Source organism: Rhamphochromis sp. 'chilingali' (assembly GCF_963969265.1).
Source record: "Rhamphochromis sp. 'chilingali' genome assembly, chromosome: 5".
Taxonomy (NCBI): domain Eukaryota; kingdom Metazoa; phylum Chordata; class Actinopteri; order Cichliformes; family Cichlidae; genus Rhamphochromis; species Rhamphochromis sp. 'chilingali'.
In genome coordinates, this window is record NC_137932.1 from 34,076,239 (window position 1) to 34,220,417 (window position 144,179).

Genomic DNA, 144,179 nt, shown 5'->3' on the forward strand with positions numbered 1-144,179 from the left:
TACACAAGAAGGTTTATTAACATGTGGGAAGGCTGGGGACTTTCTTCATGTTTTTTTCACATCTCACTTATTCTAAATTTGCCATGGAAGTGAGGAAGATGAAAAGCTTGAGGTGTATAGAATAAATTGGTGTATGAATATATATACAAAGTGTGACTTTTCGTGAGAAGCTCTTTAAGTTGTCAGCAATAGGCCTATCTTTTGGTGCTCGTGCTTTGCAACTGCAATCATAAATACCTACAATGTAAGAAAATAATCTAATGATAAACAGATGAAGATCTGTTTATTCTAAACTAGTTGGGATTATGGTAATTTAGAGTTAACTCAGATTAAAACACAGATCAAAAGGGGCTGACGGTCATAAGATTTGACTGGCAACTGAGTTGCTGTTTCAGTGAGTGTACGAAATATGTACAAATCCCACATACAAAAGTTTTCTTATCACCGTTTTGCAGGCACAGACTAGTTTGGAATAAACAAATTTTGTGCACCGTTTCATGATTGTAATGGTTATATGTGGTTATTAGGGGTGCAACGATACACAAAATTCACGGTTCGGTTCGGTTCGATACTTTGGTGTCACGAGTCGATATTTTTTCGATACAAAAAAAATGTTCATGCCTTTTTAATTTGTCATTTATTAAAATTATAAATATATATTTTAATTCAAAAGTACAGTTTTTTAATTTAATATGGATTTTATATGTCCAAATCAGCTCTGGATCGCCTTCAGTCTGTACAGAATGCAGCGGCAAGACTTTTAACTGGTACAAACAAGAGGTCACACATTACTCCAGTTTTGGCTTCTCTTCATTGGTTGCCTGTAAATTTTAGGGTTCATTTTAAAATTTTAGTTGTAACTTTTAGAGCTCTGCACGGTGAAGCTCCCCAGTATATCTCTGACCTGTTGAAACCTCATGCTTCATCCCGAGCACTTAGGTCTTCAAGTCAGAGGCTACTGGTGGTCCCACGTACTAGGTTTAAAACACGTGGGGATCGAGCTTTTCAGGCACTGGCACCTAGGCTGTGGAACTCTCTGCCGTTGTCTTTACGCTGTCTAGACTCTACTGACTCCTTTAAAAAGCAGCTGAAGACATTTTTATACAAACGGGCTTTTAATTAATTTTAACTTGTATGTCTGATCTTATTGTAAAGCACTTTGTGATTTTTATCTGTGAAATGTGCTATATAAATAAATTTTACTTTACAGAAGGAGGGCAGAAGGAGATCATCGCCGTGAACTTTCAAAACTCAACGTCTCGATAATCGGAACTTCGGCTGACTGGAACTGGCACCGTCCCCGTCGAAGTGCTGGCCATGGACGAAAAGATGACGTTGTATTACTCGGGCGGTGACAAAAGAAAAGCCGGAGTCGGCTTCATGGTACACCACCGGTTCTCTGCGAGCGTCGTCGCCTTCCAACCTATATCTGACCGTATCGCCATCCTAACTGTCAACGGTACAATCAAGCTACACATCATTGTGGTCTATGCACGACCAAAATGAACACCGACGCGTCTAAAGATGATTTCTATGATCGCCTGCAAGACGTCCTGGACTCCCTACCTCAAACCGGCATGATCATGATCACCGGCGACATGAACGCCCACACTGGGAATTGACGATGGGAAAGTTCGGCCATGCAAAAATGAACGACAACGGGCTACGATTGTTGTCATTCGCCGCAGCCAATAAACTGCTCCTCGGGAACACGCTATTCCAACACTCGCTTAAGCACCGTCTGACATGGTGCAACCCAAGAGGAAACGACTCTGCGCTACTCGACTATGTGCCCATCAACACCCGGTTCCAATCATCCTTGCAAGATGTCCGGGCGATGCGCGGACCCGACTGCGGCTCTGATCACTATCTTGTCCATGCCAGAGTGCGCCTGAAGCTCCAACAAGTGAAGAAGCCGACACCCAAACCACCCAGGCTGGGCTGGCGTCACCTCAACAACAATGACCGCCGTCAAGAATTCCAGATTGAATTATCGAACCGCTTCGCCCTCCTCCCCCTGAGCGACGATGCCAACAAAGAAGAGCAAACAATATCGGAAGCCATCTTGGACCCGCCCGGCGTCGCACACAATCGTGGATCTCAGACGAGTGTCTCGACCTGGTCGTTTGGCTCTCTGTATGTAGAAAGCCTCTCATCAAAGAGCAGGTGGTTAAAGGAAGTTTTACTGTAATTCTTTCTGGGAGTATTACCATAATAATCTGTTCATCTGTTAGCTCTGTATGGGAACTGAAGTGGGTGGGAGGCAGGACATGGTGTGGCATTAGACCAGTTTCTCAAAACACTTCATTATAACAGATATCTAGTCTGTTGGTAGGGTTAGGTTGGTAGTTCTTAAGGTGGCTAATGTTGGTCTTTTTGGGCAGTGGGATGACTGCGGTCGGTTTAAGGATGGTGGGATGAAGAACTGGGACAGTGATGCTCACCTCATGGTCCTGTACCATGAGACTTCAGCTACTACATTCTAGTGTACAAGTTGCAGCTTCCTTGGGTCTGTGCAAAGAAGCAGTTCAGCCTTTCTGTGTGTACAGAATCACGCTTACCCATCATGGTGTTGCCAGCATTTATTCAAAAGTTCTCTGAAGATTTAGCAGTTGTTTATCTCATCACCAATGAGAACAACAGAAAGTATAGAAAATTGATCTATTTTTCTCATGGGTGTTCACCTGACCAATACACTGGACTGGACTATCAATACAAAAGCCATCTACAAAAAAGGATAGAGCAGGTTGTATCCTCTACAGTGGTGATGGTGTCTCTCCTAATGATGGGGATGTATGCAGGAATCTGGAAGGTGGCATGCTTATTTATAATTTTAATAAAAAAGTATTTCCACAGTTGTTCACTTAATAAGAAAAATGCTATTCTAAACACAGTCCCATATATCATTTAAAAAAAAACAAAAAACCTTACCACAATGATTAAAACCTCATTTAAAAACTATTTAACATCTTCATTTTGGGAGCTTAGATTATCTGACAGTAGCTCCCACAAAGTGGTCACTGACTTCATCTGCAAAAACATTAATATGAGAATATTGAGTTGAGTATTGGTTAAAAATAAATCAATATTGATTATTTTTCTCAGCGTTTAAGATTTGGATGAGTTGGACTGTTAATCTTGTGTGACATTGGATGAATCGCAGACAACCAGTTTTAGATAAAATCTCCAGTCAAAATCTACTTAAATTAAAATCTAAGGTAGGTAGCTGGTTACTCCATAAAATTAAGGTCTCCCTGTTTGCTGAAGGAGGCTATAAACACCTATACTGACAACTGGATAATAGCATAGAATTTATTTTTTGCAACACCACCATCCTTTTCTGGGGCAGTCTCTATGAAAGTCATTATAACCAGTAATTGCAAAGTCTTTTTCTTTATATAATAAAGTATGTAAAAGTATGAACATCAGTATCTGATGCTTTCGCTGAAATTTTCCCTAAATGCAGTTTATGAGAAAATCTGACATTTAGATGGGAAATATCAAGGACAGATAGAGTTTTAAAATCACAATGAATACTCAAAACATTTATAATCGGCACCACAGGGTAGGTTGTACATTTCCAGATTTAAAAAAAAAAAAAGAACTGTTGGAGCATTTTTTTTCATTGTTTTTTCTAGCAACACAGACTTGTTTTTGGGAATGAATGTACAGGGAAATAAGACAGTTGAATAAATAGGTAAGATGAGATCTCCACTGATATGTGTGATCAAGTTAGAAGAGTTTCTAGAAGATTTAAAATCCCAGTTCGTGCTGTTTGAAAGTAATAAAAAAAAAATAGTCTTGTTCTCCAGGCTGTTTCTATATCTCACATGGAGAGGGAATAGCCAATAAAGACAATTAAAGAAGCAAATGTGCTGAAAGGCATGTAAATCGAGTGCACTCGAGTGCATGTTCGAGTGCACTTAATCTAGTCTGGTCCAGGATAGAATAGTCCAGATATTTTTTTAAATCTCACTCAACAACCTGACAAGAAAAGAGCAACCATTTTCAAAAGTGATACATTTTGTACTCGATTCATTTTCATAAATTGTATAATATATTTGATATTATGATATCAAAACATAAGACCTAATCTGAGTTCTGTAATACAAAGTAGAAAGCCCCTTCTAGCAGTGGTCAGTGCTGACACTTTAGCTGCAGTATTAATAAACCACAGCACTGCTTTCACTACTACCTCAAGTAGTCACATATTTGAGGAGCCAACATATTTCCTCTTCCATAAACTGTATAGCAAGGAAGTACTGCTGCTTGTATGAGACATGATATGCAGCTCTGTGTGATTACTGAATGCTATGTGGATGGATGCAGAATGGATTCAAACTTGTCTGACTGTTGCCTTAAGTCGCAAAAAAAAAGAAAAAAATGTAAATCTAGAAAGATCATCAAGCCCTGACAAGAAACCGGCAAGGCAATCTGCACATTTTAAAACACTGTATCTGCTGTTTCACATTCTGCATCAAAGTTTTGGACTGTGTATCCGAGAGACTAATGGGATTATCATGAATATCATGTGGTGATGTGGCAGCTACACTGATGACTAGCCCAAGGGTGTGGAAAAACAATTATTTTGCAAAGCCACCAAGGGGAGAAAAGGAAGCATTTACAAAAGCAATGCCTATCGTCCCCCATTCATTTTCATAAACCAGTGTATAGAGTGATTCTTGGGAGCCACTGTGTTTTAATAGCTGCCGTGTGATGTCACTCATGTTTCAGCACTCCTGACGGCTCAAACATCATCCCTCGAGCCATAAAAGTGTTGAGCAGTGTTCTTGCTTGCAGTTACTGCAAAGCCGATGAGCTTTTAAGGGCCTATATTATGATTTCAGATGTCTTATCTTATATGTCAAAGGAATGGGATTTCAATTTAACGGCAAATATAACTTTACAGTATCCTCAGGCCATAAAGTGCATTTTTCACACTTCCTCGGTTATATGGTGGCTATTATTAAGGTAGGCTTCTGAAATGAGAAGTAGTTGCTCTCCTTGTTCTTTACAATTCCTTAATGTTGTAATATGTCTGGAAATAAAGTCTATTCTCAGTCTTTTGTGTGCCAGATGATTAACTTCATATGTGCAGTGTGGTGAAAATGATCTGCCCCCTTCCTGCTTTTTAAAATTTTTTCATATTTTTCATGCTTACGTCAAACAAAGTTTACCACCTTGCTGCCACCGTTGGCACCAAAACTACATTCAAGCATTTGTGATAACTGACAAAGAGTTTTTCACACAACGGTGGAGGAATTTTACCCTCTCTGACCCTGTGTGAAAAAGTAATTGACCCCCTTGTTTAATCATGAATTAATAGTGATTAACAACATTTTTTGGAAAGCTGAAATCAATTTCACTAGCCATAACCCGGCCTGATTACTGCCAGACCTCTTCATTAAAAAAATCACTTAAAAGAAAATGTCTGAAGTAGACTTAAAAGAACAAAAACAAAAACAAAAAACAAAACATCATTCCACAATCTAAAGAAACTCAAGAACAGATGAGAAAGTCATTGGCATCTATCAGTCTGGAATGGGTAACAAAGCCATTTGTAAGGCTTTGAGACTCCAGCAAATAATGGTGAGAGACATTATCCTGGAGAAAACCTGGAGCAGTAGTGAGACTTCCCAGGAGTGGCTTGACTACTTAGTCCATAAATGACTCATCCAGGAGATCACAAAAGAACCCAGAACAACATCTAAATAACTTACATCAATTAAGGTCGGGGTGGCTGTAGCTCAGGAGGTAGAGCATCTACTGATCATAAACTGATTGTAAGGTTGGTGCTTTGATCCCTGGCTCCCCCAGTCTGTATGCCATGTACTTGGGCAAGATATAAATTCCAAGCTGCTCTCTGATGAATCCATTTGGAGTATGAATGTGTATAAAGTTAGTTAGAAAGCGCTTAAAAAAGCATAGAAAACAGTGCTTGTGTGAATGGCTGCTCTTCTGTGGACTGATGAGTCAAAAGCTGAACATTTTGGAAGGTTTGGAGATGGATTGCAGATGGAGGTTACATCTGGTGTAAAACGCACACAGCATTTCATAAAAAGAGCATCATACCAACAGTCAAGTTGTGATGGTAGTGCAATGGGCTGGGACTGCTTTGCTGCTTCAGGACCTGGACATCTTTCCATTGCTGAGAATGCCCATCCATCAGTTTACACAATGAAGCTCAAACACACTTGGGTTTTGCAGTAAGACAATGATCGAACAAACAGACCAGCAAGTCCACCTCTGAAAGTCTAAAAAATAAAAAATAAGAATGACTAAATAAATAAAACCAAAAGAAGGTTTTGGTGTAGCCTAATCAATGTCCAGACTTGGATGAGATGCTTTGGCATGACTTTAAACAGGAATATTATCCTGGAAAACCGCCCAGTGTGTCTGAATTAAAACAATTCTGAAAAGAGTGGGCCAAAATTCCTCCACAATAATGTGAAAGAATCATTGTCAGTTATTGCAAACGCTCGATTGCAGTTCTGCCTGGCCAAAGGCAGGTAGGTAGGTTGGAAAGCTTTTTTTCTATTAATGAAATCAGTTTCAGATCATCAAACATATTTCAGAACTGTTTCAGAAATCAGGAAGGAGGGGATACATGGTACTGCAGAAAATGTGAAGATCAAGATTGTTTTGAGATTTAATTATCTGATACCATTGTATTAAGTATGGCTTTCCCATTTATTGTAAATTCAAGTGAATTGCTCTGTCTTGTTATTCTCAACCTGGTCGAGCTTTCTCAGCCTTCTCTGAGGATCTTTTGAATCATCCTCTGATCAATGTCTTTATCTCATCTTGTGCCTGCCATGCGCATTTTTATACTTATCCTCTTAGTCACAAATCACACAGAGACTTTTGTATTGCTTTTATCTTTTGATTGTATATTGTGTGCGCCCTTTCTTTGAAATACGACAATGATCTATATACTTGATCTGAGTCACACAGACAGGAGTTATTCATGCAATGTACACATGAGCAACCTCTCTGACCTACTGTGTATGCTACAGTTCTTGTGTTTGACTCTTTCAGAAAGGGTTGTTTAGAGATCTAAGGTTGCACAACCACTGTTGCACATTAAACTACTTTTGAGAATATGTAAAAGATGCTACTATGGCTTATAGTAGAACGTAGAACCAAACAGCAGCTCCAAGTGGTGCCGGTTTTTCCAGATTTTGCTTATTCTTTTAACCACATGAACATTGACACCAGCGGTGATCACAACCACCAATGCTAGACACAGCATCATAATCACCAGCGCCAGACTATATGACCTCAGCTTGCTGTGGGCACCAGGAACTTGGATATTATAAGTGCAGTGCAAAGAAGATCTGAAAGCTAACTTTATTCAATATCTCTGCAACAAAAGTTAGTTAACTTGAGCGTTAACTTAATTGCCATAACTATTTAATCCTCACATTCTGTTGATAATTTTAATTATATCTTTGAATGTTTTTTTATGAACTAACAGTTTCATAAATGTTTCATAATTGTTACCAACCCATTTCAAGGTCTTTTTGTCATGGTCCTGCGGCCATGACTCAGTGACTTTGTGTTTGTGTTCCTTATTGTTATTATTCTCTTTATTATTCTTGGGCTGTTTTGGGATGGTTTGTGTTTTGGGATTTTAGATACTGGGTTTTGGGTTTGTGCTCCCTCTATTGGTCCCTGGTGTTAGTGTTCCCCTGTCTCGTCAGGTTAATCAGGTCCAGCTGTGTCTCCCACCTGTGTGTGATTTCCCAGTGTCTCTTTGTGTACTTATAGTGTGTGTTTTCCTCTGCTCCTCGTCGCGTCGTCTGTGTTCATCCTCTGTGTTACCCTGCGTACTCTGCATTTCTCCGTGAATCCCCTGCGTGCTCTCCCTGCTGTTCTCCCTTCATGTTCAGGTTTGCCACTCCCTTTGTGTAGTTTCTCCCAGTTTAGTTCATCCTTAGTTCTGTTTGCCATCTCCACTTTATGTTCAGTATTGTCAATTAATCACCTTCACATCTGAGTAAGTGCTGCATCTGAGTCCTCCTTTCCACTCTTCACACGGCCGCTGCCCCGGACCGTGACACTTTTTGAGTTGTCACAACTCCCCAAATGATGTCTAACAAGGGACAAACTGTACAGAAACCATGGAGGTGTGCATCATTCATTCTGCTCACTGATTAACCCAAAGTAACCCAGATGATGTAGGTGACCTCTTGCAGTTAGATGAGTAAGTGCATGTAAATTCTTGGATGGTGTATTTGAGGCCTGTATCATGTCAACATCTTCAATAGGCCTGTTAGTTCACCTGAGCATGTCATGTTAATGTCAGGTTTTGCTTTAGTTACAGTGGGGCAAAAAAGTATTTAGTCAGCCACCGATTGTGCAAGTTCCCCCACCTAAAATGATGACAGAGGTCAGTAATTTGCACCAGAGGTACACTTCAACTGTGAGAGACAGAATGTGAAAAAAAAATCCATGAATCCACATGGTAGGATTTGTAAAGAATTTATCCGTAAATCAGGGTGGAAAATAAATATTTGGTCAATAACAAAAATACAACTCAATACTTTGTAACATAACCTTTGTTGGCAATAACAGAGTTCAAACGTTTACTATAGGTCTTTACCAGGTTTGCACACACAGTAGCTGGTATTTTGGCCCATTCCTCCATGCAGATCGTCTCGAGAGCAGTGATGTTTTGGGGCTGTCGCCGAGCAACACGGACTTTCAACTCCCGCCACAGATTTTCTATGGGGTTGAGGTCTGGAGACTGGCTAGGCCACTCCAGGACTTTCAAATGCTTCTTACGGAGCCACTCCTTTGTTGCCCGGGCGGTGTGTTTTGGATCATTGTCATGTTGGAAGACCCAGCCTCGTTTCATCTTCAAAGTTCTCACTGATGGAAGGAGGTTTTGGCTCAAAATCTCACAATACATGGCCCCATTCATTCTGTCCTTAACACGGATCAGTCGTCCTGTCCCCTTGGCAGAAAAACAGCCCCATAGCATGATGTTTCCACCCCCATGCTTCACAGTAGGTATGGTGTTCTTGGGATGCAACTCAGTATTCTTCGTCCTCCAAACACGACGAGTTGAGTTTATACCAAAAAGTTCTACTTTGGTTTCATCTGACCACATGACATTCTCCCAATCCTCTGCTGTATCATCCATGTGCTCTCTGGCAAACTTCAGACGGGCCTGGACATGCACTGGCTTCAGCAGCAGAACACGTCTGGCACTGCGGGATTTGATTCCCTGCCGTTGTAGTGTGTTACTGATGGTGACCTTTGTTACTTTGGTCCCAGCTCTCTGCAGGTCATTCACCAGGTCCCCCCGTGTGGTTCTGGGATCTTTGCTCACCGTTCTCATGATCATTTTGACCCCACGGGATGAGATCTTGCGTGGAGCCCCAGATCGAGGGAGATTATCAGTGGTCTTGTATGTCTTCCATTTTCTGATGATTGCTCCCACAGTTGATTTTTTCACACCAAGCTGCTTGCCTATTGTAGATTCACTCTTCCCAGTCTGGTGCAGGTCTACAATACTTTTCCTGGTGTCCTTCGAAAGCTCTTTGGTCTTGGCCATGGCGGAGTTTGGAGTCTGACTGTTTGAGGCTGTGGACAGGTGTCTTTTATACAGATGATGAGTTCAAACAGGTGCCATTCATACAGGTAACGAGTGGGGGACAGAAAAGCTTCTTACAGAAGACGTTACAGGTCTGTGAGAGCCAGAGATTTTCCTTGTTTGAGGTGACCAAATACTTATTTTCCACCCTAATTTACGAATAAATTCTTTACAAATCCTACCATGTGAATTCATGGATTTTTTTTTCACATTCGGTCTCTCACAGTTGAAGTGTACCTCTGGTGCAAATTACTGACCTCTGTCATCATTTTAGGTGGGGGAACTTGCACAATCGGTGGCTGACTAAATACTTTTTTGCCCCACTGTAGGTGGCAAAAAAAAAGAAAAAACAAAAGACATTTTGTCCAACGATTGTACCCAAACCTTTTTCTTCACCCTGTAAGCTGCTGACTTTCTGGAAACTGTACCACTGAATTTAACGGATGATGGACCCTTAAGATGCCTAATGCTCTTATTGGCTGTTCCAGGCAGCTTAATAAGGTGTTTACCTGCAGTCATGTGAAAATGAATACTTTTGGAAAACTGCTGTGAGCCCTTCACTCTGATATACATTTTTATGTGTAATTCTTAACACAGAGGCTGAGAGTGCAACTTTAGGACAGTTAAGTTAATGAGCTTTTGTTGCCACAATGGCTACTGTACGTGTGCATCATTTTAAAGGCCAAAACATTCAATTTCACCAAAATTTTTTATTTTGTATTTTAATTTCCTACCACACAACACAAACAGCTGTTTCTATATATTATAGGTATAGAGATAGTTTTATGTTCTGGAAATGTGATTTCTCATTATTTGCTTTTGTGCTATAGGATGACTTCCTATATTACCCGTTAAATAGTGCCTATTAATATAATTTTATTGAGTTTGAACATGAGGGTTAAATTTTGAATTGTTGTGATATTTCAAACGACCAAAACTTTGGATCCTGGTTCTTAATTTGTATTTGTTTGTCTGATTTGTCTGAATCCTCCCTTAGTTATGCTGGAATAGGCGCAGGGTCCTGGGGGATTCCCATGATGCATTGAGTACTGTATTTCTTCTTCAGTCACCTTTCTCACTCACAATATGTTAATAGACCTCTCTGTATTGAATCATACTTGTTATTAATCTCTGGCTGTCTTCCACAGCATGTCTTTAATCCTGTCTTCCTTCTCTCACCCAAACCGGTCGCAGCAGGGAGTTTTTCCTTCCCACTGTTGCCAAAGTGCTTGCTCATGGGGAGTCAGGATTGTTGGGTTTTTCTCTGTATGTATAGGGTCTACCTTACAATATAAAGTGCCTTGAGGCAACTGTTGTTGTTATTTAGCCTTTTGTTGACTTTTGAGAACTTGAGTTGATACTTTAAAACAATCAGTTCATTCATTTCATTTATTACATTATGTTCTACAAAGCTATAAAATGGTCACAGCTCCTTCCAGCCTGGCCAAGGAATAGCCAGCCTTGGCAGACGCACAGCACACATAGCTCATGGTTTTTTTGTATTCCTGTTTATTAAAGAAATGACAGTAAAGAACCAGAGATCCATTACTATCTCTATCTTCTTACTTAAAAGCCGAGGCACAACACATTGGCAGGCGTAACGCACACAAACTAGTTGCACTTGCACAAAATCTTAAAACATATCCAAGTGTTGCCCAAAACCTACATTTTAGTTGTTGGAGACATTTTGCAATACTATGGATGAAGCCGATACATAAAATGATGAGTTTCCAATGTTATTCACAGCAGTTTGGAAATGGTCTAAAAGGTATCTATTCAATATAATTCACCACATAGATGAGAATAGGCATTATGTTCAGTTTGTGAGTCAGTCACAGCCCTGCTGTTTGCTGGAGAGGTTTCTTCTCACATAAGGTGGTTTTTTTTTCTGTCTGTGCCATGAATAGACGGGGTTACAAGGGACTCAGCATTTAAATGAAATTCTCACATTTCCATGCTGGATCAAACAAAGTGCTGCAATGTTCAAAGAGTGAATTTGGCATTTTAGATTAACAGTCTCAGTCTAACATTTTCCTTGTTCCCTGAGTGTCTGACGGAGTCTTCCTCCTTAGTATCGCATAACAGCCTTTAATAAACCCATTACAGGTTCCTCGTGAAATGCTTATTGGGATAGTGGAGGGATTTGTGCATATAACATGGAAGGTTGTGTGGTTCACACTATTTCACACTGGATATGTTTGGTGACGGCAAGCTGTAATGGACTGAAAGGTGCAAATCCATATGGATTTACTTTATGGTAGTAATAAAACTTCTTGGCCTCTTATTTCTGGGGGAGTGTGTGTGGCCCAGCTCCAGACCCCGGCAGATGAACAGACATTTCTGTCTAAGTAAGATTTCACATAATCACAAATGTGCAGTTTCAATCCTCACCTTCTACAAAACACATTAAAAATGTGGCTGCAGGTTTTTCAGGTACACTTTAATATTTATCAGAAAGTTTCTCTTTTACTGTCATGAAGTTCATTTGTGTAACAAGTCTTTCTGTTAGTTTATCTTTTTGTCAATATTTTATTGACTATATAAAAACATCCATTCACACATCCCCACTCATAAAGTGCTTATCACTTACCTCTTTTCAATCCCCCAAAATAATACATTATTATGCACATATTTTTAATGTTTCTCTTGGCTTTTTCTTGTTTATAGCTCAAAAAGACCATTCATGTTTCTGTTTCTCACCCACACTGTGTTCATTTCTTTGCTCCACTGCAAATGAAATAAACAAGCAAAGCTGCTAATTCCTATGACCCCTCTGCATTGCAATATGTGACTAGGGACTTCTTGCCTCAGTATAAAAGTAATTTACCATTACAAAATTCACTTCTGAAACATTATGTCAAGACCTGCAACTCTGTCTGAAAACTGCAGCCTCTTAAGCTTTTATTGTGTCAGCCAAGGGCAAGCCATGTCCTATTTCATCACCTTTAATGTTTTACCCTTTCCTAACATTAATCAGCTTGAGCTCAGACCAACTCCTTATTGTGTCTTTAAGACTGTGTGAACACATCTGCTCCTCCTTTATCAGCATCACAGAAAAACAAACAAGTCTTGCTTCTGTGCTTCTGATGACCATACAGAAACCAAAGCCACCCAAGTTAACAAGTGGCGTGTTTCTACATGCTATTTCCATTCAGATGTTAACATGGCCAACAGTGCTGAAACTGAATCCTCTACATTTTAATCAAAATTATGCACTGATCAATTTTTATATTTGTTTTCAGGGATGAGTGTTTCTAAAGGTCACTGTGGTCAGTTCAAGTCATCATTTCATAATAAACTCTAGAGTAAATTTCCTTATCTGTCAGGGTTTCTAAAAAATAAAGTTCTCTAATTCATGCAACAAATGTTACATTTGTAGGCTCAGTAAGCTAATTGTAGGCTTGTAGACTCGGTGCTGATTTGCTGAAACAGTGCCTAGCAGGACTCTCAGGAGTCCCAGAGGCTTCAGACACCAGAAAAAGGGGGGGCACGTTACCTATGTTGGTAATAATTTTAATAAACATGGACACAAGAGAAAGAGGAAGACTCCTTATAATGAGTTGAAACATTAACTTGTTATTTATTTATGCATATGCAGTTTTTGTCATTCATGTTGTGTCACTTTGTATGTCCCTTATGATTTCCAGTAGTCACACTCCTCTACGCCCCTGCACTGTTCTGTTTTTGGTGTGCCGCCCTAATATTTTTTGTGGCCCCCATATGGCCACCCCTATGAAAAAAAGTGCTGGAGGCACCTCTGTCAATCTATTGTGGATACTACTTTTGAACCAAGCCTACCCAGACCATCACCACCACCAAACCAGTCAATCCAAACAATGTTACAAGAAGCCTAATGTTTTCCATGGCTTCTCCAGACCCTCCAGACGTCTGCTCACCTGCTCACAGCACAGGGCACCAGTGGTAGACCTGCCAATTCTGGTATTCTATGGCAAATACCAGTCAGGCTTCATGGTGCCAAGCAGTGAGCACAGAACACTCTAGACAATATTAGTTTCTCAGGTCATATCTTCTTTGCACAAAAGAGCAGATACAGCTCCTGCTGATGGATTAAGGGTCGTCTACCGCCCAGTCGAGCTCTCCTACAATAACTGCTTGTCTGCTGAAATCTCCTCCTTGCTCTTCAGATTGTGCCAGGAGACATAGCAAACCTATGGCTATGGCATTTACTGATGTGCCTTCCTGGAGGAGTTGGACTAGCTGTACAACCTCTGTAGGGTCCAGGTATCACCTCATGCTACCACTAACTGACACCGATCTTGATCAAGATACTGAACCCTGTGTTTCATACATCCATTCGCAAACCAAAAAAAGTACTTGTATGAAAGTGTTTGTGACTGGATAAATGAGGTTTGAACTTAGTTCAAGTTCAAACAAATAAATAGAATGTTTTGAGTTTTCAATTAGAGTAGAAAATTGCTCTATAAGTACTAGTCTCAGAGTACAAATGTTGCATTACCATTATGCCAATGCCATACCAATTATTACCATTATGACTATAATTATGCTTAGTATTAAATAAGCAATGGGTTTCCCATATATTAGCTTGGTAGCTTTTGAATCTCAGGAAAATGATCCAACGTGTAGGAGCAGTTAGTAAAAGTGCTTATGTTAAATAGTTGAATATGCTAAAAATCAAGGTTTTAATTTTAACAGAAGGCACACAACTAGACCACAAACTCATATCTTCATCTACAAATCAAAGAGGGAATGGAGAAAGTTCAATAAGTAAGCAATCTTGCTGCTTCTGTCTGCTTTCTTGGGCTTTATGCAAAGTTATTATTAATCTGTGCTCTGTTACCCCTCGGATGTCTGTCCCTTCCTTAAACTGTCTCCACTACAGGCTTCTTTCTGTTAAAAAGGAGATTTTTGTTCCCACTGTCGCCAAGTGCTTTTTCAAAGAGGTTCATCGGATTGTTGGGGTTTTCTCTGTATTACTGCAGGTTCTTTACCTTACATTTCCCTTTATTTACCAAGGCCTGTCAGTGGATTCATTTTACAGGCGCTTTTTAAATAACCAAAACTCCATTACAGTTTGTGCTCAAGACAAAATTCAAATGGTTTTGGAAGGAAGGTGAGCTTTATGGGGATATTTAGTGTTTCATGGTATCACGAGGTATTGCATGGTAGCACGAGAAGGTATTGCTGTCCGAACATGGACAGAAAGAATCAGCTCCATCTAGGTGCTACCATGTGTGCGTCAAATCACCATCCTCTTCAACCAAGAGAGAAAATTCAGTTGAATCCTGAAAGATGAGAATTTTTTGTTTTTCATTTTCAGCCAAAATGAAAAAAAAAAAAAAAGTCCATTAAGTGTTTATGGTGAAAGCACCTTAAGGCAGCTCTTGTTGTTATTTGGTGCTACATAAATAAAACTGAGCTAAATTGAAATAATCTAGGCTAACAAAGAACAGACACTAGTTTTGCACTTAACTTATAGACCTATATTAATCAAATCAGTGGTGGTCCTTCACCAGAGAAACACACACACACTCACATATGAAGAGAGAGAGAGTATGCATTGTATGCGAACGGCTACCAAACAGCCATCATAATTCGTCATACAATGAGAACAGGACAAATCAACAATTGACAATGACTAATTAATATTAAAATCTGTAACATAATGTATTGTTTAAGAGAAAAAACACTGTATGACAAAAATAGGTCACCAACTGCAAACTGTGTATATTTAACGCCTAAAATTGTGAGGTACTCTTCTTAACTTTGTATGGGAGCTGCCATGCTTCAAAGCCATGATCCTAATTCTCCCTCCTCTGGCCAATAATTACCCCAATCAGATGATGAGAAGAAGTGGACTGTCTAGGGCAAGATGTGGGTTGATCCCTATAAAATTTACATAATCCCCTTTGTTTCCCTAAAGGGCAAAAAGAAATGCATGTGGAGTCAAAAGTGCACATTGGGTGTTTTAATGACAGAGAGGAGCAGAAAACTTTCGAGCTAGCCAGTGGCATCTCATTAATATATACACACAGGCTGGAGTCAGTGTTAAAGGATGGCTACCTGCTCCTATATTCCACCTCAGTCAGTCTTGATGTACTGCAGCTGAAATGAGTGGTGATGAGGAAGGCGTAGAAAGAGACAAGTGGCGATTGATGTTATAATGATAGTGGGTTTCCTCCCAGGGCTCCTGCCTCGCTGCAGCAAAGCTGTAGGCCTGGCAGAAACCTGCTGAGTACTACACACATTTTCTCTGACTTAGAAGATGAAGAAGACTAAATTCCTCACATACCACTAACAGGCATGTAAAGTAATATGCAGGCGTAGTGCTTATACCAATATCATGGTAAAAACTCTTCAGTGAGTTTATTCTTTTGTGCGTGCCTTGTTTAACCAGGTATTCATATCTAGCTTAGAATATAGTGATTTTTCCATTATATATATAAAGGATATATAATTAATCCTGTTAATATCCACCAGTGACTCAATGACCTTTTTTGGGTTCTGGTTACATGTAAGAACATACTTACAGTCCTAACCATTAGCTACCCTTTGTCTAGATTGTACCAAAGAGTTTTAGCTTAAACCCCAGACTTGTTGGAATAAGGATTAAGTTTAAGCACATCCTTAAACAGACCTATGCCTTTATAGATGTTTTTACTCTGTTTTTACTGTTTATCTTACCATGCTTAAAAATGATAAAGTCTTACATTTTCTTTTTTAAATTTTTTTTTTTTGGTAATATTTGTAGATGTGTATAGAGTCAAACAAACACAAGGCGTGAACTTTAGGTGTTTTTGATATTTGCAGAGATATTAATAAAGTTGCATGCCGTCAGCTATGGTAATTTTGTGCACAATGAAGTCATTTCAAAATGGCCTTTGTCTGCTAGATATTTCAGAGGAGAGACTAAAATTAACTTTTCATCCTGAGGAGAATTGGAGCAAAAAAAAAAAAAAAATCACTTGGACGTTAGACAACAGACTTGGACACAGAATTTAATTTTCCCATACCAACAACAGCTTCAGCTGCATGTTAAACTGGTCAGCCTATTGTGCAGGCAGCTGATTAAAGAGCAATTGTAGGGGGGAAAAAAGAGGATGTCTATTTCTCAGGGGTGGTGAGTGCCAGACAGGCAGCATGGCGCATGGCTAAAGGCTGTGTCTTGGTGGAGAACAGCCGTTCGACAGACTGCCCTGGGGAGACGCGGGCCAAACTGGATGCTGTCAGCATTGCAGCACAGGCAGCTGGAGAAACAGTGAAATAAAACACTTTTCTGTTGCCCATCCTTCAGAATCATGGGGGCCACCTTCTTCTCTTTCATACCACTGGAAACCCTAACTGGCTCCAACACCCTGTACCCTGACGCTGGACTTCATTTACTGTAGGCACTTCAGTAACTTGACACTGCTGCTACATTTGGATGTCGGTGATATAGAGTATTCCTAACAGTCTAATGTGTTCAGTACCTGAGCAGGGTGATAGCAGCCCTATGGGGCCCTGTTAATCCTATTTCACATCATAAAAAGAGATTTATAGCTGAATGAGCAGCTGAAAAAGTCTTTTTGCTAAACTGTGTAGCCAGTATTCCAAAATGGCCATCTAAAACCTAAAAAAAAAATGTAAAAAGTGATTACTGAAAGAAACTATATTGAGGTTTCTTTTGTTATTACCATCTGAAACCAACTATGTAAGAACTCCTGAAGGAAGATATACCTTAAAACAATATATCACTTAATCTGCCTGTTCTCTGGATTTCTAGGACACCTAATGGCTTTTTGAGCATAGAAAAAAAACCCTGCAATTTGCACAAAGGATCTATAATTGTGTTTGTGCATGCAGACATAATGCAGTGGAGCAGGGTGTTTGACCAATACAGCAAATAGGTCACATTTAACATTAGAACTGCCAGAGCCCAGTGGGAAGGGGTGGGGGTTGTGCTAAGTTAGTTACCAAAAATCATGTCTAGATATAATAAGTAAATTAGCGAAAGTTGATCAAGTGCTGTTGAGAGTTCATGGTCATATTTGCATCTGTTAAACTCAAAGCAATTAAAAACAATAGTAAATAGTGCCATATATAAATGGTTGGTAGGCATGGATTAAGCATGGACATGGACTGCAAAGAAACTATATAATATATATATATATATTTAAATTATGGGCAAGCAGTGCACGCCAACACTAATGCTCAGGTTTCTCTGTTTATTTTCAGACGTCTCAACTGCGGGACTGCGAGGAAGCTAAAGGGAAGCCTTTTTAATCACTCCTAAATAAACAAATGACATGACGATAGTGGAAGCACCAGTCTCGTCACACGTGCATGAATGATACGGAGTGAAAGCGTCCACATGTTTCTCGTGAATGCAGACGTCTGGATGTCTTCATTTGTCAAAGGCGATTTCAGCAAGCTCATAATTGTAATGAAAAGAGCACTGACACTGGCAGTGATCAGAGCAGCACACTGTGGTGTCTTTTTCACATTTCACTCGCTGAAAGTAATTTTCGCGTAAAGCCGTTGTATTTAAAGTGAATAAAGAGCTGTGATCTTGGGATAATTTGAAATTGGACCATAAAAACAGCTTCTTATGTCAGCAGGCTTGTTAATTAGCACTTTAATTAAATTCAGTTTCAATGATAATACCAAACTGAATTTAAAAGGGTTGTCTTTACATGTGGCTCCGTTTAATGTGGATATTTCAATTACTACAGTTGTGTTTTATGAATAGTGAGAACATTGAGTCATTTGAGGCTCCATTGGCCCTGTTTGTTTCTCATATTGCACTCTGGCTCTTGTTCTTCCTGTAATTATAGAAAACTCATTTTTGCCACTGTACTGTGGCAAAAAATGAGTACTTGGTTCATTCTGAAGCTCCAATATCACACATGCTGTAACCCACTAACTAAGATGCAACACCTCAAACTTCTGCTCTATCTATGCAACCAAAAAAATAGAGCAAGACAGAAATGTGCTTAACAAATAAAAGTCCAAACTTCTCTCTTTGAATCTCCTAATTGGATCACAAAGAAATGCAGATTTCTATTGTACTTCCTTGTTTCCTGATGAACCCATTTTCATAATTGTGACCCACGGCACCTCTGGGGGGTGGGGGGCTTGTGTGCAGTGATTTGCTTTTGATGATGCACTTTCTCTGGTGGTTTGCATTTCAAAAAGTTGACTACAGTCACAGACAGACTCCAGCTGGAATGTGATCATATCAACAAAAAGGTGTCAGGTGCAAATGGTTTTGAGCTGCTCCACAACAATACCAGCTGAATTTTCAACACTTGAGATTTCCTCCGAGAGAACTATTCCATATTACCGATCTATAAAAAGAAGCAAATTGCCTGCTTGCACAACCAAACTGCCATTTGACAGGGCCTCTGGGCTGCTTCTCATGGTTGCTATTAAAGCTCTGGGTGGTGTTTTCCTCTAGGGTCCTGACAGGCAGACTTCAGACTGCCCCCACCCAGCTTTCTCAATGCCAGGAGCAGACTGCTGCTGGATCTGGAAGGCTTGTTTGCTACTTACTGACAAAGCCTGAGAGGTGCACGGAAACAAGAGTGTACAGAAGTACCAACTTCTTTACACATCTCAGCAGTCTGTGTAAGATGTGTAATTCGAGCCTGGAGGGAGGAAACACTGGGAGAGGAGTTAAGTGCTGCCTGCTGATGAGGACGCTTGGCGAATGTTTAACAGATTTCTCTGGAATGGATACAGGTTGTGCTTTTATCCTTCATACACGTTTCCTCGCCTAATGTGATTTGGGGAATGAAAATAGCCTTAAACAATTTGGAACAATATGGGGCACTAAAACTTTCCACTGACCGCAGGTGTGAAAACATTGTTTATGGTTGGTTAACAATACCATGAAGCAGGTTATTGGTACCGTAGCACTTCAGATGTACAGTGTGAGGGATTAGAGCCAAGATTTTGAAAATATGTGTGTCAAAAATCCAAATACCAGTGTACTGCACACACCCTGAGAGAAGTAATGGGCAATCACCCACTGAAAAAATAAGCTTTTTAATTTTTGTTTATATGCTTCAATAAAAAAATAAAAAATCAACTGTTGAAAGCAGTCCAAGACTGCATGCCTCCAAAGGCTGCATCTAGAAGGATATTTGAATCTGAATTATATCATATGTAACTTAATTATTGTATATATCATCACTTTGAATTTTCCCATTTTTTGCTGTAAACACAGTAAATAATCACAATAATCCTTCAAAGCCTTCCAGCTCCAGTTATCCATTTGAATTACTCCTAAGATCTACTGAGTGATGCAGACGCTGAACTTCTACTTGTTGGCTTTTGTCTGACATTGCCTTTTATTCAGAACACTTTTCACAACTTTTACACATATATGTTTATTTATTTTCAGACAGACATGTTTACATTTGCCTTGAAATGACATCTATTTGACCGTAACCCAGGAGGCAGATCAGGTCATCTACTAATCGGAAAGTTAATAGATGACTCGGGATGCAAAGTATCCTTGGGCAACATACTGAACCCCAAGCTGTTTTCCAGTTTCAGAGAAAACACACAAAAAATGCTTGTGTGAATGGGTGAATGAGGTAAGCACTGAGTGCATAAGTGGAGTAGAAAATTGAACTTACTAGTTTTTAATCTCTGGCTCTCTTCCACAGCATGTCTTTTATCCTGTCTTCCTTCTCTCACACCACCCGGTCGCAGCAGATGGCCGCCCCTCCCTGAGCCTGGTTCTGCCCAAAGTTACTTCCTGTTAAAAGGGATTTTTTTCCTTCCCACTGTTGCCAAAGTGCTTGCTCATAGGGAGTCATATGATTGTTGGGTTTTTTCTCTGTATGTATTATTGTAGGGCCTACCTTACAATATAAAGCACCTTGAGGCGACTGTTGTTGTGATTTGGCGCTGTATAAATAAAACTGAATTGAATCGGATTAAATTAGAAAAGCACTATATCAGAACCAGTCCATTTACTCATTATGTAACTAACATCATATGATTTAAGACAGAAATGTCAGATGAAGAGCAGAGATGGTAAAACGTTGAGCCCAACAGAACATGAGCTGTATTAACTTTACTAATAATACATCGTGCACAGAGATAAAAACTCAGACATCCATTAGCCCAGCTGATCTCAATCAGCAGACTGCACTGTTGAATGATAGAAATTTAAGCCAGCACAGTAGATTTCACTGACACATTGTGTAATATTAATGTGTTTTCTGTTACCAGTTCACTGTCTTGTTATGCTACCCAGCAGAATCATATAATATATTATGCACATCTTTTCTATTTAACTGCATAAGTTACATTGTTTTGTGTTTTTCCGTGTGCAGACGTAATTGAATTGTCCTAATATATACGTACCTAAGACTCTTTCCAAAGGAGCACTGATACAGAGTGGCTCATCCTGTGCAACTTGATTAGGATAAGATAATTAGGATTATAGTGTTTCTCTAACCAGTCAAACACAGAGGAAACAAACAACAAAGAAGCATACTGTGGTTTAGCTCAATGTGAACTCTGCAACAGGTTGTTGTTGTTCAGTAGCCAAAAAAAGGTAAACCTGTTTGCTTCCCATGCCTTAAGTTGTATTCATTGCCATTAAAATATTTACAACTGTTAATACTATATCACAGAAAACACTGACTTCATTAGATTCGTCAGTCCACAGTCTGCAGCAGCAGTTTGTCTCAGTACATCATGTTGCAACAGCTGTGTGTTCTTGCAGCCACTCCCTCCAACAAGTCATTGTTGCCTGTTGTGGCAGAGCACCTACTGAACCTAAATTAGTTTAAAAGGCTCTGCTGACAAAGAGCTGGTGCATGCAGTCATGCAAAGTCTCACAGCACTAACTGCCTCAGAATAACCTTTTGATTCATCGCGGACGTTCACTTATTTTCTGTTAGACTATGATTTTGTCAGAAACAAGGCCAGACAACAACAGCTTCATTACTGTCACATAATACATCTGATGCATAGTGTCACTTCCACTTGAGGATAACGGGAACCTTTTAATTAACAAATGCCATGGCAACAGTGAACATTCTTAGGTTATGTACAATGAGGTGAAACAGACACCTTCCAGTTTAGGGAGATATATCTCATTAGTCAGGCTCTTGCAGTGTTGCATGCAGCTAGATAGCCAGACTGTTACAGCGAGACAAATGCATGCATCTGATTTCTAACTGTTACACTTCAAGCATGCCTTCAATTTTTAATGCAACTTAATATAACTTACATTCTTATCCCACAATCAGGTGGTGTACATGCCCCTTAACTGCAACTTCAAAAGATCAAGAAAAGTACAAAGACTTTTAACTTTATTTCTGAGAGTGTACTCGCATCATACTTTAATATCTCATGATAAAAGTTTGAAAGTGGAAAGAATGACAAGCAGCTGCAGGATAATGAGCTCCCATCATGTCAGTCATTTTAGAGCCCTAAACTTTTCTGGACATTACATAATGAAAGTACTTAATAAAACACAAATGTCTCATGCTCAGAACGGGCATCAGAAGACTTCCTGTCTTCCTCCCCTCACCCCCAACTAGTGAAGCAGATAGCCACGCCTCCCTGAGCCTGATTCTGCTCGAGGTTTCTTCCTGTTAAAAGGGACTTTTCCCTTCCCATAATCATTACAATATCAAGTGCCTTGAGGAAATTGTTGTTGTTATTTGGTGCTATATAAATAAAATAGAACTGAATGCAAATTAAAAGTATCATTTAAATTACATGATAATTAAGGATATTCACAAGACCTACCCCAATTATACAGTTGGATCTTAAGCATTGCGTTAAAATTTTGCTTTCGCTGTAAAACCAGCATAGGGTCTGTATCTATGTATAAAAACTGTAGGGAGAGAAAGAAGCATTGGCTTACACGCAGGAGGTAAGAAAAAGAATCCTGGGTTGGTGAATGGACATATTACACACTTCATGTTTTGTCACAGGTGGCCACAGCTGCCATGTTTATGAACCTATCAGTTTCTAGAAGAATGTGATGCCAGATATCAACATATGGCTTTGCAGTATCTACAAGCAAGGCACAAGGTTTTTTAGTTTCCATGTGAACTCCCAATGGAATTTATCAATCACTCTGTGAGTGCCATGATGTAATGTTAATTTCATTTTAAGAAAAACTTTTTAAAAAATTCTATGTGTATTTAGAAATTATAGGAAATCTTATCCCAGATACTGACTGCTTCCAGCGGACATGCCAAGATACTGACGGCGCACACTGTGCTATGCCGGGATGGCTCAGATGAAAGATGGCCACAGTGAAAGATTCAGTTAGACTCACAAGGTGAAAGAGATTAAAAGTTAGCTGTGGTAATGTGATCAGTGTTTGTCTCATAACGTACTGTGTCTACAGCTTGTTTCTATGAACAGGAGTGCAGCATGAATCGACACGCTGCATTCTATAGGACATGGGACATCATTGAGATTCCCATGCAAATGAATTCATCAGTATATATAAATATATTTTCTCTTATTATAAAAGCACAAATGGATGGATTGTTGCCCAGTGTCACCTGGGATAGACTCCAGCCCACTCATGACCCTGGACTGAACATGAAAATGGATAATCATGAAGCAACTCCACTGATGCTGGTAAGTCAGCTACAGGGTCATCAGCTGTGAGCCACATGATGCAGATGCTTGCAGATGTTTGGCCCCCTTTTGCAGCAATAGGGATTTTTGCTCTACTACTTCCTGCAGCTTGCTGTATAGATCCTTTCCTGTCCCACTTTGCATTTATTCCTGAGCCACAGCCAGAAACTGCCTTGTCCAGACTCTTTAGCCATTCTTTCACTTTCGTACTCTGCATGGCTCCGCTAATGCCAAGAGCCTTAGTTGTTGCATGGATTTTCCAGTGACACCTCTGTAGCCACTTTCCATTGGATAGGAGAAGGCGTTTCACCCTGCTTCTGTATCCCAACAGCTTACCTGATTAAGTGACTCTGTGATTGGGATGTTGATGCACTCGTGTAATTTAGTTGTGCTCTATGTGACTCCAAAACCTCTGCCAGCTTGCACAGAACCAATCATGATGTCATCTGTATCATACCTGATTTGTGCTCTATTATAAGAGTAAACTGGGGTTATGGATGCAGTTAATGGTGGCAGTTCATTTCTGAGTCACTCAAAAGATCAAATTTACATGGACTTAAGATACATAAATAGATACATTGCTCTATTAAGGAATCTCAGACTTTCTTGTTAAATCTTCCATATGTTGGCCCATGGCATGGCCCTGCTAGTAAATATACCTCAGGTTTATGTATTTTTTCTAATGCCACTGGCTTACAACTGTAATTGTGAACATCTCGTCCTCCATACTAGTGACTTCTGAGACCTCAAGTTGTTTCCTCTCATTTGTTTTGACTTTTGGGGAGTTGGTGCTCAGCTGAGCACAACACTTCTCCTGATAATAGCGTATGTTGGTTGATTCTAGTTGTAGTTGGAGAATGTGTTTTCCAAACAGGGCATGGAGGGAGAACTTACTTCCAGACATATTTGTTGGCATCAGGGTAAGCAGGTAGGACCAGAGCTTAATTTAACTGTGAAGGTCTTCAGTCTATGTTCTCCAGGCCTTCATAAAATTATGTAATGACTGAGGAAGTCATGTGCTTGGATGAGCGCTCCAAAGACTCTTCACTGGCTGCCCTATCAGCAGTGGGATCTTTTTCTTTTCACTGAAGAAGGAGTTGTTATCAGTCCTGATCCCTTTCCTAACTGACAGGCCTGACTGGTTTGATTTTCATCCTTGCCCATCTAAGGTTCAGGAACCTTGTTGTGAAATGAGCTGTTTGCAGGGCTGTGGTGATGCTGTCCATGTTATCCATCTTATGGCTGGTAGATGCCTGATTGGGATTGCATTCCTTGAACATCAGTCAAGATTATTTTGAAAACTGCTGTGAATGAATAGATGGGCACAAAAGATGTTGAAATATAGTATGAGGATTCAGCCGCTAATATATGTAACTCTGTGTGTGTGTGTGTGTCCGTGTGTGTGTGTGTGTGTGTGTGTGTGTGTGTGTGTGTGTGTGTGTGTGTGTGTGTGTGTGTGTGTGTGTGTGTGTGTGTGTGTGTGTGTGTATAAAAAAAAGGTAACATTAATCCAGATGAATTCAAACAATCTTCTATGAAATACATACATGCAGGACTCCATTGTGTATCAAGGACAAAATGGATTAGGTGCAATTTGCATAATAAACAAACAAAACAAACGTACAAAAAAAGCAAAAGTAAATAAACCTTGAAGTGAGTCCTTGTCTGCTTCCGTCCATTTTTATGTACACAGTTTATTAATCAATATTTGTGGGGCATAATTACAGTTGTTTTGCTTGTTGGGAGGTAATGGAGATTAAGTGACCTGCAACAAATGCTGTATGTATAAAGGGATAATGAGCGCCGCTTTATGCTTTAATTTTTAAGTGATATGCCAAGTCATCTGAGAAAGCGGGAAATTAACTTTAGACTTTTTAATTGTGTTTTATTCTTTGTTTATGGTTGTTTGTTACTTAAAGACCCCCGGTGGGTCCATCTTTAAGCTGAAAGTCTCTGAAGCACGGGAGCAGTAATGAAACAGGTCCTGTTGTGTGAGTGGCCTGTCTCTGTGGGACTTTCTTAAGGTGACCTTCCACAGATTAAAAACGCCATTTAATGTCTCTCCATCAAATGCTATATTTGGCTCAAACATTAAAGACTCCTTTACCTATAAGAACCCAGGAAGCAATGGAAACCCACTTCCACTCAGCCTGAAACGCAACTTTTTAATTATACTTTGATTTTCTTTTAATCTAGTCATTCTGTTTTCCTTCTCCACATCTGTACATAGCACATTTATCAAAGCCTGGAAAAGCCACCCTCCCTCTGTTCTTTTATTTATATTACAATTGTGGATGTTCTCAGTAATCTTATCCAATGTTTAAAATAATGGGGTCAAAGCATGAACAAGGAAACACATGAACTAAAAGTTCAGAAATGCTCAGACAGCGTTTTTCTACTTTTGGCTGTGTATGATGTCACAGAGAAAAGATATGGAAAAGATATATATAAATCTTATAAAGTTTGTATCTGTCTTGTGTGAAACTTGTATGAAAAGCATACAAGAGTGAAAACGGATATAAGATCCCTTGAAGAATCATATAAATGAAACTTGTATGTTTTGGATACTTACTAAAACAATATATGAAAGTAATGAGAAAGTGGCCACTTTCATGAGTAAATCATGTAAGCCTTATATGATTCACTATATGAAGCAAATCTGATGCAAGTCTTTTATAAGTTTTTTCTATTTCTTTTCCATATGGGTGGTCATCTTAGTCACACGTGGAAGATGGAATTAAAACTAAATGTTTGGGGCAGAGGGTTAACTGATGGAGCTGTGCCCAGACCTACTATAAGACAGTCATAGAGGGTCTATTTTGAACTGTGGATCATGCAAAGCTTGTCTGGATAAGTCCAATAATGAGAAATCTGGAGTTAAGAAGCAGACGTCCTCTTTGAGTTTAGCAGTACGAAACAGTAAATGGCCAAAAAATAAAATAGTGATTCAGCCAGAGGTGCATTTAACAAAACACAGTAATATACAACAGACACTATATACAGTGCTGTTGGTTTAACATGTAAATTTGGCCAAATCACACACACACAATGCTGAAGCCTTTTTGTGTTGCTTGTGATACATCCAGCATCCACATAGCCAGACAAAATCTTGTTTGAACACAAATGTGGTGCTTTTAGACTCTAATAAAATTCTAACTGAATGAAGCTGAGCTGAAACAAAACATTGCAATCACATATAAGTCACACACTAGGAAAAACCAGGAAAACCAACTTTAAAGAGACACACACTCTAACTGCATTATCTCATGGAAAAGGCATACAGTCATGCACTCGGATATATGGGCTAATCAATATACACAGCTGGAAATGAAAGCACACTGGGAAAGGCAATCTGTTGAAAATCAGTAACATAACAATTAAACTACATTATAAATACTCTTGACTTCGCCCACTTATCTTTTCTTCACTTGAATAACATCATGATGAAGGATTACTAGTACTTTAACACATTATGTGTCAGCACTTGTTCAGAGGCTGTGGTTGCTTCAGATATTTCTTTGTGGTGAGGTTGCTTCAGACCCAGGGGGAGCGATGAAATTCATTTTTAAGCATATTATTGTTTATAATTGAAATAAAGTAAGTAAGTAAATTTTGTTTTTATAGCACCGTTCCAGATAAAAATGACAAGTGCTTCACAGAAGCTAAAAAAAACAACAACACAAAATAACAGTTTTTAACTGAAGGTGAAGATTTATTACGAGTTTACAGATTAGATGTTTGACTGTCTCCTCTCCACAGTGTCTGAACTGATTTCCAGAGGACCTTTAATTAAAAACAAAATCAACCGTGACATCATCCGAAAAATTAATAAAAGTTTAAATCACCAAACGCCGCGGAAGTCTGTGTTTTTCACTAGAGCTGTATTGTGTGAGTGCGTGTAGAGTTCAGCTGAGACATCCACTATACTAAAAAATCCCTTGCCCTTTTCCTGACAACATTTCCACAGCCGTGGACCTCCAGTTTGCTCATCCCCCTTAAACTCCACCTCCATCTTCGTATTGGCTCTCCATGTCTGTTGCGTTCCCTTCTTCGCGCTGCTGTTGGATAATGCCTCTGTCCGTCCGTCTAACTGACACGAGTGGAGCTTTAGTCTCCTCCCAGCGGCAGCAGACGATATTTGAGTGGAGACCAGTGGATTGTTGTACATAGAGCAGATTCAGTGTCGTCAATGGGAAGCACGCGAGACGGTGGCAAAGCTAGTTACGGTCTAGATTGAAATCCACAGCTGCACCATGCTCTCCAGGTCTCTCCCGTGTCTGTGGATTACGTTTTGCCTTCATTTATGCTTTTATGTAGACAGCGGTGAAGCACAGAATGCGAAGGAAGGTAAGTTCCTAAAGTTTTCCTCTCTTCCACCCCACTGCAGTTGGAGACGACATTAACATAAATATGTCAAAAATCAGCACATCGCGTCCTGACATTGAAAGAAAAATATCTCTTTTTGCTTTTAGTTACTCGGAATTTTAATGTCAGGTGATAACTGAGCAGGCATAACAGAATTGTCTGCTACCAGGCTTTGGTGTAAGCGGTCTCTTGGTGTTTTTACGCACGGCAACTAAACGCTGTAGAATAGGCGCAGAGGCTCTAGTTTTTTTTTTTTTTTTTTGTTCCAGCATCAGTGGGTAATCGGTACAAATAACCTGCTTGTTATAGATTAACGGTCTGTCAGGCGTAAGTGGGTTTATATCTCAGCAGCAGTCTCGCCTCGCTGGAAGTGAGTAAGCCTTCTATCAGGACGCAGTTTCGGAGCGTTATTTCCTCCAAAGTGTCCTCGGCTTTTGACAGTCGTGTCTGTTCTTGTTTCCTGGAAGGAAAATCCAGTGGAACGATGCGGAGACATGATCTGCCTTAGACTTTCAAGTCGTCTAGAGTCAAGGCAATCGAAGACTAAAATGGAAGGGAATTCAGATACACGATAACAGCTAATAATTGGCGCCTTCATTTAGCCAGAATTGAGTTAAATGACATTTTACGATCGTGTTAGTAAAAGCATAAAGTCAGCCGCAGGAACTGGTGTTCATAGCGGAAAGTACAGTGTAATAACCGTAGATGCTGGAATGGTGTGAGGAATTGTAAATCACAGGTGAATGCGGGATTTCGTAGACCTCCATCAGACGTGATTTATTTTTTTAAATATGCAAAAAATAAACAAATAAGTAAATATTCATTTTATTGATTGACTTTTCCCCCGGCGGTGCACCGTGGCCGCTTCCCTTCCCCGTCGTGATGTAAATGTCTGCTAATATTAAATACAATTGAAACAACTTCCTCCATTTTTCGGGAAGCCGCCGCGGTGCCGCTCTGCGCTCTCGCACGCGTCCCCACTGCCCTCTTCGTCGCCGCCGTCCTTTAAAATTGCGGAGACGCCGCATGTCACACATTGTTTCGCTGTAGTTTTGTGGCCGTCTGGAGCTCAAAATAGCCTTCATCTTTTTGCACTTGTAAGTCCAGGGTAATAAGAGCTACTTTCTTCGTAAGGCAACAACTTTCATGCTAAAATTACTTTTAATTTTAAAAAGGAAAATATATAAATTAGATACAAATGCTTATTTTTTTTTGTAGTGATTCCTATTACATATGTTTCGTTAGTGTTTTTCATAGTGAGCTAGAAAGTTCCAAGCATGAGGACCTGTCTGCTGCAGTGTATACCTTCCTTTCTGCGTTTCTATTTTTCTGCTGGCAGAAATTAGGTCGCGGGTTTGTGCTGTATAGACGTGTGGCCTATCAGTAATTCCAAGGCCCGATGCCCTGGTGAGATTTAACCACCTGCTTCTTGGTTTCCTGTCACTAGTGATTCTACTGGACTCCAAGGCACAGCAGACAGAACTGGAGTGGATCTCCTATCCTCCCAATGGGGTAAGTCTGCAGAACCGCATCGAGTGCATGCGGATGTGCTCCATATATCTGGATTTTTTCCCCTGCTATCTGTGATGTCTCACATATGTGATAGGAATAATAATATGTATGTGCTATAGTCCTCTGCTCAAGAGAGGTCTGTCCTGAGGAAAGATGGAGCATGCAAGAGGCTGTTTTCTGCAGCTAAACTCTGCCGGCTTTTGGCATTCAGAGCACAAAGGCCTCAAGCAAACCACTTCTAACTTGCTGATTAAAGTGTGTGTGTGGGGGGGGAGACTTTTTAAATAAATAATGTGAGCACCAGCAGATAAACTGAGCACCATCATTCTTTAAAGATGTGCTTGTGCGATAAACGGATAATCTACCTTCTCTGCAGTTTTTTGTATATAAAGCTGTCTGAAATGACTATATTTCATAAACCTTTGTCGTATTCGTTACAGTGTAATCACCTGCAGTTTAAGTTTCTTCATTAGACACCTATCTCTGTTATTGCTTTCACATTCAAGTTTGTTTCTGTGTGGATGCATTCATGTACAAATCTGTGTTGTGTTCTTTCAGTGGGAAGAGATAAGCGGCTTGGATGAGAACTATACACCCATCCGAACATACCAGGTTTGCCAAGTCATGGAACCCAATCAGAATAACTGGCTTCGGACTAACTGGATAGAGAAGGGCGATGCCCAGAGAATTTTTGTGGAGCTGAAATTCACCTTGAGGGATTGTAACAGCCTACCTGGTGTGGTGGGCACTTGCAAGGAGACATTCAACTTGTATTACCAGGAAACAGATTCAGAGGTAGGACGAAGCTTACGGGAGAACCAGTACGTGAAAATAGACACAATTGCAGCAGATGAAAGCTTCACTCAGGGTGACCTAGGCGAGAGGAAGATGAAGCTGAACACCGAAGTGCGCATAATTGGCCCCCTGTCCAGGCGGGGCTTCTACCTGGCCTTCCAGGATGTAGGAGCGTGCATCGCCCTGGTCTCTGTAAAAGTTTATTACAAGAAGTGTTGGTCTATCATCGAGAACCTGGCCACGTTCCCAGACACCGTGACGGGATCAGAGTTCTCCTCACTGGTGGAGGTCGAGGGTATGTGCGTGAGCGATGCCGAGGAGGAAGCCGATAACTCTCCTAAGATGCACTGCAGTGCTGAGGGGGAATGGCTAGTGCCCATTGGGAAATGTATATGCAAAGCTGGATTTCATCAGAAGGGAGACGCATGTGAACGTGAGTCACTTTCACTCATTTATTGATTTATTTTTTATGTAATTTTTGGGAGAAATTCTCAGACTTTTTTTTATTTAACAACATTTTATAAATAATTCAGTTCATTTTATAAATGAAAAAAATAAGGAAAAAAGGTAATGAACTTAATAGTATTTGTGATTAGATTATGCAAAACAGGTGAATGACAATTTAGGCACCAGTGGACGTATAGTTGTGTGTGATAGTAGGATTACATGAGCTGGTTTGACAGGAATAAACTTGCATAAAGTCTAATAATTTGATTTTGTATTAAGCGATTATGAGGGTTTTAATTTATTGACATGACTCTGTTGACACTGGGATTAAATAATATCTTGAGTTTAGCTCCGCAGTTCCCAACACTTCCCTCTGTGTTACTGGCTGGAAGCCAAGACAATCACTAGCAGAATATACAGGTCTAGAGGAAGTCCATCCAGTCACTCAGTATTCTCTGTGACCCGGCCAAATGACCCAGACAGAGTGGGAAAACAAATTGCCGCTGTCCTGTGGCATTTCGGCCTCGGGATATTTATGAAGGGAGGCTGGTTTTTGGATTGTTGTGGTGCCGAGTGTTCCACTACAATTACCGATAATGTGCTTTCTGTCACTCTGAACTCCCAGAGGATTACTTCCAGTAGACACCTGACTTGAGCGATAGAAATCACTGCAGATTAAAAGAAGGGCGACTTAGGTACTTGGGTCACGGAACCTAAGCAGCGCCCCTTATTAGCCAAACTTTTTCTTTTTTGCAAAGCGAGCAACCTCAATCTAAGCAGCTTATAAGGAGCAGCAGCCAGTAATAATTGAACGGAATGCGTCTAAGAACAAATTAGTGTCCCTGGCAGACAAGCTTTTATGCCATGCTGTCATCCATTAGGGACCCCTCTGAGGGAGGTGTGCTAATGAAATATATTAGACCATGTAATTTAGAGCAACACAGCCTGCCTCAAGTTGTGCTAATGTTAGGAGGCTATCGCTTATCCGACCCCACAAAACCCCTTCTTATTGTTCTTTTGTTCTTATACGCACACATAAGATCCGATTGTGCACTCAGGTTGAAAGAAAGCACACAATTTATTTCCATGGGGAGTGTGGTGCAGCAGAACAACCAGCTGCTCTGGGTTGTCAGAGTCATTTTAACTACCTTTTATTACATCTTGGTACAGAGTCCTCACAACAAAAGATGGTTGCATGTCTCTATTAATTAATCTGTTAAAGTGTCAACTACAACAAATAACCTGCAGATGTGGGCAACAGCACAATGAGTCTATCCTTTAGTCGTTAAAAACCCGAGGGATGGAGGCACCTTAATGCGTGTGCCGATCAAGATTCCAGTCTTGACACTGCACCTTTATGAGCTTTATCTCTACTGAGGCATGAGATGCTTTTGTATTAAGGGGTAGTTAATCTAAATAAAATGAGAATCACAGTGCACCATCAGCACTTCTTCCAGTTGCTCCACTGACATCAAATTGTCCATTCAGTAGTTTCCACATAGAACAATCTAAAAGCTATTCAAAGTATTTCTATCAGCTGAACAGCAGAGCAATAAGTCCAAGTATCTGTGACCGTAGGAAGAATAAGTGAGATCCTTGAACCAGTTTGTCTTAGTGCCGTAAAAGTAGCCTACTTTATCTTGTGACTTTATCTTTTTCTGTTGATATGTTAACTCCTGGGCTTTTAATGTGAAGAGTTAAAATGAAGCATTGCCAACATATGTCTGTTTATACATTTGGTACATTGGAAAAATTTATTATACAGAGGGGCAAAGCACAGGGAAGTTTAGTATTTTCTGTGTTGTACTACTAATAGGTTCAGTTTTTGCTTTCCCAACTCCTGACAGAGCAAACATCTGAGTGCTCGTTCATTTTAGTGGTTTGGAAAGTTTTAATGATTTTTGCAAATCTAAATGATTCTGCTGTTTAGTGAAATACACTTTGCCTGTCAAGGTCAACCAGTCCTAATCCCGAACCCTGTGATCTCTGAAGATCTTTCTAGTTATTGTTTTTGGCTGAGATAAAGCCCTATTTGTGAAAAGGATACATGTTTGAAATAATGTTATCCTTCAATTAAAGTCTCATACATGTATTTTGGCTTTCCTTTTATTCTGCTATAATCTTTTCATTTGGGTATGTTAGATAGGGACAGATTGCATAAAAAGTGACTGACACTACACCTAACCGTTAATGGGTTGTTGACATTCTAGTTGTTCCTAACAGGTTAAAGCCACTTAAGGATCTAGCCAGGATTACAGTGGTCTTGTAAACACGTGAAAATAATTTCCATTACATTCAATCTTTGCTGAGCATGTGTTGCCTTGAATAATGACAACCAAAAGGTGACTTTGGTTTGTAGTTATCTGACAAGCACTTATTGTAAAGAAAACTGACTCCTTAACACACTTCTTAACTGGCCTGTTTTAGAATGAGCAACTGTGCTATGATTATAAAGCGGGCACTGGGAGGGTGGGGGTGGAGTAAGCGAGTTGAGCTGTCACTCATGTAATTTGAGGAGCCTCTGTGTGGATGCAAAGGCCTTCTCCAAAAGTTGTTGTGATCCACTCATTCATCATCTCTGCCCCCACCCCCATCCCACCCCACCCTCACCCACACACATACACACACAAAATCCCCCCCCCCCCTCGGTCCGTTGTTAACTCTTTTGTGGCAATCTGCGCCGTGTTCGTTCAGTGATCTCAGCGTAATGGCTGTTGAAAAAGGCCAGTTGAAGTGTCCCCGCAGCCTGCGAAGGCTTCATTTTGCAAAGAAGTGCGTGTTGGGAAAAAAGCGCCCATTCATCTGCTGGTTCTGTTTAGCGCTGGCCACTGGTGGCAATGGAGCCACTGAGTCGTTTAAACAGAAAGAGGGCTCTTGTGGGAGGACACTGGTGTCTTTGTTTCACTCAATCCCGGGAATGTATGTTGTCCAATTTTGACACATCGCATCATTGTGGTACTAAGTAACCAGTGCCTGAGAAATGATTAACTGTTGACCCTGTCCCAGAAAAGGGAGAGACTGCTGTCTGGTGGAAAACAGATAAAACGGGCCATATCTCACTGCTATCGGTGCATGCTAACTAGAGAACTAATGAGAGGATACAGCATCCTGTAAATGCTGGCACCATCCATCTTGACTGTCAGGGAGTTAGACAGAAGTTAGTAGGAGACTGATTGATGATTAAACCCCCTGAGGGAAAGGGCTGGGATCTGACCGCGACAGCTTACGTGTATGGAAGCCACCAGGCAGCCAGGTCTAGCTCCAGGCTTGAAGAAAAGGCTGTATTTAGCATTTCAAATGAGGCCAAGAAGTCAGGAGGTCCTCATACATCTTGATGCTCCCTTGATTGATAAGGTGTGAATTTAATACACCAAATGGCTGTCTTTTGCCACTGCTCTGGAGCTTAATTATGCAAATGATAGGTATGTGTCGAATATCACAAGAGACCCAAATGGACCCAAATCACTCAAGATTGAAATAAATTGGTGATGGATGGGATTGCATGCTGTCACTGCCAGTGCCTGTTTCCTGTGAATAGTAGCATTCTTTCTCAGCCTCGGGCTTTTTCCTACTTGTTGTTTTGGCCTGGCAGGTAGCAGTCTGAGATAAGATGTATTATTTTCTGCTCACAATGTTTCCACCAATCCTGTTGGCACTACCTTAAAAGTGATCACTTAGGGAAGGACCCCGAGACAAAAACAAAAGCATTCAGCGCTGTGCCCAATAATAACGTAATAATTAAAGTCATTTATCAAGTAAAAAGCTAGACATCGATAGAATAGCTGATTTCATACAATCGCAGATGGAGCCATTTCTGAACTTTTGATTGAAAAAGAAAATATTTTTTTTTAATGCAAGGTAATTTTGAAAAATGATCTAATAATTAAATTAGACCATGTCTGGAGGTGTTGTGCTTCTTACTTTAACCAAATTTTTGTTTTTTGTTTTTTTGCATGAACACTCTACTCCTCATTTCTATTTTCTAGCATTTTGAGGCTCTTCAGTATTACCTCCAAACTCTGCTTCTCTGTGCTTTATATAGGTGGAGAAAATTATACAAATAGGAATTGCAGGTTCCGTAGAAAAGAAAACAGTGCTTTAGGTCAATAAAAAGGGCAATATTGTGCTACATTTCAGCTAAAGTTACACTGCTGAAAACAGATGTAGAATTTACTTCCTGACAATTCCTATCCAGATGTTCTGCTTTAATTCCTGCCCATTAGTAGAGACTAAACCACAGTTAAGGCATGAGTAAGGAAACTATGTTTGAAAATCGTGATTTGCCAAGCTGGAATAAATGGTACTTGTATAACGTTCATATCCAGAGCCTCATTTTTAAATATCCACTACAGCATGAGAAGTGAGAGCCTGGGTTAGTAAATATTAGTTTGAACATTAATATTCCGATTACTTATTAACTTATTCACACATCCTGAAAACTGAGTGCATGCATTAGACTCTTTGAGCAGCATTAAAAACAAGTTTCATGAAGATATTTAAGCTTTATACAGGGAGTACAGAATTATTAGGCAAGTTGTATTTTTGAGGAATAATTTTATTATTGAACAACAACCATGTTCTCAATGAACCCAAAAAACTCATTAATATCAAAGCTGAATGTTTTTGGAAGTAGTTTTTAGTTTGTTTTTAGTTTTAGCTATTTTAGGGGGATATCTGTGTGTGCAGGTGACTATTACTGTGCATAATTATTAGGCAACTTAACAAAAACAAATATATACCCATTTCAATTATTTATTTTTACCAGTGAAACCAATATAACATCTCCACATTCACAAATATACATTTCTGACATTCAAAAACAAAACAAAAACAAATCAGCGACCAATATAGCCACCTTTCTTTGCAAGGACACTCAAAAGCCTGCCATCCATGGATTCTGTCAGTGTTTTGATCTGTTCACCATCAACATTGCGTGCAGCACCAACCACAGCCTCCCAGACACTGTTCAGAGAGGTGTACTGTTTTCCCTCCTTGTAAATCTCACATTTGATGATGGACCACAGGTTCTCAATGGGGTTCAGATCAGGTGAACAAGGTGGCCATGTCATTCGTTTTTCTTCTTTTATACCCTTTCTTGCCAGCCACGCTGTGGAGTACTTGGACACGTGTGATGGAGCATTGTCCTGCATGAAAATCATGTTTCTTGAAGGATGCAGACTTCTTCCTGTACCACTGCTTGAAGAAGGTGTCTTCCAGAAACTGGCAGTAGGACTGGGAGTTGAGCTTGACTCCATCCTCAACCCGAAAAGGCCCCACAAGCTCATCTTTGATGATACCAGCCCAAACCAGTACTCCACCTCCACCTTGCTGGCGTCTGAGTCGGACTGGAGCTCTCTGCCCTTTACCAATCCAGCCATGGGCCCATCCATCTGGCCCATCAAGACTCACTCTCATTTCATCAGTCCATAAAACCTTAGAAAATCAGTCTTGAGATATTTCTTGGCCCAGTCTTGACGTTTCAGCTTGTGTGTCTTGTTCAGTGGTGGTCGTCTTTCAGCCTTTCTTACCTTGGCCATGTCTCTGAGTATTGCACACCTTGTGCTTTTGGGCACTCCAGTGATGTTGCAGCTCTGAAATATGGCCAAACTGGTGGCAAGTGGCATCTTGGCAGCTGCACGCTTGACTTTTCTCAGTTCATGGGCAGTTATTTTGCGCCTTGGTTTTTCCACACGCTTCTTGCGACCCTGTTGACTATTTTGAATGAAACGCTTGATTGTTCGATGATCACGCTTCAGAAGCTTTGCAATTTTGAGACTGCTGCATCCCTCTGCAAGATATCTCACTATTTTTGACTTTTCTGGGCCTGTCAAGTCCTTCTTTTGACCCATTTTGCCAAAGGAAAGGACGTTGCCTAATAATTATGCACACCTGATATAGGGTGTTGATGTCATTAGACCACACCCCTTCTCATTACAGAGATGCACATCACCTAATATGCTTAATTGGTAGTAGGCTTTCGAGCCTATACAGCTTGGAGTAAGACAACATGCATGAAGAGGATGATGTGGACAAAATACTCATTTGCCTAATAATTCTGCACTCCCTGTAGATGCCCTGGGCAGTTTTTGTTTCGTTTCCATTATTCTCAGCTCAGGTTCATGCCATTTTCACGGCTTGTCTTAGCTAGACATGCCATACATTTTTAGCCTAATTTAGTCTCTGTAGACACAGGACCAGATGGAATGCCAGTTGTACTCTACCACAGAAATTCAGACATTTTTCATGAACTGCTCATCCTAGAACATGTAAAGGTTATCAACACTTGGCAGGCAAACAACTGTGGGAAAGTGATAGATTGACACAAGAACAAGGAATTAATTAATTAATTAATTAGATCACATTGTTTCATTTAAAATGGATGCAGCTGGATCCCTTTTGATACTTCTTTTTTGTATTTACCTCTAGCTTTGATGCAAACAAGATGGATTTCTAGTTTTACTGGCTCACCATTCTGAATGGAAGACATGTGTGATTATAAGTGCAAATTGGACCAACCGGCTATTTCATGTCAGCATGGGAAAAAAAAAAATCTGACCTGCCAGTTCAAATTTGAGACCCTGCGTTGCACTGCATGAATAGAATCCGAGTAAACATTCCTCATTCTCACACAAACAAAAGCATATGGTCAGTTAAAGACTTTGTAACCACCAGAAAGGGAACGCTTTGTGATTTTGCGACAGATAGCGTTATTTCCAAGGTGACACTGGGGTCCACATTTGGCCATGCGTGAGGTCAGGGAATATTAACTTCATTTACACATGGCTGCAGACCAGCACAGCACCACAATGGAGGCCTGCCTGTTGTGTTTAGTAACGTGAGCACCCAGGCTGACAGGATCCTGTCAAGAAGAAGATGGATGTTTGCACAGTTGACCTCTGCTCACCAGCAGAGTCACCTCTCTGGCTTCCCTCCCCCCTGCATGGCAAAAGAGCCCCCCTCGCAGTGCAGCGGCCTTCATCTTTTCTCGCTCTTCCATGCTGTTGTCCTGCTTATCTACCCAAACTGTGGCACAGATGTCTTTTTTTTGTAATTGCTTGGTGCTGACGGATGTGGTCAGACAGGAGAAGTCCATGTCAGAAGACATTGTCTTTGTTGTTCTCTGTTGTGTCCCCGTGGCATGAGGGTGAAAGTGATATGTGACGAGGCCTGGGGTCTTGCCATCTTAAGAGGCAGCAGGGAGGGTAGTGTTATCAGTGGGGCTGCTCCTCTGGGAGGCTTCAGACCACTGGCTCTTTGGTTCAGTCTCCCTTTAAGAGGAAAATCAATAACTTATTACATAACTTCTCACTTTTTCCCCCACTTACACCCAGAGGAAGAAGAACTTAAGATATGCTGAGGATGGCTCTGTTTCAGGAAATTCAGCTGTTTCTTTTGGATCGTTGTCTGAAAATAAACCATTCTCTGTGAAACAGGAGTTGACATGTTTAGGAATGCAACTGCTAATTATGTTCATTATTAAATTATCTGATAATTACTCAGATTACCTGATTAATTGTGCGGTTTACAAAAAGAGTCAGAAAATAGTCGTGATTCATTTTCCAACTGTTGATACAAAAGTGAACCAGCCCTGTAGGAGCAGATCTGTACAAGCACTCATCTGAGGCCAAGCTACTCCCTTTGTTTCAAGGGAACGCTTTGGCCACAGACTAGTGTTTCATTCCTTTCTGTCATAGCTCTGGAATTGGAGAGGGGTGGGTGGGGGCAGGTTAGAACGGTAGATAATGCTCAGTTGCTGACTGGGGACATTTTCAGGGCTGATTTCGCTTGGGCTCCTGGGGGGCTTTCGATCGGTCAGACCTCTGGACCCCATGTATTCATCCTGAGAATGCAAAGTCTTGGTCTCATCTGCAGTGTCTTTTAGCAAGGCTCCTTTTTAGAGGTGGCCGCCTCCTTCGTAAAGGTAGCCTGCACGGCTGGGCTTAAGGACCCACTCTCTTGTTTCCATGTGAGTTAAATGAACTAAACAAAAGACGATTAGGCAGGGACATTTTCCATGTCACTGAGAATCCATTTCAAAAGCTCACTCCGCATGATAACTTAAAGAAGCAGAGGCCTCTTAGGAGGTCTGTGTGCAGACTCACGATGCAGGCCAGGCAGTTTGAGAGACCATTCACTGATGTAATGCGTTTAATCTTCAAATACTTTTTTTTCTACCAAGACCACGAAATAAATTAGCAGTTGCAATGAAGGAGAAAACAGGTGATTGAGTTTGTTGTTTGCCATTTGTATAGCTGTCGGTGAGGGCTCTGATGAAGTCAATTCCTCTGTGAGGTTCAGCTTAGAGTTAATCTGAAAATGTAATTCTATGTTTCCTTTTCAGCAAGACAAAACCAACTACATGCTTTCTATTTTGGGGATAAAAAATAGACGTGCCCTGTCCTATAATATGACAACAAATGAATGTTATTTCTCGTGCTCAGCTGCTCAAAGGGGGAATTTTACTGAGAGTGATCTAAAACAAATATTAATGAGTTTAAACTTTGTAAAAGCATTCCTTTAATTGCCACTGTAGGAGAATTGGCTTAGATGTCTCCTGCACTTTTTAACTTTGATTTTTGTGACTTAATCAGCATCTGGCTTTGATCTTTGATGTGAACAACCAAAGCAGGCACTTTCTTCAGGTTTTCTCTGCTTTTGGAGGGCAAAGCTGCATGCCCTCCAACACAGCGTACGGCAGAGCTAATCTTCTTTTTGTTTCTCGTGGAAAGCTACTTATCTCCCACTAAGCACAGGTACCTCCGATGAATGGGCTGGTTGTGCAGATGTGTTGAGAGCAGCAGCAGCCAGACATAATCATTCCAAGTATGTTGGGGTGGGAAGGGTTGGTGGGGGAGAACCATCATAACATGACATCATATTCTTTAACCATTTTGTATGTGTTTTTATGTGGCTCCTATTCATTCTTTTTTGGCTCCGATTGTTGAATGCCCTTGCTTCCCTGCTTCTTCCAAAGCCTTTGGGAGGTGTCACTGTTCAAAATGAGCTTGTTTGAAAAGGGTTTGACATTGAAACTCTATCTCTGCCCCATGAAGAGATTTTTTTTTTTTTTTACAAAAGACTTTGTTCTCATCCTTTTCTGTGTATTTCTGCCACTGTTTCCCCAGGCTGGGCAACTGCCTTGCCTCTCATAGGTGTGAGATTAACATGTCTGTGGGCAAAACCCAGCTGCTGAGCGTCTCTTTTTAACTTATAAATCACTGAGGTGTAGAGTGGTGCACTGGACTCAGAGGAAAGAAGAAAAAATTCAAGAAATGCTTGCTGCTCTGCTTGTTATTCCTGTGATCACACTCAAAACCAAAATCATGTTTGAACTGGGAAAAATACAATAAAATTACAGACCAAAAAAAATTGACAGTGTTTTATTAGAGGACTTTGGATACCTCATACCTAATAAATAACGTATGTCATCCTTGAAGGTGCACTCGATTTTTCCAAAATCTTTGCAGCTAAAAAAATCCACACATCACCTCTGCAATGAGATCAATTGAACTGTCCTTTAGCTTTTAAAGTAGACGAAATATACTTGGCTTGGATTTTTCCAGGTCTGCATGTCTGCGTAGCTCTCAGATTACTCTAAAGATATACTGCCTCTTACATTGCGGCGGAAAACACCACAGGCTTTAGTCCATAAAAGAGATGCAGCCATAGTTCAGCATGCATAAAGCGCCTGATGAAAAACAGAGCCTGATGAATTCCACGTCGAGGCCTACTATTTATTGAGGCAAGGAACATAAGTCACATCTAATCACAACAATGCACGTAGACCCTGAGCTATATCAATGCATAAGAAATAAGCTCAGAGAAGGACGTCATCGGCCCGCTCGGTTTTCCGAACATGTCATCATCCTAATTGCATGCCTCGAAAGTAAAACTTAAAAACGTGTAGTTGGATTTGGGTTTTTAAATAGCATTTTATGGTTCCCTGAATATGCAGCTGAAATAGCTGACAGACCATGTTTCTGACAGTATTAATGTTAGCAACAGTAGTGCAGCATAACAGAAGCGATCGAGAGAGAGAGAGAAGAAGAATTTGTTTTACAGGTGGCTCTTGGCATTGCACCACCCAAAATATGGCGGTAGGACAAGGTTAGTCAGGGGATTCAGTGCCGGAAAAATGTCTTTTACTTAAAAAATTTTATTACATTACTTGTAGAGTTGGTAGTTTTTCATCAGCAAATATATTGTGTTTAGGGAACATTTAACATGTAAGCATGGGTAGATTAAACTGCCATGGAGAAAAAAATGAGCAGTCAGTCCTATATTAAAGCCAGTTCCTCGCACTATCTGGGAAAACTGTCTGGTGTTTCTGTCCTTAAATATTTTAGCACACCCATTTAGGAGTACAAATCTTATATCCACAACTCTTATGAAATAAGGGCCTTGAAAACAGATTTCAAGCCATATCCTTAAGAAAGAAGGTGTGAACAGACCACCTATTTAGGGTTAGGGTTAGGTTTACAATTATCCCCCAAACTCTGTAATCAGCTGCAGAATATAAATCAAACTTCCAGCAATACACAGCCTTGTGTGCCAACTGACAGTGAATGTCAGAATCATGCAGACAATGGAAAAGACACTCGGAGGAAACAGAGTCATAAACCAGAGGCGAAAGGCGCCACATATGGTACCATACCGTGCCTGTGTTTAGAGTTGATATTTATAAAGACATTTCCCTATCGCTGTGGCTTCGGCCACAGAAAACAGTGGTTTTTTTTTAAAAATAAGAAAATAAACAGTTTCCCTTATCACACTTGACCCGTTCCACCTGGCATTCATCAGTGGCTGTGCATGTTGGTCCTGTCGGCTGCTTTCCTCCCTCTGGGTCTTTTATCACTCTAATGGGGTGCTATCTCCAGGCTGCTCTCTCCGGGTCTCTGCAGCCCAGCTCGGCTCACTTCAGCATACATTCTTTCCACATCCATCCTGACACACGGGCGGATTTAACACATAATCAGGCCGGACGGGAGGGCAGTCGAAGAAGAAAGGGGGAAGGCCTGGCCCTGACAGGACTCATCATGCGAAGACTGTGGAGACAGAAAGGCCCGCACTAGTCATTCTCACTTTGGCTCTGGCAGTGTGCAAAAAACAGACAGAGTCTCCCACATTCCCACACTCCAGCTCACTTTTAGACCTGTCTGCAGGAATATTGAGACAGATGGGGGGGAAACTCAATATCCCAGCTGCCCTGTTTGGACCAAGTTGTCCCCTCTTTGCTCAGTAGGAACAAGGATTGTAACCTTAATTGGATTTGTGGGTTGTAAGCAAGTATGAAGATCAGTTTCCAATTCTTTTAAGACAGACTATCAGATTTTTCTAATACTGGCGGAAATATAAGATATTTTTGAAAGCAATCAAATATCACATATTATTGTATGGTATACATACCTTATATGTAAAGATCCCATCTATTCACATTGATCTGCTTTGTCACACGAATCTGTATAATTATCATTTTTCCTCTATCCATATCCACACTAGTTGTCATCAATACCTTTACAGTAAGTCCTAAATACTATATATACATGGATCAGAAACAAAATATGACATTTATAGCTCATTTATCTGGGCAAACACACAGAGCCACCTACCTCATTCCTTAGAAGGACATACAGCACTAAAGATCTGCCTCTGTCTAGGCCTGTCATGGTGTCTGGTCCAGTTTAAGGGCACACCCAAACCATCATATGCAACAGTGTTTGAACTCTTGCACCACACTCTGCCTCTCTGTCTTCTTGTATAAATCCTCATTTCAGATCTGTTTTGCTCGGAATATTTTTTGTGCATCAATAATTAAACAATCACATGGGTTTTTGTACTTCATCCTAAATGAAACTCCGAGTGCCTGCATAGTAACACAACATGTATATAATGCTGCACTTCCAAAGTTACCTCAAACAAAACTCTGTCAGATTTTGACCAGCTGTTGATACTTTGCTCTTTTTAATTATTGATCTCAGAGACTCATTTCAGTTGGCACTTTACCAGTCAGCCAATGCAAACACAGCACAAAAAACAAACCCAGGAAAAGCACTAAAGGGCCGAATTTCAATTTCAGTTTGTCATCAAAGTCAGAAGATTAAGTGGAGAGAAAAATAACCATTTTCTATTTTGGCCAAAGAGGGATATGTCAGGCTGCCGAATAAGGAGCCACTACCACCCCCACACCCCCGTCTGTCACCCAGAGTGTCATGACACTGCTGAAGCCTGAGAAAAATTGGATGTAATTCAGGAATGTTAAGAAGCTCAACTTAAAGGGAAAAGGAATAAACTGAGAAATTGGAAAAATACAGAAATCTGTTCCCCTGTCTTCTCTTGTATATGTGTGTCTGAATAAGATAAGGAGACTTTGGTTTACGCTCTGGGCCAGTGTCTGCCCTGATAGAGACGCTAAAGTCACAAGAGTGTTTGATTATCTACACCCCACCTCTCCGAGGACCTTTCCTTTGTCATGCCCCTCTTCCTTGCTCTGTGTAAAATTGCTGACTGCAGCTTGCCCCCCCCCCCAAATCACATCACTGAATGAAACTTCTTGACCACTGGATAGGAAATTACAGATGCTGGCTCTGTATACACCCAAGGAACCGACTGGAATGTAAGACTTTTCTCTCTCTCGCTCTTTCTTTGTGCTAAACCTCAGCCCAGTTCTCTAAGGACTAGCTAATTTCTTAGAGTCGTAAATAGGCTTGCTGTTGTGTCTGCTGCTCAGCTTCTTTAACGGGCCCTGTGTCAAGCTGGCACTCAGCCTTTATCTGCGCAAGAAGAAAATCAGACTTACATAAATGGGCCCTTCCCCAAAGAGTCTCTCTAAAACACTTCATCCCTACAAATGTAATTACACGACGGACTGCGAGTCGCCTTGTCAAAGTCACTGCAAGTTGTAAAGTGAACAGAGTCCAGAGTTTGTGCAGTGTTTTTACATGTTTGGGTGTCAGTGTTTGCCACTAAGGTGTCAGTCACATTGTCAGTTAAGAAAGCTACTTGGTGAACAGACTCAGTATAATTGCTTCACAGCTATATCCTTCCAAAGAAAGTGTTGCTGGAGGGTCAGTGGAGAAAGAATGTCTCACTCACTATCTTCCCAAATAAGAATGTCTCTCTTTGGCATCTGGTGCCAGGAAAAAGGGAACTTGCCAGCAATGAGTCACCGTGCTGCTGCTGGGACAGGAAAGTTGGGATAGGATGGCTGTGTTTGTACTTGTCACTCATCTCGCTGCTAGTGATGGGAAGAGCTGCAGAACCACTTAGTTGCCCATGTCATACAGGCATTCGATTTTGAGGCCTCATTTGCTGCCTTGTTGCTTCTGTAAATGCTTATGGGTGCCAAACCTGATCAGGCACACTGGTAAACACACGGGTTGTCACTGAAAAGAAACAAAAGCAGAGAAACCGAACCAAGTCCCGAGCACAAAATGCAAGTTGAGGTTATTACAAAAAAGAAAAAAATTGGGAATTATTTTTGTAGTTTGATCAGGATCTCCTCTGTCCACATTTGACATACTTAAACCCTTTTACTGTTACTTTTTCATGTGGAGGATAGCGCTACAGAATTACTTGTTGAAGACTGGTAAAAGCCCACATTAGGACCGTAGTGTCCACCTAAAATGTTAATGTCCTCTTCACATCCTGTAGTTGCTATTTTTAGAGTCTTGATTTGCTTCCTTGGTTAGGTAGTCCATTAGGTACGGGTAGAAATATACTCCCAACGAGTAAGGGAGAAGAGAAACTTTTTCTTGAGCATTAAGTCTCTATTTTCTAGTTTCTGTTAAGGTCAAGTTGGGCAATGCTGCATTGTACACAGTGCTACTAAAGGGAGGGGGTTATTGCAATGGACTTCAACATGAAGCAAAAAGAAATAAAAATTAAATCCAGAGAATTTAGAGATACATTGATGCATGATTTGGACATCTGTCGGTGTCTACATTACGACTTAAATTGTACCCGGGAAGTCCTTTTAACCCTATGCCATAGCCTTCCACATAACCTGACATGCACCTCTTGAAAAATGTAACCACTTGTCAGGTCGATGCTGCCCGCAATGACTTGAATGGCGTACAGTGTAGCTGCAGCATAGGGTTAAAAAGGTGTTTCCAGTTACGCCATAGATTTCCTCCAGAAGTCTAGATCTAGCTTAACAGGCAGTTTATGCTTGCTGTTGTCATCAGTGCAGTGTGGTGCAGTGTCCCTTGGTATTGTTTTGCCTTGTGATGCACCTCACAGTTTTTTGTAACCTGGCATACGCAGTGCAGATGGACTGGAGGCACAAGCGCTCAGGTCAGTCTCTATGGGAATTTCTATGATACAGTTGGAAAAGTGCCAGTGTGTTGACCATGGCATTTACTTAGAGGCCTTGATAAAACATTAATAAACCATTCAAAGAATATTAAGAAACAGACTTTTAAAACAAAACTTTCAGCTTTGATGGATTATAAACATGGGCTGACATTTTTATACGGTGGTTCAGGAAAATGTTTGGAGTGTATTGTGAGGCATTTTGCTGTGAGTTTTGGAAGAAACCCAAACAGGTTAAGTGGTTAGTAAGTTTATATAAAATCTCATAATGAGGTTAAATATAGTTAAATGTTTAGATGTAAGTATAGAGGGAACACATTATGATTTTTGCTCACATTTGAGCTCCTCTCACCTTTTTGTGCTTGTTTGCCTCTAACAGTTACAGCAGCTGAGTGAGACTGCTGCGCTCACAGACAGAGCTCTGCGCTTCACATGACTATATTTACGATAGCGCCTCTCTATGAAATCACACAGACTGAAGAGTCAGGGATTACTTTTACAATGGGCATTACGTATTACTCTGTCAGTATATAAATATATATGTCAGAAAATGTGTAAAAATACTGTTATAACCTCAGAACATGTTCAACTACCAACACCTTGAATTTGGGAACTAGAATCAGTAATAAATTCTAACTGATAAGAAACACTGTAACATTAACATGTGAGTCACGTTACAATAAACGAGTTATCCAGTGTTTAATTTTGAAAACTGTCCTCTTTGAAGGCCCGCATTGTTATTCTGTACTCTGGAGGGGAGGGAGGTGGCTGTGGGGGTCTCAGTCCAAGCTGGGTGTTTCCCCCTCTGCACACAGGCCACCCAGCAGTTGAGCTCTCAGAAACCAAAGGCAAACAGACACGCTGGCTTATCAGAATGTTAAAAATCCCAGCATGCTGAGCAAAGGCGCTGAGATCTAGCAGTTTTGAATCTGCTGTAGAAAGCATCATTATCAGCATTTATGGGGAGTGTTTACACTGAGGATCAGGTACTAGACACGGTTTATTCTGCTGTAAGTCAAGTGTTGTCATGAGAACAGTACATTAAAACAACATCAACAACAATGAAGAACTTACATATGAAGATTAAACACTTCCATTGATATGTTTTGCCTGGTCAGCATTAAAGGCCCACTGCTGCCAGCCTTTTCATGGTTCTGTTTTCAATTACTGGCCAAAAAAGGTAAAGAAAAAAAGATTAAAGATAAAATCATGTTGTTTTTCATCTTGGGAAAACAACAAAAAAAAACCTTTGTTTCACAAAACTGTGGCACCTTGATAAATAGAGAATGACAGGGCTTTCATGTAGCTGAAATGGGGATACCCTGAGCCTTGGCCTCTTTTTCATGCTGCATTGGAAGTGTTAAAACCAGAAAACTCTGATTTATCTGTCTTCCTTATTACAAATCTGTCTCAAGAGACGTTGGCCAAAGGAAATTAAAAGAAAGAAAGAAAGAAAGAAAAAGCTAGCGGAACAGAATCAAGATTTGGAATAGGGGCAGCAAGCATGAAAATCATCGCTCATTTCCCCCCGTGGCTCATGAATCAGAATCAGAATCAGAATACTTTATTGATCCCTGGGGGAAATTATTTTTTGTTACAGTGCTCCATTTTAAACCAACATTAAGACAAGACAGACAATACGCTAACTAAGAATAGTACAATATATACATATATATACATACATACATACATAAGTCACTTATAAATAAATATTTGGAAAAGAAACATGTGTAGTTGTAGCAGCAAACAGTGTGTTAAGTGGATGCGTTGTACAGGGAGATGGCCACAGGCAGGAATGATTTCCTGTGTCGTTCAGTGGTGCTTTTCGGTAATCTCAGTCTCTCACTGAACGAGCTCCTGTGACTGACCAACATGTCATGGAGTGGGTGGGAGGTGTTATCCAACATTGTCTTTATCTTGGACAGCATCCGCCTCTCCGACACCACCTGTGTGTTTCTCACTGGGTTGGTATGAGTCACTATAACTGGTGGCATTACTTGGAACCAGAAAATCATTTTGTATGTGTGAATTAGTTAGGGTTAGGCGCATCATTCTTAATACCCCACAACACAAATAGCGATCAGTCATATCAGCAGCCTTCTTTGCTTACCTGCTCGGTCAGAGGTGAAGCACTGAAATGATCAATTTGCTCGAGCTTGATACAGTACATGTTCTTATCTGTCTACTGAAGAATATTTCCTCTTACAAATATGAGCTGTTGTAAACAAGTGAAACCCCTTCGCTGACCTGTGGATTCATCGGAATAAAAATGGTCTTGTTATTTCCCTCTCAGGTAGGAGTTCATCTCTGGGCAAAAGCTTCAACTTGAGATTTGCAGTGCCGTTTCACAGCTAAGCCTGCTTGATGAAGCCCGAGGGGGCAGGCTCGCTCAAATTCTGGCTGCATCGAGATGTGAACGCAGTGGTTTGTTCTGTCATGCCCCCTCCATGATGGGAATTCAGCTATGAAGCTAAGACTCTTTGAGGCTCTGTTTGCACAGGACTAATATCACCTCGAGACATTCAGTGATTTGTAATGACTGCTGAGATCATCAGTGAATATGATCCTGTGTGAACCTGGCTCAGCTGGGACATAGCAAATCAAATTCTGAGAATTTCAGAGAGCTGTCGACTTTATGGTTGGGGATGGTGACAGGTTATATCTCATACCTTGTCTTTAATGGATTATGCAGTATGTTACTCAGGAGTTGTTTGCATTGTCAGACATATAATTGATTATGTTAACTCTCAGAGGCCTAAGTCCCCCTAACCTTAATATGTATATAGTGCTGTATAAAAAGTAGTATCTATCTATCTATCTATCTATCTATCTATCTATCTATCTATCTATCTATCTATCTATCTATCTATCTATCTATCTGTCTATCTGTCTGCCTGTCTGCCTGTCTGCCTGTCTATATTAGCACAATGCAGAATTATAGTTACTTGTCGCAGATGGTCATTTTAATGTCTTGTCTGGTGGTAATATAGCTCAGTACTGTCAAGTTTGAATAATTATTCTATATCTGATATTACAACTGATCACACAACCTTGGTGATGACGGGTAAAAATCAATCACCTAATCCCGGACATAACTCTAAACTGGTATCTGTGATTCATATGGAAGTTTTTGAACTGCAAATATAGTTGGAAATCAGTCCGCTGAGGAGATCAGAGAGCAAAGCCCAGTCTTTTAAATTAATGTGTAGCTACCTTTGCTTTCCAGTCTTGGATATTAGATATCATATATCTAGTACTGCCTTGAAATACAATTTTATAGGCTTTGGAGCTTCAATAGTAATCTACAACGAATAATCAAACCTGCAAGTGAGGAAGGACGAAGAGGAGGGGAAGGGTGTTTCTATGTAAAATGATCATTCAGAGAAAAAAGTTGGAAGCAGCAGAAAACATTTCACTTTTTCTTCTCCCACTGTCCACTCTGTCACACTCTGAAGCTTTACTGTTTGCTCACACAGCAGAGATGTATAGAGAGAGAGTGAGAGAGCTCTTCCAATCCAATGACAAAGACTGAAAAGATTATGAAAAAAGGCTGATTTTTGTAGCCAAGTGAGCAAAGATGCAGTATACTTATACTGTTCACAAAACATACTTATTACAAACTAGTCTGTGCATTCAAAGCAAAGGTAGGAAACATTGCATGCGTGGGATTTGTGTGAGACATCTCAGGTGCAATTATCACTACCCCTCCCAAACCTAAAAATCTCTGGTTTAATCTCAATTAGTTCCGAAGGAAATGGATTATAAATTGTTTATTGTTACATTTTCTTACATCATCTGCTTGCATGTGCAAAGCACAGGCACAAACAGATAGGCACAGGCTGTACTTGCATTTATATAACACTTTTCTAATCTTACTGATGAGTCAGTCTCCATCCAGTCACCTGTTTTAGTTTGTTTGAAAGAGTTAAACATTATTAACTGTCAGCTGTTTAGATTACTCGTTATTTTTAAAGCCACATATTTGCTATCTATTTAAATGTGATGTGATAACAATACGGTCTGTTCTCTGTTTTTACTGCTGGTTGGACAAAATAAAACACCTGAAGCACTGCAGCTGTTGCCCTGGGCAGCAGAGCATTATTAAGACCTTTCTGAGCGTTTCCTGACATTCTGTACAGGAAATGTATTCATTAGTTTATGAAGAAAATAACCTGCAGATCGCCAGACTTCTACACTTCACACTGTGTTTTTGATTCAGTGTTTTTTTCGCTTCCTTCCGCACAGCATGTGGTCGGGGTTTCTACAAGTCTTCCTCGCAGGACCTTCAGTGCTCTCGCTGTCCGGTGCATAGCTTCAATGACCGCGAAGGCTCCTGGCGCTGTGACTGTGAGGACGGCTACTACCGAGCACTCTCTGACCCTCCGTCTGTGGCGTGCACAAGTAAGTCTGCCATGCTGCTGTATAAACGCAGCACAGATCACATGCATTTAAACAGCTACTAATGCAAGTGGAAAAACAACACACTCCAGAGCCTGATTTAGTCCTGTTCAGTCAGCCTGCAGTGGCCTCATGAAAGCCCCAGATGTGTTCCATAGCAGTTCCTCTGCAAATTATGTTTGCAAGCTTGCGTGTCTGTTTTGTGTCTTAGCTGGTTGCTAATGATGACAGGAGCAATTTGCCATTTCCCGTCTGAAAGATTGCAATTACGGTCGGCAGTGGCAGCCCATGCAGCAACCTGCATCTTCATTTGTCCTGGCCAGTGTAACAGCTCTGTGACAGCCATCGATGGCTTATTTACACAGGCTGGGGGATGCAGTTTGAATGGGTGGGGCTCATTTGCTTCCAGAGCTGTTCTCAAACATGTTTTTTTTTCAAAGTGCTACTACTGGATGTGTATTTATTTTCTTATTTTTTCTCCTTTGCTTTGAGCTACTGTGCATGGGAGAAGGCCATGTTAGCACTGTGCTTTATCTCTGGAGGTAAACTGGATCCCTAAACATAATCTGTGCACCTTATCTGTGTGCCTTCTTTCTGCTGATAATGTATCACTGCACAGGTTCACAGTCTTCTGGCTGTTAGATTTACACTTGTGCTGTTCTTCCTTTGCTGTTTCTATTAAGGAGACCTGATAAGTTAACATTTTAAAATGCTTTGTGCATGTGTTGGACAATTTGCATGCCCAGTCAACATCCTGAACAGCATTGCATTTTTGCTGCGCACCTAAAGTAGGCCAAGTCAGAATATCTAATATCTAAGTGTGTGTGTGTGTGTGTGTCTGTGTGTGTGTGTGTGTGTGTGTGTGAGAGAGAGAGAGAGAGAGAGAGAGAGAGAGAGAGAGAGAGAGAGAGAGAGAGAGAGCGAGAGAGAGAGAGAGATAGTTATTATGCAAATACAAAGAATTTTATACCATTGCATTGGCTTCTCTACGCATTAAATCAGAGAATCAAAACAGGGATTTAAGGGATTGGAGTTAAGATTTAATGTTGCAAATTCCATATGACAAAAGGATTCTTTGTTATTTATGGGCGTCTTTAAAAGCTCAGGCTCATTGAGCAGAGCCTCTGTCTCTGCCTGCCGCGAAAGCCTTTCCATCTATTTCAACATACAGTACTGTATTTACATTGCCAAGAGGGTGTGTCTGAGTATGCAGTCCATATAGTAATATAGTGGTAATTAAGTGCACTTTCAAAAGCTAGAATACTCAAAAAAATCATATGTTAGATATTACTGGCTACAGCTGCTGCATACCACTCTTACTCTTGCACACTAAATTGGTGTGACACAAGCTACAACATCAACAACAAATGATACTGAGTCATTGATAAAAGTATTTGACGCACTTAAATTATAAATGGCTGCTTTTAAAGTTGCTGGTTTTATTAGTATGTGGCTCATGTCATTTCCAAGGATGATTTACTGCAATTGCCTCAGGACCCCAGAACTCCTAGAGACCCCCCATAAATCTCCGCTCTCAGTGTCTTGGATGTCAAACAATGAATAGCAAATTTGTTTTTGAGTACACACATCCAAATCCAACGACAGGGGTGGTGGGAACACGAGGTTAATAAGAGCCACAAGCAAATTTTTCCCTTATTCCCGTGTAAAAATGGGAATTGTCATTTCCTATTTGTTCAAAAAGGGAAATAACAATCACAGCTTGATTCTCAAAAAGAATTGGATACAAGAGGCTAACTGCTACAGAATATGAGGCAAAATGCACCTAAAATCTGCTGCTGACCTACCTACCTGCTGTCAAGTAAAATGTAAGGTTAAGACTGCACAATATTAACCTAATAATGGCCAAATCTGAAGTATGGTGTTGGTGGAGCTTGAGAACTAAACTAAACTAGGCATGTCACTGTAAATGCACTGTAAAGACAAGGACTTAACTCCAGACCACAAACCACCAATCTTTCCATGTAGCACGGAGGCAACCATATAGATCTTGTTCTAAAAGACAGGTCCATTACTCTATTCTCCAACCATCCTAATCGGACGTTAATGTTTCACTCTAACATCCCCGACTGAACCGATCGAGAGCAGGACACACAGAACAGGGGAAAGTTCCTACTTTTTTTGAGTGTCCTCTGGCTGTTCCCATTTGGGCAATCACCTTGGCCAAGTACCGAAGTAATTACTGAAGTTGCCTATTGCACACTTTCCATTATTCATTTTCATTAACTTTGGGTCTACACTTAGTGACCCCATACCATTATATGTAAATATGTATTTTTGACTTCCTCCTCCTCATTTACGCAGCACAATTTTTTTACAGCTTTGTACGTGCATTTCCTCATTCATTGTTGGATTAAGTCACTGTGACCAATAGTCACTATGATTTTCTTTTTTTAAGCCTTATCCAGACCACGAGTGAATAGTAATTGAAAATGAATTTGCACTGCCTGAATAAATAGCTTGATTGACAGATTTTTTTTTTTTTATAATAAGAGTTTGCTTATAATAAGCTATCGTATTGTAGGCCTTGGTAAAACAGTGAGATGGATCTCTGGCACACAGAGATTAAGGATGTGTCTATGAGGATTTGAGAGGAAATGAGATAAAGATGTAATATGGGGACATGAAAAGCCAAATCCATGTTGAATAAAGATGAGGGAACAAGTTCCAAAAACACAGCCTCAAAAACACTGTTTCCCATGTGGTATTTGCTAAGAGGGGGGTGGTATAAAGACATGCTTTTGTTTGTTGAATATTTGTTCTCGCTATTCATATGCAAATATACATATACGTGTGTGTATATATATATATACATTATATATATATATACATACATATATGTGTGTGTGTATACATTATATATATATATATATACATACATACATACATATGTGTGTGTGTGTGTGTGTGTGTGTGTGTGTGTGTGTGTGTGTGTGTGTGTGTGTGTGTGTGTGTGTGTGTGTGTGTGGAAGACCATCAGGAGCCTTTTTCTCCAGAGGCATAGCACACAGTGGAGTTGTTGACAGGTCAGAGTACTGGGCATCAATCATGCAACAGCTGTGAGCGGTGCTGGTGCAAGCAGGGACTGAAAGGAGCATTTGTGACTCGTTTCCTTCTCCCACCCTTACCCCCCACCCACTCCTCTTAAATGTGACACCTCAACAAGTTGATTCCATCTGAGGATCCATTCTAAATAGAGTTGCTAGGGGACAGAGAAAGAGCTGTTACCTGATATAAACCTGGCATAAAGGCATTTAGTGGCATGGGGCTTTGGTAAAATGCCCTTCATTGTCATGTGTGCAATTTTGTCATTACTCAAAGAACAAAAGGTGAGAGATAATGAACTACACTTTTCATTTAATGCCGTTAGAACAGAGAGGATGATTTAAAAAAAAATGTGTAGGATTGGAGTTGGATCTACTTCACTGAACCGATAACTCGGACCGAGACGCACGTCTAAATTCCGTGCCATTATTCACTTTTCTCATCCTGGCCCTGCACATGTAAATTCAATGTAAATCTCTGTATGTGTTTGGGTCCATGCTGTAATTAGAGGAGGCTATGTAAATACAGCCTGTTTCCATAAAATAATATTCTCAAACGCTACCACGTGTAAGGACATCTAAGAGAAAGGTTTGTCACCATTGTAGTCTCACAAAATGTTCAAGCTTTTTAGCAACTGAACAGTGAAATCCACGAGCCCTGCATTTGTACATCTGAGACACACCAAAACATAAATTGTTATAACGTAGACTTAGTCATTTGTCATTCATGTTGACATGCCATCATACACTCCAGATACTTGAGCCAAAAAGGAGCAAATCCAATATTGAAATCTTGGCAGTGGAAGTCGGAGGCCCCAAAAAACCCTCTTCTCTTTTCCTCTTGCTACATGCTAGTCTTCCCTCAAACAGGTTCTACTGCAGCCGCATCATTAGATGGAAGGTCAGAAGGTCATAGCGCACATTTGTAGAGTGACGAATACCTCATGGGTGATTTGAATACCACTCACCCCTGCCGTTCCTCTCTCCTCAGCTCCCCAATTAGAGCACAGCCAGGTAATAGGCTGTGCTATTAGCTGTTGAGGGTTAAGTTAGCCCAGAGCACCTCTCAAGGCTGATAAGCGGAAGATTCTTCTCTCCTAAGCCCAGATTTACTTGGGTCTTACAACTCTCTCCGAGTGGAGATGAAACATGACCTAAATTCATCTAATACTATCCTGTGCTTTCTATATGGTAGTTTAATAGCTGTTGTAGACGCATTTGCACAACCGAAGCCTTTTTCCTCTTACAGCTTTTTAGAGTGAGCGGCTTTTGTTTATCCTATAAAATGTCAACTTCTGCTTTAAAATCTGTGCCATGTTGACATGCAAATGTTGTAGGAGGAAATTTAAAGTGTGCTTGTACATATTTATGTAGAACCCCCCTCCCCACCCTCCCAAAACAGAAAAAAAACCCAGCAACAGAACAAGACACATGCACGCACTTACACAAACACTCTCACCGCTGCTTGGTCAGAGTTGGAGGGCAGCTAGCAAGTGATTGAGACATTTCAGGCTGTGGGGGCTGTGGCAGGCTAATCCGTGAAATGAAACTTGACTGGGAGGAGGGGTGAGAGGAGAGAACATGAAAAGATAAGACAGAGTGGGGGAGTGAGAGACAGAAAAAAAGAGTAAAAAGAAGAGGGAGAGTGACAAACCCATGAGCTGTAAGGATGAGCAGACAGGCTGACAGTGGTGGGCTCTGTGCTGCAGGTGAAGCTGAGGCCAGAAGAGTTTGGTATTTCTGAGTGCAGACAGAGTACACTCAGAGAAACAAAGAGACGGCAGGGCAGATGAAGTAGAGCTGTTTCCAGGCCAGCCAAAGGAAGTTATCACTGGGTCTCCCCATAGAAGGCATGCTTGGTTCCGTAGCTCCGCACAGGCTGGCTGTTACAAAAGATTTACAGAATGTAGCCATTGAAAGGACAGTTTTAGTCACTGCTACTCGATTTGAAATATAGCAAGGTGTTTATAAGGGAAAGACAAAGCTCTTAGTGTAGTGTGCATCTGAACAAGACGACAAAACAGAAAGGTCACACACATCCAGGGCGAGTCTGATCTAATTTCCTTTTGCTTGTTGTTGCTGAAAAAATCATCACTTTCACCTGAGACCTGAAAGAGAGTGGCACGAGCAAAATGAGATGTTATCATGGTAGAATAAAAGATCCCTGAGGACTGGTCTGGAGGAAGGTTGGGGAAGTGTGTTTGCATGCACATGTGAGGGGGTGTGCGTGCGTGAGTCACACCCCCTCCTTTTGTGCACAAGGAAGATTGAGAGTGTGGGTCGAGTGTCAGCGCCAAGGCTGAAGTCGAGTGGCACTATTGGCAGTCACTCCTCTCCACTTCACCTGCCACAGGTGGCTCTTTCATCTTCCCAGCCCATAGCCTGGTTCTTATCTCGCCTGGTAATCATGAATATAGACGTCTCAGTCGAGCTGTTGATTCTAATGGGTAGAAAAAAGAAAAACAACCCAGTGCCGATTTAATAAGCTTGAATCTTGTGATGGTCCATAGGTTTTGCACTGAACGTATCCATTTTGTTAGGTAATGTCACAAATTGAATGAATCGAAGCGTCACCTAAGAAAACAGCACAGAATGAAGATGTTCACTAAAACATTCATAAACAAAGAATACAAGTTATATCATCTTTACTATGTCAGGGGGGATTTATTTATGTCAGCACCTGGGCCATAAAACCCAATAGTCTGGAATGTGAGAGGATGAAAGCAGCCGTTTGTTATTCATTGTTTTACAAGATGAGCTAATCTTTTCGCTTGTTATGTTAATATTTATGGGGAAATGGTCTGTGAGTGCTGCAGAGGTAGTCGTTATTCTAGTATATCAATTTGATTGGTATGCGACAGTTACAGGGTGGTAATAATCCAGGTTTAAATCTCGTTAATAAACGTTGTGGGTGAGTCAGGCTTCTTGAAAGCCACTACGTTTTATTGTGCTGCTGTCTATGTGATATAGTTTTTCAAAGGAAACCCTGGAAAGCCACTGTCTGCGGCTGGGATATTGGCTCCACGGCTTCTGATTTGCTGCTGAGTCTGAGGAGTAAACCATGCATCAATCATCAATCATGTCAGCAGCAGGTTTATGCTGTCACCAACAATCATTGTGTAATCAAAGCATTAACAGGGACAAATCACCAGCTATGAATGTGTGTTTTACAGCTAATACAGCTAATGCAGCCATACGACTTTAGGTTGATTCAAATTTAAAATAGGACAATTTGTTCATTGTGAACACATTGGCAACTTCAGAATGTTTGTAGCTTTTAACAATGGAAAGTGGTGAATACCTTGATTAATTATAATCAGATTTGCTAGCAGTTATTTAAACAGAACTGGTTAAAGCGCAGTCACAAAATCGTTGGCACTTAAAATGCATATTCTCCTGAATATTCTGAGATAAAACACTGATAGTTTGAACTTCTGATATTGCCATTTTTATTTGATTGCTGGAGAACACAAAAGGAAGAGGAGACTTGAAACCCCCTCACAATCCCACAAAATAAACAACAAGCAAACAAACCCAAGAAAAACCCAGTGCTGTACTATATCCTGATCTATTTGGATTGATCAGGATTGGACTTGCCACTTCACAGAGTCAACAATGCTAATGAAATAATGAAATAAAAGTGAAGTAGGTGTGCGCTGCTGCCGGTGTAGTAAGGAAAAAAGGAAGACATAGAAATCTGTCAAACGATCGTCTGCTGCTTGGATTCTCACTGACCTGACCTTCACTTCCTTTCATTATACCTGAATGACTTTTTCTAGATCTGAGTCTTATTATAATTGAGTGTCAGTGTTTGGATCTGGGGCTGGAGCTGGCCGTCCTCTATTAGCTATTTTTTCAGAGAACAATTAAAGTACATATCCAGCGAGTACAAATGCTTGACTGTCACTTTCCTTGGCACTCACTTGCTTTCTTGGCGTCCACCTCTGACAGGACCTCCCTCTGCACCACAGAACCTGGTCTACAACATCAACCAGACCACAGTTAGCCTGGAGTGGAGCCCACCGGCTGACACCGGCGGTCGCAACGACGTCACCTACAGGGTTATATGTCGCCGCTGCAGCTGGGAACCCGAGGAGTGTGTTCCGTGTGGGCTAAATGTGGGATACTCTCCCGCGCAGTCAGGATTAGTGGACACTTACGTGACCGCTGTGGATCTGCTCGCTCACGCCAACTACACTTTTGAGGTGGAGGCTGTCAACGGGGTGTCTGACCTCAGCCGCACGCAGAGGCTGTTTGCTGCAGTTAGCATTGCTACTGGCCAAGCAGGTAAAGAATTTTATTATTTATTTTTAATAATGCTGTCTTGCATTTAAACAACTTTGAACTGTGAGTTTTAATTGGTTAAAATTTTATGGAAATGCTGTGGAAAAAAATTTGTAGTGTTTCCTTTATTTAAAGATATACTCATCAAGCACCTAACGCTTAAATATTGTATCCTGTTTGTTTATAGTCTGTTGACACACACAATAACAAGTAGAAACTCTGAAAAATCTTTGTTTTACAAATGGTCTGATTATTTTCCCAAAATGTGGAAACAATTTCTTTTAAACTCAAGTTAAAAGTGTTTGTCTTCCACTAGCACGGAGCTCAGCCTTTGCTCCTACTAAGAGTGCATTTGACATTAGCACCGTGACGATTGACAGTATTAATTCTGAAAACCTCTCAAATGCTAACTACGTTAATGATTCCCCATTAACATTAATGGTCCCAGTCTGATATAATCCATAATATTTTTCAGTATGCATATTACCAAGATTAATTTAATGTGTATATCAGCACTACAGTGGCAAACGCTATTAGCTTAGCAAGGATGCTGTCTCCCAGCGGTACCTAAAGAGCTAGTCGTGTCTTTGCAGCTCATTCTCAAGGGAATCAGCCGTAATTAAAATGCTGTGTTTTGTAGTGACAAACTCTTAAGCCTTTTTTATTCATTATTTTTATGGATCCACTCAACAAGATTCCTCTTTCATGCTCGAGCATCCGTGAAACACAGTTGGCCCAAAAGACTGTAGTAATAAAAAAATAAGACTGCAAAGACAGTGTTGATGCTTTAGCTGCCAATATAACGTCTTTCTCTGGATAACTACACCTGCTGCTTTTAAATCACCATCATTTTAGTCGTTAGGAATGCTGCATATTTATCACTTCTCTCTTTGTAAATGCCTGCCTGCTGTTGTCTGCTATCAAAAGCAGAATCTTTTCTCGTATACAAGCTCTAGTGACAGAGGTGATCAGCTGAATGCATGTGCCCAGGTTTGTCAAAGAGACCTAAGCTAGAATGTGCCAGGGTGTTGAATGGCCAAGGACACAAGGACACCAGGAGGAGGATAATCACATGCTCCTTTGGACTTGCCCGTAATTATACGTGGCATGTTGACAACACACAATTACTCAGTTAACCTGGTGGAATATTAGGCCATTAGCTATTGTGAAAAAGAGCAGTGTTCTTTGCCAAGATGTTGTCATGTTCATAATTTTGAGTAAGTAGCAGCATTTAACATGCCTTAACTCTATAAACACAGCATTTGGGCTATATGAATCGACTTTTGTTGGTTAATTCCTTGATGTTTCAATATTAAATGCTTTTTTTGCCTTTGTTTTATGGCTTGGGTTTGGAAAAGTCTCTGAAATTTTATTTCAGCCATGACGCAATACTAAAAGTCTTCTTTGAAACCCAGACTAATCAAATTCATTCAGGGTTAGCAGTTCTTCATGGCAAGACGACCCTCTCCATCTGTTCAATGGTAGGACAGCAGGACAGAATAATACCTTTAATATGAAGGCTGGAATTACAGAAGACTGCACTGAAAAGAATAAATTAAGTGTGCAGAGGAAAAATCAGCACTGGTTTAATATGTTTTTTTTTTTCATTCACAGCATAACTGAGTGATGTATTTAATAAGAAGTCAGTATTTGTCCAACATTTATCTAACCCCAGATGACTTTTTTTTTCAACAAGTGTGCCAGAGTGATAGAATGACTGAGACTGAAGTTTGTTTGTGTCACGTGACTTCATTTTACCATTGAAACCCAACTATTTAACTCTTGTCTGGCCATTTTGTGAAGATTGGGGTAAGAAAATAGTATTTATTCTCTTAATCAGTATTAATTAAGGACATGAGTAAAGTTCATGTAGAAATTAGATCCTCTATGAGATTTATTGTCTCTGGGATGTTTAATGGAAGCTCTATTTTTGCTTGGTTTAATAGAAAGAGGGTCAAAACTTGCATTAGTTTAAGCCCATCCTGTCAGCACTTGCTTTAACTGGGAGGCCTTATATAGATGTGAACGTTCTCATTTACACTCTTCAGCAGATGTTAGCTCCTTTTTGCCAGACTCGCAGTTCCACTGCTCTCTGGACTATTGGGAAATGCTTAAGATTTCAGAACTTCTTAAAATAACTGGCAAGCAGACATGGCCACTTATTAGAGAATCACTGCGATATTAGAGTCATTAGAGTCTGAATCATCATTCAGAGTCGACTAAACTTTAGAGAAGGACCATATCAGTGAAAGAACCTTGAAAAGGAAACGGCCCTCTCTCCATCCCTCCCATTGCCTTCTGCTAAATGATAATCAGCAAGCACATAGACTCGTAGCTAGGGACTGGGGAAATGAACGAGTCTGTGAATACAGATGGTGATCCATCTGATGAGGAATTCACACCTCCCGTAATTATACCAAAGGAAGTGTCTGGAGCAAGGCTGGAGCTACATAAGATTCTGACTGCTTATTGTTCCCAGAAACCTAATTGCCTCTCAGATTTGTCTTAAATGAGTTTAAGTAGAGGCTGTAAGTTAGTAAGCTTGATTTCTTCAGCTCCGTCTTTGTAGTTTCAATAGAAATTCTTCAAGTTGAGGATTTTTGCTATCGTTGCTGCCTGCTTTATGCTGAAAGTTAAGAGTGTGATTCAATCAGCACTCCATTGTGAGCTGACTGTGCTGCACAGCCAACCTCAGAGGCCCGCAGAGGTCCTTCGTGCCTTAGCTTTCCTCGAGCACACTTATAAACAAGGCCTTTTGTTCTACCAGCCACTTGTAAGTTGGCCCTGTTCATAGAATTACCATTAATATTTATTCAAGCGAGGTGTTCGCATGTCTGAGCTAGAAAAATCCACAGTAGAGAGGGGCACAGAAATAGGATCGAAAATTGGTTATGGGAACGGCTGCAGGACCTGCGTTTGTGTGTACATGATGTGTACACCTGTTCAGCACAAGACCAGTGTAATGGGGTTTAGGTGCAATCAGTTACTTGTATAAACACTATGGAGTGGAAGGAAGAGCCCGTGGAAATTGATTTTAATGTCGAATGCTTGCCAGCAGCACAAAGCCTGTTACCCTCCTACAGAAGCTGTTACAATAGTGCTCTAAACTATTCACAGGTTTATTCATAGCAGGGAACAGGGAATGCTACTTAATGCTGTAATCTTGACTGCCATGAGTTTACCTAGAAATCCTTTAATGCCATCTAATAAGAGACATTTCAAATATCTGGTGCAGATACAGACAAACATAATGATTAAGACATGTTATTTTGATGCTTGATAACATTTTATTTAGACATAAGTATTTGGTATTAATGCAGATTTAGAAGGGTTTTGTTTTTAGCATACCTCCTTAACAACAGAATGTCTTTACTTTGAAGTAAACTGCACAGAAAGCAAAGTAACAGTTTACCTTTTCTATATACGGGGCCCAATGCTTACAGAAACCAGGTCCCAGCAGTATTAATGCATTAGTTTAAATGAATCAACACCTTCAAGTCATTCTGTCAAAATCCCTGAATCACAGGTTGAGGATGAGGAGTGGCTGCAATCTTTTACTCTAGCTTATCAGTCAGCCAAAGACCTGGACAGTTTTTAAAGCCTGACTGTTAAGGCCTTTACAGAAAATTGAAAATATTTTTTTCGGACTCCCCTGCTCTTAATGCAGCCATTTACACCAACTTCGTAATTTTACTGGACAGTAGAATTAACAGATATAACCAATCAGATTACTGCATTTGGCAACAAGTGTGCTTGTAATTCAAAAAATGTGCGCCAGTATTGTATACAGAATGAGATGGAAGTAGTAAGATAATCCTATTTTACTTCAGACACAGCTATATGCTGCTCCAGGTCAGTCAGCTCGGATGCAGTCCCTTCAAGGTAAACCGCTAAAGTTGAATCACATCATTATACAGCAGTGTTTTGTTCTACAGCTCAGTACAAAGGTCAGCTTATTAGGGGGGCTAATAATATTTTCTTTCGGAAAAAAATTCTGCTATTGTGTGTATGCCTTCTGAAAAATGTGTGTTTCAAAAAGCTATGTTAAAAAAAAAACACTTAATATTTCATATGGGGATTCATAATTTTGTCCTCATCTTTAGATGGGAAAAGCAAGCACAGGCTTGTAAATAATAGCACTTAATTTTTATTAGGGTTAACTTTAACTTTGTATTTACCTGAATAAACCAAAGTCCTGCTTTGTAGTACACACCTCTGGAAGCAACTGCTAAGAATTAGCATTTTATAAAAGATATTAAAATTCAGTTTAAATCAAATTGAACTGGATGCTTGAAATCTTATGTTGCATACAACTTTAACTGAAAGAGTTCAACAAAACGAGGCATCCCTTGGGGTCCCGATTACTCTTTCTGCCAACTGTCCAGATAAAGATAAAAGAAGACCACTCAGAATGTTTCACATTGATTATCAGACTTTATGTTTTCTCAATGAATAAAAACCGATACTTACGAATTGGTGTACTAAGCAATGCTACTAATTCCATGTCAAAAATGGCCTGTAATGAGGTGCAGGTGATGGGATTTCTGCTCTGTGCTCTAGTGACTGTAGTTCTGGCAGCATTGGGACGAAGCATGAAAACATCTGGGTGTTTTCTGCATTACGAACTAAATACAAACTAAATGTGAATTCTAGTGACTGTGCAGTGCACAATTTGCACTGTTATAGCTTTGCAGCTGGGCACAATGCATGGGATTTGCTCCAGTAAGTGGAAGAATTGATGGGTGGATGACACTTTTTGGGGCTGTGGCTCGGAGCCTGGCCTGGTTCGGCTGTGCATTAAGCATGGGTTGCCACAGTGATATAGCAGGGTGAAGGGACTGAAGGCTTTGTGACACTGAGGATTTTGACTTTCCGCTCGCCATGCTTGACTCATTGTTTTTAATTTGTTTTAACTGTGCTTATTTTTCTGTTTTGTAATCAATAATAATAATAATAATAATTATTATTATTATTATTATTGCTGTTGTTGTTGCTTGAATGCCTTAAAGGAACTTTGAGATTGACTTTAAATCCCTAGAATATTATGATCATCATTGCAAGACATCGGATGAGACTGACTCTTAACTTTTACAACAATCACACTTTTCTCATTACACGAGAAGCTGGGTTATCTTCTGTTTATTTTTAGCCATTCTTCAGTTCATTTGTTGTGCAACACTGTGTGAATGTAGGATGATGTTATAGTCCCCCTCATGTACAAACCTACTTAAACATTCAGAGAGAACAACAGGCTATTCCCTTTAGTACAGTCTCTCAGCACAGAAGGAAAAAGAAGAAGAACTGCAAAGAGGCACATAAGAATGTAAGCAGAGCATTTTACTTTGATCTGAAAAGGCTTTGTGCCTTTGCACTGCGTGAGAAGCAAATATTCCCATTTAGTTTGGCCGTTTTCTGATTCACTGTCCTCCAGCAGTTTAGAAAGGACGATAGCGTTGTTTTATACATGGTTTGATAATTGTTTACAGCTACGAGGGATGCTTCGTGTGCAAGGAATCGATACTCAATGGTAACCTATATGTCCATTTTATATGCATTCAATCATCACTAAAAGGATATTGTTCAGCGCATTTGTGAAAGTAACACTTGGGGAACAATAAGAGCATTGATTTATCCCTTTTTGTGTTCTAATCTGCCGTGGTGGCCTTAAACAGAAGGATTGATTGATTCTGAGGAGTCCCCACTGACCAGTGCCAGCCAGTGTAATTTTCTAGTTAAGCGGATCCCCCTTTGTAGCATTTGTCCCCGGTTTTACGTTACCTGGGAACCCATTCTTTTTAAACACGGCCCCTGCCCCCGCCCCCCAGCATCCAACATGCTTGCAGTAATTTGATGAGAGCCAGGCAAAGCACTAAGATTCAACAGCTGCAATAAAACTGCGGTGGTCTCAATGCAGCAGCTCAGAGCACTTAACCTGTAGCTTTTCTGTAAATGCCTCCTGATTTGTCTGTCACCCAATCCGTCAGCAATGAATAATTTTCATGGAAGGTGCACTTTAATTACTTTCCCATTTTAAATGGCATTATCGTGGCCTATCTAGGTAATTAATCTCACCGAGTATCCTGTTTCAGCCTTTTATTGCTGGCAGACGAGCTCCCTAAATCCCCCCCGAATCTGCTGTGCTTGAATGAGCCCTCCCTCACAGAAGCTGGCGTCGCCTCTTTCCCCTTCACTTGGTCCCTATCGGAAGCATTGGACAGTTCTTTCTTTCGGTGCAGGCGGCCTGTCAGAGCAACTGGCTGTTTCGCCACCTTGGAAAGGACACAAACAGACACATCCATGCAGGGCTGCAGGAAAGAACTGGCCACAGTCACAACGGATTTAGTGAGCCGATTCAATTTTATGTTGGTATTCAGGATCCGTCAACAAATTGCGTGAAAACTCCCAACAATGAATATACCCTTTTAACAAGTCTCCTAAATCTTCCTTCTGTGTGTGACAGAATTTCACTTTTGTCTAAAACGAATAAAACCAAATCATGGCAGCATCTTTCTACATTACCTCGAATGCACAAATTGCACTCGATATGGACTATGTCTCACACAGCTTTAAGTATCCACTTAATCACCAAATATAGATTCTTGTGCAGCCAAAAGTAGTTCCTGCAATGTTTTTCTTCTATTGGTGGTACCCAGGCATTTAAAGCAATGGTGGACTCAGGAAATGTAATGCATTGAGAGCAAGGCTAAAACAAGGAATCAGCTGAATATATAGAAATCTCTCTATAAAAGCTGGCTCATGGGTCTCAGATTATTGGAGGTGAGGCCTGGCATGCAGTGGTTGTCTTTTAATGCTTTTTTCTCAAAACTTTACCCCGAGTTAGAAAAAGTCTTCCCAGTTAAAGTGGATGTTTTGGTTTGACAGCATCATTAGAGGAAAGGTCACAGAGAGTCTGAAATAGAGAGGCTTTATTCCTTGGGGAACATTAGTGAATTTTAGAGAAACGCTGAATTTTGGGGAGTGACTAGAACTTAAATATAAGTTCTAGGTGTCCGCTTCTATTCCTGGCTAATGTCCTATCATTTTCTACATTCTCTGTTATAATAACATTTCAAAGAAAAACATACTGAAATTTCCTTTCTATACAGAAAGGAAATTTCAGTATGTTTTTCTTTGAAATGTTATTACTTTCTATCGATTTTGTTTCCATACATGCTCTGTCTGCTTTTCTGTCTACTTTTGAATGCAGCATTATTAATTTGGTACATTTGCAGGGAGAGCAATGACTTCATCCTGAAAATTCTGATGTTTTAGGTTTAGCTGGAGTGCTGATTCACATTCATTTTCATCCTATAGGGTCCTTTCCCCTGGAGCAGACACAGAAACACCTTAAATTATTCAGGGCTATGCAAGGCACCAGAAAGAGATTGAGGCAATGTTTTTGTGTTTATTTTTTGGCAGTCTATCTGCGTTTACCTTCCACGACTTTCAGTTAGACCCTCACCTTTCTGGAATCACTTCTTTTCTTCTCACAGATGGCGGCTGCTCTCATTTATCCGCTGAAACATTTGACAGGTCTTTCTTGGCCACTAAACAACTTTCTGTACACTCGCACTTATCAATATTTAGGGAGCATTACGTTTTTGCTTCTGTAGTCTATGATATCTTAAACTCTTGTGCAAACAAAGATTTATCTGGCCGCATAAAGCAGGAAGTTTGGACGTGGACGTGTTTGACTAGACTCGGCTGCACATTTATATTCTGGCGACGGGCTGGCCAAATGACAGGCCCCAAAGTTAAAGGTTGTGAATCCAAGTCGCAGAATATTCTCTTGAAGTGTCTTTAACGGTTAATCTGCTCTCTTGCTGTGGATAATTGAGGCAAAGTATTCAAAGTGTCAGCAAGGCTCAGATTGTTATGGTCGCTGTGTCAGTAGCTCTGTCTTTATGTCAAGCAAATCTAATCTTCTCATGGGAAAAGAAAGATTCTTTGGCTTTGTTTTTGCATGTGAGATGCGACGTTTTTGGTATTTTAATTGCAAACAATTAGTTGATAAAGGAAGTTGATAATATTACCTTATTTGTGGGAAAACTATCTGTTTATATATATTTATTCCAGGGAAGAGGCAGATTTGGCATATGACATGGAAGCTATGATTTCTTGTTGAATTCAGTGTTTGCCGGGCATTTTTATCAAATGAAAGTACATGGTACATGGGAGTGATAGCAGCCATACTGAGAGATTGTACAGACCGGTCGTACCATCACTGGAAGTAGCCTTAGAAAACTCTGAATTTATGGGGGACTATGTTACTGTTAAGGCTGTGAGGATGACAATATCCAGTTCACCTTTTTTGGGGATGCATAAGAAAACTGATTTTTAATATAATGCTTCATTAAAGTGTAAAGTAAGTAATTCATTTAAACAAGCTTAAAGAAGCCTTATCTAAATAAGGCTTCTTTAAGCTTATATAAGAGCAACAGAAATATGTTTCAGCCTGAATTTTCCAGATTAAGTCACCTCGGCCCTGTCTGTGCCACCTCCACCTCTGTGGTGACAGATCACGAGCAGAGTATTCTCTCTGTGAAATTACAGACCTGAGGGGCAGCTGATGAGAAATGTCACTGTCGACAAAAATGGAACTCTAATATATTCCATCACAGGTTTGTTGGACACTTATTAATGTCTCTCAGTGAGTGCTACTAATTAAGGCAGTCAGTCTGGTGCAGCAGATGAGGCGTGGGACAAATAACAGTGTGACCTGAGAACAAAAGAGCTGTGATGAGACTATACATATTTAGCAGAGCTATGAAGCACCCAGAGCACAGTGTTCAGGCTGACAAAAAAAGCCTTTTCCTGTGGTGGAGCAACACACCTGATATTCATAATCTGTCTTAAAACGTCGGTCTTTGTTAGATGTTTTCATTTTTTACGACCATTATTGTTTTTCCTCTCTTATTAAAGAGTTGTATTGCTACCACGTGTTACTGTTATTTCCTTTATTGTGATGAGATTTAGCTGCTTTAATGTGGTTTCAAATCTGAGATGCTGACACATCGGAATTAAAGAAAAGAGATGGGAAATTCATGGAAATTCACTTTCAGACAATGCTGGCTGCGGTTGCAGCGCTGGCCGGTTGCTGTGTGCATTATTTTTTATAGAAAGTTACAGATACTGCAAGTTCTAACATTACAGTTCTAACAATATTTTAAATTAATTCTGATAACATATTAAACATTTGAGCAAAGCCTAGTTCTGGAAGACGTGTTGATTCACTGCTTTCCTTCTCTTTGATTTTATAGTGAAGCATATCTTCAGTGTTTACCCCACGGCCGCATGCAGCAATCAATTTGTAGCTCACTCTAGGCTGAATCAACCTATGATTGAGGCTTTATAGACTAAACAGTTCATCAAGTAATCAGGAAAGAATTTGATTGGTTACTGGCAATGGTGCAGCCAACCAGTTTTAAAAATGTGAACTGGAGTTTCTATATTTAAAGCGTCTGTGTTTTCGAGTGCTGATCAGCCAGTGAAGGCAGCCTGCTTTGACTGTGGAATGCAGCTGCCCTCTGTTTAGTGCCCGTGGGTTGCCGTAATGCCTCGGTAACTTCCCAACTTTCCCTCTTTGTCTTTCTTTATCTACTCACTTGCTTGCACTCTGTCTGTTCTCTCATATGTATTCTTGCTGAAGTGCACAAACCTATCACACACACCCAGTCAGCGTGCACCTGTGACTCCTCGAGCCTCTCTTTATATGGAACACATGCTCAGGAATGTCACAGCCCTGGCTGCAAATGGCTTCGGCACTTTGCGATAGAGCCATTTGAGTGTTTCATTTCCTGCCGAAGGAGTTAAAAGGACTTCCAAGGGTAATAAAAGCCAAGTGGGATTGCATGCCGTAGGTGCCCATAGCAGAGAATTCTCCTTACTGGACAAACACACAGCAGGAATCTTTCATCAACAGCTAAACTTTGATCATAATCATTCTTTTGATTCTCTACTGTACATTATCCCCCTACTATAAAGGCTGGCAGAAGAAGATGGCACATTTAACACCTGAAGAGTGATATATTTATTACCAAGATGTGTTGCTGAACAAAGCATGCAGTTTGTCGTTTGTCTGGCTTACTTTGAACAGAGTTATTTATCACCTGTAGGCATCACAGCTGTGGCAGAGAAACAAGAACCTCTGTAAATGTCAGTGTTTTGGGTTCCATAACAATAATAGAGAATCCACTTGAGCATATTTTTACATTTATTTTCAAAGTATGGCGTTACAGTAATAATCCAGCTATAGAGCATTCGGAAACATTTTGGAATATGTTAAAAATAAATGTTATGTGAATAGCTGAAGAATAATATGTCACTGAAACAATGAAAGAGACAATAGGATAGGAATAAATAGTGGAGCACTCGTTTGGGTCTGTAAGTAGGAATGAATAAACATAACCTTTGTAGAATCAGTTGATATTATTTTGAGATGCATTTATATTTGTGTTGACTCCCTTCAACATGCTTGTTTTTCCTTCTTTCATAAAGTCTATGAAATAGTTTGCGGTTGCAGTGCTGGCAGAGGTCGGCATTGTGTAACACAGTCGTGCATTGTGGTTGCAGGGTGGGTGTGTGAGGACTTTTTTGGGGGGTCTGTGAGCATTGCTCACTGGTGCTTTGTGAGATAAAAAAGAATGGTGGGAGACTGACAGCTCGGCTTTTTTCCGTCTTTCATTGTCTCATCAGCATACTGTCTCCTGCAGTGAGGAAAACTAATTATGTCTTCAACCCCTGCTTCACCCCCCTCCCCTTTTATTCAGATCATCACACTTGGAAATCATAATGAGTTTGTGTCAGACCACTTTGCCTTTTAGAAAGGAAGAGGGGGAAAATTCCGAAAAGTCCATTTGCCTTCGCTCAAACAAGCTGCCGGCAATTACAGGCAACCTTTCAACCCTCCGAAGCTGTCGTCTCGAATTCTTTCAGGCCCCGACCAAAAAAGTTGTGGACCTGCACACCTGCTAGCTTCCTTGTCTGCGGTCGTACGCCTTTAAACCAGAGCTGTACCAAAACCTTTTTGTTATCAAAGCAGAGGAAGTGTGTGACAGCCATCTGGCAGGCTGCTTTTAATTATTTATATAAAACAACAGGAAAAAAGATTATGGCAGCTGAGGATTTGAAAGGATGCTTGGGCTTCACATCTGGGCTATGGGAAGTAAGCGAGGGCAAGAGGGATGTTGTGTCCAAGAGCTTCCCAGTGCCTTTGACTCAGATGATTTCCTACTTCCTTGGACAGCTGAGACAAAGACTTTGTGAGAAGTCTTTGGCTCTGCCTGAGACAGAAGTCATAGTGCTGGGAGAAAATAATTGCTCATTCAGCCTTGTGATTTCAGAGATTGAAACAGATCAGTCACCTTCAGAGAAACAGCACACGGGCAGGTGTTTAGGCAGAATATTTGCTTATAATACATTTGGACATTTTCCCAGGGCTACATCTTTGCCATTTGTAATACTTATTGGCTCTTTTCTTTAACCTGCTTTTTTACTTTTACCTCATTTAATGTATTCCTATCTTCCCACCACACTTAATTTGGTGTGTAGTTTAATGATCTATTAAGGCTATAATGAGTGTAGAAATAGATTCTAGTTTCTGCTGTTCTTGGATTTCTTCCCATAAAATTGAACGACGAGTCTAGAAACCCCCCGCGCACCTTTTGTTGATCATAATTTGGTTTTTAGGGTTTATGTTTGAGATTACTGAAGCATTTTCTTGTGTAATTGTATGGTTGGTTATTTATTTTTAATGATAAGAAAAATAGAGCACTAAATAAAAAGGGACGAGGGCAGCCAGGCCTGTTTTTAACCATGTTAAACCTTCAGAAGTATATTTATCTTTTAATGAAGATTTATTTAGGGGTGGAACGGTGTAAGCATTCGTCAGTGCAAGACATTCAGTGTGGCAGACTTTTTCTTGGTTCACTACACCCTCTGAAGCAAATAATTACTGTCAAGTGAGCCCAATACACTCTAATTAGGCCAATTTCTTAGCACTTGTAGAACACAGTAGAGCTGCAGTTATTAGTTAATGAACAGATTAGTCAATCGACAGAAAATAATTAGGCAATAAATTGAAAAATGGATTCATTGTCGTCAAGTCCTTTTCTCTAAATCTGCAAAATGCAATCATCTGCTATTTTCTTTTGATTTCATAGTAAACTGAATGTATTTGGCTTTTTTGTTGTACAGAAGAGCAAAATAAAGAAAATCACTGATAAATGTATATTAGAAAGCCATGTGTTTTAATCATGCAACACTCTGTTTTTTTTCTTGTCTTTTTTTTGCCAATTAACTGAAGTTTTTGGTGAAACAACAACTGTCTGTGAAAAATGAAGAGTGTTGCCCATTCTGTTAGCACGCTCTCCACAAACCATAAATGTTGAATATCATCACGAAACGTATTCTGTAACATTTCCTTTTTATTGTTTTATCTTATTTAAGTTACATTCACACTCCAACATCCACTTGTTTAGGGGTTTTGAAGATGCACTGGGTTAAAATACACCCTTTCAACAATGCACACATGCCTCGACAGCCCGCCTGGCAGAAAGCTTTCTTTATGTTGCATTTACACTCTCAGGAAGTGAGAAGCCACGTTCTATTTCTTGTCATCGGGTAGTAAAGACAGAGAAGAGCTCTTCTTCTGTGACAACTGTGTGCTGAAGTGTATTCTCAGAAGAAAGATTACATCTAAATGAAAGTTCGAAGAGCCTGTATCCTCAGAGACTGAGCTAATTAAATTTGTAAATTCCTCCCAAATCATCTCCCTATCACGCTGGTAACTCGATGCTGCCAAAAAGCGTGTCACAATGTGTTAAGACCAGTATACTGGCAGAAGATATTTAGATGAGAGATGAAATTAACGGCCTGCAGAGACCCCTGTTTTTTCAGCAGGTTTGGCTTTTATAAAACGACTCCTTAAGAAGAGAGATACTCGCTTATTAATGTCATGGCATTATTTGATTTAGCCTGCTTTGCAAAATTAAATTACATCGAGCTTGTGAGATCCACTGATTTAATGCATTGAGTTGATGTATTTCAGCTGTATGGGGTTGTTAATCTGACATATTACAGATAACATCCTCTGCTTTCTAGCTGAAATGAAATCGCTGTTGATAACATGAGATGAATTCAGTCTGGAAGCTCTGAAAGTGTACAGCATCTGACAGCCACTGTAGACAAGTGCAAGCACCCCACGTACCGAGCGAGTACACGCATTGTGTGCTGCTGTAGGGGAAGACTTATTCCCAACACTGCTAACACAGTTTTTTTTGGCCACCTTAAGCTAGCTAAAGGTGGCTCGCTTTTAATTGTATGAACGTGATGGCATCTATTTTGGAATAACTCATTAACTCTCCAATTAACTGTGGACAGCGTGGGTGGAGGATCCCTAAGTAAACATGCCGGATGTCTGAGACAAAGAGGCAAAAGCCTTTGCAGTCTCGCATTGTCCCAGGAGTAATTGGGTTGGGGGTCTGGGAGAAGCTCGGCACCCTGAAAAGCAAACTCTTACCAGACCCTCCCACTAAGTCTTAAGCCTCGTCTCCCTGGCCTCCCTATCACACAGAAATCACCAATTACAGTAATGGCAAATCCAGCAGCCGATACACAAAAGCTGACAATGATGTGACACCTTGCTGGCCTTAATCAACATGTCAGGCTTCATCTCTCAATTTGCAGGGCCTCTGCCACTTGCTTTCCTGTGTGACTTTAAGCTGCTTTGGCCCAATTTCACATGGACCTATTATCTTCTCTGGGCTTTGTTAAGAGAGAAACTGCCCTAAAGACAGTATGGCTTTGTGTATTCACAGCTATTAACTCTGATTGTGTACGTGTCATGTTAAAAACTTTTTTTTTCTCTTGACACTTTTGTTCCTAAGTTTGCTGCCAAGTATTATTATTAGTATTATTATTATTGGGCTTAATGTTAAATACTTTGGGGAAAGTATTTTAACCTCCTAAGGCCCGAACTCTTCCACAGCATGCATTTTTAATTTCTTTTTGATATTTGGGCTGATTGGGGCCTGATAAATGTAAAAACAAAGAATTAGGAGGGGTTTTTTTTTAACCTAATTTTAGTTTCTATAATATCCTCGTAAGTGACTATCAGGCCCTTGTAGAGCAAAATTGAGTGTTTTGGTCTAAATAACCCAAAATGTGATGTCCACATATGTGGACGCCAGGTCCTAGGTTAAGGTATATTAAGGATTAGGGTATAGGGTGAGTGAGGTTTAGTGTAATGAAATTCATAACATTTTAGGGTGAAAATATAGTTTAAATAGAACTTTTATACATGCATACAATAAGCAACTGAACTGACATCAAAAAAGTATTGACAGTTTTTCCATAAAAAGGTTTTTGGTTTCTCTCTAAATCATACAGGCTTGGCAGCTGATGGGTTTTAAGTGATAATGGCCTTGAATGGACCAAAAACAGAGGATTGGGTCTAATTTAAACGACTTATCATTTATCAAGATGTGCAGTACGTGTCACATGTCAGACGTTGTCTCAGTTAAACTGTCCAAAATTGTTAAACGTATTATTTCAGTTGGTCAAAGAAAGAATGGAGGCTTATGAATTTGACCAGGAAATGATAGATTCATTTTGTACAGATTCCATTCTGAGCACCGATGGCCCATCTAAATTTACAGCAAGATTCACTCAGCCCTCTCATAACTTTGTTAATGCAGGCTGAGGCAGATTGGCATCTCTGCAGTTCGCTAAAACACTAAACCTCCTTCCATCACATCGGCTGGCTGATGTACGACTTATAGTACAAGGCCACGGGATAAAACGGCATACTGTATGAGCTGTGGCGTGTTGTCTGCGTGTTTGCGCTCTACACTGCCGGTGGTCCTTCTCTAGCAGGGAATCTGCATCACAAACAGCAAGCATGCCGCACCCCCACTCCCACCACCCCCACCGCCCCCTGCTGCTGCTTTCTGAGTTTGAATCCACACGTCTCCACTAAGCTACGGCACGGCTCAGCCGCCCCATATAGATATAAATGATCTCACCATTTATTCTTGAGTTTAATAGTGAAGGATTAAGGCAATTCAGGCAGATTACAAAGCTGGGCCAGCTTCTTTAATTGTCTCTGTGTGACTAATAGGAGTTGTATTAGGCCAGGCATTTTGAGAGACAACACAGTGCGTTCATGGAATTGACTGCTGATTATTTCCATGTGGAGGCTGAGATATTTATGTGACCGGCGCACTTTTTTTTTTTTTTTTTACTGCGGGGACAGATTAAGAAATACCTTTCTTTTTCTTTTGTGCATAGATCTGCTCTGACAGCATCTCTTTACCCTGTACCTGTTTCTTTTCTCCCTTTCAACTAAAACAGAAATAAGATTACCAGCAAAAGAAAGAAAGCAGTTAGGGTGCAGACTGAGCTCTTTTTTTTCTTTGTGTCTGGCCAATCTTCAAACCTTAATCAGTGCGCCGACTTCAAGGAGGTACAGTGCTTTCCACGCAGACTTCTCCACCCAGTAGGGAGAGCAATTTGTCTGCTCTCAGTTTTTATGTGGCCATTCCCTGCTTCTATCGTCTTAAGCAGCTGAGCTTACCACAAAGCCACGGAACAGCCAAATTGAGAAAACATTATACAGCTAATAGAGCTGTTGGAAAAACTACCTCGCTGGATTGCTTAATGCCATGAGGTGCCACCTTGAGTGCACTGGGAGCATTATGTTGCTTAGCTCATCGTAGTGTTTTGAAGTCCTTTTCAATATCACTGTTATTTTCTTCCCAGCTTCACTGATGATCTCTGACATCCCATTAGATTGTCTGTTATTTGTATTACCCTCACTGAGAAATTGTGGTGGAAATTGTGAATTAAATTTCTGTAACCATCCAAAGAAGAAGAGAGTCATTATCAAGTCCAATATACAGTTGGCAGCAAACAGGGAGACTTTGCTTGAAGGAGAAAGTACAAACTATGAGATTGTTTCCCAAGATACATTTTCAAGGCTAATTATCTTGCAATAATGACATCATTAAAATGATGGGAAGCCAGGGCTCAGGCTGTTGAAGAATGGAGCTTTGCTCGCACAATACTTACTCATACTTCCATGCACAAGAGTTTTAGTCTGCTGAAACCATATCATTAAACAGATAATGACTGAAAAAAAAACTGATTTCTAAATTTTGACATTAGAAAATATTCACCACTTTTTGGTTTTTTGGACATGGCTCAGACTAGTAGTTAACTTCACTTCCCAGACTTTTTGACAGCTCACTGAGAGCTTGTGAGAACTTTTTTGTTGTCAGCTGCAGGTTTTGTGCACAGGTGGAAAGAAAGTCAAGACAACGTAAGAGTCACGACCGCAACTGAAAAGTGACTGAAAGATTCTTGTATTCTTTTGTGGCTGGGGAGACTGGCATCCACTGCCTATTCCATTGCGGAATAGTGAAACAGTTATTTGGTAAGGTGCATACTAGACCACTGTATTCTGTTTGAATAAGAAAATAAGCCATGGAACTACCGGAACACAAATTTTCCTAGAGACAAGCCACTTGAAGTGTCCTGAAAAGAAATAAATGGGGAAATGGAATTTGTTCTAATATGTCCCCCCTTAACCCCCATATTCACTGACCATAAACTGTATTAGAGTTGGACATGACTTCTAGATCCACATTTATGAAACTTGACATGAAACAAGAAATTTTTCTAAGTAAACGGTTTGCTTTTTTGTTTACAGTCTCATTGCCAGTTTGTAATGTAATGTTATATATATATATATATATATTTGTGTATTTGTGTATATATATATAGATATGAGCTCATTAATGCGTTAGCGCTGTGCAGCCCCTTGCACAGGCGTTCCGCGTTAACTCGCTAACGGAGATTTGCCGTGTTAATAAGGTTATGGTATTAACGTCATTTTAACGAGATTAACGCTGACAGCACTAGTACATACTCAAGTACAGATAGCTGAAAATTCCACTTAGGTACAGTAACAAACTATTTGGACTTCCCACTTCTGTTCACCGTCGTTATCAGACATATCTGTGTCCTGTACAGGATTACTTTTATGGATGTCTGAATTGATGGTGGACAATTCATATAAATAATCTTTGTGTGGTTCAGACTACATTAAGTAAACTTCACACTGAGGGATGCAAGGCAGTGATTTAGGGAGCACTTGATTTACTTTTGCTTTTCATTCCATTGGCGAAGCACACGTTTTCAGTATTGGTTGATCGTGTTCGTTTATTATGAGAAGCCAAAATCATGATTGCGATTAAAATTTGATCAGTTGTGCTGCTCTAATAAGCGTGAAGTCTCCTCGGTTTCCCCTCCCACCCCAAGGTCATGATGTTGATCTGTCACAGTTTGTGGGACTAGAGCAAGCGCGATATGCAGCTACTTAATGCGAGCTTGTTAGTGTTGTGAAACATTGCTCATATGTAGTAGCAATAATCCTATGGGATTAAAAAAGCTTTTTAAATTTTATCCTTGGTAAAGAACACAAATAAAACACATCTTTAAAACACACTTGACTGGTTATACATTCATTGGTTAGGGTCTTTCTCAGTTTTTATAAAGGTGCATGGTCTCATCAAAAGGACTACAGTATCACAAAATTTGCCTGTAAGGATTTTGATATAGTATGGCTTGCAATTTATCAAAATAGCTGGGGCCCCTTTGCATAAGCAGTCTCTCCTGCACATAAGGCTGATGTAGATGGGACAAAGGACAGTGTCCATGCCTTTGAAAGGCAAAGACAGAGAAGCTGGGGGCAGATCTGTGCCCAGTTCAGCTGGGCAACCTGAGAGCTGGCTTTGTTTCCACAAGCAGCCGATCACTCAGCGCAGTTTTGGTTGAAAGCTGTTCGAATGTTCAGGGTAGAGGGCAGTCTGGGAATATTCAGCTCTTCTTAGACTTTGCAACCTTTTAGTAGCATGAATGGCTTTAACATGACACTTGATGATAAATCACAGTTATAAATTTGATTAAAACAAACTTTTAAATTGCTTTAAAAGCATGAAAACACACCCACATATAGTGTCTGTCTCTGTTCTTAGAAGTCATCAATCATAATGAATTGGCCGTTTTCATAAGATAACATAAAATGTAAAAGAAAAGTTGCTCAGGAGGTCAGCCATTGAAAAGATCAGCTCGTTCTGTGCGCTGTTGCACATGAGCAATTGGTTCAGAAATGACTCTTTCTGGACAAATATACTTGGCATGCATTTTTGTTGAGCACAAAGTGACACGCCCAGCTGTAAGGATTCGTGCGCTGCCGTCTGGTTCCCTTAACATCCTGTCATTTGGTTTTTGTCTGAGCATAAAGAAGACATCAAGTGAGCTCATAGCAGACAGTTGAGTGATAGAACAGCTCATCCCGATGACAGACACAAAAAGCCAGTCCCTAAAACTGTAGTCAACTGCTAAGTAGGCCTTTGTGCAATCTTATTTTTTTCTTTCTCCCACATGCTGTCTGGCTGGAGGCCTGTGTAGAGTGTCTGGCCCGGGGGTTACTCATCATGAGTGTAGCTGCCAGCATCAGGCCGTCCCCTTGATTACAGGGCTGCTGCTGACTCGGTTGGGTGTTCCAGTCTTATCCCTTTATCACCAGGTGCATTTATGCAGGCTTTGCACCACTCGGTTTCCTTTAGATGCACTTGCTTGACTGAAACTGCGTGTGCAGGCAAATGAGTTCTGCATTTTCCACGTAAGGTTGTTGCCAGCATCCAGTGTCTGGTTGCTCACACAGAATTAGATGGCGCTACACAGACACGGCAGATGTAGACTGGATTACGTTAACATTAAATGCACCTACTGGCATATTAAATGTGGCATCTATGCAGAAATAACTTCAGACACAAGGTAGTTCTAAAATAGAGACGTCAGTGACACGGGCATCAGGAGTCACTGCATCGTTAGAAATGTCAGTTTCTACTAATTTGTTATCATTTAGGATCTACTTTTTTTTTTTTACCCTCAAGGCTTTTCAATAATTCTGCTCCACATTGACTGGCTAATTCAAATATATTCCATATCCTTGTGAGCACAGTGTGTGAAATGGAATACATACTTTGGAGGGTTGCATATATGGATCAATATGTATATGTGTACTCACTAGCTGGGCTCACATCCTCGTTTTAGGTTTGACAGATAAAGGCGAATGCCTTAAGCATGAATTGAGCTGCGGTTTGGGGAAGGCCTCGGAGGGGATTGGCGCCGGGTCCTGGGCCTGGCAGATCCCCATGTAGTAATGAAAAGGGAAGAAGTGTAAGAATTGCAAAAAGGGAGGGAGGGTGGAGCCCAAAAACGAGAAGGAACAGCTTGTAGACCTGGGAGTCATATATACATAAGAACCGGAAATTCAGATCATCTCCAACATATTGATCATATATGTATACATCAGTATCTATCAAATAATCTAAGCCCTATTTTCACCTTCACATGAAAAAAGAACTGAGAAATAAGCTGCAGAGCTCCGCAGCTTTTACATAGTTTGTGTTGTTTTAAGAACCTAAAGCTCTGTTTTTGTGTTTTTCCAATCTGTACTGAAATATTCAACCATTTACTATTATTATTACTACTACTATTATTATTTTCTCTCCTTGCAATACAAACCTTAGCTTATCAGCAAGACCTGACAACAGCAGTGCTTGTCGTACTTCACTTCGCACCATCATTGGCGACTTGGCAGTTACTGTACTTTGATACCCTTTAACACTGTCTTTAACAAAACATCTATGGGCAGTCCAGCTTGGCTTTGCATTACCGTTTCTCCTCGTATTGCTTCACCTCTCTCTCTCTGCTTTGTGGATTGGGTGAGCAATGGCAGTTTCATCTTTTTCAAAGCTGGAACCAGTGGTTAGATTTTTGGGAGGGGTGCGCATAGTCACATTTGGGACAGTGTGGGATGAGCAGCTGATCCCAGATGAGGACTTGATGCCTGTCGTGCTCCTGCCTTTTAAATTAAGAGCAAAAAGCCTGAAAATGTAAACTAAAAGCATCAATATTTCATGTTTACTGAACAACACTTAATAATTTAGAAAGATAAGTCTCAAAGCTAGATATGTCATAGTTACTTGGTTGACAACAAAAAAACATTCAATTAAATGGAAATGTGCAGACACATTCCCTTTATATCCACACTGTAATATATGGTATCATTGAGATATTCAAAGAAAATATGAGACATTTGTATAAGCTTGATTGCAGAGCTTGAGCTGAGGCGTTGGTGGAGTTAAAGAATTTAGGATTTGCCTATTTTTTCTATTTGTCCTGGTTGTTTTTTGGGTTTTTTTCTCACAATGAAGGTGATCCCCTTTGAATGACATGCATTAGCACTCATGTAGATTTGTTCCACTTGCTGTGTGGCACATTGTTTTTCTGTACTCTTGCAAAATGAAATATCCAAACAGAAGTCCAGTGCTGAAATACCCAGACATAAACTATGCATCTGTCACTTCATCTCGTGGAGTGCTGAACTTAAGGTTCTTGCACCAGGGGAGCACACATACACCCTCCATCGCTGTCCATAACAGGGGAGCAGGATCATTTTCACTTCTATTGCGCTGCATGCTAATTTAATTGTGTGGTGTCTTGAGGAACTGCAGACCTGGACTAGCTCCACTGGCAATCAGCAGTGTGTAGGGTGAGAGAGCGCCATATAAAAATTACAGAGGTGGCTGGAGGGGCCTTGGATGTGATTTCCCTCAGATGGTGCCTGTCCAAGACTGTGATTAAAGAGCACATGAGCACTGATTAATATGATCATTTTCCTAATGACAGATGTATTTCTATAATAGATGGATGTTTATGGTGCCAGCCCTGAGCGATCATATGTCCCCCCCATTTTGCAAAACAGCAGCTGTGGGTCTAATTTGAAATTTTAATATTTCTCATTCTGGATGCCAAACATTTGGTTTATTTGTAGATGATAAGGAAATGAAAGCAGCGTTAGGAGCAGCTGCCTCTGTGTGAAACCACTGATAAGTGACTATAGGGGTTGCAACCTCAAAATAATAGCACAGCCTCAGGATTCTGACCCGGTGAGTGCCATCAGTCCACAGCACCACTTTTTTTTGTAATTTATCTCACTTATCAATTCCTGTGGAGCTCAGATGTCCAATCAGGCTTTCAGATTGGAGCGCAGGGCCCTCAGGCTGTGCTTTGACATTTAAGCAAGGCAAAGAGGTGGAAGGCCGTTTGGCTGCTTAGCAGCTCCAGTAAGCATCCAGATTCACCACGCTGTCTTTTTCCCTCAGTAGCCTTTGTTTCATTAAGATAAATGATAAAAATACTGCGTATGCTAACGTGGATTTCTGTTTAGCCTGGTCATGTATTTGAAAAGACATGCCTTCCAGCCGCTTGTAGCAGAAAGGTCAGCGAGGCAGCGGAAAAGCAAAGCCAAGCTTGTACATTATAACGAGTACCAGTGCTTTCATTTCTCATCTGGCCTGTGCCTGTTTGTTTTACCGTATATTCTCACTGACAGTCCATGTACTGGGCTGGAGTTAGATAGCATCATTATAACACAGCTTACCAGCAAAAAGGGATTTAGACAAGCGTGGCATATTTTCATGACTTCATCAGGCTGTCTGGGCAATGAATTCTGCTGATCTCAGGAAATTCAACAATTAAGAATGAGAATATCAGGCTCTACATCACGCAGCCAGGCAGTTCCTGGGGATTTGTACTGATTAAGTGGTTTCAGATGGAAACAAAACTCTGAGCGTTTCCTTCTGTTTTTGACCGTGTCGTGTCTTTCCAGCATCCTCCGAGAAACAAGCCTGCGTATCTTGAGTGTTCGTTTGCATCCTAACACTCCTCGCCACCTCACGTTACGTCACATTACATCCAGCACACACATGCGAGCCTGTTGTGTAATGTCACGATAATTGCAATTGCCAAAATAAGTCAACAAACATTCGTATTTGGCAGCCGGGGACAGTTATTACAAACAACCGGTCCCTGTGATTCTCATGTGAGCGGCTAAGGATTTGAAATCAAGCAGCACAGTTTTATGCCTGTGGTAAATACATGGTTTTGGCACAATCAAGCTGCAGTACACATTTAGTTTATGTTCCATGTCAGTGTTCTCTGAGTCACACTGCCGTTTTTTTTCTTTCCAGCTAATCGTTATGGCTTTCTAAACATGACCTGATTTCTGTGAGGCAGAGGAGGAAATTACTGTTCACACCTGGCATTATTAAAACAAGTCTTGATTTGATTGCATGCGATCATATCTGCTTCACTGCCTATATTTTATATAGGAACTTATGGGGAAAAAGAAAGGAAATGCACACTTGTAGTTGCAGAGAGGATTGCTTTGGCTTTGCTAAATCTGGTCATATGTGTCCCTGAGAATTTGGCCTCAGCCTTTGAATCTGAATTAGTCCAGTGAGATTACAGCTATGAGGCATGAGAGGAGAGGTTTCTGACTCACTGGTTTGTTTTTCACTTTGAACTTTATTTTCTGCCACTGCCACTCGAAGTACCGTTTGAAGTTTTCTTGACCCTCATGTAAACACCAGAAACAAGCTGAGGCTACTTCCACTTTGACAATCAAAACCTGTCATCTTTACAGAGTTTAAAGCTCTGTTTATAGTTAGCTGTTTAATAGCTATATTAATTATATTATTATATTATACATGTCATATATATATATATATATATATATATATATATATATATATATATATATATATACACACATACATACATACATACATACATACATACAGGGAGTGCAGAATTGTTAGGCAAATGAGTATTTTGTCCACATCATCCTCTTCATGCATGTTGTCTTACTCCAAGCTGTATAGGCTCGAAAGCCTACTACCAATTAAGCATATTAGGTGATGTGCATCTCTGTAATGAGAAGGGGTGTGGTCTAATGACATCAACACCCTATATCAGGTGTGCATAATTATTAGGCAACATCCTTTCCTTTGACAAAATGGGTCAAAAGAAGGACTTGACAGGCTCAGAAAAGTCAAAAACAGTGAGATATCTTGCAGAGGGATGCAGCAGTCTCAAAATTGCAAAGCTTCTGAAGCGTGATCATCGAACAATCAAGCGTTTCATTCAAAATAGTCAACAGGGTCGCAAGAAGCGTGTGGAAAAACCAAGGCGCAAAATAACTGCCCATGAACTGAGAAAAGTCAAGCGTGCAGCTGCCAAGATGCCACTTGCCACCAGTTTGGCCATATTTCAGAGCTGCAACATCACTGGAGTGCCCAAAAGCACAAGGTGTGCAATACTCAGAGACATGGCCAAGGTAAGAAAGGCTGAAAGACGACCACCACTGAACAAGACACACAAGCTGAAACGTCAAGACTGGGCCAAGAAATATCTCAAGACTGATTTTCTAAGGTTTTATGGACTGATGAAATGAGAGTGAGTCTTGATGGGCCAGATGGATGGGCCCGTGGCTGGATTGGTAAAGGGCAGAGAGCTCCAGTCCGACTCAGACGCCAGCAAGGTGGAGGTGGAGTACTGGTTTGGGCTGGTATCATCAAAGATGAGCTTGTGTGGGATGGAGTCAAGCTCAACTCCCAGTCCTACTGCCAGTTTCTGGAAGACACCTTCTTCAAGCAGTGGTACAGGAAGAAGTCTGCATCCTTCAAGAAACATGATTTTCATTCAGGACAATGCTCCATCACACGTGTCCAAGTACTCCACAGCGTGGCTGGCAAGAAAGGGTATAAAAGAAGAAAAACGAATGACATGGCCACCTTGTTCACCTGATCTGAACCCCATTGAGAACCTGTGGTCCATCATCAAATGTGAGATTTACAAGGAGGGAAAACAGTACACCTCTCTGAACAGTGTCTGGGAGGCTGTGGTTGCTGCTGCACGCAATGTTGATGGTGAACAGATCAAAACACTGACAGAATCCATGGATGGCAGGCTTTTGAGTGTCCTTGCAAAGAAAGGTGGCTATATTGGTCGCTGATTTGTTTTTGTTTTGTTTTTGAATGTCAGAAATGTATATTTGTGAATGTGGAGATGTTATATTGGTTTCACTGGTAAAAATAAATAATTGAAATGGGTATATATTTGTTTTTTGTTAAGTTGCCTAATAATTATGCACAGCAATAGTCACCTGCACACACAGATATCCCCCTAAAATAGCTAAAACTAAAAACAAACTAAAAACTACTTCCAAAAACATTCAGCTTTGATATTAATGAGTTTTTTGGGTTCATTGAGAACATGGTTGTTGTTCAATAATAAAATTATTCCTCAAAAATACAACTTGCCTAATAATTCTGCACTCCCTGTGTATGTGTGTGTGTCTGTGTGTCTGTGTGTGTGTGTATATATATATATATATATATATATATATATATATATATACACACACACACATGTGTGTGTGTGTGTGTGTCTATGTGTGTGTGTGTGTGTGTCTGTGTGTGTGTGTGTGTGTGTGTGTGTGTGTGTGTGTATATATATATATATATATATATATATATATATATATATATATATATATATATATGTGTGTGTGTGTGTGTGTGTGTGTGTGTGTATTGTGAACAGTGCAGTGCAGTGCAGTGCAGTGCAGATTCCATTATGTATTGACTTTTACCACCAAAATGTAGTCAAACCACTGAGGATGGCAGGACTTGTCGTTTTTTAGCTGTAATTATCAGGCCCATGCATCATATTAAATAACAGTCTCATTATTAGTAGCTAAGGTTTTTTTAGACTTAAATATTGATTGGGTTCTGGCTGTAATGCAAAATATTCTTTTAAAACAATGATCTTATCTAGTCTTATTTACAGTACGATTTAAGCCCAGTGTGTATGTGGGCTTGTAAAAGGATCACACCATGTGGCTAAGTTTGCCATTTCACCATTGCAAATGTACGCTCATGCAAATTCCATACACAACACACTGGAGTGAAAATGACACTATTTTTGCCTTGCATGAGCAAAAATAAATATGGCTCTTGCAAACCGGATTCTAGCTGACTTGAAGAAATCATCAAGTGCTGTGAGCTGCTGATGATAGGCTGCCAGCCTTGCTCCCTAATTTGGACACTGACACAGGGAAGCTGAGTGCTTCTTCAATAAGCGGGGTCCCTGCTGGTTTAACAATTATGTAACAAAGCTGACCAATGATTTCTGCATCTGTTACACTACTGAATGGCATTTTGATATTATATGAGAGTGAGCAGCATGAAACTCCACTGTGGGTAAAAATGAACTCCCTGTCAGGAGGCACTGGAGGGGTAATCATGCACAGTGTGCCTTGTGTGTGCATGTCAGTGTAGCATGAATGCAATTTCCCCCACTGACCTTCCACTGCAATTCCGATTCTTGGCTTCACAGCAGCACATAGGGCTATACTTAAGCTGTTAGGGGTGTGTGATGCACTCAGTGACTCACACACTTAAAAAAAAAAAGAAAGAAAAATGCCTGAGTGCAGAGAGAATTCAAGGAGGGATTCTATTAAGTGAATAACTTCTCATTTAAAACAAAAGTGCTCACTTGATGGTCAAACACACCCAACATCATTTCACATCAGCTCTGTCTGTTACTTTTAAGAAAAAACATAGCTGTGAATATGATAGTGGCTCCTTGAACTGGGAAATAATTGTGCAGGTCAATATCACGATGGTTACTTGGACTATCAGCAGGGAATTCATCTGATGTTCCCATTGCTAATAATCCCTCTCTGTCAGAGCTGTCAGAGCCTAGGTCTCTTTCACATCAGGCCAAACTAACTGCTTTCAAACGGAGCATCCTTTGACCTCCCAGCATGGTCACTAAAAGGTGTCCCTACGTCAGCCAGCATTGTTATGCAGGGAACACTCCGTCCTCTTTAAAAGTGCTTTCAAACGCATTCGATTGAAGGGTACATTTTTACACCTTACCATCTGCAGTGAATAGGAATGATTGGACCATCAACATGTTCCCGAAATATTATGGTTAGCCAGTGATGAGTAACCATGCTGCAACTTTAATTATGTCAGACCAAAATCCAGATGATCGATGATAGGGAGCCGAAATTAGGATAATGAGATGGAATAAAAGATTCCAGTTACCATTTAACCTTTAAACATCAATAAGGTGCTCAGCAGTGTGATTTGATTTAGATGCTGATGATTTCATTTGTTTTTTGTGGGCTTTTTTGGCATACCATTCATTCAACTTGAGTTTCTGAAGTTATTGTTGGCACTACCTCTAAACCACATTATTCTCCCCTAAATCTGTAGAGTATTCTAACTCCACCACTATGTGGTTTATCTGTGGTCTTGTGTATGCTAAGCAGTTGCAAAAAACAGAAACAGGAAAATCATCTGATAAGTTAGTCTATGGAGAAGTGACTTGGCAGCAGCTGGTGAAACTGACTCCTATGGTGGACCAGAGGTGGTGCTGTCCACGCCACACCAGGGACTGCGTCTGCAGTGAGTTTTGTTGTAAGATGGAGGCGCTGTAGAAAGTACTACAGCAGGGCAAGTCTGTAGGCAGTTGCAACATTACAACATTGGGCAGCTGACGATGTCATCAGCTGGGGTCGCATGAAATTAGGCAAAATTCAAATTGTGAACTTTTCTCAGGGAGAGGCAGACATTGTCCACCAGGAGAGGACACAGCCAGGAGCAAGTGGCAGAAGGCTGATGGAAAAACAGATCGGCAGAAATTGGGGCCCTCTTTCAGTGACCCGCGTACTATTCTCAATCGATGCAACCATTTTTTGTGCAGCCAGATGCCAGATTTAACCAAGAAGACAACTTGACCAGAAGGTTTAGCTCTGACCTTCAAGGAGAATTCCACTATATTTTTAAAAAAGGCTCCTATCTCATTCTAACTAGTATGTTGACATCTGGTAAAAACTAACTTACCCACAGATATTCATAAACAGCTAACTGTTTATAGGGATCAGATTGATCTTAGTTTGTTTAGTTACAAACAGACAAAATAACACATGAAGACCTATGAGTTGTACTGAGTGATATGTTGAAGACTGTTAGTTAAGTACAGAGGGGAAAAAGTCAGACAAGTCAACCAATCAAATACTTAAGATTTGTCTAAAAAGTCCAAATTAAGAATAGACTGAGAATAGACTGATGGAGAGTCCATATAAATTGGCTTTGGTTGTAAGTTTGTAAAAATAAGAATGTCATACTAACATCAGAATAACATTCCTTCAGCTGAGCTTAGCACTGACAGGCTGTTTCTGATGAGCTTACTCTTTGGACTTTAAGTCCAACTTAACTTTTTCAAGTTGCTGCATTAAAAAAATCAGTGGAGATCAATGTTAAGTGGATGCGTTGTACAGGGAGATGGCCACAGGCAGGAATGATTTCCTGTGTCGTTCAGTGGTGCTTTTCGGTAATCTCAGTCTCTCACTGAACGTGCTCCTGTGACTGACCAACATGTCATGGAGTGGGTGGGAGGTGTTATCCAACATTGTCTTTATCTTGGACAGCATCCGCCTCTCCGACACCACCTTGAGGGAGTCCAGCTCCATCCCCACAACATTGCTGGCCTTACGGATCAGTTTATTAAGTCTGTTGGCATCTGCGACCCTCAGCCTGCTCCCCCAGCATGCAACAGCATAGAGGATCGCACTGGCCACAACAGACTCATAGAAAATCCTCAGCATTTTCTGGCAGATGTTGAAGGACCTCAGTCGCCTCAAAAAATAGAGACGACTCTGGCCCTTCCTGTAAAGTGCTGTGGTGTTTTTAGCCCAGTCCAGTTTATTGTCAATGTGTACTCCAAGGTATTTATAGTCCTCCACAATGTCAACACTGACCCCCTGGATTGAAACAGGGGTCAAGTGTTTCCTGGTCTTCCTGAAGTCCACGATCAGTTCCTTGGTCTTTGCCACGTTGAGCTGCAGATGATTCTGCTCACACCACGTGACAAAGGAGTCGACCACAGCCCGGTACTCTGTCTCATCATCCCTGCTGATGCATCCAACCACCGCAGAGTCATCAGAAAATTTCTGAAGATGGCAGGTCTCTGTGCAGTGGCTGAAGTCTGTGGTGTAGAGGGTGAAGAGGAAGGGGGAGACATTGATTCCTAAGATTTCCTAAGATTTCAAGGATGAAAAAATAACTTTACCCATGTGTAAATGCTTTTATTTAGCATTAGTTGGTGCACAAAGTTAAAAAAAAAAAAAGTCCATCCATCCATCCATCCGCTTATCCTTTTCAGGGTCGCGGGGGGCGCTGGAGCCTATCCCAGCTGTCATAGGGCGAAAGGCGGGGTACACCCTGGACAGGTCGCCAGTCTGTCGCAGGGCTAACACACAGAGACAGACAACCATTCACACTCACATTCACTCGCACATTCACACCTAGTGACAATTTGGATTTTCCAATTAACCTATCCCCACAAGCTCATGTCTTTGGACGGTGGGAGGAAGCCGGAGTACCCGGAGGGAACCCACGCAAACACGGGGAGAACATGCAAACTCCACACAGAAAGACCCCGGCCTGATGGCGGAATTGAACTCAGGACCTTCTTGCTGTGAGGCAACAGTGCTAACCACCGTGCCACCGTGCTGCCCTGTCTTCTGTGGAATCAGGAAAATACTTTTTCCCTTCAGACAACATTAGAATATCCAGTTAAAAAAAAAGAAAAACCTGCTGTAAACTTTTAAACACTGCTAAACACCAACAATCTCTTGCATTTCAACACAGATGGTGCCGTAGGCGTTAAGATACACAAGCACATCTTGAAAATGGCAGTAATTAATATATGAGTTTTTAGGATTGCTATGGTCCATGAGGCAAGCATAGAGGCAGATAAAGACGCTTATGTAATGAACTACCTCCACTCTGCTCTTTGCATCAGATTCAAAGTTAGATAGTGGAATGAAAGAAGAGGATATTAGAAATGCAATGTCTAATGTATTCATAAGATGATTCAAATTCAGAGCATGGTGGTGACTGGCTTCTGGTTCAGTTACCTTCTCAGAAGGTGTTCAGGGTCACTAACACATTTTCTAATATTGCAAAATAAATGCACAAATGCTTTTCAAAATGGTCTCTTTAAGACTGGCATGACAATTATACAATTTTCCACTGTGCTAAGCAGCACAGGTAGGCTAAAAGTGTGAGAGTGGCTGGCTGGTTTGAGTCTCCATGACATCAAGTCAGTCATTAATGGCTGTCACACAGTGCCGCCTGACTGATTCGCGGGGGAGGCAGACAGAGCCCGAGGAACATGTTTTTTTCCTTTAGAATTAACGTTCAACTGTGGTCTGGATTCATATCCCTGAGAAATGCAGAATGACTTCTTTTATCATTCAGAAAATCACCCTGGTGGAATGATTACCTTTAGCCCATGGAACATCACATTTGCTAATACTGTTCACTGATCTCATGATCTCTCAGGAAACATAAGGCCCCAGCTCTCTGTCACCCATGAAAGGGTAAAGGAGGAGGTGGGCTTGACCTGAGCAATTGCTAATACATCCACAGGCCAAGAGGGCTAAATGGGGCAGATCTAGTGCCTGAGCTCACATCACATACTGGAGGGAGAAGAAGCTGTGAGGGAAAGTAGCTCATCATGCTTTATGTTAACTTTGTAGATCAGGCAGTATTACTGCCTTTGCATGAGAATAACAGCTCTCATACAAGTACACAGTTGAAGAAGAGAAGAATGCTTTGTCTCTCAGCAAGAACTGTATATTTTAAAAACTTAAGCACATGTTTGATATTTTGGTTACATATTACATATTTTGTACCCTCGGACAAGAGCCTGGTTTGCATAACCAAAACCATTATAAAGCTGCATAAGGAAAAGTGCATTTTAGAGAATATCCCTTTAGAAGAGGGAAAGTAAATAACATCTGATATTAAGAGAGGCCCAGTCTATCCTTGGAACAAATCTGAGTTTTGCACACGGTTGAACTATCCCAGGGGTCGACAACCTTCAACATCAAAAGAGCCATTTTAGCTCCTCCTACCAAACGATGGACGAAAAAGATCCACACAAATGGGTGTTGATGATGGATGTAACTAGGACAGGAATTAATGCGCAGAGTGTATGTATTAATAAGGTCATTTGTGGTTAACCCTAACCCGAGTCACATGTGAGTCTTTATAGGTGATATCCTTTGCAGGCAACCAATTAGATCCAGCTTGTCACCATTTTCCTGACCTTTCCTGACCTTTTGACATTTCATAAGTCCAACCAACTTGTAGAATACGAGTGAAGAAACTCTGCAATAGCACATCTGTTTGGCCCTTTCAAGTGAAGTTGTGTAATAAACACTGGGAATTAAGGGATTCCAATTTATTTTTAGTTTACCTCAAAAGGATATCTCAGGATATTCAAAGCACAGAGTTTAAACATTTAAGACACCCGGTCTCTGTGGTGTAACTAGTGTATCATGGGAGTTATTAGGTCTGACGTCTTTGGACAGAGGTTTAGGGAATAACAACCTTTTAACATTCTTTTCAAAAGAATAACATTCTTTTGCCTCTCCAATTTTTATCACTGTAGAGTGATGGATGTATTATCATCCAACAAAAAGTTTTCTCTATATTTGGAAGCCATACAGCAGCATGCCACCTGCAATACAGTCATGGATCATTGCTCATTTTCCAGTTTATTTCTCCAAATTGCATTTTTTCTTTGTTATTGATTGCATTTAAACATAAAAGTAAAACAAAAGTCACAGATAGTGTTACATTTCAAAATATCATAGAAAGAAATAAGCGCTACTAGAGGCACTTGAAATATGTCAAAAATAAAGACTTAAAACACTTGGGGATGAATCAAACAGGCAAGAAACATAGTTTTAGACCTATACACCTGAACCAGAATTGGAATGGGGGGAGAGAAAGCAGCCAAGGCAGCAGTAACTGCTTGTTGTGACTTGTAAGAGAGAGCTCAGTCATCCCTTTGACTGGCTAACTGTGCTGAGAAAAGACACATCGTTTCTCTGTTTTGGGTGGATTATGAGGGAACATGTCACAACAGCAGGTTTTTGACAAGGTCTCGGGTGTTTGCTGTCTTGTGCATTACTGTTAGGAGCACTGATGAGGCCTAATGAGGTTTTAATCCACCAAGAGTCATTAGTGGCAGGTCATCTTAAAACAATCTAAGGTCAGACTGTATTAAAGGTAGAGAGGTTCAACTCCCATGGGGTCACTGAGCATGACAGAGACACTTAGCAGCTTCTGTTTGTTCACAGGAAGAGACTGTCTCTACTGGGTTGACGCATTTTTTACATATTACAAACAGCCAAAAGGCAAGGCAGTTGTTGTTTTTCGTTACATTTGTACATAAATAAAAAATTAAGTCAATAAGTACATTTCAGTTTGTATCTTTGTTCTTCATTCATACACTTTTCCTTCATTTCAAAGCTTGTTGCTGATCTAAAGACCAGGCAAAGAAATCCAACCACAGCTTTTGACAGGTGGCTTTTACCTTACAGTTCAAATCTTCCCCAGGGCAGCTTTCTCAAACTTGAAAAGATGTGTTAATTAATATGTTTTGCCCCTAGAGGAGTGTGAGTCATCAAGATTTTACCGTATGTTTACAGAAAGGATTTTGGGGCTGTTTAGAGTGCAGATTTGCAGAAAGCATATTTTTTGAAAGCATCATCTCCTCCGGGTGAAGCTTGCTAATCCAAAAAGCTTGCCCTCTTTTTTCCTCACTGGGGTCTTTATGAAAAGTGCTGTAAAATTACGGTGATTATAATCAAAATGATGATAATGATGTACTGTAAAGGTAATGGAAGCTGTAGGAGAAGCTGCAAACACAGCTGCTGAGCTAGAAGACGTTCGGCGTTACAGAAAACTTTGTTCAAAAGCTGATTCTACTGCAGTTTAATACCAGACAAGGAAAAGGTGAAGTGGTCAGCGTGTGTTGATACATCTTGCACAGCATATTTTACCCATCAACAGATCTAATGAAATGACGGTTCCAAAACCTGACCCAAACCCTTTTGGTTTTTTATGCTACATTTCAGCTGACTGGTTTGAGCTATGGTTTTATGAATTTTAAACCTGAAGGACAATAGCTGTAGATGAGGCCACAGCATTACTATATAGAAAGAGCAGGAGTACAGCAAATACACGGCCCAAAAGTTAGCTTAAAATCTGTCTACATATGTGTGTATCATTTATCCTTTGTTACTGGCATGAACAACTGAAAAAATCTCTGTGCACTGTTTAGCAAAACTAAATGTAGCAGCAGTAAGTGACAGCCAGACACTTAAAATAAGTCATGCAAAGAGCCCGAGATAATTGGTGTGCATATGACTGGTGTCAGGAGGTTACAGGTACACCCCTCTCCCTCTGAGAGGCTTTCTGAACAGCTCTGTCATGAGGGATAGTAAGTGTCTGCTTGTTCCACTAGAAATGTTGGGAGTAATTGAACTAAACTGTCATTCACAAGCTACAAATCTTGGTTTTCTCCTGGCTGGAATAATGCCACCTTCTGCTGTTGGTGGTGTAATTGAAATTTTGATCATGAGGTGTAAACATTTAGAAGCGTCCATGTGAATATTCATCATGTACAGAGGGCCTGCGAGTGTTGGTGGAGGAGCTGGTGCGGCTCATTTGCGGCTGGCCTTATGCCTGTGCATGCTGAGAGGGTTTGCCCTGCACTTATTGACATGTTCTTCTCTAAACAGCTCCGTCCCAGGTCAGCGAGGTCATCAAAGAGAGAGTGCAGCAGCACAGCGTCCACCTCTCCTGGCAGGAGCCCCAGCAACCCAACGGTGTCATCACAGAATATGAGATCAAATATTATGAAAAAGTAAGTTTGCGCTACATTTGTTTGTCTGTGTCTCTTCCCGAAGCACCATTTCTTTTTTTGCCCACTCCAACTCATTTTGCATTCTGTTTGCACGTGGCTGTGAGTGGAATGCACAAGATTCTGCAAGTACCTTCTTTGTCTCATAATTGCAATAATGAATGAGATGCTCATAAGATTTTAATCAGGCTATAGTCCTTCACAGCCACCCCCACACACATGTTAGCACACGCGCAATCCATGGCTGCTGCTCTGCTAGAATTAGTAATCTGTTACTGTTATCTCCTTTCCCGTTCTGCATAGATTATGCTACTGTTTCACTGTGTTTCAAGTCTGAGCGCATCAGCTTTTTGCTGCGAGGTTTAACGAAGCGAATTTAACCCAGCAAATCAAAGGCAGAGTAGCAGAGCGCTGATGTCAGTCCTGCTGGCCGCAGTCTCTTGTGTACACTGACGAATCAGTCTTCTGTGTCACGTACTATGGCTGTGGTCTGCCCAGCTGTAAAAGTGGAAAGTTGGAAGAAATGACCGCACCCGTAACAGAGCCTGGCATTCCATTTGGGCTTTTGCTGTTGATCTGTAAATGTTTTGCTCAGCAAAGCACACAGCGCGTGCAGCCTGTGAATCCAAATGTATTCCTTGATGGAAAAGATATTTTCAGATGCCTTTATGTTCTCCTCGAGGCATGCTGCCTAATGGTAGATAATGATTTCAGTTAGAACTTTTTGTCTTCTAGAATCTACAATCAGAAAAATGTGATGTTCACCATTTTCGTGACATAAATTCTGAAAGTCGTAACAAAGGCCAGGCTAAAACTACAGTGATATAACTCAGTCACTGATTATTCTTATTAATAAGCTTCATTTGCCTTAACTTTGTCATTTTAAAAAGTTGTGACTCACGTAAATTTGAATGTAAATGTCATCAGCAGTAATGTGAAAGCATTTCAAAATGCTAATAAAGACAACTTATACTATATAAAATGGGTAAAATTACCTTTTTTTTTCCTGTGCAGGATCAGAAGGACCGGATTTACTCTACTGTGAGGTCAAAGTCCACATCAGCTACGGTGAACAACCTAAAGCCCAGCACAGCCTATGTGTTCCAGATTAGGGCTTTCACAGAAGCAGGATATGGCACCTTTGGGCCTAGACTAGAGATAACCACCAAGGAAGAGGCCACAGGTAGGGCTTAGTGTTTCTGTCACCATGCTTTACAGTTTTATGCATTGTTGTAATAATCATTGCAAGTAGAAATAAAGCCTGTCCTCTATAACTTCCTTAGATTTCACCATATTCCTGAAGTATTAATGCTGACCATATTTCACTTTTTGCGATACTCAAGTGTAGCAATTTAGAGTACCTGCATTTAAAACTTAGAATAAAACTTTCTGGCAGTTGATAACTTTTTTTCCTAGTTGGTAAGACTGCCCATTGCTTAATCAAGTCATCACAAGGACTAACACTCCAAGGCAGTGAATCTTTATAGAGTCTATGACCTAATTTATGTAAGCGGCCTAGTCATGGTCTTGTCCTGGTATTTTATGTACTGAAACAAATATAATGCTTGGACTTTTTTCCTGCCTGGGTCCCCAATCTTTGTTTATGATTGTTTATGTCGTAGTTAGTTAGTTAGTACATTAATCGGGGGGTGCACATCACGTTAAGTTGTGGTGGAGTTTGCGATTATGATAAAGCTATGGTGAAGTTTTCACCCTGAAGGATAAATCCTCACTATAAGACTACACCAATATTTTGGAGACAAGTAAACATGACTTTTTTCCTTTTGGAAACAATTTAAATCATAGGTGTCAAACTCTGGCCCGCGGGCCAAATTTGGCCCACAGACTAATTACATTTGGCCCATGAAGCCATACCAAATTACTATTAGAGCTGGCCTACTGGTATTATACAGCTAATATATATATTGTTTAGTATTAAGCTTTGCTTGTTCCATATTCAGTTTTTCAGCAAAACGTGTTTGAGTCCATAAGAAAAGATTCATTCTTATATCTGGAGGAATAAATATATTTCAATAAATATTAATGTTAGCCTGCGACTTTGTTCCAGTTTTGAATTTTGGCCCACTGTGTATTTGAGTTTGACACCCCTGATTTAAATAGTTGGTGATGTTTGTATCACTGGCTATTTTTCCCTGATTGCCAAGAGTTGGAAGAGCAATTATACAATAAAAAACACAAAAACTACATATTCTGATAGCATAGATTTAGCTTTAGGGCCCTCACCAATGAGGACTCTCATCTTCTCTGTGTTACTTTAGCAACATTTATAGGGTGATATAAGAATGTGATAAATGGCAATTAGGTTTGCACAATTTATTACTTTATTTTAGATCAAAATGAACCACATAGGGTGCCACAGTAGCTCACCTGGTTGATTAGGTGACCTACATACCAACAATTACTGCAGAGGCCTGGGTTTAAGCATGTGTCAGTCACCCACATTCTTTCTCTGTCAGCCCTCCTTTCCTGTATAACAAAGGTAAAAAAAAATCAAATATTAAAAATAACTAATTAATAAATTTACACTTAATTGTGGTTAAGCATCGATCCATGTGGGCGGAAGCAGTATGTGGTTTAGTTAGGCGCAGCAGTATGACTCCAGTTTAACTGATGCTGGGCCACAGCAGTGCACTAACTGTAAACAAAAGATAGATTTTCAGTCTGAAGTGAAGGCGCTACGGAAGTGTGTGAAACCTGCATTCTCTCTAACGGCCAGCAGGGGGCAACTCCTGTCTTTTTGTTTTGGTAATGTTATACAGATTGTATGGAATTCTATAGTAAAAATGACCCCCAGCACCCTTTAATCTCTAGTTTCATGGTGAGTTTATGATTTTCTCTGATTAAGTCTGAGATCCCTATTAGAGTCAAAAAAGATGTTTTGGGTGTGTCGAACAAACCTATTTCAAAACACCTAATGACGAAAATATTCAGCGTGAGCTTTATAAGATGGGACTCTGTGGCTGTAACACAGTTTTCCCCACTCAAATATTTAGGCACAACTTGTTAATATTTCCTTCTACTGTAGTAATAGCCCAGGGAAATTAGTTGCTTTCAAGCAATGCAAACACAAATTGCTTTGACTTTATGCTGACAACACATCGTGGGAAAAATCGCTAAGCACAAGGACAAACTGCTGTAGTGTCGAGAGGATAAACACATTACATTAGCTCAGCCCTGAGTTTTAAAGTGTGTTATTGAAAGTCTGGCGTTATACAATTTTGTGAAAGACATACACGAGGTAAGGTCGCAATCCCTTCTGTTGACATAGAAACATTGCCGGGTTACTGTTAATGCCCTTTTTTTTTTTTGTGATATTTATAAATTTACTATAATATTAAAGAACAAATGATATGCTTTTTAAACAGCAGCAGCAATAGTTTGGAAGTTATTAGCGGTTATGAATTTGAATAAATCTTTAATGAAGGAGTTGTTACGGAATAACACAATAAATGGATATTGGATCTTTAACGTGTTTTCCGAAATTAAGCAGGCACACTGCTCTTTCTGTAACTGCCAAAGGGATTTTCTTGGCAACCCAAAATGTTGGAGTATGTAAATATTTATTTTATTTTTTTTAGCATTAATAAAGCTTGAATTGTTTCTTCTTCTTTTTTTTCCTTTTTTTTTTCTTTTTTTTAAAAAGTACCCAAAAACAAAGTTTCAGTTTTTTCCGCATTTAATCCTCTGTTTGCATTAATTTCTCTTTAGTTTTGAGATCTACCATCCAGCCTGTTCACCCAAAATTACACCCTTGCCCATTTTACATCCAACATTTCTGCATAAAAGGACACGTTAATTACTCATAACCACATGCCGAGTGTGTCCTGTATCAAGGTTAGAAGTTTGCAGTCTAGGCATGGTTGTGATAATGTCCTTGACCGAGACAGTGAACCACAGCTTCCAGAGGAAAACCTGCAAGTGTGTAATATGACAGTAAAATTCTTCTCCAAATAGATGATTGCTAATATTGATTTTTGATTGGACAAAAGGCACATGACAGATTTTTTTTATAGCTTCCACTTTTTTCCTGATACTGCATTTCTCAGTATTTACACAGTGCGGACCCACTTGATCTGAAATGCACAAGTATCCTCTTTTTACGATTGCACTCACCAGTTTGTCAGTGCAAACTGTCTGAGCACAGTGAGAGCTGTGCATGGGAAACAATTCAACCTGAATGTGTCTTTGTTTGAGATGAAGGGCATCGCTGTCGCCGTCTGGGACTATTAAGCCCACTTTCTGAAACAGTAGAGCCGTGTGTATAAGGACAGCTCAAAAATAGAAACGTCCCTCTTCCACTCTCTCAGAGGTTAGGAAAAGGGTGGGGGGTGGGGCACGTTATCAATCTCCATGCTACTCAATGGGCTCAATTACCAAATGTCCTGCAGATTGTAGTCTGATGTGCTGAAGTTCACTCAAAGTGTTTCCGTTTTTCTTTGGTGTGTGTGTCCATTTCATCAGCTGCAATCGTCTCTAGTGAGCAGAACCCCGTCATCATCATTGCAGTGGTGGCCGTGGCGGGGACCATCATACTGGTGTTCATGGTGTTTGGCTTCATCATCGGGAGAAGGTACGCTCTCGCGGGCCCCATTGACTCTCCGCTCCTGTGAGTCTGCGCTTGTCAATTAGCTTTTCTGTCACTCACAAGACCTCCACGCCAGTGGAGTCGTCACTCACTCACGCACGCACACACAGTGCACACGCATACACACACATCCACCCGTCATCTTGTGGCATGCTGTGCTAATGGGCTATGAGGCATCATTTTTCTTTTTTTTTCCACTCTAAACAAAATTTAAGCTATTTTTTGCAGTACCATTATGAAACAAGCACTCAACAATGAGAAAGCTTTGGCTCTGCATTCCTGTGTGTGAGTGTATGAAAAATCCTGAGGGCAAAATGAAGTATGGTGCTGATGTTTTTTTCCACCATCACAAAGCACCCAGTCCACTGTCATTATCACCATTCCCTCACACATTTTATCTGTTTTCATCTATACAAGTGGAATTTCATCCATGATTCATGATGGATTCATCAGAATTGGAGCATTCTAATCCAAGGTGGGCTTTTTGTGTCAAAAAAAAAGTGGCTCAGCGCTCACAGGTAGAATCAGCATGATTTTACATGACATTAATAAAGTGAGCTCTGACTGTGGTAACATCACCCTTTCTGTGTGCATCACATTAGTGATGCAAATGAATTAAACCGTTAAATGATATTCATGAGAGCATCCCCCATTGCTTGCAAAACTAAAGGTTTCTTTTTAAAATATTTTTTTAATTATTATAACTTTGTTGGTCATACTATTAAGTACTAATGAAGTTAGTTAGTTCATACATCTTCAGTCGAGTCATATGTCATTATTTTAACTATATACAATATATGAAAACATACCGATGAGTAAGTCACATTGTTAGAAATATGTGTTTTACAAGATACAGAGCATAATTATTTTTTCCTTTTGCTTGTATAAGAAAAAGCATAAAAAATAAAATAAATACATAAATAATCGCTGCTTCAGGTCACTGTATAAAACACCATCTTCAGAGTTGTGTCTTTGCCACATGCTACCTAAAATATCATTATAGAGTTGTTGCAATTAATGAATTATTTAAATTTTGAACTATTTGAGGAGCAGATAGTAACATAGGTCCCTACCTCCAAGTCTCTGAAACTTGATTTAAAAGGTACCAATGTTTATGTGTTGGAGCTGTAACTGTTGTTTTGGAAATTGTGTTGATTTTTTTAGTAGTTGCCTGAAATGCAGCCTGACCGCTAGGCCTAAGAGGTTTGCTGTTAAATGCTAATTCAATTCAATTCAATTCAATTTTATTTATACAGCGCCAAATCACAACAACAGTCGCCTCAAGCGATCATATGACCCCCAATGAGCAAGCCCTTTGGCGGCAGTGGGAAGGAAAAACTCCCTTTTAACAGGAAGAAACCTCCGGCAGAACCAGGCTCAGAGAGGGGCAGCTATCTGCCGTGCCCAGTTAGGGAGAGAGAAGGAAGGCAGGATAAAAGACATGATGTGGATGTGGAATGTTAAGTAGTGAAGTCTCCACAGGATTCTGCTGAACATGGCATGTGCACAACATAAATTGGTACTTTTACTTTGGGATGTTCTGTGTAAGCTCCTTCAATATCTCTTGTCTCAAAAAAGCAACAAACAATACAAGCTTTATGAGACTGCTAAGGCTCAGAATGTCCCATCAACATATGTCCTACTATGTATGTGTGACAAATAATTTCCACTTAAACCTACTCACAACATACATAACGTGAATAAGACCATCTAACACCATTTCTGAGTAGCATACTCCATTTCTGGATAAAGCATGTCAAAAAGATCAGAAGTCTTCCTTGAATTTGGAGACGGACGAACCAAAATACTTCACTTTAGACAGAAAAAAATTCTCGAATCTTAAAACATGTAGTAGAAACAAAGGAGACATGCTTTGCTACATACGTGAGCATTTTCATCCACAGTAAGTGCATGTCCATCATTTGTGGCTTATTTAATCTTCCTATGTCATTCACCTTTTTTCACAAAGACCAGCCTTGTCCAGCAAATCACTTGCTTAAGGGAACCTTCAACACGTTAATATTGCAAGACGTGTTGAAAAGTACTTTACAGTGCATGTATTATTGGATATCTTACATGATTAGATGCTTGAGCTACTTTTCCTAGTTGAGGCTGTTGGGTTCACAGCTCCTGCTGCTCAGCTGGGTTTCTTGAGGGATTTGTCTTGCATTAAAATTCTTGTAAATTAGGGCATTTATTTCCTCTGCACAATCAGTTGATTCTGCTGCTCTCTTCGTCTTCCGCTTGTACAGGCACTGCGGGTACAGCAAAGCTGATCAGGAGGGAGATGAGGAGCTCTACTTCCAGTGTGAGTGCCTGCATTCCTTATCCGCAAACACACTTACAGCACCTGTATGTAGATGGTATACACACACGCACGTACAAATATTGCATCGATGTCTAGGCCTTAAAATCTTTTAGCACTTCGAGGCATGTCTGTTTCATCCCAACTCATCTATCAAGCAAAATCTGTTGCTGATTTGCCAGACTCAGCCTGTTGAGATAAAGAAGTCAGGGGCCAAAAACACATGAATCTGACAGCTGCCAGGCAGGGATAAAAGGACTGACAAGCATACAAAAGGGAGTCCTTTAAAAATGTAACCATAAGGCAGGTGGTTTTAGTGGTTGACAGGGTTTTTGGTGTGCATACAGTTGTAGCTGCTGCTTTTATCATTTAGGTATTTTTTTTAAAACTGATACACCACCCCTAATAATAACCCTGGAGCTCCAGCTGCAGACAGCTTTCCCAAGTGGAACCATAATGATCTGCGCTGTAGGCAAACTGCTGATTTGGAAACAAAGGGTCAGGGGTGTCACTAAGTGCATTGCTAGAGCAGAAGCAGTTCTAGGTTGGCTACTGCTAAGTATCTGATAGATCCACCTGAACAGATCACAGCTCAACCCAACCTGCCAGGGGAAAAAGCACTGGGAGAAAATACAAACAATGCTAGATTTGGGCTTAATGGACAAGATCTGTGCAATATCAAATGACGGGAGACTTCCAGGGTGACAGAGAAGCTAGATAGCACATAAATCCAACATGTAGACCCAATTTGTCTGCCATGAAGAGGCGAGGAAGTCATGATAAGACATCTCCTATCAGATCCCAGACGTCTTGGATGGACGAAGCAATTATCCGAGCAAGTCGAGGGAAATCTCAGCTGCTGGTGTCCCCTTGCCGGAGCACAATGCTTTAGCTGTATTTACACTGGTGCATTGAATAGACTGCTTTTCAGAGAATAATTGTCTCTCCGATTGAATGTGCTCGTTGTGCTGTTGTGTTGTTTTTGACCAGAGTCTTATAGCTGTAGTGTCTCATTAAATTTTTTAAGTTGACAGGTTATGTTGTTATCAGCATAAATTTCAAATACACACTGTAACAACCCCCAAAAGTGGTCTGTTAACCTAATAGTGCATAATATTGTAATTTACTGTTAATTTGGAGAGCTGTTTGAAATAGTAACCCCCTCCCTGCCCCCGTCCTCTCCCTAACCTTGTTTTGTTTGATTTATTTCCAACAAACTGTTTTTGGTCTTACGTAATGGATATTCATGAACCGTTCCCTTATCACTGATGTTGGGAATTGCACAGAGTTAATTTTAAGACGTTCCCAAATGCCTAGGGTGCCAGAGTCTAACAAAAGTAGCAAACCTGTCTCAAAATCTCATTTAGCTTCATTCATTTCTTATGATGGAAAATGTTTCATTTGCATCAGTTCTTTACCATCTCATCTTTCCTTGATGTTCTTTTCTATTGTCTTTTTCAAAGCATGTCATTGTGCATTGTCAAATCAAAAAAAAATTGATCGACTGATTTTCCAGCCTAGAGACAAGTTGTCAGGGTAGCAGCAAAAATTCATTAAGACTGTTATAGGGAGAGACTATGTAAGCAAAAGGTGATGAGCATTTTAAAAATATATATATTTCAACAATTTTCATACTGTTAGAAGATCTCTACAGGTGGGCAGACTCATTCCAGAATATTAATACGTCTTTGTATGTCTATTTTTGGTTTGGGTGACCTTTATATGGTATAGTTGCATTTGAAATGGGAACTTTATATGAAATTAGGCAGCTCATAGCAAGCTAGTTTGAAACAACACATTATATGTAGTTTGATTTGACCTACTTGAAGACCCAGATATTTATTTCAAGTGGTCCAGTTTCAGTAACTTACCTAAGTATATTCTTTAAGTCCTGGTGGTAAGGGTTTAGATTTGGGATATCATCCAAGTTCCTTAATCACCTGACGTACCTCTAAACCGAAGTACTTCTCTAAAAAATTGTTTAATAAATTTACCACAAAAACAAATTTATTTACATTTGTTTACAAAACATCCTTTACATTTCTAACATATGGTTTGGTAAGTTTACTGTTACTCTAATTATCAATGATGGCCCTAATCCCAAATCCTTAACTTGTGTTAGAATATGCAGTTTTTGGCCTTTAAGGGTGTTTAGGGATTAGGGCTATAATAGAGATATGTAGTGCTAAATCTAGACCTCAGTTTTAAATCCATTTGGTCGTGGGTAAAGTCAATAAGATGTCGTTCAAAAATTTACAAAATTGAGATCCATCATAATTAAAGATTAAACGTTTTAACATGGATATCAGCATTAGGACTGTGATAGGTCTAAACAGAAGTGTCAGCAGCTAATAAGACCGACTTTAACAGACTTCAGTTAGTCCAGAGTAAGGCAGCCAGATTAGTGTTAGGATGTTCATGCTATACCAGTATTGGATCAAATGCATAATAAACTTTTTTTGCTTCCAGTACAAGCTAAATTACACTACGGCTTACTTTTATTTATAAAGAAAGCAACACTGTTAAACACACCACATTTTTTCTCTGCTCAGCTGCAGTATCCAGATGAAATATATGATTTTTAACAAAAGCGCAATATAGTAATTCCTCAAGCCAAAAGTAACGTTTTGAAAAACTGTGATATTTAGAGCATCTTTTACGTGGAATAAACTGGCTTATGCAATTAGAGAACAAGCTACTATTCCTAATGTAAAAAAATAAAATAAAGTCTATTTACACAGTTTTTAATTATTGTAAATATTGTAAGAGGCCAGTGTTGTGACCTGTTTTTTATTCTTGTGTATTGTGCCTAATATCAATAACATTGTAACATATATTTTTACAATTACAAAACCTCACTGTGGCTGTAAGAGCCAAATGATGTGGATATTTTTTTAATCTACTTTTTTACTGTGTAATGCTGTATTAGATCATACTTCATCGCTTGGGCCCCAGAAAGACCACTATTGTGGAAGCTAATGGGGTTCCTTATAAATAAAATAAATACATAAATAAACACCTTTGCTTATCAGTCTGAAAATTATACAGTCCAAAATAAAGACACTTAAATTTCTTTGATAAATTCCTGAACCCTGAAAACCAATGTCATTTAGCAACTGCAGAACTTCAAAAATGAGTCAAAAAATTCAAATACATGCAAAACCCCCCAAAACAAAACGTGCTCACTGTTGGCTATAAAGCTTATTGTTATGAGCAAACTGATAGGAGATTTAAGAGTGGGATAGCCCCGCACCCACTCAATCACACATAAAAATACCCCGCTATCCATAGAATGATATCATGGATAGAAAAGCACCGAGTTGAATACAGCCGGTCTCTGCAAAGAGGTGAAATGTAACCAACAACCTCATAAAAAGCACAACGCACAGGTTACTCAAATCTTAGCTTCCCTTTTTTGACACCAGCCGCTGACTGCTCAGCAATTCCCTCTGACTCACTGGCCTTACCAATCGTTTGCCTGTCAAGCACCCGCTGGTGCGCAGTGTGCATATTTAATCATTAACAGTAATCCTCTTACCTTTCTACAGTTAAATTTCCAGGCACCAAAACCTACATTGACCCCGAAACCTACGAGGACCCGAACAGGGCTGTCCATCAATTTGCCAAGGAGCTGGATGCCTCTTGCATTAAAATCGAGCGGGTTATTGGAGCAGGTGAGCCCATCCCATGTCTCTCAGCTCTTTGTGTTTAGTCAGTCGGTGCTCTCGTATATCACACTGACAACCAAATATTTACACCTTGAATGGGGACACAGCTTTATGCATCGTGTATTGATGGAGCAATTGCAAAGAGGGGAAAAAAGTTCATTGCAATTAATGTGTGGGCTACATTTGGTAGAGGCAATCACAGCGCTACCCACAGCTGAAAAATTGCTGCCACATGGGTTTTACAGAGGCGGTCAATGACAGTATCTATGCATCTCTAGCATGTCTTATTATAGGTGTGGGCTGCATTCCCCTGAGTATAACAAGGTGTCACACTCCAATTTGTATTCCTGCTCTGCACAGCTGCTTTGTCTCAAAATACACTAATAAATTTGTCATCTTGAAGTGCTGCTTCTTCGTTTTTTTGTACCCACTCTCCACCTCACTCATGAAGTTTCACCTCACGCAGGAGAGTTTGGAGAGGTGTGCAGTGGCCGACTGAAGCTGCCTGGAAAACGGGATGTGTCAGTTGCCATCAAGACACTCAAAGTGGGATACACTGAGAAGCAGAGGCGTGACTTCCTGTGTGAAGCCAGCATTATGGGACAATTTGACCATCCTAATGTCGTTCATCTGGAGGGAGTCGTGACGAGAGGTAAACACAATGTTTAAAACTCTAAATGAAGGAGTTCAAACATTCTGTAAGACCTGCATTATCAGAATAGATTTAGCTGGCAAAGTTCGACTGACGTACCACATGAAATTAGTCGCATTTCCTCATTTAGATGCAGTAATAAAAGGAGCAGATGGTGAGCTTTAATTAAATGCAATGAAATGTATGGTTAAAAATAACTGCTTTTTATTAGGGAGTACTTTGTGAGCAAATAAAATGTAGGTGTTAATTAATAATCCCCTTTCTTTTTTATTTCTCCAGGAAAACCAGTCATGATTGTCATCGAGTACATGGAGAACGGCTCATTAGATGCTTTCCTCAGGGTAAGTATAACCTTCGATGTGCAGGAGGCTCTGAGCGGCATCTTTTGTAACTTTTCCCTGCAGTTTGCTGGAAAATGTCTCAGAGAGTGGGGAGTCTGCAGCAGAATTTGTGCAGTGCATAAATATCATAAATCTTGTGCTGAAGCTGCTGCAGTGCTGTGACCTACATTTCCATCATGGTCAGTGAAAATGGCTGACCTGTCTGTGTTTTACTGTGCCATGCAGAAACACGATGGCCAGTTCACAGTCATCCAGCTGGTGGGAATGTTGCGGGGTATAGCAGCGGGAATGAGATACCTTTCCGATATGGGATATGTCCATCGTGATCTGGCTGCACGGAATATCCTGGTCAACTGCAATCTCGTGTGTAAAGTGTCTGACTTCGGCCTGTCGAGGGTGATAGACGACGATCCCGAGGCTGTCTACACAACAACCGTGAGTCAATTAAAGCACTTGCTCTCCCCACCAAGAGCCCTGTCTGAATTCTCTAATCAAGTCACTGCTTGTGAATGTTAGAGTGAGCACCAGCCTACTCTACACCATTTTTAGTATGTGAAACTGTGTATTTTACCACAACTTCCTAACAGGACGGTCTTTTGGAATGCTTTAAAGGTGTAAGTCATTAAAATCGAATATTTAATAATGCTTTAGAGTTCAATTATAATTGTTATATAAATGAAAATCATTAAAATGTCTGGAATTTTAAATGCTGTTATTAGTGGCCATCTGGCGAATTCACAACAGGGAACAACCTGAATTCTTCAATAATCAAGAGACCCTTAAAGTGAATCAGATTAATTTGTAAAATTGTAAAATGGCAACACTAAAAATGGATTTTACTCATTAGCATTATGGTGAAGGGAAGGACTGGAAATGTCCTCAAGAAAAAGATAAAAATGTGTAATGTAATATTTAGGGTGGTTCGAATATATGATGGACATTCAATTGCAACTCCACAAAATACCAAGCCAGTACTTCAAGTGTGTAGTCTTTCAGCTGATATCGGTTTTGTGAGCAGCAAAACAGTAAAAATGGTAAAACATTAAGTTTGCATTACATTTTTTTACATTGTAAAAAGAAGAATGGATGCACTTTCGTCAAGGTTCTCAGAAGCAAAAGAGCAAGACCAGCCAACTATTTACACTAAGCTTTATGACATTGATAAAGGATTTAGTAGCTATTAAATCTTATAGCTAATAACTAAAAGTCGGTAAAAGTCTGCTAAAGCTGTTTTGTGTCTTATGTGTATTTTTGCATATAACTGAAAAATGCATAAAAATCGTTTGATACTGTTTTACTGAACAGGGTGGAAAAATCCCTGTCCGGTGGACTGCACCAGAAGCTATTCAGTACCGTAAATTCACCTCTGCAAGTGACGTGTGGAGTTACGGTGTTGTCATGTGGGAGGTTATGTCGTATGGAGAACGGCCTTACTGGGACATGTCCAACCAAGATGTAAGTTACTTCTGGATGTACGTTCATAACATGACTGACAGGAAAACACATTCACTGGTTTCAACACTTGTAATAACAATAATAATGATAGTCACAATTAGATCTTATTAATGTAAGTGACCCAAATTATAAACCAGTGTTAAGGGTCTCAGTGCACTGAAGTCTGTGCATTACTTCCAATCAGATTCTTGAATGAAAACTACTATTTCACAAAATATTATCTGAAGCCAGACACGAGTTGTCAGAGTATGACAATTTCCCCAGAAGTTCACCCTTAATTATGACTAATAAAGTCCTCCCATTAAAACATTGAAAAAAATCACAGACAGAAATTCTGGTTCGCAATTCTTTTTTGAGGTTTCTTACAAGATCCTCATGAGAGCAGCTCTGCGATGACAGTAACCTTGGGCTTAATTAGTTCAAGAAGTCTTGCTATAATCATGCTGCTTGAATCCATTTGAAGGAGAAACAAGCCTGAAGTGGGACATGCATTGAAATGAAGCCCTGAGAGCATGGATTTGGTAGTGTTATTAATATAAATAACAGGAGTGGAAAACACTTGTCATGCAGAATGCTTTTGATTCAAACGTCTTTAAAAGTTTATAATGACTTATGGTAATGGGAACCAATGTGACTAGCAGTGTTGAACCAATTACACTGCAAACAAGTCAGCAATGAGAGCAAAGACATTTGCTTTGCTTAAATTTTAAAGAACTCCTGCAAAAACATAAATGCCTATTAGGGGTGCAACGATATTCGTATCGATATTGAACCGTTCGATACAGTGCTTTCGGTTCGGTACGCATATGTATTGAACAATACAAAATTTGTAATTTATTTTATCAACTTTCCTTCTGACGATGCTGTCTGTGTTGAGCGCTCAGTGAATCTGCGTTCGACTACTCCGCCTAGGCTGCACTGTCGAGCGCAGATCCACTGAGCGCTCAACACAGACAGCATAGTCAGAAGGAAGAGCGCAGGGCAAGCTAACAAGACAGAAGTTAAGCTCTCCTTGCAACATTCAGATCTGGCGTTTGGAATTATTTTGGTTTTCATGTGACGTATGACCCTGAAGGTAAGCGAGTCATGAACTAAAGTAAAACAGTATGTTGGATGTGCCATGCAATGCTCAATTACATGGGTGGGAACTAGTGTGTTAGCGCAGTTAGCTCGTTAACGTGTAGGCCGTCTAGCCCCATGCACGGGGCGATCGGCGGTAGCTCGTTAACGGAGATTTGCCGTGTTGTGGCGTTAAGGTCATTTCAACGAGATCAACCTGAAAGCACTAGTGGGAACACAACGAATATGACTGCACATTTACGCCGACATCATCCTAGTACAAAGACAAAAACAACAAGCATGCTACTAACTTTAGCCGAGTCATTTAGACAGCTGTTAGCACATGATTCTCCTTATGCTGCTGAGAATATAGCCCAGAAGAAACGGATAGTATAGCTTTTATTTTGGAAAGAGACATTTCTCTGTAATAAACTCTCTTTTCCAAAGATGAGTGATTCCTCAATCAGATACAGGGCTTGCAATATCGCTAGCCCGACGTCCCGGGGCTAGCAATTTTTTCAGTCGGGCTACCAAAATCTATCTCTTCCCTGCCCGTCGGGCTATTGTAGGAAGGAAAAATATATGTCAATGCTTTTGCATTCTTTCGGAAATGTAGCTGGGTAATTATGTCATTGGCATCGGTGAGCCACTGTCAATATGTGACATATTGAAATCAGTTTGAATTTGCGCTTGTTTTTTTGCTTTCACTTTGCAATCGTGCGAACTGTGTATAGAGAGCGACAGCACTGATCTGTGAGTGATGATAATTTGTGCACCAATTCCTCTGACATCGTCTTATTAATCGTTAGCTTACTATGCAAACATGACAAGTGAAATCTCCCGCAGCTTAAACATGTGAGAGGTTGATCGTGCAGAGAATTGCTGAGCTTATGTGAGTGTGTGTGTAAAAGCAGCACGATATATATTTTAGTTCTGCTGAGCCAAATAAGACAGGTCAGGGTGAAGAAGTGACAGCCAAAGAAAAGCTTACCACAAAACGGAGAAGTTATGACAAATCAGACTATAAGGCAAAAAGAAAGTGCAGCTTTATGGTTTCATGGACAAAATAATTTCTGTGGCTGCAATATGACGAGCTAAATAACCAGGGCTGCACATAAGTGGTCCGCAGGTGCGCATTCGCTGTCAAAATAAAAAACACGCACAAGGGTTAGGGTTAAATTTAAAAACTGTACTTTTGAGTTAAAATATATATTTATAATTTTAATAAATGACAAATTAAAAAGGCATGAACATTTTTTTTGTATCGAAAAAATATCGAACCGTGACACCAAAGTATCGAACCGAACCGAACTGTGAATTTTGTGTATCGTTGCACCCCTAATGCCTATGCATCTCAGCAGTATTGCAACTACTGTGAAAACTGTTGTATTCTCTTTGCAGCAATACTCGGGTAGTTTGTGCCTTGTAGGTGCCAACAAGTAATTTCAAGTAAGAGAGCTGAGCTGAAATGTAATATCTTCTGTACTTGAGAAGTGTGTGGCTAAAATAGAACCAACCAACTAAGTGGTTTGCTGGTGACCTGGTGGAAGTTATACAATCAGTTATCTGTCTAGCTTTCCTAAGTCCCCTGGTTATATTATACTGCAAACTCTGTAAGTTAGTTTTTGTAGTAAGATGATGACTTATTAGTGAGTGAATAGAAAAATATTGGCATAATAATAAATTCACAACACACACTGATTCTTATATAGCACTTTTCTACTCGACTTAAGCACTCAATGTGCTTTATATAACATGTCTCATTCAAGTAAGCATGGTCTTTCTACATCTATCACCTGCTCACACTCCAGTCATGAGCAACTCAGGGTTTAGTACCTTGTCACCCCAGACATTGAGTGTCTGTGACTCTGGCAGTCAATACTACACAAGTTTTAAAACTTGTGAATACACTTACACAAGATCAATTAAGGATCAATTTATCTATTGACGCCATGATTTTTAGATAAAAAGTTAATGCAATGGAATATAACAACCACTAAGCCGGCCTTTTCTCATCAAGCAGTGCATGCCTATGTCTATGAAGGTTCTCAGTCATCCAGGTCATCGTAGTCTAAGGAGCTTGGAAAGAAAAGCGTCTGGACTTCTTTAAGTTTCTTGAAGACGGGAGGGGGGGGGGGTCCGTGACCTTCTTGGCGGACACTCCCATAGGGCTTAAAATCTGGGACTCTCCATCATTTGCTCTTAGAACTGAAGACTGTTCTCAGATGAAACATCAAACGTCTTCAAGAAACCTAAAGAAGTCCGGACGCTTTTCTTTCCAAGCTTCGTAGATCAGTGTATGCCTAGAACACGGTGACAAAAGGAACTAAGGAACAGCAACATCAAATGCGTAAAACAGCTGCTGCTGGACAGTCAAGTGTGCTTTCATAACCTGAAGTAGTGCCTGTTTATCAATCACTTCGTATTCTAATAATGTGGTTTTGACTGTTCTTCTGAACTTTGTAATGTAGTTAATGTTTGTTTGTAATTGTTATGTTATGTTATGTAATTATTTTTGACCCTTATTTGTTTAAGTTTTTTAATCCAAGCAGAAATACTTTCCCATCTAAGTTTCCTTTGAATGTTTCAAATGTTATGGAGCAACCAGGAAAAACTGATGAAAATTAACCTATAAGGTTAAATCAAAGCACATTTATATGATGCACTAGTGTCCTCATTAATTACTAAATGATCACTGTACCTTTTTTTAAATCAAATAAATGTGAACATAAACACATTTGTAAGCATCCCAAAGTAAAAGAGGAAGTAGAGTAAAAAGATTTCCCTGTGCTGAAGCCACAAGAACTGCAGTCTAAAACAAAGGCTAATGTAATTCAACTCAGTGTCTCAGAGCTAAAGATCGCAAAGCTCTGTAGGGTACTCCTAACACATGTGTTTTTAACCTCTGGGGGGGTCCTAGAAAAATGCATACACTATTGGGCTTAGAGCCACAAATCGACCACGCCATGAAAAGTGCCATAAAATATCTATATATTAATATTTTTTTCCACTTTAAATTAGCCAATCTTTTAGACCTTGAAATATTCATATCAAGTTTTAATTACATTTCGCGGATTTTAACCCTTTATATCCCGGTTTCGTCACATGGCCGCACTGTTTTTTTTAGCCCCAAAAAACAAAGAAATCAAATATTTCCCAAAAGATACAATTCCAAGGCCCGGACTCCCGAGTACCACCAACATTCGGAAGATGGCCCATTATTTGGTTGTAATGACCGTGGAATGGGAAATAGCGTTTATAATGGGTTTCAATGGGGCACAAATCGACCACTAGGACCAATAGTGTAAGTTTATCTGTAGCTCAGCCACTGAAGCTAATTTAAGGGAGTCAGACTGGAATTTTGAAATATATGTAACCAGACTTTTTTTTGGAAAAGTTGGCTATATTCCGTTCAACACAGTGCAAATGGCGTGTATACGAACAATGAAAAATGGCACAAATCGACCCAAGACCACCCAGAGGTTAAAGTGCAGAGGAATACCACTTACTTGACTCATGAACCACAGACTTGTAATCATGATTCATTCTTTTATCCATCTTGCAGCCTCACCATCAAGTAAATTCAAAGTCATCTTCCTGACTCTGGACATTACCCACATTTTTCTACCTTTATGAACAAATGTGGGGGTTTTTTCAATCCCGCTCTTCACTTTACAAATGTCACAAATTGCTATAATGACTGACTCACCCGCAGCTCTCTGAGTGCTGTTGCCTTCTTTCCTGCCAACTCCCACTGAGATAATCCAACAGTGCCAGACCATTTGAAGCTGTTCCTTATTCTCAGACACTTGACACATTTTGATTGATAGTGAAAGGCGAGTGAGTTCTGGCTTTAAGATTCCTATATGGCTTCCTGTTTTAGCACCCACAGCATCGTAGCTAAATATGATTAATATTCTCCTGCGTTCCAAAGCAGAGGCCTGCTGATTGAACAATCAGATGTTAGAAATGCTAAACAAGATGGTTGGGCGTGAAAGTGGGATATGTGGTGTTTTGACCGTCTGCTGCTTGACAGACATCAATGTCAGAAATTTTTTCACTTTGTCAAGATGTCAGCAAACATCCTCCAGGGATACAGGAAGAACATTATTTGCATTTTTCCCAACGGTTTCAGTGTTTTGACACTGGTTCCCTCCATGACTCATTCTTGTCTAAGCAGTCCTGACAAGAATAGCTGATGAATATATGCAGAGATATAAACATCTCAACACATTAAAGGAAGGAGAGCTTGTTGCATAATGTTCCTGTTGCACCTACAATTTTTAAAAACCTTGAATTTTTATTAACTCTGCATAAAACGATATGTGTAAATTAGGTCAAAAAACGTTGCAGAAGTTCTTTTCTGTTTATTGGTATATACTGTACAAGAGGTCTTTGTTTAGACATATGAGGAATAGTACTCATGAGTTGAATAAAATTATCCAGCACTCCCCACCCACCCTAATCTAAACCCAATCTGTGTGTGTGCTTGAATTATACATTAAATAGTTGTTTAGTATGGGTGCCATTGTGTCCACAGTTCAAACTGGTGAAAAATGTGACCAAGATAAGGCCAACTTTATTCAGTGGGTAATTAGTGAGTTTAGTATTACACTTCCATAAAGTCGAGGGGGAGACAGACTGAAATAAAGATAATCTTCATTGATGCTTTAAAGGCCAAGATATCCCAGGTCCTACAAAAAGTTACATGCAAATATCTCTTAGTAATACACATACTAATTATGTAGCAAATTTGGTAAAGGTCAAGTCTATCTACAAGATGCCCATTGCTTTAAAAATCTTTGCTTTAAGTTTACGGTATCTTAGCTCTCAAGCTGGGTGACAATCTTCTGCACATAAATTGAAAACACTTGGCCACAGATAGAATTTGAGATCATTAACCATTCCAGAAAGAGGTTATATAGCAGAATGATGCTGCTTATAGCTACTCTAAATTGTTCTGCATTAAATCCTCATGATCCCATTGACTGTAACAAAGCTGGCACATGATAGACAATTTTTTCTCAGGTCTAAGTGTTTTAGGTAACCATGACATAATTAAGGTACAATACTGCTATATACCAAGAGCTTAGTGAGCTTGGCTTGTGGTAATATTATACTATAGACTAATGCTAAAGGGTTGTGGGTTAGGGTTTAGAGTTAACGTGAAACTAAAACTGGACTCTGAAGGGTTTCAAATGATAGTCAACGCTGTTAGTGAGAGTACAGGGCAGGAGGTTGGGATTAGGTTGATGCTAAAAGCTGGTGTTAAATGGCAAAAAGCTAGGCTGAGACTGAAGGGTTTGAGGTATGGGTTAGAGGTTTTTTGTTTTTTGTTTGGATTTAGGATGATACCAAAGGCTGATGCTACTTTCTTCGTCTGTTTTAAATTTTACAGGTCATTAAGGCAATAGAGGAAGGATACCGTCTTCCAGCCCCCATGGACTGTCCGCCGGGTTTACATCAGCTAATGCTGGACTGCTGGCAGAAAGACCGAGCCGAACGCCCCAAATTTGATCAAATAGTTGGCATCCTTGATAAGATGATACGTAACCCTAACACACTGAAAACCCCAGTGGGAACGTGTACAAGGTATGGAAATAAGACCCCTAATGATTTATTATAAAATGTAGGCTTCATAAGCTATAGAACTTCAACTTATCACACTGGTAGATGATCTAGAGTGTCCAGTGGATGATTTAGCCTCTCAAGTTCAAAGATGAAAGATAAATCCAAGGGGATCGATAGCCCAAAGCAGCTTTCATGCCTTTATGGTCAATAGCAGGGCTTTTAAATCAATCTCTATAATGAGTTTCTAGTACTTTGGAGTGCAGTGGGAACTCCGGAGCTCACTCTGACGTTTGTCAAATGAATTCTTCTCGCAGTCAGAACATGCTTTCCACTGTGAGATGAGGCTCAGAGGTTATAACTGGTTAAAAAGCATTTTCTGTACAGAGACTGTACGGGGTATGTTCCTGGGAATGTATTCAAATCGAAAGGATATTGACAAAAACATTTTTCAGAAGCAGAGCATGGAATGCAACATCTATTTGTGATATTCTTATCGACCAAAGCCTCCAATCAGCAAGTTTTTCCCCTGCTTATAATTTACCGCACTGCTGGATGCCTTTGGTCACCGCTCTGTCTCATCTCTTGTTTGATTGTGTTTTCAGCCTAACGTTTCCTTTTTGCATAAGACTTAACCATTTTTCTGTGCTCATCCCACAGACCAATTAGTCCCCTGTTAGATCAGAGCACACCAGACTTCACTTCTTTCCGCTCAGTGGGAGAGTGGCTGGAAGCCATCAAGATGGAGCGATACAGAGACAACTTCACAGCAGCTGGCTACAGTTCCTTGGAATCTGTGGCCAGGATGTCAATCGAGTGAGTAGATAGGAAACCCGAAGGGGTTTAAGCATTAGTAGGGAACATTAAAACCAACTATGCTTAAACTGTGCTCTCCTCTACACTTTATTACTTGTCCTTGAGTAAAAGCTTCAGCTGTATTCAGAAGTAGAATTGTTGCTAGAATGTGTTTTGAGTTTCTGTAACCCACCATAAAGTGGCTAATACTAGCTTTTATTTCACCAAGAAAAAACAGTTCTTTTTCTGAACCACATTGTCTTGGGAATAAGCCTATTTTTTTGTTTCCATATTGTTTACCTGTGATCTTGATAAACTCATTACCAAGTATATTTCGATAAAAAGAGCTCCAAACTTCCCAAAGGGGGAAAAAAAAGACTACTTTAGATTATGGGTTTTGCTATCTCACCTTGTGAAAATTCATTATTAAGATTCATAAACAAGCCTGCTGTGTTTAGCTGTATACTCACAATAATGGAAAAGCTGAGGCTGTGATGGTGCACTGACTCATAATGTTGTCCTCTTTTCCAGGGATGTGATGAGCTTGGGGATCACTCTGGTGGGCCATCAGAAAAAGATCATGAGCAGCATACAGACTATGAGAGCCCAGATGCTGCACCTCCACGGCACAGGTGTCCAGGTGTGACGATCTCTGACAGGCTGCCTTCGGAGAGGGCGAGAACAAAACTTGACTTGGGACATAAATGGAATAATTGTCAAAGCAAACAGACGTATGATGTCTGACTCTTCTGGCTGTGCCTGGAGTGAAATCATTCCTTTGTTTCTCAGTGAATGATTGTGGTCCGCCTCTTTAAAGGGCACTAAAGAGAGGAAAAGGGCAAAAAACGGCAACAAAAAAGAAACTACCTGGATGAGACAAATGTATTTTTCCCTTCTTTTTGTAGAAGCGCGTACAAACTAAACCACATATCAAACAGCGCATTGGAAAGGAGTTTGCCGCTTATATTTCTCTTTATGTGCACACGTTGTCTAAGGATTTCCTTTATACGAACTACAACACCTTGAAGCGGTTTTAGTTGTTTGTTTTTTTTCGTTTTTCTTTGTGTCTGCCACGATGACACGTTTTGGCACATATAAAAGTTCTTTTTCCTCTCCTCTTTGGATGTGACAACAGGGTAACTCTTTTATCCAAACAGAGACAGAACTTTTTAGGTGCAGATTTCAAAGTACTTTTTGTACTGGACTGTTTGCAATGACTTTTGTTTTCCTTCATGTGCTGTTGAAGTGAAAATATTATCCTCACACGCTTGTTTTGCAGCCTGTTGGAGTGGGTTCTTGACCTGGTTTCAAATTTTCAGCATTTTTTAGCAAACAATTTTCTGATGAGTGCAGCACAGATGGAGATGCAGGAAGCAAACTGTTCTTTAAATCACCAGAATTTTTTTCTATCAGAGTAGCAATATCCTTCATCTATCCTTCCCTTAGTGTTCACTATGGGATACACTTGGTTGTTGAGTAGAATGTGTCAGCACGTTTGAAAGATTGTATTGGAGTTGCAGCTGTGCTTTGCCATCATTTTGCCTAAAATGTTTTACATAGTGGTTGTTTTGAAGAATTGTTTAGCTGCGAGTGCGTTCAAGAATTGACGAGACGTAATACTGCCTTAAAATGTGTTTAAGTATTGCCACTATTTTAGGCACTTCAATGGCATTGCTTTCTGTGGCTCATTTCAGTGTTGTACTACTTCCTTTTTTTGTGTGTTTGTTTTTAGCATGATGTCTTTTTATCTTGAACTTGTGTGCACAGACTCTGTTTTATGCCACAAGTGACACAGTCAGTGAGAAAGAGTTGGACTAAAAAGAGCAATAATTACCAGGTAGAAATTGTCCTCGACTGGGACTTTTTAAGGTGCTAGATGACATAGAAAGCATGGGTGTGCTATTCTGAGACAAAACCTTTGGAAAGATTCAGTCACTGCTGCAAAAGGAAACAAATGTACCTCTTTGACCTGAAATGGTTTGGAAAAAATACCATGCCAACTCATCAAATGAAATAATCATGTTGTATTTTGCCGCTATGATATGTTAAACATGTGATGAGACTCTAACGTGGCATGAAAATGTTGAATTGAGTGACTGCAGAGATAAAACACTTAAATGGTGCCAATTAGCCATGCTGACATCATTTTCTAACAAAAAAAAAAAAAAAAAAAAATCAACAAGCCCCTTCAGGGTCTAGGTATGAAAATGCCAGACCAAACCATGGAGCTCCTCTCAGACACGGACTGTGTTGTTAAATCCCTCCGTCCCGGCTCTGCAGGCAGCCATGCAGCCTCCTTGTTTATTCATGCGTCTTTGCAGCTCATCACTCACAGGAGCAGATGTGACAGAACATGCATTAAAGTGTTTCTTAAGATTCCTCTTCTTTTCTTCCATATGGCTTTCTATGGAGAACAGAGAAGAGGGGGCTGTGCAGAGGATGTGCTAAAAGCCAATCAACCTATTTGGTGCCATCTGTCTCCACTTCAAAAACAAACAAACAAACAAACAAACAAACAAGACTCCCAAAAAAAGGAAAAGTTTCAATGTTGAATTTGTTTTACTGCACTGTCCTTTGATACGAAAATGTAGGTATTCAGCTGTCACATAAAGGGAAGTGGTGTTCTTCTCTCACTGCTGCTGCGACCTTAAACATAACTCTGTGTTTTCAAAGCTTTACTTATTTTCTCACCATAGAAAAAAGTACAACCAAATCAGGAATCAACCTGGAGCTCGCTAACAGCCAGTAAAACCAACTGAAGCTTTCTTCATTTTTTCCTCTGTCATCTTTGAAATGTCCACATTGGGCCACAAGCACTAAAAAAGGGTTCTTTTTTTACCTTTTGTCCACCCTAAGCCTGTGACCGAAATTGGTTCAAAAATCTAGAAAAGACAACAAAAAAGGCCTCCACAGACATTATTGAATCCTGAGCCTCACCAAAAAAGGCTAAGATATAGTCTTGACAATGGACAACACACAGGGTTTAGAACTTCAGCTTCTGTAATCAATTAAGTCATTTCAAAGTCACATTTTTTCTGTACTTTCTCAACCGTTTGCTGTATTGCCACCTGTTAGTTTGACATATTTAAACCATGCTTGTGTGGATGAAAAATTCCTTCTCAGTTTGAAAAACATGCAGTTTTGTCCTAAAATGAACAACGTCATCTGGCTTAGTGTGGATGCACTGTTTAAATCCATTTTCACAGTGGGATTCATCTTGGGATGAGACGCCCAAAATTAGCCCTGACCAGCCCATTATGTCATACACAACCTCCCTTTATCCATACAGCAGACCTCAGCAATTGGGCCTTTGAATTGAATACTGGCATAAAGTCATTCAGTCAGCACAAAACTCCCCAGTTCACAGGCAGCGCTCTGTCTCTCACCATCAACTCCCTACACCCTGCTCTGATTTTCAAAGCAGACCCCTGGAGAAGGCCCCTCACACCTACTGTAGGATGCCTCTGTCCCTCTTTTCTTTCTGTTCTGGGAAGACAGCAGTTTGAGCCAAACTGAGATTAAGGCCAGGATGCAATCAATACAATGTTTCAACTTGAATCATGCTGAACTTCAGGTTGCTCAACTCTGGAAAAAACAGGAGAAAAAAAGTTTAGTTGTGACTCTGTTTCATGGAGAAAAAAAAAGTTTAAATGAAAAAAGGCAAAAAATAAAATAAAATAAAAGGAACCTGCAGGGTATAGAGTGCTGGCTGAAATTTAGGAGTAGCAGATAGAATACAAACATATTTTTTAAATCTTGTGGTTCAGCAGTTGGAAATTTGTTTCTCCACTTTGGCAAGGTGGTGGATGCTTCCAAAGAGTGCAGCACTGTCAACTGTTTGAGAAAGAGCTGGGGTTTGAGGACATCTTTGTATATGGTCTAATTGTAAAACTTGTACATTTTATTTATATTGATTTTCTTTGGGTTTTTTTTTTTTTTTTTTTTTTTTTTTTACACATATTACTCAGTAGAGAGCTCTGGATACATTGAAAATGCACTATATTTTTCTATTTCACAGATGAACTATTGTCACCCACAAGATTTCAGTTGTACATATTTTGTTCATTTAGGACCAAAGACAGCTAATAGGATTCCCATCTTTCCTTTGACTGTTTTGATTTTGCCTTCTAGTTTATTGTACAGTAATATAAATGTTGATTCATTATTTATTTTTCTGTGATCAGAGTACTGAGAATATTCACTGGTCAAAAGTATTTTCCCCAAAAGCAGAACTGTAAGATCATTTAATTAGACAGTTTCTTGTTACATAGACAATTCTTTTTGCTTTGTAACCTTTGTAATAGACTGTACATATATTTTTGGAAATATAATACAATCTATATAATTTTCAAGTCTCCTTTGCAGTGTTTTTTTTTTCTTTATACGCCGTTTATCCTATCCTGTGTTATGTTTTTTTTGCCATTTTTAGTTGTGGACACAGGTATTCAACATCATTGCCCATATGGAAAAGATATATATAAATCTTATAAATTTTGTATCTGTCTTTTGTGAAACTTGTATGAAAAGCATATAAGAGTGAAAACAGATATAAGATCCCTTGAAAAATTATATAATAAAACTTGTATGTTTTGGATACTTACTAAAACAATGTATGAAAGTAATGAGAAAGTGGCCACTTTCATGAGTAATCACATAAGTTTTTACTATTTCTTTTCCATATGGGTGTTCTCTGTTGAGTCTTTATTTGATTGGAAACACCAGGGCCCTATTTCAGGAAGCCGGTTTAGAAAACTCAGAGTGAAAAACGATACTCAGGGTTGAGTAACCCCGAACTGTCCAACTCGGAATATTCGGTTTCAGAAAGGCTGATAACAATTAGTTCAATCAACGCGGAGTTGCTTTAACCCCAAGTTAAGCGCACGCACGAGGATACATAAAGCCCTGATTAGTGGAGCACAGATTAAGCGAGTCACCATGGAGACGGAGGGAAAGAAGGCGCGGTCAATGTATTTTACAGCGCTTGAGGCCGAAATTCTGATGGCAGTATATGCCGATAACATGCAAATTTTGCAGAAAAAAAAGTAACACAGCCTCAGCTGCAAAAGAAAGGGAGCATGCATGGCAAAACATAGCCGACAGAGTCAATGCGTGAGTGTTAATTTAAACATTGATCTAGGGATTTCCACCCATTTAACACGTTATTTTATTATATTTTATTTTATTTTTTATTTCATACATTTTATTTTGTGATGTGATGTGAGCGCAGGTGCAACCCAACAGGCCCCAAACGTTCCTGGCAGCAAGTAAAAATGAAATATAAAAATATAGTCCAAACAGGTAAGGTGTAATTGTATTATGAGCCATAGTGCTTGGTCTGTTTGTCTGATGTAAATCAATTGCAGTTAGAGGCTACATTAATTTCCCCTCTGTAAGCACTTATTGAAATTATCTGAGCATTACAAGTACATATTTGCTTACTCTGTATGCTCAAATGTGACCCGTTATGGCCACTAGAAAAAAAGCGGAGGCCCGAAAAACAGGTGGGGGTCCTCCACCACCACCACTCACAGAGCCTGGCCACTTGGCTTCCACATTTGTGATAATGTTGGCAGCATCACATATGATCTTCACAGTGCAGAGAACACAAATTAGCATCCATTACTATGATGAAATAATTTGTTAGTTTGAAATGCTACAGGGAACTATGTACCTGTACATTAATGCTGTGGAAAGACTTCCTGTTCACATAGTCTCCTTCATTTACTGAAGGAGCAATGATTGGAATGTGAGTGCCATCTATACAGCCAATCACGCCTGGGAACCGTGAAAATAAATGTAAAATTTAAGTAGTTCAAATATCACCACATCATACATTAAGTTTTGGTCATCCTGATACCTGCAATTTTGTGGCATCCCTCTTTGATAAATCTTGTGGGTCTATGACCGGGGAACACCACAGACGAGTACAGGAGACGTTTCAGTGCAACTGTAACATTCCTGACTGCCCGACAGACGGTAGCCTTGGAAACGTGCTCAGCGTCACCAATATTATACAGAAAGCTCCCGTTTGCAAAAAAGCGAAGTGCGATACAAATAATATGTACAGAACTGAGAGGATGTCCACGATGTGTCACATGAGCAATATTAGGCCTGAGGATGTTCTTCAAATAAATTGTAGATTGTGCTGAAAAACGGTAACGTTCACACAGGAAATCATCAGGAAATGATAAAATGTCCAAACGCGCTCTAATCACTCTCTCCCGGCGGAGAGCTCTGCGGAGAATTTGGGCTTCAACATCTACTGGCTCTTCAAGGAAGGGACACGCCATGTCTGACACTTCCTACAGTCAGGTTTCTGACAAAGAGGCGGAGAACGTCAGGGTTAGTTGAAGTAAACCTGCTAGGGGGCAGGTTAGCTTCACGGAGTGTGTTGTCATAGTAACTCGCTCAGAATTAATCTAAACTCGCTTTGTGAAACCGAAAACCCAGAGTTTTCGTTAACTCAGGGTATACTTACTCAGAGTTTGCACTAAACCGGCTTCCTGAAATAGGGCCCAGGCATTTGTAGTCTTGTTTTACTTAAAGAACAAGGATCTCATCTTAAAGTGGCTTTGTGCAGCTCTTCTCTTTGTACTCTGGCTAAGACAGTGTTTTTTAGTTCTTCCTTCAAACTTCCAGTCACAAACTTCTCCTCCAAAGCCACAGCTGTTAGCCTGAAATGACAATATTAGGGATATCTCCTGTCATGGGTATACACAGAGAGAGTATAACAAAATGAAAGAAAACTATTTCAATCTCCTCTGTGATTTTACAGACCACTCAAGATTTCATTGACGTTTGATCAACATCAAGAGACAACAGTCAATGACCCCAGTAAAGTTTGAACCCAGAACCTCTTTACTATTAGTCTATAGTGCTAACCTCTACGCCATCATATTGACCATAGGGAGCCTTTAAAAAAAGTGTAAAGCTAATATTTAATCTAGTAATAAAAAAAAAGTATGTATTTTGGCTCTGAAAATGTCACATGGTTCCTGCACTTGCAGTTTCCAAGGATCAAAAATGATGGGAACAAATTTTCAAAAGATATTGTTCAAAAAGATCTACTGATTTTTAGGGGTTCGGGTGGGGGGCACTCACGAATTTTCCACGGAATATATAGAAAGACTTCTCTGAACTTTTTGAAAAGTTATATTTGTCAATATGAAATTAAGTGCAACAGGTATTGAACCTTCCCAGTCCTGCTTCAGAATTACATTCCCACACAGGTCTTGTCCAGCACACTACACGCTGAGTCTAAACACAAACTTTTTCCTTCTCTGATTTCGCTAAAAAGGCCAGAGGGTACAGCTGGTTACAGGCCTTGAAAAGTGTGTTATTGCAACCCTTCTGACAGACGCATCAGTTTTCCAAAACTCTGGATCCATCCAAAGCTATTTTTTTGATAATTCTCACTATAATATCTGTGCATATTTCTCTTTGAAGTAGGACAAAGGTAAGGGTATCATTATGAAATATCTTGTGTTCAGGTTCAACTAGTCTACATTTCCTAATATTAGTTCAGAAAACTAAATATTCCGTTACAAAAAAAGTTTGTGGTAGTTGCATATAAACCATGGTTACAGATGATCATCCAAAATTCCATCCTTCCAGAGTCTTTCTGCTCCCATGCCACCAACAACCAAATAAAAAAAATAAAATAAAAAATAAAAATCTATAAAACACGGTTTAATTATAAAAACTCACAAAGAAAGCATAATATAACACTCAACTGCACATACAAGCAAATCAGTTAAATTTGGGACAATAGGTCGGTCTGTCTCAGTAACAAGTTTAATAACTGATCAGCATTATGGTTTAGTTTGCCTCGCCTGGTTAGAGGAGGATGAATATATTACTTTAAATGAATCAACACCCTCTATCAGAATACTCGAAGCACATGCCAAGGAGTTCCTGCAATCTTACTCTCTAGCTTGTCAATTAAAGAAAGACCTAGTGTCATGGATCGTTGTGCGGCAGGCAGGAGTTGGACCCAAAATGCAGGACTCACAGACTCAGGGGGTGAACTCAAAATCACGGCTTTATTTGCTGGCAGGGAAAAAACATACAAACTAAACTAGGGAAACAACAAACTAAAACTCACAGGGAGATCCACACAGCATGAGGGATGACACGACACTGACTCAGAGAAACACAGAGTTTAAATACACTGGGAAGTAACGAGGGGAATGAGACACAGAAGGAGAGCACAGCTGGGGGAAATCAGAACTGACGAGACAGGGGAGCTAAGCTGCACACACTAACATAAGACAAAGACTTTCACAATAAGACAGGAAACAAGAATTACTAAACAAGATGCAGACATGAAACTGAGAGACAGACTAGACACTGAACAGAACTGCAATACACATGAGAACCCAAAACCTAAGAACTAATCCCTCACCAAGAATAACAGAAACAGATCTATAATGATAATAATAAACAAAGCACCAGAACATCAGAAAACAATCCATAATGCAAAAATAAACCAAAACATAATAAACTCAAAAAACTGGGTCCAACGGACCCAGAACCGTGACACCTAGACTGACTTTTAATTCACTTGAAAACTTTTTGTATTTGTGTTTCTTTCTCTAATAATAGAGTATCTTTACCCAACACTATAAAATGCTTTGACAAGATTGTTCCTATGAATTGGTCCTATTTAACTGAATTTAATTAAATTGAATCAAATCAAGCTGAAATCAAACATTACAGTATCTGACATGGGCCACTTGAAGTCATAGTTTAATAAACTAGTTCCCTCCTTTTATCATTAATGCTTGTTGGCACATGCAAAATAGTCAGTCATATATCAATAGAAATCCCTGAATATCATAGATGGATAGATGCAGTAACACTGTAGCCCATTGTTGTGATCATCACAATTGCGGGACTTCTCAAATAAACAAAGGGGAAGCTTCTCTATGCATGTTCTGTGGTTCATGTGCCCACTACCATCTCCTTTGCACATTCTCATCCAGTTTTATGCTAGATAGTAGGGGTGCAACAATACACAAAATTCACGGTTCGGTTCGATACTTTGGTGTCACGGTTCGATATTTTTTCGATACAAAAAAAATGTTCATGCCTTTTTAATTTGTCATTTATTAAATTTTCACGGCACATTCTTCTCCGGTCAATTCCGCTGAGAGTAAATCTAATGTCCTGCTCTACTGTACAAGACAATGGTTACCTGGAGGGATGTACCAATGTGATAGGGGTGCTGCGGAATAGTCCAAGTGGTAGCAGCTTTAATTTCCCGCTCAACCATAAATCGATGGTTTTTCAACGTGATTGTTGTCACCTTGTCAACTATAAATAGATCAACAATCAACGATGACAGAACAACAGTGAATCAATGTTATTTCAATGTCAGTGTAAGGTTTCATCAGTATTTCAATGTTGTTTCAATATTGGTTTTGTGTTGACATTTCAATCCTGACGATTCTGATGGTTCAGATGGAAAATCAACATCTGTTCAATGTCTCCTTGCTATCTGGGTCCGCACCACATCTCTGTGCGTTCATCATTTGTTTGAAGCCAGCTCACCTCCTGCAACTACTTTTCCGAGAATACGTGCTTCTTTTGTGGTTCGGACTCCTTCTGACATTTCTTTGGAGGTGGAGGAACATCACAGTAATTGCTTAAAGGAGCTTCTTCGACATCTTTAAGAGTTCTAAATAAATGTCTGTCCTCCTCCTGAAAATCTTATGTATGCAAACACGCATTGCAACTTCATATCTTGTGCCCGTTTTTTATTTTGACAGCGAATGCGCACCTGCGGACCACTTATGTGCAGCCCTGGTTATTTCGCTTGTCATATTGCAGCCACAGAAATTCTTTTGTCCATGAAACCATAAAGCTGCACTTTCTTTTTGCCTTATAGTCTGATTTGTCATAACTTTTCCGTTTTGTGGTAAGTTTTTCTTTGGCTGTCACTTCTTCACCCTGACCTGTCTTATTTGGCTCAGCAGAACTAAAATATTGTGGCGAGCTCAGACAAGGAGGAGACAGAGGTATCGTTTGGTCTTGCTTCCCGTGAGCTAGCCAGGGAGCACAGCCGTTTATTGACATCTGCAGAACAACACTGCCGCTAGCTAACTGCTCAGCGCGGCAACAGCACAGCAACAACAACAACAACACCACCACCATACAGGGCGCCCTCTGACCCCGGAAGGACACACCGTCGCAGCGAGAGGGCGTCACCCGTCACTATGGCAACATAAACACAACATAACTGTACAAACAGAACCCCGAACAGCCCTGACCCGCTACATAGCCCCCACCTAAGGGGTCAGTCGTCCCCGACGACCCCATTACCCCACACAAAGTCCTGCAAATGTCCAGGTGCCTTCTTTTGGCGCACCGGCCGGTCACGACCGGCGGGGTAAAAGTCACTCGGGTCAGAACATGGGGTGCCACCATCATCCCACTTCTGACACCAATGTGGCGAGCTCAGACAAGGAGGAGACGGAGGTATCGTTTGGTCTTGCTTCCCGTGAGCTAGCCAGGGAGCACAGCCGTTTATTGACATCTGCAGAACAACACTGCCGCTAGCTAACTGCTCAGCGCGGCAACAGCACAGCAACAACAACAACACCACACAGGGCGCCCTCTGACCCCGGAAGGACACACCGTCGCAGCGAGAGGGCGTCACCCGTCACTATGGCAACATAAACAAAACATAACTGTACAAACAGAACCCCGAACAGCCCTGATCCGCTACAATATATATCCTGCTGCTTTTACACACGCACTCACATAATGCTCAGCGATTCTCTGCATGATCAACCTCTCACATGTTTAAGCTTGCTGCGGGAGATTTCACTTGTCATGTTTGCATAGTAAGCTAACGATTGATAAGACAACGTCAGAGGAATTGGTGCGCAAATTATCATCACTCACCAATCAGTGCTGTCGCTCTCTATACACAGTTCGCGCGATTGCAAAGTGAAAGCAAAAAAACAAGCGCAAATTCAAACGCGATTTCAATATGTCACATATTGGCAGTGGCTCACCGATGCCAATGACATAATTACCCAGCTACATTTCTGAAAGAATGCAAAAGCATTGACATAGATTTTTCCTTCCTACAATAGCCCGACGGGCAGGGTAGCCTGTCTGAAAAAAATCGCTAGCCCCAGGACGTCGGGCTAGCGATTTTGCGAGCCCTGTATCTGATTGAGGAATCAATGATCTTTGGAAAAGAGAGTTTATTACAGAGAAATGCCTCTTTCCAAAATAAAAGCTATACTATCCGCTTCTTCTGGGCTATATTCTCAGCAGCATAAGGAGAATCATGTGCTAACAGCTGTCTAAATGACTCGGCTAAAGTTAGTAGCATGCTTGTTGTTTTTGTCTTTGCACTAGGATGATGTAAATGTGCAGTCATATTCGTTGTGTTCCCACTAGTGCTTTCAGGTTAATCTCGTTGAAATGACCTTAACGCCACAACACGGCAAATCTCCGTTAACGAGCTACCGCCGATCGCCCTGTGCATGGGGCTAGACGGCCAACACGTTAACGAGCTAACTGCGCTAACACACTAGTTCCCACCTATGTAATTGAGCATTGCATGGCACATCCAACATACTGTTTTACTTTAGTCCATGACTCGCTTACCTTCAGGGTCATACGTCACATGAAAACCAAAATAATTCCAAACGCCAGATCTGAATGAGAGTGGGGGAGGTCCATGTTGCAAGGAGAGCTTAACTTCTGTCTTGCTAGCTTGCCCTGCGCTCTTCCTTCTGACTATGCTGTCTGTGTTGAGCGCTCAGTGGATCTGCGCTTGACAGTGCAGCCTAGTCGAACGCAGATTCACTGAGCGCTCAACACAGACAGCATCGTCAGAAGGAAAGTTGATAAAATAAATTACAAATGTTGTATTGTTCATACATATGCGTACCGAACCGAAAGCACTGTATCGAACGGTTCAATATCGATACAAATATCGTTGCACCCCTACTAGATAGCTATCAACATGCAGAGTACCTGGTGTCTCCAAGTAAATGGTGAATGGACTGGTTCTTACAAAGCGCTTTTCTACTTTGAGCACTCAGAGTGCTTTATAAAACTTGCCTAAGTCATCCATTCACACTCTGTGCCCTTTTTCTGTACTTTCTCTAGGTAAGTGCTTTCTATCTACATTCACTCTCTAATAGATACATTGGAGAGCAACTTGGGGTTAGTGTCTTGCCCAAGGATATTTGGTATGCAGACCAAACCACCAACCTTCTGATTAGTAGATGACTAGTCTTTCTCCTGAGCTACAGCCACTCCAAGACTGGGAGTCATAATATTACTTGATTAATTTATTAGTCTAATAATAGTCCCCTATTTAAAAAGCAGAGGTAAATTCAGAAATTTATATTCTGTGTCCCTCCTGCCTGAAAGTCTGTGCTGACCAACTGCCCCCCATCACAGGATTAAATGATTACAGGCCTGTCACTCTGACATCTGTGTTCTCCTTGCTGCTCCCCTCCCTCTACACTAATGACTGCACCTCAGGAGAATCATCTATGAAATCCCTGAAGTTCACGGATGACACCACAGTCTGATACAGAACAATGACGAGTTTGCATACAGACAGGAGGTTGACCAACTTGTCCACTGGTGCAGTAAGAATCACCTGGAGCATAATCCGCTTAAGATTGTGGAGATGCCCTCCCACTATCCCCCTCCCACTATCCTCAACAATACAGTACCTACTCTAGATCACTTTAGATTCCTGGGATCCACCTTTTCACAGGATTTCAAGTGGTGCTCACATGTAGATTCTGTCTAGAAGAAAGTCCAGCGGAGGTTGTGCCTCCTGTGACTTGGATCTAAGGCAAACTTACACCCGCAGCCAGCCATGGTAGCCTCGATCCACGATGAGGACCCAGCCTCTGAAGCCCAGGCTCAAAGCCAAGCCTAAAGTACAAGCCTGCTCCCTGCTAGCTCCTGCCAAACCCTCGATTGTTGTCCAAGGGGAGAGGAGATGGGGAAGAAAATTATCCTGGACTTCTTGGTAAGTAGCCAGACATCACAAAAGAGCTCAAGATGTCCAGAAACACCAATCAGAGCAACTCAAAAGAGACTTTGAACACTTATTCTGCTCACTAAATAGACCTGTGGGTCACATTTCCGTGTCTGGTCTCATCCCTCCCCTTCTGCCCACAGTGTCTCCTTCATCATCAATTTCATTCTATTGGGAACACAGTCAACTAATCAGATCCAAATGAACTTGGAACAAAACTTCTTTCCACAAACATTTCCTATGCCATTTTCCATTCTGCTACTCTCATTGCAGCAGGTGAAATCAGTTCAGCTACTACTGACATCACCTGGGTCCTTGACCTAATTGATCCCCACTATCATTATAAAGTCATGAAGATAAAAATATAAAGATAAAATATAAAGTTTTCAACGTGTACACTACCATTATTGTCATCATGTGATGAAATTATTGATCACATTGCTCCTGTTAAAACTATTAATGTACGCCGTCCACCAAAAGCACTCTGGAGAAACAGCAATATGGTAAAGGTGGCAAAAAGACACTACAAAAATAAACTACAAATTCATTTTGAAATGTATAAACATGTACATTTACTGGTCCAAAAATGCAATCATCCAGACATCTCCCAACTGATCAACAATAACCAGTCTAATTCAACTTTTTTGTTTTTATCCATTCACAAAGTATTTAATCTCTCCAAAACCATAAAATTTGAATTTCAGTCTGAGCAACTAAGTGTAATGAATGAGCATCTTTCAAAAAGAGCAAAGTTTCTAATATTGGATGTAATATCTTAGCTTAAGTAGTCTACTAGAAATCGATCTAGCACATAACCTCACATAATGATCAAATTACAATGTCCATATTCTCACCTGTAATTTCAAAATATCTGGAAGACGTTATTTATCAGTTAAAGTCTTGTAACCCTGATCCCCACCAAACTATTTAAACTGTATCTCTTTGTTTTAGAAATCACTAATAAATCACTGATATATATATACACCAGTCAGGGTTCAAAACCAACCATAGCACAGAAACAGCTCTTACTAAAGTCATCCAACAGTGAGCCACAGAGAGTTTGAGTTTCAGTGCTTGACCTCACTGCTGATTTTAACACTGTTGACCATGACATTCTAATACAAAGGCTTTGTGACACAGTTGGTTCAACAGGTTAGATTCTTGACCGGCTGTCATTGTATCTAAGGGGTAGAAGTTTGAATGTTTCAATTAGCAGTTTTAGATCTGCACAAATAAAAATGTAATCGGGGTTCCTCAAGGGTCAATCCTTGGTCTATTACTGTACAGGGAGTGCAGAATTATTAGGCAAGTTGTATTTTTGAGGAATAATTTTATTATTGAACAACAACCATGTTCTGTCACGGTTCTGGGTCCGTTGGACCAAGTATTTTGAGTTTATTGTGTTTTGATTTAAGTTTGCATCAGGGATTGTGTTCTTGTTCTCTTGTCGTGTTATGGTAATGTTTATGTCTATTATTAGAGTTCCATGTTTCTGTTTATCTGGGTTTAAGATGTGGGTTTAGTTTCATATGTCATTTCAAGTCTGTCTCTGTCTAGTCTGTGTCTTAGTAAAGTGTGTTTTGTTTCCTGTTTTATTGTGAAGGTCTGCGTCTCATGTGAGTGTGTTCAGTTTTACCTTTGTCTCGTCTTGTTGATTATTCCCAGCTGTGTCCACCACCTGTGTGTAATTCCCCTGTGGTTCTCTGTGTATTTAAGTCATGTCTTCCGTCATTGTTGTTGCTGGTCCGTCTGTGTTTCCACCCTGCGTCATCTGTGTGTTTCCCTGCCGTCACCATCTTGTACCGTCGTCCACCTTGCTTCATGTTTGAGTTCCGGTTTGTATTCAGTAGTTTAGTTGTCTCCAGTCTAGTTTAGTTCGTGCTCCATTTGCTGTTTGTCTATATTTATTTCGTGTCCAATAAACCACCTTCACTCCTCCACTACTGCCTGCAATTGGATCCTCATTTATTATTTTTATACGGCTCATCTCACTCGCCGTGACATGTTCTCAATGAACCCAAAAAACTCATTAATATCAAAGCTGAATGTTTTTGGAAGTACTTTTTAGTTTGTTTTTAGTTTTAGCTATTTTAGGGGGATATCTGTGTGTGCAGGTGACTATTACTGTGCATAATTATTAGGCAACTTAACAAAAAACAAATATATACCCATTTCAATTATTTATTTTTACCAGTGAAACCAATATAACATCTCCACATTCACAAATATACGTTTCTGACATTCAAAAACAAAACAAAAACAAATCAGCGACCAATATAGCCACCTTTCTTTGCAAGGACACTCAAAAGCCTGCCATCCATGGATTCTGTCAGTGTTTTGATCTGTTCACCATCAACATTGCGTGCAGCAGCAACCACAGCCTCCCAGACACTGTTCAGAGAGGTGTACTGTTTTCCCTCCTTGTAAATCTCATATTTGATGATGGACCACAGGTTCTCAATGGGGTTCAGATCAGGTGAACAAGGTGGCCATGTCATTAGTTTTTCTTCTTTTATACCCTTTCTTGCCAGCCACGCTGTGGAGTACTTGGACGCGTGTGATGGAGCATTGTCCTGCATGAAAATCATGTTTTTCTTGAAGGATGCAGACTTCTTCCTGTACCACTGCTTGAAGAAGGTGTCTTCCAGAAACTGGCAGTAGGACTGGGAGTTGAGCTTGACTCCATCCTCAACCCGAAAAGGCCCCACAAGCTCATCTTTGATGATACCAGCCCAAACCAGTACTCCACCTCCACCTTGCTGGCGTCTGAGTCGGACTGGAGCTCTAAGCCCTTTACCAATCCAGCCACGGGCCCATCCATCTGGCCCATCAAGACTCACTCTCATTTCATCAGTCCATAAAACCTTAGAAAATCAGTCTTGAGATATTTCTTGGCCCAGTCTTGACGTTTCAGCTTGTGTGTCTTGTTCAGTGGTGGTCGTCTTTCAGCCTTTCTTACCTTGGCCATGTCTCTGAGTATTGCACACCTTGTGCTTTTGGGCACTCCAGTGATGTTGCAGCTCTGAAATATGGCCAAACTGGTGGCAAGTGGCATCTTGGCAGCTGCACGCTTGACTTTTCTCAGTTCATGGGCAGTTATTTTGCGCCTTGGTTTTTCCACACGCTTCTTGCGACCCTGTTGACTATTTTGAATGAAATGCTTGATTGTTCTATGATCACGCTTCAGAAGCTTTGCAATTTTGAGACTGCTGCATCCCTCTGCAAGATATCTCACTATTTTTGACTTTTCTGAGCCTGTCAAGTCCTTATTTTGACCCATTTTGCCAAAGGAAAGGACGTTGCCTAATAATTATGCACACCTGATATAGGGTGTTGATGTCATTAGACCCCACCCCTTCTCATTACAGAGATGCACATCACCTAATATGCTTAATTGGTAGTAGGCTTTCAAGCCTATACAGCTTGGAGTAAGACAACATGCATGAAGAGGATGATGTGGACAAAATACTCATTTGCCTAATAATTCTGCACTCCCTGTATAACATCAACATGCTCCCACATACTGTCATAAAGAATCATAATATAACTTAGCATACTTGTGCAGATGGTACACAGGCGTACTTATCTCTTTCCTCGGATTATATCATAAACTGTATTGATAACATTAACTGCTGGATCTCTCAAAACATTTTAGAAATGAACAGAGGCAAGACAGAAATACTTGTTATTGGTCCAAAAAGTCAGAAACAGCAAATCTGTTCATACTTATCAACCACTTTGATTTGTGTGTGTAAGATAGGTTGAGAAACAGTGTAGACACACTTGCAAACTCGTTTGTATATGCATACATGATAAGACAGGCAAAATTCTCCAAACATTGCTGAAAACATTCCTTTTTTGTATCATAATCTTCCATAAATTCTAGTTCTTTAAAGGAGATTGAATGGCTTTCTTCTGATCACATCTTCAGCAGTTCTAGTATTTATTTTGTTAAGTCCAGTAGTGGCTCACCATGCTGTCTCCAAGCCTGCTCGCCTGTGTCTGTGAGGTACAAGTCTGGATTTCATATGATTTTAGCATGCCTCTTGGTGTTTTTTGTGTGTGGCTATTTTTCAGTTCCCATGAATGTTATTCAGCTTCAGTGTTTAGGTCATTTTTAGAAATGTGGAGAGAAGAAAATCTAAAGACGAATACTTTAGTGGATAAAAGACGTATTCATCATCTGTGATCAAATGGGAGTCACTTTGGTCAGTAGTCCCACTCTTCTCATTTTTTTCCACTGTCTAAAACTTTCAGGGACAGTTTAATGGCTGACAAGCTACAGCTTGGGTGAAGCCAATTTGGATCTGTCTTGTAAGTTATCAATGACATAAAATAATGTACAATGAGAAACAGATTCAAATAACCAAAAAAATGAGAATTGAAGAATAGCACTAACCAAAGAAACCATATGCTCATGGTGACTGTGACATTGGTGTGGGGTGGTGAGCTATTGTGTCACCAACACTCCCAATGCCACTGCTGTGCTAAACCTGGTGCTTTATGGGGGGAGGGATGAGGTCCACTCAGATCATAGTCACCCCTATAATGCATGATATATTGAATCTTTATATTTCAGACTACAAAATGTCTTTATCTACATTTCTCAATACACTGACATACTGCCATAAAGAAATGGAGGAAACTGGCAGACAGCCAGAGAAAGATAAGACCGTAAGAAATGTTTTGTATTTGGCAATTCTGCAATATTCCTGAGCTCAGCTTCATCATTATTACAGTATCTGACATTTTGCATCTAATATAGAAGTCAAACGTGGATATGGTGATGAATGGTCTTAAACTGTATAAATTGATTAGAGGATGAAAGTGCAGGCCTGCCTTATGGTTTACCTGCTGGACTCCACAAGGATAATACATCACAAACCATTTGCAAAACATAAGCTTTGCTTTTCACAGTTTAGGTATAGCCTTTAGGGAAATATTATGTGGTATTTACAGATGCAACAACATAGACTTCTCATGCCTAATTTGCTGCTCTTTTCTTGAAGAAAAATTGAGGTAATTTCTGGGAAAGGTGCCCTGTTTCCTAAAAAAGTGAGTACTTCATCAAAGTTTATTCATGACCTTAGCACTAGGAAAAGATCACTCCATTCTCATTATGTTCATTTGTATTATGTAGAAAGTGATTTTGCTGATCAGACCACATTGGAAATACTTTTCAGATAAGAAAAATGCATCCTCACCATCCTCACCATACAACTCTAAGAGCAAATCTATATAGAGAAATCGGACTTGTCACGGTATCATAGTATAGCACAACATCATGTAGTGCACATAGTAAAATATAAAAAAAGAACAAATCAAAACAATATGAAACTCAAATGTGCTTGAGACTCAAGCACATTTGAGTTTTGCAGCTGGACAATGATTTTGGCACGGTCAGCTATACACCTTCCTTGGTCTCTTGTGTTCTGGGGGCCTCTGGATGTCTGGAGTTTTGATCTCCTCCATACCTGCTTCATGCCCTGGAGGACGGGGCTGTGGCCCCCCCACACCCTCTAGCAGATCATTACATGAAGGAACCTTTAAAAAAAAAAAAAAAACAAGCGCATCCTTGCTCACAGGTGTACACACGGGTGATCACACCCACAAACTACATCCTTTTTGGCTCCTACCTCAAAGCACACTGTGTTCTGTTGATCTTATGTGCTGCACAATAATGTTTAATATTTAGTATTTACTGTCATATTCCCATATATCATTGTGATGTTGTTTATTCTATAACTCTTGTTCTCTTCTGCTTGTTTTCTTTTTTCTTTCTCAACAGGTGATCCAGGGGCCTGTTCTTCGTACGTCGCTTACTACATCCAAGATCAAATGACACATCCAAGACCAAACTATCGCGCTAACCGTGAGCTCGCTAATCCGGTTCCCCGAACACACCTGCTGTTGACGATTAGTACAGCTGGACGCAGTAATGTGACATCACTGGGTGTCGTAAAAGGGGCTACGCATCGATAGTAGAAACATTGATCGGCAACCCGCTGATTGGTCGGCGAAAATGTCGAAGGGGCGTGCACGGTATTTTCCGGCAGCAGAGCAAGAACTCTTGATTGAGGGATTTCAGGAGTTTCAGAGTTTAATTAAAACGCAAGAGAACACTGCAAAGGCTGCAAAAGCAAGGAGAGAGGGGCTGGCAGAAAGTTGCTGACAAATCAAACTCGTAGGTAATTTAATAATAATAATAATAATGGATTGGGTTTATATAGCGCTTTCCAAGGCACCCAAAGCGCTGTACGATACCACTATTCATTCACTCCCACATTCACACACTGGTGGAGGCAGCTACGGTTGTAGCCAGGCTGCCATATCGCGCCATCGGCCCCTCTGGCCAACACCAGTAGGCGGTAGGGTAGATCTATCATATGACACTATATTGTCCAATATCATATGGCATTATATTATATTATAATATGTTATATTATATCCCCTTTCACATTAGAGCCACAACAGAACCCACAAGAACATGGGAACAAGTAAAAGTGGAATACAGGAGTATTCTACAGAATGGTAATATTTATCTCTTAGATTGCTTTTCGTCTCTTGGCAAGGTAATACTGGCCTGTAATACTCTGTTAGTTTGTTCATAACAGCAACCAAGAAAAGGGCAGAGGAAAAAAAGACAGGTGGTGGTCCTGCACCCCCTCGTCAACAAGTTGGTTAAGTAAATAATACCCTCACGGGAATATCGATATCTCTCAATGAGCACACTGTCGCGCTGAGCTAAAGGATCCTGTCTATCCCGCAATATACGCTGAATTCTGAGGACTCTCCTTATCAATCTTGCACCTTCCGCAATGGGTTGGTCGCGTATACGGACAGGACATGGCTGCGACAGGCTTCCCAAATCCACCTTCGCTTTTATAGCCGTGGTCTCCCATCTTGATTACACGAAGTAATTTACAATTACTACTCTGAAATATGAATTACATCTGTAATAATCACATACATGTAATAGAATGTTAATAGTACATTTCCCTTTTTTAGGAAATGACCTGTATGTATCTGTGTGACATCAATAAAAGGATCAAGTGCTGCATTATCTTTAGTTACATTGATGTTATTTATTTATGGTGAAACAGTGGTGGAATATCGCTGTTGCTTTCGTATAAATGAAGCGGACATACCTGCGTGGCCGCGATCTAATCCTGTTTACATAAAGTAAAACTGCTCCCGAGCAGGTTTACGCTTACGGCTCTGTTGCTATGACAGCAAGTCCCGGATGAGCTTCGGGGAACCGAACGATCCAGGATCACGCAAAATCGTCAACAATCTAATCCAGCTAACTTACTTAGCGAGGTACGAAGAACAGGCCCCACGTGATCGATAGATGCATTTTTTTTCCTGCCCATTCTGTTGGTTTTTGTTTTTTGCCCTTCTCCCCCGTCCCTCTTCTCAGCTGTTTCTCTTTCCCTCTTTCTTTCTCCCCTTCTTTCCTCCAGTCAAGTCTGTCCCGTATTCAGCAAGTGAAAATAAAATAAACAATAAAAGGTGAATCAAATGGACCATTACGGCAAGGCTGGGATGGTCAATTTGGTAAAGTAAATCTGTTGGGCATCTTTCTTTGCCTTTAGACAATAATTCTGATGGCAAAAGTGCCAAACGGGACAGGCAAAAAAAAAAAAAAAAAAAAAGCTATACACCTTACAGGGTAATTACCTTTTTTTTGTCACATGGCCAGGATGCTTTGGTTAACTTTTTTCCCTTAATAAATTAAATCATTATTTAAAAATGCATTTTGCATTTACTCGGGTTACCGTTGCCTAATATTAAATATTAAAATAATATATTGTTTGATGATCTGTGTGACAAATATGCGATAAACTAAGAAATCAGGAATACTTTTTAATGGCAGTATAAGTGATACTGATTAAAGAGCTACTCAAGTACTCAGTATCAGATGTCAAAAAATAGTCTGACAAGCAAACATACTGTCTCATTTGAATCTTCTTTCTGGTTTTGTATTACTTGAACACTAAAGTGGCCCTCCAATGAGATGACAGTGTTTGCAGTGGCCCACAGCTCATTTAAGTTTGAGAACCCTGATTTAAAGGGTAAACAGTTTCATCAAAAAGTACATTTCTCTGAAACTTTGAGGAGTATCTCTCTGAAACTGCTCCTGATCAACAAATTGGGATAAACATTTATTTTGGAGGTGACTAACCAGCCTGAGTAACAGCTTGAAGACCACCTGAGCAGCAACTGCTTTTATTATTGTAGGGTCTACCTTACTATATAAAGCACCTTGAGGTGACTGTTGTTGTGATTTGGCGCTGTATAAATAAATTTAATTGAAATTAAGAAAAACTGAGTGAATAATGAGCATTGGAGACACATCATCAAATACAGTCTTGCAAAAAGAAGTTATCAGTTACCACATAAGCTATGAAATTATTTCTAATAAATAGAAAATTGCTATATTTTATTGTCTGGACAACCAATACTATACGGATCATATGGTAAAAAGTACCTGTATTTTGAGATTTTCCAATTATTTTATTTATTTATTCTTATTTTTACGTGGAATTAGATTAGATTAGATTAGACTGATAATCAGATAGGTGTGGTAAGACTTACCTTTTACTAACTAAACCCATGGCTTGAGTATAATGCCTTTTCGACTATGCTCATAGCTGGACTGGCCATCGGGCATACCGGGCATTTGCCCGGTGGGCCGATGGTGATTTTTCGTTTTTATGGGCAGATGATTGTTTTTTATTATTATTATTTTTATAACAGTATAAACAATGAAAGGTGGTGGATTGGCCAGATGCTGGCCCATGTGTAAAAATAACTCAGTTGTTTGGTGGTGGCTTTGGCAGAGCTGCCACAAGAGGCCAGGTGGATGAGGGAAAGGGGAGGCAGGAGGATCAGAGACCCGAGGCAGCCACCGGTCCGAGTGTCAGGTGAACTGAACTTCAGGTAAGAAGTTATGACCTGCAGTCTATCTGGGTCAGATATAAACCAAGTTTAGGTGGAGTTTATTTTTGTTGTGCTGACTTTTTACCGTCAGTTACAATAACTCGTACTGCGTACTAGCTAGCATGACGGAGTTTCTATACAGCTGTTCGGTTGTTATGATGTTACTGATAGTGAACTTTATTTTATTCATAAGGTTAGTTAGTAGAGATGCCAACCATCCCCTAAAAAATGGAATCGTATTGAGGTGAAAAGGAGCACAGTTTGTCCCGTACTTCAGCTAGAATGGAAAAAAAGACACAAAGGTGGATTTATTCTGTGTCTTTACACTGTCAGCTGCCTCTTCTTCTCTCATTCAATCATGAAACTGATCAATGATCAGCTGATCGGCTTTTCTCGTTTTTTTATTGCCCACTTTGCACCAGAAAGAGGAAACCAGTGAATGTCACGCTAAACAACAGCAGCACGTTTAAGCTTGATCAGCTGTTGTTAGAATTTATTTATTATTAATTTCTAGTATCAGCTGGTGTTTGCTGGAGCCACAGCTGTAAAGCTGCTGGTCATGATGCCGGTTTGGATATGTGGTGAGAGGGAAACATGAAGATGAAACCAGGAGATGCCCTTACTGAATCATCAAAGCTGAACAGGTGATGGAGAAACAGGTTTACATTTTAAGTGACATGAATGAGTTGAAGGGAAGTTATGAACTGTTTCTGAGAGACAAATAACACCAGGATCCTTTTCTATGTAGCTGACAGCTGGTAACTGTGCAGGGGCGGGTCTAGCAAAGTTTTGCCAGGGGGCCAGGTAGGGCATTAACAGGGAAAGGGGGGCACAAAGAAATACTTTTCTTTCTTATTCTCATTTAAAATGTCTAGCTTTTATTAAATAATTATCTGAATCTTACAACCAAAATTTTTATCTGATGTAAAATGTATAGAAATCATTCATATACCAACAAGACAGTGTACATCACTGTCACAACAGTGTTTGTTTTCATTCAAAGGCTTTATGTTTTTTTCCTATAATACCTGGTGGGCCAGTCTCTAGTCAAAATGCCCGGGCCGATTTTTTGTCCCAGTCCAGCCCTGACTATGCTGCTTGTCAGGGTTCCTGGGTCGTTGACCCAGTGATTTCAGTTTGTTCATGTTCAGTTTAGTTCGCCACATTAATGTTTCACTTCCTGTTTTTTCCCCGTGTCAGCTTGTCTCTCGTGTCATGTTTCCAGTCATTGTCATCATTCAACCTGAGTATTTAAGTTCCTCGGTTTCACCAGTTCTTGGTCGTGTCATTGATGTTAATGTCGTCTCTCCGTCTGTATGTTCAGTTAGTCAGCCATTCATCCAGTCTTTCAGCCAGCCAGCCACTCCATCGTTCCTGCTTTGTTCATTCACCCGCTCCAATAAATCCTCTTCATTTCTGCACCGTGAGTCCTGCGTTTGGGTCATCTCTTCCACGCCTCCACACACAACCTCTGACAGAATGACACGACCCGTGCCAAGAAGACACGCTTTTGACCCAGCGGACTCGGACCTTTTCGAGCGGCAGGACGCAGCGCTCTCCATTTGGGCGGAGAAGCTCAGGTGGAAACAGCGGCTCTTCTCAGAGAGGGAGCACGTCTTTGAGGGGACCCGTCTGGCTCTGGGCGGGCCTCGGAGACGCCGCGGTCCTCCACTTGCTGCCTCACCTGCATCGGAGCATTCGCCACAGAGAGTGGGCGTCACAGGCCAAGCTTCGGCCACTCGCTCTCCCGCTGCTCCGCTCCTCGCTCGCCCGCCAGCCGTTTTACTCACCGGACCTTCAACCTCGCCATGGCCCAGCGGCTCTGCCTCCCACCTCGGCTCAATGGAGGCTCCCGTGCCAGAGGCTCGGCTGTGTACCCCGCCCGCTGTCTCTTCCCGGAGAAAGCGGCGCACACGCCACCATAACATGGACTATTTTCAGGTGGTGAGTTCCAGTGACTGTCTTCCACCCTCCACATTCGACTCTTCACTTAAAACAAATAACAAACTTATCTCTGATCCGTGGGGTGTTTCCCTCCTGGAGGAGGATGTGGACTGGGAAGAACTTTTCAGCTCTGCTCCCTCTGAGCTGGGATTTATTAAGGACAATATCCGCACTTCAACACCCTCGAAGACCGTTCAATTAAAGACTGTAAATAGTGGTGGCAGGAGGACCAGAATAATCCCAGAGAAACCTTCCAGTATCACACACCCAGTCACCATTTCCACACCCATCACTCAGCCTTTTCCTACCAGCGCAGCGGCCCAGATTCGGCCTTCCTCTTCAGCCGTTTCACCTCCTCAGATGACTAGGGCCCAGCCTACACCCACACCAGTGCCAGCTCCCAGGAGGAGGGCAGCTGCGACCCAGTCTACCTCCACATCCGCTCCTGTTTCTCGGGTGGGGGTGACTGACAGCCACCTTCCGTGCCTGTCCCAGCGCCCAGGCTGAGGGCAGCCAGAACCCAGCCTGACCTCCCTAGAGGCTTGGGAGCTAACCGGTCCATCTGCTACTTCACCCCTTCATCTACCTCCTGATCCAGTTTTTCACGCCCTCGCACTATCACTGGTAAAGCTAGCTGAGGTGTCCCCTGCTCAGGCACCAGCTTTATTAGCCCAGGCTGCAGTTTTGTCCCCTTCACTAGCTCAGTCTTTAGCTCAGCCATTAGCCTCACCGACCTCTGCTTATCCATTAGTCTCCTCAGTCCAGTCAGTTCACTCACCTGCTGTTCAGCTTACAGCACCGTCAGCTCACACGCCTGCTGTTCAGCTTCCAGCCCCGTCACTTCAGTCACCTGTAGTTCAGTCTCCTACTGTCCTCCAGTCTCCTGTAGCTCAGTCCCCTGTCCAGTCAGTCCAGCCTGCTCCTGTCCAGCCTGCTCCTGTCCAGCCTGCTCCTTTCCAGCCTGCTCCTGTCCCCCAGTCGCCCGTCCTCCAGCCTGCCCATAGTCCAGTCTGTCGTCCAGTGCCCTGTAGTCCAGTCGCCCGTTGCCAAATCTCCTGTTCAGTTCCCGGACCTGCAGCCACAGCATCCAGGGCCGGCTGCGAGCTCTCCCGCTCCTCAGCCAGTGGTTTCCGCACCCGCTGGCCCGGCCGCTCCTCAGCCAGGGGTTTCTGCTTCCACTGGCCCGGCCGCTCCTCAGCCAGGGGTTTCCGCGCCTACTGGCCCTGCCTCTCTCCAGCCAGAGGCTTCCGCGCCTACTGGCCCTACAGCTGTGGCTCCGTCACCCCCGGCTCCCCTGCCGTCGCCTGGTCGAGCATCAGACTCAGCCTCTGCCTCGCCTGGTCCAGCATCAGACCCAGCCTCAGCTTCGCCTGGTCCAGCCGCAGCCTCAGCCTCAGTTCGCCTGGTCCAGCCTCAGCCTCTGCTTCGCCTGGTCCAGCCTCAGCTTCTGCTTCGCCTGGTCCAGCCTCCGCTTCAGCTTCTGCTTCGCCTGGTCCAGCCTCAGCCTCTGCTTCGCCTGGTCCAGCCTCAGCTTCTGCTTCGCCTGGTTCGGCCTCAGACTCAGCTTCGGCTTCTGCTTCGCCTGGTCCGGCCTCAGACTCAGCTTCGGCTTCTGCTTCGCCTCGTCCTACAGCTGCTCCTCAGTCTCCGCAGGTTCCCGCGCCGCCTCCTGCAGCTGCTCCTCAGCCGCCTTCTCCTCGTCGCCGGCGTGGTTGACCACCGGACCGGCTGAGCGGCCGCCGCCGTCTTCCTCGTGGCTGCCCACCGGATCGGCTCAGCGTCCGCCGCCGTCTTCCTCATGGCTGCCCACCGGATCGACTTCAGCGTCACTGCCGGCCACTTGGCCGCCCACCTGAACTGTTTGGGCTCAGCCACTGGCCGCCTGGCCGCCCACCTGAACTGTCTCTGTTTGAACTCAGTCCCTCCGTCCTGGGCCCCCTCCGCCCGCCCTGGTCTGGTTTTCCTTTCTTTCGGCCATCAGGTGCCGGCCTTTGTCAGGGTTCCTGGGTCGTTGACCCAGTGATTTCAGTTTGTTCATGTTCAGTTTAGTTCGCCACATTAATGTTTCACTTCCTGTTTTTTCCCCGTGTCAGCTTGTCTCTCGTGTCATTAGTCAGATTATGTTCAGCCCTGTACTCACCTGTTTCCAATCATTGTCATCATTCAACCTGTGTATTTAAGTTCCTCGGTTTCACCAGTTCTTGGTCGTGTCATTGATGTTAATGTCGTCTCTCCGTCTGTATGTTCAGTTAGTCAGCCATTCATCCAGTCTTTCAGCCAGCCAGCCACTTCATCGTTCCTGCTTTGTTCATTCACCCGCTCCAATAAATCCTCTTCATTTCTGCACTGTGAGTCCTGCGTTTGGGTCATCTCTTCCACGCCTCCACACACAACCTCTGGCACTGCTATTACAAATAAGAACAACATACAGCAAGTTTCTTGTTTAAGGACCAGGTATACTTTTAAAATGTCTTCATTAATTTATCTTAAACTATTTCAGTTGCAGGGAAACTTTTTTTCTCTTTTTGAATTTGGTAAAGAATTGATTGGTGAATACATGTAAGTCATGATAATGATCATGTAAATAAAGTCTATGTGTATCCATCTACAGTAACACAATTGTTTCCCATGAGTAAATTTCACAAGTTGTTGACAAGTTGATGACATTTGTTTCTCTCAAGTCAAATGTTAATGTGTTTCTACTGCAACTCTGAGCTTCTTACCTTAAAGAAAACTAAGTTTGTACCCAACTTTTCTACTGAAAAAAATGAAAAAGAAAAACACCCAAAGAAATCCTGATCCTGATTAAGTGTTGCATTTGGAGTCAGATTAATCAAATGTCTGCATTGAGAGTGTCTCAAGACACTTTTGGCTGATTGAGAGTGGCCTAGCCCTGTGGATTCATGGAATTCTTTTTTTATAATCAGGCCTATGGCACCTTCCTGCATTAAGTAGGGAGGCAGTAAAATATGGCTCCCCCAGCTGTGGGCCGCAATCCCCTAGGTAGATGATCAGTTTCACAGGCTGGCAAATGCCTTTGTGGGAAAGGTTGATGGATTTGGCAGATACAATGGTTTCTTCAAAGACACAGTGGAGCAGAATGAGTGATGGTGCTACTGCCATTTGCTCACTGTTTGCTGAGAGCAGCAGTGAGCTTGATTTCCTGCTCAAAACCTCATCTCAACCCTTAGTCATAAGAGGCCACCACTACAACAATTACAAAAGAGCTACTCTGTTTCCAGATTCATAAAGGCTCATTCTTAAAAAAGAAAACAAAAAGAAAACAAAGGAAACTTTAATTTCTTCTGTGGAAACCAAAGTTTCTTTTTGTTGGAGGCCACTCAAGCAACACTAAAAGGAGTCACATGAAATAAAGCAAAAGTGTTTTAGCAGAGGAATAGCACCACAAAATAACAATATTGAGGGCCTCTAAAGGCAAAGACATTAGTGCAAATTAGCAGTGAGACCAATTGAACATTAAGTCTAGATGTATTGTCAGCATGTACACCAGTCCTTGTCGACTGCTTTCATCTTTGTTCTTTTCCAACAGCTTGCATGGCAGCAGTCTGTATTAATGATCTGATTTAATGACTAATTGACTTTTGTAGTACCATGGAGCAATATTTGGAAAAGTTCCACAGATTACGGGATGGCAGTAAGACACTGACAGTTAGAAAAACTAAATAGTTATTGTGTTGATATATTCAGTATAATTAAAAGTGCTCGGTGTGTGGTTTGATTTTAACTTAAAGTGGGGATGAAATAGGCCAGGCTGAATGGAATACACAGAAACGCAAGAAAAAAGTAATAAGTGAACACCTGAGACCTGGTCAAATAATCCCTGAGAAGGTATTGTTAAAATATTCCAACACTCCTGTAGGTGAATAATTATCTAATATCTTTTTTTTTTTATGCCTGGAAAAATGACTCATTCTACATTGTCCATTTTAGCTGTTCAGAGCCTTAAAACCCTTGCCATTCTTAGTGGCAATTTACAAATGAACTAAGTATGTTTCAACCATATCCACTAGGGTGGCTGTAGCTCAGGTGGCAGAGCAGGTCAGCCACTAACCAGAAGGTCAGTGGTTCGATCCCAGGCTGCCTCCTGGCTGCATGCCAAATATCCTTGGGCAAGATACTAACCCCGTGTTTGCCTACTGGTGGTGGCCAGAGGGCCCGGTGGCGCCAGTGTCCGGCAGCCTTGCCTCTGTCAGTGCGCCCCAGGGCAGCTGTGGCTACAATGTAGCTTGCCGTCACCAGTGTGTGAATGTGTGTGTGAATGGGTGAATGACTAAATGTAGTGTAAAGCGCTTTGGGGTTCTTAGGGACTGAGTAAAGCGCTATAGAAATGCAGGCCATATCTGAAAAACTGGAGTTGGACCATTAGTTTTAAGCCATTACTGGTTCTTTGACCGATAAATGAAAAGTACTTTATCAACCATTACATGAATTAGTATGCAAGTATTCTTACTTAGTCCAATGACTACGGTTATCATTCCCAGGTAAACATAATATGACAACACTGGCACTATCATGTAGACTGGTCTGCCCAACCAGTCTACATGTGTTTTGTGGACTCGGAGAAGGCATTCGACCGTGTCCCTCGGGGTGTCCTGTGGGAGGTGTTGTGGGAGTATGGGGTGTCTGGCCCATTGCTACGGGCCATTCGATCCCTATACAACCGTTGCAAGAGCTTGGTTCGCATTGCCGGCAATAAGTCGGACTCGTTCCCGGTGGGTGATGGGCTCCGCCAGGGCTGTCCTTTGTCTCCGGTTCTGTTCATAATTTTTATGGACAGGATTTCTAGGCGCAGCCAAGTGGCGGAGGGCTTTCGCTTTGGTGGCCTCAGAATCTCATCTCTGATTTTTGCGGATGATGTGGTTCTGTTGGCTTCATCGGGTGAGGGCCTCCAGCTCGCACTGGAACGGTTTGCAGCCGAGTGTGAAGCAGCGGAAATGAGGATCAGCACCTCCAAATCTGAGGCCATGGTTTTCAGCCGGAAAAGGGTGGAGTACCCACTCCGGGTCGGGGATGAGTTCCTGCCCCAAGTGGAGGAGTTCAAGTATCTCAGGGTCTTGTTCGCGAGTGATGGGAGAAGGGAGTCGGAGATCGACAGACGGATTGGGGCTGCAGCTGCAGTAATGCAGACGCTGCACCGGTCCGTCGTGGTGAAGAGGGAGCTGAGTGTAAAAGCGAAGCTCTCAATTTACCGGTCGATCTACGTCTCTACCCTCATCTATGGCCATGAGCTGTGGGTAGTGACCGAAAGAACGAGATCGCGGATACAAGCGGCAGAAATGAGCTTCCTCCGAAGGGTGGCTGGCCTCTCCCTTAGAGATAGGGTGAGAAGTTCGGCCATCCGGGAGGGGCTCAGAGTAGAGCAGCTGCTGCTCCACATCGAAAGGAGCCAGCTGAGGTGGTTCGGGCATCTGACAAGGATGCCCCCTGGGCACCTCCTGGGTGAGGTGTTCCAGGCATGTCCCACCAGGAGGAGGCCCCGGGGCAGACCCAGGACACGCTGGAGAGATTCTATCTCTCGGCTGGCCTGGGAAGGCCTTGGTATTCCCCCGGATAAGCTGGAGGAGGTGGCTGGGGAGAGGGAGGTCTGGGCCTCTTTGCTTAGGCTGCTGCCCCCGCGACCCGGCCTCGGATAAAGCGGATGAAGATGGATGGATGAATGGATGGCACTATCATTAAGTACAGCTTTATAAATCAGTAGACTCCCAGGGCTCTGTGTAAACTATACAAATGTGATTATAAGTTCAAACCATCTTGAGACAGTAGGAGAGGCCCAGTTAACAGGACATTTTAGGGCATATTACAGTGCAAAGTGAACAGATTGCAAATGTGGACAGAGGCCACTGACATCTTTTTCCCTCGTGTCTTTTGATTTGGCTATGACCAGCGTTACAACTGATAGTCAGAGACAAGACCTGTACCCTACAGATTCTGTACAAGTGGTCCATCTCAATCAGAAAAAGACTTCATGATGGTGGTCTGAATGTCATGGTCCGGGTGAGTACGGGGTTTTTCCACTCTGCTGGGCTCCACCTTCAGGCAGAGACTCCAATCAGCTTCCACACCTGGTTCCAATCAAGTCACCAGCATATAAGAAAAGCATTCACAACAGACCTCTGCCAGATCTTCTGCTAACTCACGTTAGTGCTAGGCCGCCAAGCCCTTGTGAGAGCCCTTAACTACTGCTTTTCTCCTCACCGTGTTTTCTTTGTCATAGGACCCACCTGGCAGTCGCACTTCCCAAGCTAAACTACTCACATCCAGAACCTGGACGCTGGTTCTGTCATCTGGTTGCTTCCTTTCCATCATTGGACTACACCTGCCTGCCTCCCTGCCAAGTCCCTCACTCCAAGTATATTCTGGACCCTCTCTGGACACTCCTCACCCGGAACCCCTTGGACACCCCCTCCTCGCATGACTCTTTAACCTGCAACACGTAAGCCCTAACTACCATAGTCTAATCCTTCAGCTGTGATTCACTAGACTGCCACTGACTACTCTTCTCCTCTCATTATAGTGACTGCGTACCTCCATCCAAGCCGCTGCACCTTTTTCCATTCCCAGGATCCACCCGTGAAATCTATCACCTAGTCATAGCACTCAGAGTTTCATGTTCATAGTTTGACCTCATAGTTCTCAGTTCATAGCTTCCACGGTTCATAGCATTCTCCGTTCATAGCATTCATAGTTTCCTGCTTTGTAAGTTAACTAGGCACTGTAAATAAAGCTGTGTCTGCATTTGAGTCCACACCCACAGCCTGGCCCTCTCGGTTGTAACACTGAAGGCCTAATGTCTAGTGCTAATTGCACAAAAATGAGGACAAATGGAGAGTCCTCTTCACACACTAAGGTTAATTATGGAGTTAACAGGGTTCTGTGCTAGGACCAATTCTGTTTACATTATACATGCTTCCAGTACCGTCAGAAGGCATAGCATCAATTTTCACAGATATACAGATGACACACAACTTTATCTATCCATGACGCCAGATAACACACACCAATTACTTAAACTGCAGGGTGGAAGACCTGGATGACCTCTAATTTTCTGTTTCTAAATTCAGATAAAACTGAGGTTATAGTACTCAGCCCAGAAAATCTTAGTAATATGGTATCTAACCAGATTATCCTAAATGGGCATTCTTAAAGTCAGCAAAGAGGCACAGAAAAGAAGATCAGACACCAGCGAGGGAGGATAAGAAGGACAGACGCAACAACATTGTCATCCCCTATGTAGCCGGTGTATCAGAAAAACTCAGGAGGGTTTTCTCCAAGCATGACATCCCGGTGCATTTCAGACCCAGCAACACGCTCAGACAAAAACTGGTTCACCCGAAAGACAAAACTCCAAAACACAGACTTAACAATGTGGTGTATGCTGTACAGTGCAGGTTCTAGGTTCTTTATTATTTGTCACATGCATAGTTATACAAGTATAACACACAGTGAAATGTAGCCTGACACGCTCCTCGACATGTGCAAAAATTGGGGGGGGGGGAAGAATATATATATATATATATATATATATATATATATATATATATATATATATATATATATATATATATATATATATATATAGTATATACACTGGGTGCAGCAAGCAGGTGAATTCTGTACATTAATATGAATAGACATCTGACTATTTTACAGGATAGACAATATAAACATATTTAAAATTAAAGGAATTGAAATGTACATTGTGCCTTGGTTTAGTGTCTGGAAGAGTCCTGTCTCAGTCAATTATAGATGATGTGAGAGGGCGGGTGTGTGTGTTTAGGGCACGGATGGCTTGGGGATAGAAGCTCCTCTTGAGTCTCTCTGTCCTTGCCCGGAAGATGCGGAACCTTCTACCAGATTGCAGAAGTTGGAACAGTTTGTTGCCAGGATGGGACGGGTCCTTCAGTATCTGCGCTGCTCTAGTCCGGTATCTCCTGGTGTAGGTGTCCTGAAGCGGGGGGAGAGCAATCCTGCAGCAGCGTTCTGCTGTACGGATCACTCTCTGGAGAGCTTTTTGGTCCTTCACACAGCTGTTCCCGAACCACGATGTCATGTTCTGTGTGAGGATGCTCTCCACAGCGCCTGTATAGAAAATCCTGAGGATCTTTGGAGAGACCCTGAACTTCCTCAGTTGTCGTAGGTGATACAGGTGCTGCCTAGCCTTTTTGGTCTGGACCAGCGAGGAATGCACATTGGAGAGACCAAACAGCCACTTCACAAGCGCATGGCACAACATAGAAGAGCCACCTCCACAGGACAAGACTCAGCTGTCCATCTGCATCTTAAGGATAAAGGACACTCTTTCGAGGATGCCAATGTTCACATTTTGAACAGAGAGGACAGATGGTTTGAAAGAGGAGTGAAAGAAGCCATCTATGTCCACTGTGAGCGACCATCTTTGAACAGAGGCGGTGGTTTACGACACCAACTGTCTGCCATCTATAATCCAGTTTTGAGTTCCCTCCCCAGACGCCTTAACGCCCACTCACATCCTGGGCCATCTGACCTCAGGAATTCGCATGATAAGGTGGGGCCAGGTTTCACAATGAACTCACCCAAAACTCTGGCTGATTGGGACCCACACCCAGTTTCACATCTTAGCTCAGGCGATTAGAGGATAATCAGGGGTCCTTTTGTCCCTCTGTGGGGGGATACTCCCACTAGGTTTATATCTGGGACTCTCCACCATTTGACCTTAGAACTGAAGAAGCTTCTCGGATGAGAGGTGAAACGTCTTCAAGTAACTTAAAGAAGTCCAGACGCTTTTCTTTGCAAGCTCCTTTGACTAACCAGATTCTTACTCTGGATGGCAGTACCTTGGCCTCCAGTAACACTGTGAGGAACCTTGGAGTCATTTTTGACCAGGATATGTCCTTCAATGCACATATTAAACAAATATGTAGGATTGCTTTTTTTTCCATTTGCGCAATATCTCTAAAATTAGAAATATGCTGTCTCAGAGTGATGCTGAAAAACTTCATGCTTTTATTACTTCAAGGCTGGACCACTATCAGGATGTCCTAAAAACTACCAGAAAAGACTTCAGTTAATCCAAAATGCTGCTGCAAGAGTACTGACAGGGACTAGAAAGAGAGAGCAGATTTCTCCTGTATTGGCTTCCCTTCATTGGCTCCCTGTTAAATCCAGAATTCAAAATCTTGTTCCTCACATACAAGTCTTAAATAACCAGGCCGCATATTATCTTAATAGCCTTATAGTACCATATCACCCCATTAAAGCACTTCGCTCTTACACTCCAGGCTTCCTTGTTGTTCCTAGAGTATTTAAAAGTAGAATGGGAGGCAGAGCCTTCAGTTTTCAGGCCCCTCTTCTGTGAAAACCAGTTTCCAGTTTGGATTCAGGAGACAGACACTATCTATACTTGTAAGATAAGGCTTAAAACTTGGCCACCCCTCTCGAGCCTGGTTCTGTAGAAGGGTTTCTTCTGGGTAAAAGGGAGTTTTTCCTTCCCACTGTCACTAAAGTACTTGCTCATAGGGGGGTCATATGATTGTTGGGTTATCTCTGCTGTATTATTGTATGGTCTACCTTACAATATAAGTGCCTTGAGGCACTATATCAATCAATCAATCAATCAATCAATCAATCAATCTTCATCATATAATCATGCCTCCCCTATCTGGGTGGGATGCCGAGGACCTCACTGAAATAAGGGATCTCAAAAGCTAAAAAAGCAGAGAGATCAAAGAAACACTGCAAATAAACATTTTCTTGTCTGGCAACACTGTGTGCATCAAGTCCTTTCTGTTACATTAACCAAAACAAATCCAAAAATACAATTGTAACCTGGACACAGATTACAGCAAAAATATTCCACATTGTATTCCTCTCAGAAAGCCTAATACCCTGGCAACAACTGGGCCCTATTTCAGGAAGCCGGTTTAGAAAACTCAGAGTTAAAAATGATACGCAGGGTTGAGTAACCCCGAACTGTCCAACTCGGAATATTCGGTTTCAGAAAGGCTGATAACAATTAGTTCAATCAACGCGGAGTTGCTTTAACCCCAAGAGAAGCGCACGCACGAGGATACATAAAGCCCTGATAAGCGGAGCACAGATTAAGCGAGTCACCATGGAGACGGAGGGAAAGAAGGCGCGGTCAATGTATTTCACAGCGCTTGAGGCCGAAATTCTGATGGCAGCATATGCCGATAACATGCAAATTTCTCAGAAAAAAAGTAACACAGCCTCAGCTGCAAAACAAAGGGAGCATGCATGGCAAAACATAGCCGACAGAGTCAATGCGTGAGTGTTAATATAAACATTGATCTAGGGATTTTCACCCATTTAACACGTTATTTTATCATATGTTATTTTATCATATGTTATTTTATTTGTTATTTTATACATTTTATTTTGTGATGTGATGTGAGCGCAGGTGCAACCCAACAGGCCCCAAACGTTCCTGGCAGCAAGTAAAAATGAAATATAAAAATATAGTCCAAACAGGTAAGGTGTAATTGTATTATGAGCCATAGTGCTTGGTCTGTTTGTCCGATGTAAATCAATTGCAGTTAGAGGCTACATTAATTTTCTTTCTGTAAGCACTTATTGAAATTATCTGAGCACATTACAAGTACATATTTGCTTACTCTGTATGCTCAAATGTGACCCCGTTATAGCCAACAGAAAAAAAGCGGAGGCCCGAAAAACAGGTGGGGGTCCTCCACCACTCACAGAGGCTGAGCAGTTGGCCCTCAGCCAAAACAG

The 144,179-nt window shown here is 40.9% G+C and overlaps 1 protein-coding gene across 4 annotated transcripts; it reads left to right on the forward strand.

The window, feature by feature from the left end:
• Positions 1 to 27,309: 27,309 nt before the first annotated feature.
• epha7 (eph receptor A7) lies at positions 27,310 to 113,871 on the forward strand. Of its 4 annotated transcripts, none has more exons than XM_080882081.1 (17): positions 27,310 to 27,532; positions 28,998 to 29,062; positions 29,621 to 30,290; positions 48,860 to 49,015; positions 56,026 to 56,361; positions 88,949 to 89,073; positions 90,085 to 90,253; positions 93,553 to 93,697; positions 95,929 to 95,984; positions 99,530 to 99,655; positions 100,116 to 100,301; positions 100,581 to 100,642; positions 100,868 to 101,077; positions 101,948 to 102,097; positions 108,555 to 108,748; positions 109,385 to 109,540; positions 110,051 to 113,871. In XM_080882081.1, exons 1-17 carry the CDS (start codon positions 27,439 to 27,441, stop codon positions 110,163 to 110,165), a joined length of 3,015 nt encoding a protein of 1,004 aa, XP_080738207.1. In that variant the 5' UTR covers positions 27,310 to 27,438; the 3' UTR covers positions 110,166 to 113,871. The 4 variants fall into 4 exon arrangements, with proteins under 4 accessions (XP_080738207.1, XP_080738208.1, XP_080738210.1 ...); XM_080882082.1 differs by having other exon boundaries at positions 99,542 to 99,655; XM_080882084.1 differs by having other exon boundaries at positions 93,553 to 93,661; positions 99,542 to 99,655.
• Positions 113,872 to 144,179: the final 30,308 nt, after the last annotated feature.

Bases quoted from the DNA above. Each gene is read 5' to 3' on its own strand.
- epha7 (XM_080882081.1), top strand. From the start codon at position 27,439: ATGCTCTCCAGGTCTCTCCCGTGTCTGTGGATTACGTTTTGCCTTCAT. The intron at 102,098-108,554 runs GTAAGTTACTTC...TAAATTTTACAG, and splicing joins GGGACATGTCCAACCAAGAT to GTCATTAAGGCAATAGAGGA. The intron at 109,541-110,050 runs GTGAGTAGATAG...CCTCTTTTCCAG, and splicing joins GTGGCCAGGATGTCAATCGA to GGATGTGATGAGCTTGGGGA.